The sequence below is a fragment of the Salvelinus alpinus genome, chromosome 2 (genome assembly GCF_045679555.1).
Source record: "Salvelinus alpinus chromosome 2, SLU_Salpinus.1, whole genome shotgun sequence".
Lineage (NCBI taxonomy): Eukaryota > Metazoa > Chordata > Actinopteri > Salmoniformes > Salmonidae > Salvelinus > Salvelinus alpinus.
Genome location: NC_092087.1, coordinates 128,025,794 through 128,169,972, shown reverse-complemented (window position 1 = coordinate 128,169,972; position 144,179 = coordinate 128,025,794). Strand labels below are relative to the sequence as shown.

General features: G+C 43.2%; 5 protein-coding genes, 1 long non-coding RNA gene and 2 pseudogenes across 8 annotated transcripts in view; 1 reads left to right on the top strand and 7 right to left on the bottom strand.

Annotated features, from left to right (window-relative positions):
* Nucleotides 1-28,309, top strand: part of LOC139568721 (probable helicase with zinc finger domain) — a 59,748-nt gene extending 31,439 nt beyond the window's left edge. For both annotated transcript variants that reach the window (XM_071390753.1, XM_071390754.1), the window contains exons 20-31: nt 1-34; nt 997-1,225; nt 4,504-4,774; nt 9,294-9,345; nt 10,410-10,597; nt 12,081-12,303; nt 12,438-12,520; nt 13,238-13,739; nt 18,709-18,928; nt 19,102-19,708; nt 22,637-22,940; nt 23,900-28,309. The exon at nt 1-34 is cut by the window's left edge and continues 150 nt beyond it. In XM_071390753.1, coding sequence (XP_071246854.1) covers nt 1-34; nt 997-1,225; nt 4,504-4,774; nt 9,294-9,345; nt 10,410-10,597; nt 12,081-12,303; nt 12,438-12,520; nt 13,238-13,739; nt 18,709-18,928; nt 19,102-19,708; nt 22,637-22,940; nt 23,900-24,270 — 3,084 coding nt within the window. In that variant the 3' untranslated portion in view covers nt 24,271-28,309. The remainder of the gene's footprint in view (nt 35-996; nt 1,226-4,503; nt 4,775-9,293; nt 9,346-10,409; nt 10,598-12,080; nt 12,304-12,437; nt 12,521-13,237; nt 13,740-18,708; nt 18,929-19,101; nt 19,709-22,636; nt 22,941-23,899) is intronic.
* On the bottom strand, nt 13,888-14,964 carry LOC139552541 (toll-like receptor 13; annotated as a pseudogene).
* LOC139568722 (uncharacterized) lies at nt 16,026-16,636 on the bottom strand (annotated as a pseudogene).
* Nucleotides 28,310-29,441: 1,132 nt separating the features above from the next.
* On the bottom strand, nt 29,442-53,659 carry LOC139568719 (voltage-dependent calcium channel gamma-1 subunit-like). Its single transcript, XM_071390752.1, has 4 exons — nt 53,107-53,659; nt 43,015-43,089; nt 31,717-31,854; nt 29,442-31,513 (listed from the first exon to the last, which is right to left on the bottom strand). Exons 1-4 carry the CDS (start codon nt 53,339-53,341, stop codon nt 31,284-31,286), a joined length of 678 nt encoding a protein of 225 aa, XP_071246853.1. The 5' UTR covers nt 53,342-53,659; the 3' UTR covers nt 29,442-31,283.
* LOC139568720 (uncharacterized) lies at nt 46,088-47,329 on the bottom strand. The gene is made up of 2 exons (XR_011673651.1): nt 47,242-47,329; nt 46,088-47,100 (listed from the first exon to the last, which is right to left on the bottom strand). It is a non-coding gene; the product is annotated as an uncharacterized lncRNA (long non-coding RNA).
* Nucleotides 53,660-64,435: 10,776 nt separating the features above from the next.
* LOC139568718 (voltage-dependent calcium channel gamma-4 subunit-like) lies at nt 64,436-87,142 on the bottom strand. Its single transcript, XM_071390751.1, has 4 exons — nt 86,603-87,142; nt 68,153-68,236; nt 66,591-66,731; nt 64,436-66,402 (listed from the first exon to the last, which is right to left on the bottom strand). The coding sequence occupies exons 1-4, from the start codon at nt 86,817-86,819 to the stop codon at nt 65,846-65,848; spliced, it is 999 nt and encodes a 332-aa protein (XP_071246852.1). The 5' UTR covers nt 86,820-87,142; the 3' UTR covers nt 64,436-65,845.
* An 18,474-nt stretch (nt 87,143-105,616) lies between these two features.
* LOC139568717 (voltage-dependent calcium channel gamma-5 subunit-like) lies at nt 105,617-134,484 on the bottom strand. The gene is made up of 6 exons (XM_071390750.1): nt 133,819-134,484; nt 123,857-124,096; nt 110,012-110,098; nt 107,349-107,489; nt 106,503-106,648; nt 105,617-105,998 (listed from the first exon to the last, which is right to left on the bottom strand). The coding sequence occupies exons 2-6, from the start codon at nt 124,050-124,052 to the stop codon at nt 105,726-105,728; spliced, it is 843 nt and encodes a 280-aa protein (XP_071246851.1). The 5' UTR covers nt 124,053-124,096; nt 133,819-134,484; the 3' UTR covers nt 105,617-105,725.
* Nucleotides 134,485-139,035: 4,551 nt separating this feature from the next.
* LOC139568716 (protein kinase C alpha type-like) overlaps nt 139,036-144,179 on the bottom strand; it is a 220,610-nt gene continuing 215,466 nt past the window's right edge. For both annotated transcript variants that reach the window (XM_071390747.1, XM_071390748.1), the window contains one exon: nt 139,036-142,962. In XM_071390747.1, coding sequence (XP_071246848.1) covers nt 142,792-142,962 — 171 coding nt within the window. In that variant the 3' untranslated portion in view covers nt 139,036-142,791. The remainder of the gene's footprint in view (nt 142,963-144,179) is intronic.

The window sequence follows — 144,179 nt, the reverse complement described above, 5'->3', positions numbered from 1 at the left end:
GAGGTCAGCGTGGAGAGGGTGCTCAACGTCCAAGGTGAGAAGAATACTTTATTTAATCCATTTCCTTATTTTTTTAAAATTCCACTACATTCCACTGTAACCCATTGCACAGACAGCCATTTGGCACATATTTGCTATCAAATAGAATGGGAATGTCAATACAGCAATCACAATGGAATTGTAACAATCAAATCCCATTCTATTCATACACTAAAGCATTTACAGGACTTTCACTGTGGAACTTTCCCGTTCTCCCATTTTAAAGTTCTGTTTTGGCATTCTAAGACGGCAGAGATTTTAAAGTGTGACCCTTCCCATTTCTAGCCGACAACTCCGAGATTCTCAGTGACCGTGTGTGAGATGTGTGGCCGGGGCAGTTGGCAGCAGCACTTCACATCCTCTCTCCTAACATAGTCTGTCTCTCATCTCCCAGCTAGCAGCTCCTTTCGTCTCCGGGATGAGGCTAATGCTCCCACTGGCAACACACACACACACACACACACAGCCATACGCTGCTGCTTCCAGCTCATTAACTCTCTCATTAAGGAGAAGATGCAGCGATCAGGACGGATCTCACAACACACAGCTGTCTCTGTTTCTCAATGTGGTGTTGGTGTACAGTACACATACACTAGCTGGAGTTTGGGTGTGAATTTTTTAATATATTTTTTTTATTGCCAAACTCCTACGCTTTATCATGAATCATTTCTGCAGTAATTGGATCGTATTTTGGGTCATGAATGATGTCAGCGCCTGGTCGAGGTACTTGGATCATATAATTATTATTATGTAATGAATTAGTAATTGTTTCTATGAGGTTAATATCCACGAAAGCACACTGAATATGACCAGTGGCACTTAGTGACCTAATGAAAAAGCATTGTATGAATGCAATTCATGACTAAAACCTTTGCCATACGACACACTAGCTCCTCAGTGCTGGCTGAAAACTAAGGTCTAAACAGGCCTTGTATGTTCCCCCCTCCCGCTCTCCAGGTAAGCAGTTCCGGGTGCTCTTCCTGAGCACAGTGCGCACGCGGCACACCTGCAAGCACAAACAGACGGCCATCAAGCGCAAGGAGCAGCTGGTGGAGGACTCGACAGAGGACCTGGACTACGGCTTCCTGTCCAACTACAAGCTGCTCAACACGGCCATCACTCGCGCCCAGTCCCTGGTGGCCGTGGTGGGAGACCCCATAGCGCTCTGCTCGGTGGGCCGCTGCAGGTACAAAAAACCAACCAGTGTTGTCATTGGTTAGGGCCCGGTTTTGAATATTTAAATGAATCCTTCCTTGAAGAAATCCCTGATCTGACATGGCTGGATTGGTGAAAGCTATACGGTTGAACTGTTGCTTACACCTATCAATCTGGGTTAGATTGGTGATTACTCCAAGGGGTGGAGGAAAGAGGGGTGTGTTTTTATAGTGCTCAAGCAGGGCCTGGAGTTTTCCCTGGTCACGTCCTAGTCATCGAAGTATTGCACTTGTAATTTAGCTGTTTTCATGTTCCATTACATGTTCTGAAGGCTCACAGTAAATGTTACGCTTTGCAGTGTGTGGGTGGGTGGAAGGGGCACAGTCGGTGTGCCAGCTGTGCAGGAAGAAGTAGCACAGTGGGGGGTATATCTCCCTGCCAGGCAGGCTTGCTCTACCTCTGCCCCACACTCATTCACACACCCTCCCCAATCCCTCTCCAATGCACGCCGGCGGAGTGTCAGCTTAGGATGACATCATAACGCCAGGCCCTGACCGAGCCATTGACATCAGCGATGTGCTCTGTTTCTGGGTTGTTTTGTTAATGCTGTCATATTGTAGGAGGGGTGGGGCAAGGGGGCACTAGTTGTTCTCCAATGGAACTGAAATATGGGGGGGGGTGTATTGAATTTGGTGCAGCTATTTGTGACCTATAGAGTTCTCATCTTTTCCCTGAATGGAATTAAGCCAAAATCGACACTTTGCCTAGTTCTGTGTTGTTTACGTCTGAATTTTCCCCCATATTCAAAGCGTCTTCAGGGTTGGGGCATAGATTCTGCTACCCCATTCCCCATTGCAAACACACACACACAAACAACACCCCCACGGCGCTCACCGACCCCCAGCTGCAGTCCCTCTCTCCCGTTGCCGTGGCAACTGTTGAGCGTCAGCCAATCGCGGCATCCGGCTGCGGCAGTTGTTTGGAAAATGTCTCCCCCAGTTAAATCAATGGCGCTAACGAGGAAGAAGCTCTGTTTAGATGGACAGTCTAAATGCCTGGAGAGGGGGGGGGCACCCCCAACATCAAACTGTCACCTTTAAAAAGATCATGGCCCCATAGAGTAGGCTGCACAGACGCACGTGACGTGCATACATACTCGCTCATACACACTCACACACATGCACATGGCGGGTGGGAAAGAGGAGGAGCATGAAAGTGAGAGATGATTGGGGCGTTGACTCATTTTCGATATGTCACAGACCCCCCCCCCCCCCCTTCCATGTTGGTAAGAACAGGGCACTGGACACACACCCACCACTCTGCTGTGCCTGTCAGATAAGCCAGCGGGTAGCCACAAAGGTTAAGCAGCCCGACTACAGAGAGATGCCATGGCAGTTCTATATACACATATAACCCTCCACAAATCATGATCTCTCTCTATCTTTTTAGACGCTTCTACTATTGTTCACATGGTCTTTCGTGAATGACGTGTGGAATACAGTCGTGCTCTTGGTGAATGCACATCGAATAAACAAACAAATTGGCGGTGAACTTACTAATTCAGATTTGTTTTACGGATTGTGTAAAATTGATAGAATTCTCCATCTATTTGGACTTGAAACTCAGAATGAACAGATTGTGTTGTCTCTGTCCATGCCGCCCATGTCGGCTGGATGTGGGTCATGGAAGTGATGCCTTAAACGTGGGTAATCTGAGGGGACAGGATGGGGTGGGGGTTGTCTCGCCTATGGGGGGGACAGACTCAGACCATCTTATTGACGCCTGATTTGACAAAAAATAGCCTTCGCAAGTCACTGCAGATCAATGATATAACCCAGACACACATCTACCTCCCATCCAGCCACAATAAGGAGAGAAGATGCACGTTGCCACTGGAGTCCTTGTTCTGTGCGACGTGCACTGTACCACACCAGCCATAATTGTGAGGTGCCCTCAATTTGATACCAGCACAAAAGCCTTGCATTTGCTTTCAGAGTGAAGCTAGAGATTCATAGAAATGTAAATTCAATACCATTTAATATTCTATAAGGATTTTTCAATTTACTTCTTAAATGGAGTTGAAATGGAACTGACCCTTAAGTTAGGCAGTAGTGAATCTCGCAAGCTTGCATCATAGTGATGCTTTTTCATAGAGACGTCTACTCTAGATGCAGTCATTTTCAACTCACTAACGTTGACCCCTTTGAATATTTATCGTTGGGTTTGTGATGAGTATGCTGTGTCATTTGACAGCACCTGTAGCTGTCGCATATTGATGATGTAAGGGACAGTTGTGAATAGGTGCCTGTTTCTGTTCCTTAAAAGGGCTGACCGCCTATTTTCCCTCGGCCACAGGTTCTGCAGTTAATATGCAAATCTGTGAATAATTTCCGGAAATTTTTGTTCACCCGGACATTATGCAAGCTGTGTTGTTTCCGTACACGTGCACATATATATACACAAACATGTAAATCATAGACTCACAAAACACACGGTCTACTCGTCAGAACTGATCTGTTATGAACATGCCATCACCACTAAAGACATGTTCTTTTGAATTGACAAAGAACTTCATTTGCTTTGGTGTTGTTGCCTACAATAGCCCTTTTTAAATGGACCGTGATTTATTCATTTATGCTACAGTACATGATTTGGAGTCCTATCTACAGTAGTGGGTGGTTTAATAATCGAATTCTGAAAGTAGGAGCCTTTTGCATGAAGATTCTGTGCAGGATTTGACTATTTTAACCTTTTTGACAGGGAGTATTTTCCAGGTGAGCCCTGTATAGCACCCCAGTACACATCAAAACATTAAACTACACGTTAAAATACACGTTATTGTACACAACAATACACAAAAAGTAAAACACAATCATAAAAAACAGACATTTTCCAGTGAAAAGAATGTCTGAAATACCCTAGAGGCACCAATTCCTCCAATTTTAAAGCATATTGTAGATTGTTCCACATGTAAGGTGGAAGGAAATTAAAGGCTGAATTACCTAAAATAGTCTCCAGAGTCCAGAGTCTCCTGTGAACGGGGCTGATAACTTGTCATTTTAAATCTTAACAGTGATGTTAGGTAAGTCGGAAGTTTGTGGAGCAGGGCTTTGTAAACAAAAAGAGCATAAGGATGTGATCTAGTGTGTGTGCGCGCGTTGTGCACTAGGCATTTCTTGAAATGACTTAAGTCGGCGTGTGAGCGAGTGTGCAACCAAGTGTTCGAGAGTCAAGATAAAGTGTATTATGAGAACACGTCCGTATATGTCCATGCCACTCACATCACCCCCCTCTCCCCCCCTCTCACAGAAAGTTCTGGGAGAAGTTCATCTCCATCTGCCACGAGAACGCCAGCCTGCACGGCATCACCTATGAGCAGATCAAGGCCCAGCTGGAGGCCCTTGAGCTCAAGAAGACCTACGTGCTCAACCCGCTGGCGCCCGAGTTCATCCCCCGCGCCCTGCGGCCCCAGCCGGCCCAGCACGCCCATCATCACCAACACCATCACCAACACCCACACCCCCAGGGACACACGGCCAGCAAGCAGCCCGGGCCCCAGCAACAGCAGTCTCCTCTAAAGGTAAGTGGGTTAAGCCTGGGGGAGGGTGGCAGAGCAGCTGGGGGCTATGGGTCTTGGGGCTATGGGTCTTGGGTGTGGTGGTGTAATAGGATACTGAAGGTTGGAGGTACTGTGCATTGTGGTCTTGATTGTACTGGTTTTTGTGTCAAGAGCTGCAACGCTGCTGAGTTTTTCACGCTCAACAGTTTCCCGTGTGGTCCACCACCCAAAGGACATCCAGCCAACTTGACACAACTGTAGGAAGCATTGGAGTCAACATGGGCCAGCATCATGTGGAATGCTTTCGACACCTTGTAGAGTCCATGCCCCAGCTAATTGAGGCTCTTCTGAGGGCAAAAGGGGGTACTCATAATGTTTTGTACACTCAGTGTATATTAAGCGAACATTGATGAGAGATGGCGGCTGGCACAATTACTTTTTAACCATGTAACCGATGGTTATGGATGAAGACCGTCATGAAAATAAAATAACCATAACTGTAACAATTGTATAAATGTTGTTGTGTGGAACAAAAAGCTGATTGAAGACAGGACGTCCAGGCATTCGTGCATTTGAGTCCGTTTCTGCTGTAACATGGACTCTACAACTTGATATAACTTTGTTGCTCGTTGGTGAAACAATCAAGGTGTTGTAGCAAACAAGTCTTTGTTTGCCTGGGCAACGCCCCCTTCCTGCAGCAGCACATACAGTCAAGAGCGGAGGAGCAAATGTCAGTCTCAACAAAATTAGGATAGGACTGGCCACTTCAGAGCCTAGTTCCTCTCTCGGTTTCTTCCCTGGTTCCTGCCTTCCTAGGGAGTTTTTCCTAGCCACCATGCCTCTACATCTGCGTTGCTTGCTCTCTGGGGTTTTAGGCGCTGTTTCTGTGTCAGCATTTTGTGACAACTGCTCTATAACTACATTTGATAGAGAGATATACATACATACTCAGTATGTCGTTTTATTTATTTTTTGGGGGTGGGGAGGGGGGGTGAATGTGGCCATTTTGCTGACCAATAATCTTCATCCAAAATTCCATGATCGCCACAGTCCTAATGAGAGGGATGCATGGCTCTGGCTATCAGTGTCTTTGTCTTGGTGGCAGTACAAGAGTACACTCAGAACTCACATAGTCAGTGGTTTTAGAGCTCAAGGAATTCATCTTCTTTTCAATTCAATCAGCTTCAGTTCAATACAACGTAATTGGTTCCCTCGTGGGCCTTTTTGGAAAACATTTCGGAACATTTTGTACTTTTTGTGGTTACTTCAAGAGTAGTTTCCTCAAGTAAGTCCTCGAGGTAGTTGTAATTATTATCGCAAAACCATGTTTTTCTTTTCGAAAGTGGGTTTTGAAAAGACGAGGAGAGAATAACCGCTTGAGTTTGCACGAGTGCGTCTGTTTTAAATTTTTATTGTCTCCCCCTGTGAAAATGTTAACTGTTTTTCTGCTGTCCTCGCTACTGGCGTAAAGGTTAACTAAATCACCACAGCTGTCAAGCCCCTGTATCGCCCACTGGGTCTAATGAGGTGGATATCCACATCACACACACGTGCACACAGTCACGTGCACTGCCCTGTGCGTACATACACGGTAACACCGAAAAGAGCGCATACTGGCTCACACACACACAAAGTACTACTCCATACAGAAAGGTCAGTAGTAAGTCTCTGTCTCCTGCCATATAGGGCTGGGTGGTAAAATGTAAAAAAACAATATACCAGTATTCATTCATGGACCGGTTTGGATTTTTACTTTACCTTCTATAAAGCTATTTTAATGTTTGATTTATAACGTACAATTATTCAGTAATGACTTGAAAAAATTAGGACTTTGAATATCTTATATATAAAAAATATCCTACAAATAGGACCACTTCACTATCAGTTTTGTCCTATTATTTTTTTGGGGTTGGTTTGGTTGAACAGTATAAAGCAATCGGAAAGGAGAACGTTTATTAATTTGTTGCTAAGCACTAGAACTTGTGTTATTCACAAACGTCAAATACCGTCATAATGTCAAAAATGAGAACAATACAGTGATACAGTATTTTGGCCATATCGCCCAGCCCTACTACCAGGTGTGACATGCACCAACACCTATACACACACTCTTGTATACACATACTCAAATAACTTGCTGTAATACATCTTATGTCAATATGTTAAATGGCCACTGATAAAAGCAAATTCTAGAGGCGCTGCTGCAGTACAGCGAAACGTGCCCAGTCAGACCTCTTCGAGCAAGTTCGTTTGCCATCTTGGATGAGCAGACTGATAGCCGTGTGAGCCCATCTTGATCAAGTATTCATCCTCCAGGTGCATCTGACATTGCTGTCCCTTTGCGTAGACTCGTTCCGAGCTCCCAATATCACTTGCCCAATATGGCTGCCAAGCAGGAAATGGCGCTGCCATCACCCGGTGTCCCCTGGTCTGAAGGTGTCCTCCTCCAGCTCTGTCTCGATCTCCCTCACTAGCTATGTGGCACTGGTCATCTGGCCTGGCATAGACCTAGAAGAATCTATGCCAAGGCAGATGCAATGGAGCGATCATTAGCAACTGTATTGCACCTGTGACGGAGGTTGGCTTGGCAGGAGTGACATTGAGAGGCTTTGATACGGTCACCTCATGCTCCTGCAGTCATCTAAAAAGATGGGGTTTACTATTGACTTCCATTTTTTTGCTAGTCACATTACATCGCTCATATTTCTTTATTTATATATGGTACGTCTAGATCTAGTACAGATCGACTACAATATCTCACCCCTGAAAATAACACATTGTTTTATTTAAACATCTATGAATATGCTGTATGTGGCAAGACGAGACGCATTATGCCAAGACAACCTATGCTATTAGGTGCGATATTGACTTGGTAGCGACTGCTGTTTTAACTTCATACTCATTTGCCCCTCCATATGTTACGATGTTTTTTTCCCACGGTAGTTTTTATTGCTAGTGTGCACTCTGTTTTGTCACTGAACTCCTAACAAATAACTTAGCCCTTATTCCTTGTAATAACAGTCGTAATGTCAACTCTCTAGCCTCGTAGGCTGGTAGTTACTACATTCGCTAGCGAGGGGTCTCAATCGTCGGTCCAGGCTGTGCATCATTAGTCTCTCCTAATTTCAGATCATCTGCTGACTAGACTGGCTCGAAGTCGAATGAACCCCAGTCCCTGACTACAGCTTGTGCCCCTTCGTTTTAACCACAGTTCCCTGTTTTCACCTCACACTTTTTTAATAGTTTAACACAACCACAAGAAGCATGTCCTGATTGTCTAAACAGAAAAAGGGGAAACCAAACCAGCCATCTAACCTACCATGAGGCGCATCCCCCAAGGGAAACCACGTCGAGTGTTATCAGTTTAACACCACCGCCTAGGGGGACCGTGTGCCTCAGCTCGGCTACGCTAAGACACGCTAAAGTAGATTACTGCGTACGTTCCTCCGTGCATCAATAATACAACAGGTTGCAATCCACCTAAAGTCAATTGGATGGAGAACTTCCGTGTTGTTGGTCACATAACAATCAATCAATGTCAGACGTTGTTGTTTGAAAAATAGATACGGCCCAATGTTGTGAGGGCGTTAAAATGGAACCTGGGGGCACGGAATTGCCTCTCTTCTCTGTATGGAGAGCGAGAGAGAAGAGTAGAGATGGAGAGAGAATTAAGATGTATTGGTGCGTGCTTGTGTGAGTGTGTAAGTTGCTTTGGATAAAAGTGTCTGCTAAATTGGCTGTTGTGTGTGTGTTGCTTGCTCACTCCAGTTAGTGTCAGTCGTCATTAGCCTATAAACTGATGAAAAAGGTGTGTAATGTATGCTGTCCTTTTTAGTACAGTAATGATGTAAGGAAGCGCTTCTGTATGCAACCATCATAACAGCTATAGAACCACCCAGTTCCAGCTGAATTGATTATTAAATGAGGCACGAGTATAGGATGGCCATTTTTTCTATGAGCACAGAATTGGTCAAATGATTTAAAGAAGCGAGGAGTCTTAAAATACGAAACCTACGACGTTTTGATGTCTTCGAGGCCGGTAGTATTTCTGCCCACATGACTTGTCCACATGAAAGCCTACTTTCGCTAAGAACTCAAAATGCAGGGTGTTTGAAATGTTTTGACCCATTGCTTATTCTTTCTATCAGCGGTTTTCCCTGTTCAGGTCACGTCAGGTAAAACTCCTGGCCCTAGAATACTATAGCTGCCGCCCCCATGAATCCACAAAGGGGCTTTCTAGTCTTCAAGAGCTGCAGCAGAATGCTTTATCCTCCAAGAATGTTGTTGACATTTAGATTCAACACCGTTGGCTATTTAAAGCGTTCTGCAAGCGTTAACTGTGTAGCCATTGTGACCAATGTGCCATTGTGACCAATGTGGGCCACCGCGGACCTTACGGTTACCGCTGCCTGCCCGCCTTGGAGCGAGAGCCTCGCTCGCTCTCCACTTACTCCCTCCCTCCATCCCTCCCCCTCTTTTTCTATGGACTTCTCTCGCTCCGGCGCTTTCTAAGGATGCCTCCCTCTCTCTTCTCTTCCAGGGGAAAGGTCAACATGCGAACCACACGGAGCACTTCCCACCTGAAGGATTTGGTGAGTGTCCATCTTTTCTCTTCCTTCCGTCATCTAAGTGTTGACTTGTCTATTTGTATCTCTTTCTGGAGTCCATACAAACCGCTCACAGACAAACAATTACCACTGTTAGTGTCAGGGTAAACACTGCCAATGCAAACTGAAAGTCAAGAACGCTATACTCTAGCTGTATGTAGTTTGAGGGTGAAGCACTGTCCAAGTCTTTAAACTGCCATCTCTCCACAAACATACTCAGAATGTTTAACCTCTTCTCCAAAAAAAAGACCTATTACGTTAGTCATAATACAGGAAGGACACCGTATTTATTCATTTTCCATTGATTGGATTCACTTCTCAATGGTTCATGTTTCACTGGGATGTGAAGATTCAAGGTTAGCGAGGTGTAGCATAGTGCACCCTACCGTGTAGGAGCGCTGTCACCGTGAATCTAGTCGCCCCGTATGGAGAAAGCACGAGGGGGGTAGGGGAGAGATGGATAGAAAGGAGGTATATTGTGCCATCACTTTAGACGGAGAGCTAGAGCGAAGAGGAGAACAGTGAGGCGTACCACGAGTACCATCATGTACCATCAGTAGGCCCAAGGCTACTGTGGCAGTTCCTATAAGAACACTGCGTGAAGTGATAATAGGGTGTGGTGTAGTCTGGGAAGACATGAAGTCAGGTTAACTGTTCTTTATCCATGACTGGGGGACAAGGAATTATACACAAACAAACATATCTTTCTAGCTAGATCATCGCAGGAGTTGTCTACATTTGAAGACCAACATGGTGCAATTGTTGCTGTGAAAACGTTGTTGTGTTAAAATTATTTTAAGACCTCTTATATCCAAAGAAGTACCAATTGTTTCAAAATACAATAACATTATCTCATGGTGAAATTAGCTTGGTCCGCATAGGCACAAATAACAGAGACCAAAACAATGATTAGGTCTAGATAATAAAATCCTTCAGGAGTAGCAACAAGACTAGCCACTGCTGTAATGAGTATCACTTTAGGAGTAGCAGATCATTAGCAGATATGAACTTTTACTTTCCTCTTCTCTTCCTCCCTCAACCCTCTCCAGTTCAACCCAACCCTGCGGTGTTGATGGGCAACCCCATCCGGGCGTTCACGCCGCCCCTGGGGGGCACCCCTGGCGGCATGGGCAAGTCCCCCAGTCCCGTGCAGAGGATAGACCCCCACACGGGCGCCAGCATACTCTACGTGCCTGCCGTCTACGGGGGCAACATGGTCATGTCCATGCCACTGCCCGTAAGTATACTGCTACTGGGAATTGTAGTTTTATTGTTGAGGAAAGACTCAATGTTTTGGTTTGAATGAATGAATTTTTGTAAGTGTATTGCTTTGAGTCAGAGTTGGAAGGTGTTGAGGAACGGGTTAACTGTGTGTGCAGAGCATACAGCATACTGTACACCCTTATGCATATGCATACTCGCACACGCAAACTGACTTACACAGATCTTTCAGTTGGTGTCCGTTCTTGGTCTAAATGTTTATTTGAGTCAAGGAAAACAATACTTTTTTGGTTGTAACGTGATGAGTCAGTCAAAAAGAAACACGGACCCCTTATGCAATACTGCATTTAGTTCAGACTTGTCCGTTGGGCTTCGGTGTTATACCGAGTTAACGAAAACTCAGCAGCGCGTAACGATCGCTAATTGAGTGCCAAAATCCCCATAAGTTTGATTTCGACATGTTCCTTTTGTGTTTGGGCCCTCTGTCTACATTCCTCCTCTGAAAACAAGACAGAGAAAAACACGTTAATTGAGAATAATGACTTCTGTTAGTCTGAACAATTTCAGCCTGGCCCGCAGGGTGAGATTTCACACTCGTTATTCCTCGTTCAGTAATGGGAAGAAAGTCAACTCTCCATCTAACCCAATCTAGGCTGTTTATTTCCCCATTCAACCATAATGGCACATGGCTGATAGAATGAGCGTTTTTAATCGGGAGGATGATTTGGCACGGCAAATGGCTTTGTCGACACGCGGAGGGGAAGGCTGTTTTAAAAATGATGTTCTCGTTAGATAGATGCCATCCTTTTTTATGTTGTTCACCGCACTATTGCGTTTTTTGGGGGAACAAAGGGGTTATTTTACTATTTTCAGGGCCATTTTTCTTTATTTGAGGAGGATTTTTTTTGGCATATTTTTTTTGTAAGCATTTTTTTTGAAGATGCTTTTATATAGGAATTTGTTTATTCTATGGACCATGCAAACAATCAGTCTTCATTCCTTTACATACCAATGCCTTTTTTTTATTTTTTATGTACGTCTTGTGGAAATTATGGATGGATGTGCTTTGTTTAAAATGGCCTTTTTCAAAATGTTCATTGTATTTCTGCTCACTGTTGTCAGTCAGTTTACATCCACTGCAATAAAGGGATATGTTTCACTCACCAGCTGGCCTGACAGGTGGCAGAGTCCAATCCAACAACAAACTGCTCTCCATCTGAGAACCAGATGAATATTTTAACACACTGTCTGTTTCCTCCGACCTGCATCAGCCACTGTGCTTTTCACATAGACCGTCAGCACATCGGGGGGGTGCACTAGTCTAGGCCATATTATATTTGAAATTATAAACTGGGTGGTTCGAGCCCTGAATGCTGATTGGCTGACCTGCTTCCTGTCAACCCTATCTGCTCCGACTGACTAGGCGTATTGTGTGTGTTTGATGTCTATTGATGTGTGTGCATTGATTTTATATTGACTCGTATTGATGTGGTGTCCAGTCTGTCCCCATCCAGTTGCCGTGGCCCGGCTACCAGAACCGCTTTGCCATGGACCCACGTATCATGAGCCACCAGGCGGCCATGGCCTACAACCTGAACCTGCTGCAGGCCCAGAACCGGGGCTCGCCCATCCCCTACAGCGGAGTTGCACACCCTTCCCCCTTGGGCATGGGCCAGCAGACCAGTCCCGACAAGGAGCTTCAGGCTGATTCCGTCAGAAACGGTGTGTAGAAAATAAGTTGTAGTACTTTAATGTGGAAATTGGTAGAAACTGTGTGAAGTCGGTGTCTTAGCACAGTGACTCACACACAGCACAGAAGCTGAAAAAGTGTCTGCATTTTTTTTTAACCCCCTCAGGTAAAATGGACGGGTGTGCAAAGTCCGAGCAGAGCCGGCTACAGACACCAGAGAGGAAGACCTCGGAGATGAAGGACAAACCGGTACGTTGTTGTTGACTCGCTCTGTAGTCACGCTGTGGGCTTAGTTGGTGCTTTATCACAATGAGAAAAAGGACTTTCAATACTCTCCATTAAAGCCTCTATTTAGCAACAATATGATTTCAAAAAGGAGTTTTGCTCAGACATATTTAACTATTGATATAGAGCGGTTGGTTGTTTAGCAATAAAAACGACCTGTCTGTATACAACTATGGGGCAAAAGACCGGGTTGGCTTGATTGTTGACGGCATGTAAACTATATTTAGTCTCCAATGTTTATTGAAAACATAAATACATTTGCACAATCAGCACTTGTTTTCTCTCAAATACATCGTTACAATTGTTGGTTAGCGAGCTAGCGAATTTTAGCCATGTTAGCATTAACGTGACATCAGTCAAAACACAAAACAACACATGGTATCAAGAACAGGATAAAACTAGCTGAAATGAGCCACCTGCAATTCCCCACATGGCAGTTTCTTGTCATCGTTTCTATCCATCTGGCCGTCCAGAATCACAACAATACACAGACTTCTGCCCGAATGAAGCATCGTTTTCGTGACGTTGTCAGTTAACCCATTCATAGTTAATGAACTATTTAGAATTGATAAATGAATACGTATCTAAGTTAATATAGTTTAATTCATTCTGTAGAATTGCTGTATGGCTAAATGATCAATGTGATTGTAGCCCAGCTCACACTGTGTTCAACTGCTCCAGGGAGAGTGTGATCCGGGCGGTGGCCGGAGTCTGGACTCTCAGACAGACGGACTGGGCTTCCCCAATGCCATGCTCCACCGCAAGGACAACTCGAGCCAAAGACCCCTCAACTACCACCTGGCACCCCCCAACCCGGCCTTTGCCCCCCATCCTGTGGGCCGGGCATTCCCCCCACAGTACCCCGGCGTGTCCAGGCTCCCCTTTAGGGTGCCGTCCCAGCACCCAGGTGGGGGCCCGGCCATGGGCCAGCCTAACCAGCATCACTCGGCCCAGCTATCACCAGCCTACGACAGCGGCAGGCACAACCCCTCCTTCTTTGGTGGGGTCATGGCCTCCCACAGGGTTGTGCCGGAGACTGAAGAGGAGGGGCCGGAGGAGATGGGGAATTCCATGAGGTCCCAGATGGGCCACCAAGGGGGGCACCACCCGGCCCTGTCACAGCCCAGCCGAGTTAACAGCTTCGGGGAGGAGAACCAGGAAGGAGGCCTGGGAGATGGGATGGGTGAGTTCTACCTTAGAGTGTACTTTTTTTTGTCCCCTCTAACCCGGGAGGTTTATTCAAAGCAAGGGAACAATAATAACAACAAAATAGCAAACAAGAATCTGTAAATGTTGAATAATAAAAATAAGCTATAGAAAATCGTGCTTTTTCACGTCTGTAAATATTGAATACTCTTGTGATACAGGTAGGTATACAGGTATAAATGTATATCTGTGTGTTGCGTTAGTCTGGACTGTGGTTCAGGAGGGGCCAGTTTGGTCCACAGACGGTCCCAGAAGGCAGGCTGCAGGGCCGTGTCCCGGGGCCAGTCCAGGTAGATTCTGGTCTGGACCATTCTAGCCAGACGGTGGTGGGCAGACAGCTGCCTATGTGGGATGTTCTCCAGGATGAGGAAGTCCCTGTGCTCCACCAGCAGACGGAGAGTGGCCAGTAGAGGCTCGCTGTGATGTTGTTTACGATGTCCTTCCCTAGCTGGAAGTCCCTGCTGTGCAGACAGAGACGTAGGAATGGAGGCCCCCTCTGTTCCAGGTTGGGCAGTAGCTGTTCCACCACCCAGCGCTTGTCTTTTCTGCTGTACGACACAAAGGCATCATAGCAGTACCTGGGGTTGGGCTTCCGCAATGCTTCCTCCAGCCAGCCTCGTGCAATGTGGAAGAGGGCCAGCTGATGGAGCAGGATCACCAGCATGAAGAGGAGCGGGCCCCGGGAGGTGCAGAGGAACAGGAAAAATCCCAGGTTCAGGGTGCAGTTGGCATCCCAAGTATCTGCCGAAGTTCTGGATACCGTTAGCATTTTTGCATGTCAGCTCCGCTTCTCTGGCCTAAAACAAGATGACCTTGACTTGTTTTTGTCTCTGGGCCCAGGTGATTAGCCAAGCATTCACAGCTGCAGTGCAGATGAGGGTCTGCGAATAGCATGTACCTCAGGCTGGTCAGGGGTTCTGGGAAGCTCTCCATCACGGTGAACTCATCGATTCGCACTGCCAGCTGCCTGAGGGAGTGCAGGTCTCCGCTCAGATACTTCTCTAGATTTAGGATTCCGCAATTGATAAGGTTCAGGCTGTCCGGCCTGGTCAGCTTGTGGAACATGATGGCCAGCCCTGGCTGCAGGTAAATGTCCAGTTCTTCCAGCTTCAGATACCTCAACTGCACAAGCCTGTTCAGGTCAGTGATGTCCATAAACTTGGCATAGAGCTTCGACTGGAAGTTAACTCCTGCAGGGAGGGGAAGTACTTTGCTGCGAAGTGAGACCCACACAGGAGGTGCTCTGTCTTGCCCGTGAGGGTGACAGCAGTCTTGGAAGGACACAGTTGGGGCACGGAGTCGAAGGGCCAAGCCTGGTTTTGGGGTGCTGTCGCTGCCAATGATAATTGTCAGGTTGTACCCCACTGAGAAAATTGTGGGAAGATTACAAAAATGTACATCAGATTCTTCTTTCAAGCTGTATCATCTACTTGATTTTTTTCTTCATTTGTTCTCTGCTCTGCTCTCTGACTCACTGGAGAAAGTTTCCTAAATCTATATTCTTTAGGGAAGTAAGGTGGATTAATGCATGAGCTTCGATGTGTACAACTGTGTTATCTTCCAGTGTTAGGGTCTCCAAGCTTCGCAGGCCATAGAAAATGTGCTTGGTAATCTGTGAGATCTTGTTACCACTAGGAACCTCAATTGACCACGTCCATTAAATGTAAAGTCAACAATAGTGGTGATTTGATTGATTGCCAAATCCAGCCGCTCCAAATGTGTGAAACAGAACTGCTGAGATGTTTGGCATGTTGAAGACTTTCAGAGACTGTGTCTTCAGCCAGGTGATGGGTCCCTTTTTGAGTGTCACGAAGAACACCAAGCTCAGCTTTGTCAAAAAGGGAAACCCATCTTGGTGACATTCTTCAAATAATGTATCAAACTCAAGTTTATGCTGGCATGAAATCCAAAGCCAACAGGAATGATCGTCTTTATACCCAAGCAGTTTCTGACTGCAGATGTGGTGTAGTTCCTGAATTTACAGTGATCAAATTCAAGTTGTGTGATTGAGAGTTTGAAAACCGTCTCACAACTGACTCGAAGGAAATGCTTTTCCCGTCAAAGGGAAAATAACCTAATCTGTTAATACCAGGCTGCAGAAGCTGTTTCTGTACCTCATCGATAGCGGGCAAAGACCGAGATGAGATGTTTTCAAAGCATTTGAATGCTCCTTTTTCTAAATGTCGTGCATTAGGGAATGTAAAACAAAAACGCCTCTTGAAGACGATAGAAATAAGGAAGCTCAAGAACAGCTCCTTTTTGTTTCAAAGCAGTTCTGGTGTCTCAATTACTATCCCGTCTGATGTAAAGTCCAGGCTCGTCAATGACTGTGACATATTGCCAATCCTACAAAACAAATCAGAGAGCTCCTGTGTACAGGTGTTGACTTTGAGTTTCTTCAGATCCCTCCCAATGCGTCTGGTGCCATCACCGAAAGCCTATAGTTATTAATAGACAGTTCCTCCAGGTTAGTCAGGTTAGTAAAGGTGTTGGATAGAAGTAATGAATTGTAACACTTACTGCAGTACAGAGTTTCTTCACCCTGGACAGCCCCTTGGAAGGTCTCAGGAAGAATCGTGGGCAGACAGCCCTGTATGTAAAGGCTCTTGAGGTTGTCAAATCGAGGCAGAGCGCCAGACTGCAGGACAGAACCTCCTCTTATCTCAAGACAGAGGGCATGGTAGTTTGACGGAATGGTGGAGAGGTTGAGGTCGCATACATCCCAGCTCTTGGGACTGAGGTTGCCATATGGGCAGTTAGGGTCAATGAACTCCCAATAGTCTTCTCATAGAGGATACAGTTGTTACTCAACCAACCCCAGGAACCAACAATCCAAGCTGCAAATAGTCCAAACTGAACACCGAGCAGGCTCATCTTTCTTGTAAAGTAGACACTGGTTCAATAGAAAGAGATGATGGTCACTTGATAGTTTGTCCAAGGAAATAAATGTCTTGTCCAGAACATTTCTTGTCATTCAGTGACAAATAAAGGCCTGCGTGCAAAGAAGGAAGCTCCTTTTTCCAATGGGACGAGACGTTGGTGAGATGACTTGTCCAGTGGAATGACCTGGAGTTATTTCACCGCTGTGTTGTAGCTGTGTGCATCTCCTCTTGATCTATTTACTGTATACATGTATAGCTTTTGCTGCAGCTCTGCAATCTTTTCCTAGTCTGTTTTTTGAGTGGTTTTGCCCGAGAGGCTCTGGGGCACAGATAAGGTTATTATTGGTCACCTCGTTTTAACTTCCTTTTCTTCAGAATCTCTGAGGTGGTGGTAGTAGTAGTGGGTGTGTGGTCTATCTTTGACATGCAACAGTCTGAGGTCACATTTGCATAACCAATGGTTCTGGACACTTCAGTGAGTGCCTCCTGTTGTGGGAGATCCAGTCATCAGTGTGGCCCCTCACTTTTTGTTTATAGTTGAGGCTAGTATCAATTTCACACAGTTGTACAAAGGTCACGTAATTAGCTATAGGGAAACAACCTTTTTGGACTTTGAAGGGTTCAAGTCACGGTTAATCCAGAGAAAATAGTGTTTGACAGAAATTATTTATTTGAAATGGCTTTCTGAAAACAACTTACAAATTATCCACAAATTGAGGCCTCCCGAGTGGTGCAGTGCCTTAGACCACTGCATCACAATGCTAGCTGTGCCAATAGAGATCCTGGTTCGAGTCCAGGCTCTGTCGCAGCCGGACTCGACCGGGAGATCCATAGGGCGGCGCACAATTGGTCCAGCGTCGTCCGGGTTAGGGGAGGGTTTGGCTGGCTGGGATGTCCTTCTCCCTGTCGGGCTCTAGCGAGTCCTGTTGCGGACCGGGCGCATGCACGTTGCCATGGTCGCCAGGTGTACGATGTTTCCTCCGACACATTGGTGTGTCTGACTTCCGGCTTAAGCGAGCAGTGTGTCAAGAAGCAGTGCGGCTTGGCTGGGTCGTGCATCGGAGGAAGCACGGCTCTCGACCTTTGCCTCTCCCGAGTCCGTACGGGATGGGACAAGACTGTAACTACCAATTGGATGCCACAATTTAAAAAAAAATATATTTTTTTAATAATAATGTTTTTTAATGTATTTACTAATTGAACACAACAATAAACTTATTGAAATAGTGCTACACTGTCGACCTGAAACTATCAAAAAATATGTATTCAACCATTCTCTGAAAGGGGAAGTTCAGTAAAGGGTGTTCCTGTTGATAAAATGCAATGCATTTTGGCATGAAGGCTTATTTTTACTTTCCATTCGAGTGACTGAATTACAGTACAGTTTGCAAAACATTTCAGAAAAACTAAACGGCTACCAACCTTATAGGGGCCAGGGGGAAACTTCCAAGTTCTTTTTCTCCCAGAAAGAATAACCTTACACTGTCAACCTTACACTTTCACATCAGCCATTCTCTGAGGAAAGGGAAAGTTTAAAAGGTGTTTGTTTGTTAATAAAACCCAACACATCGTGACACTACAGCATTCATCTGGGTTTAATTGCGCAGACATATATTGAAATTATTCTCAGTCTGAACATCTTTTGTAGTTCCTGTTTTCTCTTTGTTTCACACACCTTGGTTGGGCTGTGAGGTAGCGACTGTAGGCCTTGTTTTTAATCTGAGACTTTGACCGGGTCCAGAAACAACCTCTTGTCACCACAACTTTCATATCTAAAGACATTCGGACAGGCCTAGGTTTAAGCAATCTGGTGATGACCTCCAAGTCTTCCAATGCTTCTACCTAGGCAAATACCACTCCAACTATCGTTTGGGATTTGTTTCATTAGTCCACTGTTGATACAGTCTCAAAATATTTTGCATGTCAGCAATTACTCTTTCAAGATATAGAACTTACAAAATACAGCAAGTGTCACAGTATGATGCTTTTTGCAGCAACAAAATGTACCAACCCATTATAATCTAACAATCTTGCTCTCTTCTCCTCCCTCTTTCCCTACAACAGACCCCCTAGCTCTGGAGGCCCTGAGCCAGCAGGCGCGGCTGGGCCAGTGGGGTGAGCCCGGGCCATTCCTCCAGGGCGGTGTGGCCTTCCCTCTGCCCCAGCAGCTGGCCCATCTGGCCCAGCCCGGCCTAGCCCGCTTCCCCCCTCAGCTGCTGGCACGGGCCAACTGGAGGATGAGCGCCGGTATGGAGGACGAGGCTGGCGGACCGCCTTTCACCAGGTAACCTTCAGGGCCGCGAACGGCTTTCCCTTTGTCTTCTTTCTCTCTCCCTCACGCTCTCTTTCGCACTATATCTCTGGCGGTTTCTCCTCTCTCTTGACCTCTTACCCCCTCTCTTTCTACTGATTTGACTCCCTTTGGATATTAAGGGTATGTATCGGTCTTCTCTGTAGGTTCCCAGGCCTCCTGCGAGAGATGCCCCCCCAGGATCAGCCCGATCCCAGGGACCTGGCAGAGATGCAGCCCCCTCCCCAATCCCGCCTGCTCCAATACCGCCAGGTCCAGTCCCGCTCCCCAGGAGACCCCTCCTCCCCCTCATCTGCAACCTCCAACCACACCGGCCCCTTCCCCCCTGGCCCCTATCCTGGCCGAGACCCCACCAGTCACGAGCTGGACCTCCTCAATAACCCGGGTCTCCAGCAGCACCCGGGGAACCAGCTCTACAACCCCAACGCCTACCCCCACCAGCTGGGCCACTCTACTACCCCGCCCCCGCAAGTCAAGTACCTCCTCCAGGAGGCCCAGTGGCCTCACGGCGGAGCTGGCGTTGCTCAGAACCACATGCTGGCCCAGGGCCAGGGCTTCCCCTACGGGCTGCCCGTCATGGCCCACCCCAGTAGACAGGAGCAGGTCCACCTCATGCAGCTCCACCACCAGCACCACCACCAGCAGCAGCACCACCAACAGCAGCAGCAGCAGGGTCAAGGCCCAGGCCAGGAGCCCTACCACCCCCTCTCCCCCAGAACAACAGGTGCCACCGCCCTTCACAATGTAGAAGAGGTAAGAACCATGCTCCATCCGTGTGTGTGTGTGTGTAAAGAATAGAGTTGCTGTGACTAGTATGCCCGGTCTGTTGTCTGTTACAGTTTTGTGCTACAGTATATACTGTCTTTTCACCTCATTTCCAATGCTATGTTTTAACACGGACGGGTACATGCAAATGTATTTCAAGATTTTAATACAGAATTTTTTTTTTCAGTTTTTTTTCTCACCATGCCAACATCACAGGAAATGGAAGCTATGCCTTTCTGACTTTCTGTAATTGTCTGTTTGACCTAAAAATGACTGAGAGAAATGTACCAGCTAAAGCGCAGCATATTGCTCAAAGCTCTCCGTGGGAAAATAGTTTCCTTACCGTTGCCTCAACGTTGCTAACTTTGTCGGAGTAGAAAGTTATAGCCAGGTGACTGAGGACAGGAGATGCTAGGGAATAGCATAAAGGATTCCCGTGGGTGAAGGTGTGGTCCAGGGTTTGGGTCCTGGAGAGCTACAGTGGGTTGTTTATCAGGCACCAAACGGAAGAAAACGGACATTTTCATTTCCCAGTGCTTAATGTTTTAAAACCTTTTCCCGTTGCATGCCCTAATGAACACGACCCCAGACCTTTGGTCCTACCCAGCTGGGTCAGACCACAGAGTGAATAAGCAGCACTCTCCATCTCACTTATGTGTTATTGTCTAGCCTGTTCGATAACGTGGCAGCCCAGTTGACCTCGTGGCATTTTCCTTTATTAGATTTTAACAGGAAATTAACGTTATTGGAAGACTTTGCTCTTTTTGGATGCCAATATTGGGCTGAAAGGGATATTCGCCCACCGTGTATCCAGTGTTTGTGCTGCATTCATTTAGCTGTGGTGCTGCGCCATGCCTGAAAATATACAGGTGTGTGTGTGTGCGTATATATACCAAATTTACATAGTATTTTATATATACACTGCTCAAAAAAATAAAGGGAACACTTAAACAACACAATGTAACTCCAAGTCAATCACACTTCTGTGAAATCAAACTGTCCACTTAGGAAGCAACACTGATTGACAATACATTTCACATGCTGTTGTGCAAATGGAATAGACAACAGGTGGAAATTATAGCCATTGATAATTTTTGTGTGATTTTGTTGTCAGCACATTCAACTATGTAAAGAAAAAAGTATTTAATAAGAATATTTCATTCATTCAGATCTAGGATGTGTTATTTTAGTGTTCCCTTTATTTTTTTGAGCCGTGTATGTGTGTATATATATATACACCCCCTTTTCTCCCCAATTTCCAATTAGTAGTTAGTCTTGTCTCATCGCTACAACTCCCGTACGGACTCGGGAGAGGCGAAGGTTGAGAGCCGTGCATCCTCCGAAACACAACCCAGCCAAGCCGCTTCTTGACACACTGCCTGCTTAACCCGGAAGCCAGCCGCACCAATGTGTCAGAGGAAACACCGTACACCTGACCACCGTGTCAGTGTGCATGTGCCCGGCCTGCCACAGGAATCGCTAGTGCGCGATGAGACAAAGACATCCCTGCCGGCCAAACCCTCCCCTAACCCGGGACGACGCTGGACTCAAACCAGGATCTCTAGTGGCACACGCCTTAGACCACTGCACCACTCGGGAGGTCGACATACTTTTGATAATTTGTCCAGGTGCAACGCCGTTCTTAAGGTTATTTAGGTATTTTGTGCCGCTGTGGTCACCTTCCTGATCACGAGAAACAGCGCGCTGTTCTCAAGACGGTGGCTAGTCAGACCTGGAGAGACAGCACACCACCTCACCCCTCACCTAGTCAAGTCTCAACACTGCACTAGTCAAGTCTCACCCCCCCCCCCCAAAAAAACATGTTTTGGTGAGATAATTAAATTTCTTCCCAATTCCGTGATATCCAATTACAATATTGTCTCATCGCTGCAACTCCCCAACATGTTCGGGAGAGGTGAAGGTCGAGTCATGAGTCCTCCGAAACATGACCCGGAAGCCAGCCGCACCAATGTGTCGGAGGAATCACCGTTCAACTGGCCCGCCACAAGGAGTCGCTAGAGTGCGATGAGCCAAGGAGAAACCTCCACCGGTAAAACCCTCCCCTAACCTGGACGACACTGGGCCAATTGTGTGCTGCCCTATGGGACCCCCGGTCACGGCCGAACCCCAGGCTGTAGTGACGCCGCAACACTGAGATGCAGTGCTTTAGACCGCTACTCCACTCGGGAGGCCCAATTTACTGTCATCTTGAACATTTAGCATTTTCACTTGGCTTAAAAGTACATTTGGAAGAAAGTCCTTTTGGAAAATCGCCTGAGCTGACCGTTTGTTCCAACAACAAAAAAATGTTGTCCCCCCCCAATGCGACTAACATTTCCAGAGAAGAAAGGGTCTCTCACAAGGTGTTGGGTCTAACACTGTCACTCCACAAAAGGCTCATCTCACCACAGTCATCAACACCTCTGGATGGTGTTCTGGTCTAAGGGCTGTTCTGTTTTCATAACACCCGTTTCCGAAATTGGACAGTGGTTTCTCAACTGCTCTTCAGAAGGCTCAGCCTGTCCCCTCACGTGGCTCTCATCCCGTCTTATTGGTGTTCTCATGAGTATTCCAGGGTTTTTATCATGATTCCCTGCATGTTCCCAGCTTACGGGAACTGTAATGGGCACTCTGGCAGAAGAGTGAATGTGTTGTGTAAGTGAAATGAGAACGTTGTGGAATGGATTCACTCACACCTGCTGTTACTAGTTGACAAATAAGAGGAGCGCTGAGGAGGGATGTTGTGATACCTACAGCAATGACATGGCACTGTGAGGAAAGGAATAGGGATGATCTCTCAATGTACCATGGGTGATTTAGATTGACCTATATTGTCTTTTTGTTTTTTTCTCTCTATCCTACCTTGTCTCCTTTCTGTATCACACCTGTCTGTTATTTTCTGTCTCCCTCTTTTAGTATGAACCCAGGGGTCCCGGGCGGCCCCTCTACCAGCGGCGGATCTCCTCCAGCTACCCAGACGAGGGATCCCCCGCCAACGCCGCCGCCATGGCCCAGCAGCAGCCACAGCCCTGCCCGGCAGACCCCCAGGAGCACCCCCACCAACACCCCCACCAACACACTCACCAACACCCCCACGCCCCCTACGGCTACCCACCGCCCGAGCTGTGGCCCGGCAATGGGGGTGGCCCCGGCCCGTTCCAGAACATTCCATGCAACGGAGCCAGCACACTCGTTCAACACCAACACCGGGATATCCTAGGTACGCATCAGAAGCACCACAAAGGACTTTTTGAAACCGTTATCAAACTGTTATGCTAATTATTCAGCATTCTATTGACTATGTAGCTGAGCGAGGAACAGTGCAGATCACTACATTTTTCAAATACAAATATATAATGGTTCAAGTGTAGCATACTGCACTCCTTGTACTTGGCAGTGCTTATGTTAACTCTCTAGCAGTGGCAGAATAGTGACAGCGGACACCATGGCCAAACCGGACGCGCAAATCAAATTATTTTTCTTCTTTGGACTTTATATGGCGATTGGCAACTAACTTTCATAATAAGGTGTATTACCACAACCGACCTCAGTTCATCTTTCAATCACCCACGTGGGTATAACCAATGAGGAGATGGCACATGGGCATATGCTTCTAAAAGCCAACGAGGAGATGGGAGAGGCAGGACTTGCATCGCGTTATGCGTCACAAATAGAAGCAACTTCTATTTTAATGCCTGGCCACGCAGACGCTCGTTGGAGCGCGCGAGCAATGATTGAATAACATGAATGTGTACATTTATTTTGCAACGCATGCGTCCGGTTTGGTCAGTGTCTGACACTCAGGTGAGAGCCAGTCGGGTGTTCAATTTCTGACGGTTGTCATCAGGTTTGGACCTGGTGAATACAATTTGAAGGCTGTTGGCCAATGTAAGGTTGACGAATCCGCATGCTGAAGTGGCTGTCATTGTCAATGATTCCAACAGTGCAAGCGTGACAAAAACAAAAGTGACAGTTTCCTTTCTAAGTGCCCATTTGTTCTCCTGACATTGACAAGCAACCCCCAATGTATTGTATATTTTGGAAGTTGAAACTAATCTCTCCAACCCTAATTTCTCCTCTTTCCCTTTCTTCTTCTTCTTCTTCTTCCTCCTTCCTACTCTTTTCCCTCCCCCTCATCCTTCTTCCTCCCTCTCCCTTCCTCCTCCTCCCTCTCTCCAGTAACTTCCAAGGCCCTGCGGCAGGCAGCAGAGGAGCAGATGAAGGCTGAAGCGGCAGCAGCAGTAGCTGCGGCCCAGCCTCCCGCCCACTCCCTCCAGCACCTCGGACAGTTCCCCCCTCTCATGCCCAACAGCAAGCAGCCGCAGCAGCAGCAGCAGCAAGCCCCCCCAGAGCCCGGCCAGGGCCCCGGGGTTCTCCAAAACCCTGGAAAACCCCCCACCATGTCCTACGCCAGTGCCCTCCGCGCCCCACCCAAACCCAGAGCTCGCCCGGAACAGGTCAAAAAGCACAGCGACCCACTTTCCCTACTCCAAGAGCTCAGCATAGGAAGTTCAAATGGTAGCAACGGATACTATTCCTATTTTAAATGAGTTTCACCCCTGAGAAATACCCCCTAGAAAAATATGAAATAAAAAAAAAAAGGTAAAATATGAAGAAAAATCTAAAAAAAATCTAATAATGGCAATACTTTTGTGAAAAAGACAAAAAACAGCTTTTACAAATAGTTTCTATTCGTTTTTGTTTCCCGCTTTTTGTTTTGTTTTAAACTTTAATTTGTAACAGTCAAATCTTTCTTCTGTTTCACATATCTGACATAAACATTTTTTTTAAATATGTAAAACTTAAGTATATATAATGGATGCATTACTGGTATATACATACATGATGTATATATGAATATATACTTATATTATGTACACTTATATATGTATGTAATGCAAAAAAAAGGTTTTAAAAATTAACTAAAATGTTTTTAAAAACACAACATTTGGTTGACCACTTGGCTGCCTGTCTGTTTTCCCTTATTGAAGTTTTTTTATGTTGAAGTTTATTTTTATTTTTTTCATTTTAAAATTGTGTGTGGACTTTCTGTCTTGATTTTCATCATAGTTGTGTTAACAGGGAAAAAGCTAAGTGGTCAACTAATTTCATATAAAGTATATGGAGCATTGTATAGAAGTAGATACATTTTCCTCTAATCTGTACATATAAAGAAAATAAATGACTGAGTTGTATGCAACAGACATGTACCTAAATTCCTGTATCATGTTAGCATTGACATTAGACTTCGTTTGGTTTGCTTTTCATCCTCAACCGTAGACATTCTCACCTGAAAATCATTTTCAGTGACAGATTAGTGCAGTAAATGGGATTCTTACATGCATACAAACATGCACATGCAAACACACACCATTCAGAAAAAAACAATTACTTTATTATACGTTTATACAAATGGGTTGGTTGCACGTAAATTCCTTTTTTCACTGGCCCTCTCCTCTCTTTTTTTAAAAGAGAAAAATCTAGGATAGATAATGATAAGCATGCAAAGCCACATCAAAGTGAGGTCTACTGTTGTCTGATTCCAACTTGGACAAACTCGTTTCAGAAACAACCATGGTATGCTTCCTCTGCCGTTTTCATCTGAGGCCCAAAGATGGTTGTTCTCCTGTTGGGCGACTGGCTTTCCCTTTAGTCTAGTCGGTTAACCACGGTCTTCGATGTAGGCGTATTGCGTGATAACAATGATGTGGAGAAACTTGAGACAAACTGCATATATTGGTGGATGGGTAAAACGTGAGTCATAACTAAGGCACGGCTGCTGAGGGAATCTGAAGGTATAGAGGGAGATCACGGCCAAGTTGGAAAGATTTGTTTCATGTTGAGTGAGATGTTGGGTCTACGTCAATTGTGTCCTTGTTTTTTTTTGACCCACTTTCAGAGCTTTTTAAGGTCATTTTAGAAAGTCTTGAGAAAGATCGTGTCACAAAATTTCCCAACATTTCCTGGTATTTCTGAAAGCCCGGTTGGAGGTTTTCTGGCAAGGGAGTAAGCAACTAGGGAATCGTCCCGACTTGGAATTCTTCAACCAGGATTTCTGATAAACCTGGGAATTTTGGGAACCTTGCAACCGTAGACTATTTTTGTGCTTATGTAGGACTTCGGCCCGAAAGAAAACCGGCTGGCTTAGACCAGTGCCATCAGTTACTTTTTGGTTCCTTCTTGTCATCTGAGTTGTACTGCAATACCACAGTTTTTTTCGCCGATATTCTGTGTCATCAGCAGACATCACTTTTAGCCACCAACCTCTTGCTCTGATTAGATAGTTGCTTAGATGACTGAGGTAACTCATTCTGTCTGTTTGCCCTGGCAATTTGGCTAGAAATTTAGACAGGAAAAAATATTCAGTTTTTTTTATTTTGACGACTCATGTTTCAATTGTTAACAAATACATGCAATCAGTGGGTTATTTTAACCACAAAAGAGAGATTGTTCACTGTTTGTAGGTCTTTTCTGACACGCAGTCCAATCAGTGAGGTATTTTGTTTCTAGGGTGACGCGTATCTTGAGAGTGAAATCTATTTGCATTTTTGTAAAATTATTTGCAAACAACCATCAAGCTGTCCAATCTTTATACATTTGTATTAGTGTGCACGCTCAAAAAATTAATTGCCAGAAGGATAAAATTACCATGACAATTATTGACGATTATTATCAAATGCAAATTTGTGACTGATTTTTCTTTTGTGTAATAGCCATAGTTGTCACATTTTCCTGGAAACCATTTTCTCTCTTCATGATTCATTTGTGTTGCAGCCTTTTCTCCCCCATCAAATATATATTTTTAATTGGTTAATGGTTTGTTTCAGTATATTGTAATAAAAGACCCTTGGATTCTAACTGGTACATTTATGTAACTATTTTGTCATTATTTTTCATGTATGAACCCGTCAATCAGAAGATATTTAAAAAAAATAATAATAATAATAATAATTGTCAAACATGCTGTCAGCTATTCAGGAAGCAAATCTAGTCGGAATTAAAAACGTCTCTTAAACAGTTGAAATGATCATTCAAAACATTTACGGGGACTTCAGTTTATTTAAATGTTTGGTCATTAACTTTCCAAGGTCCAGATTCAAGAGGTTGTGAATTTTAGGTTCATCACAACAAAAAACATACTTGTAAATATGCGTTTTCTAGGTATTTACAGACAAGGTTTAGGGAGCGCCTCAATTTTGTAGAAGCTGTTTAAAAGAGGAGGTATGCCCTTTTTAATTATGCAAATTCACAAAAATGGACATGGACCGTGTTGGCAGTCACAGCATCTTATAGTAATAACTTTTTTAATTCATTTTTATAAGATGGTATCTGGCTGCTTTTACAACGTTTTTTTGTTGCAGGCATATAAAACATGTTATTTTACTGTAAAATCAATGTTGCAGGAATTATTTGTCCTTTCAGTTTCTTCGCTAAATCAGTTTAAAATAGATTTTTTAATTTCAGCGGTGCTTTGTGGTTCGACAATTATTTTTCACGTAAGACTACATTCATTCTGTGCATGCCAAGATGACATGGCTTGTTTATATCCCCGGTTTTATCAAATAGTTTATTGATTTGTGCAACAACAATAAAAAATATCATATTTTTTGTTCTCTCCCTACAAAGTAACATTTTGGTATATTGTTTGATGTGTACAATGACTTGTGACATTATGAACAAAAAAGTATGATATTTTACTAACATGTCAATGAATTATGTAATGCTCATGTAAGAGTTGTTTTTCCTCCAAATTATTTTGCTGGGCGAAAGTTGCTCCCAGACATACGGGGCACATATACACTTTGTAAATCTTTGCAAAGAAGTGGGTATTAAATTTTAATCAGTTTCCCACAAATTAGTTGTTGGTTAACCTCTAAATTGTGCAATATTTATTCCTCTCAATTTCTGCAATGTCTGATCTATATTTGTGTAAAATCCAAACTATAAGCGATTGAGCCATTCTGTGTTTTGTTCTTAGTAATCTTGTCCAAGAGTAAGTAATAGGTCTGTGCTTGTGTCCATACCGCGCCTTTTCAGGCCTTCATTATTGCTTACTCGCTAACAAAATCTAAATTTTGTGCCGTGTCATGACTCGTGACCTGACTGACTTTGCATCGAGACAGAAGCTTTTAATTAGTTTGTCGTCAACAGAGTTTGAATGTCAGTTAGCCTCCACCCAGTCACATATCATCGTGTGTGAGTGGCTTCCGAAAGTTCTTCGCTATGCCTTCATAAAACAACTAAAACAACCCTAACTTGAAAAGACGGTTTTGTCTTGGGAGCAGCCTTTAGCCCAGCCAGTAGAGAGCACTGTGTTCAGCCTTTGTAAAACCACATCTCCTGTTGTCATCCATCTTGTCTCCAGTCTCCTCTGTTTCTTCCCCTCCCACAGTAAATCAATGGCACACCTGTTAACTGTTACCCCCCACTGGACCCACACGAGTGGGCTACATAATGATGAATATTTCCCTTTCACTCCTCAATTCAATTGGTGGTGGTCGTGATAAAGGATTTAGACTTTGTTTCAAAGGTTTTATTTTCTTTTTTGTTTTTCAAAATTTGTTTCTCTATTAAAGTGTTTTTATTGAATCAGTTACTCCTTGTTTTTATTGCGGAGACGTACTTCAGTTGTTGGATTGGATGAGGTAGAGTTTTATTGCTCGGAGTGATTTCCCTGTGTGGAAAGGAAGTGCACACCATGTGGCTCAATGTCCCAAAAGGGACCGAAGGGTTACGCAATTGACTTTACTCTCATTAAATCGCTGGGTGTCTTGTCATTATCTCACTCGGAAGCGATGTGGCCCCTGAGGAGCCCTTAACCCCAACACACTGTATCTGTTTTAGGATCGGTTTATCCTTAGCAGTCTCAACCGTTGCCTCCACAGGTGCATAGGCCCCCTACCCATAACTGCTGCTAGTGGTGTACGGTACCCCAACAGTTTGCACTCAAGGCTAATAGACTTGCGTCATTGACATTTGATGTCACTTTTGTTTAGAATCAACCAAGGCAGCTCTGAAGTATTTTTCTCTCTGTTTTTGATCCATTCTCCATCATGCGGTTACTCCCTCTTTCCCCTCTTCTCTGCCACCAAACTAACCCTGGCTGTGAGTTTGGAATCTAAATGAACCCATCAAGGGAGCGGAGACCGAAAAGATCCGGATCAAAAGCCTGGACTCTTTCTGATGTGGCGAAGGACAGGGAGGGTGCTCTTGCTCCTCTTTCATCACCCCCTACACACACACACAGTGAGGGTACGCTTCCAAAGATCCCTCCCTCCTTTCATCACCCCCCCCCCCCCCCACCCGTCATTCCTGCTCATGACCAGCACAGGTTACCGGCAGGGTTCCCAGCAACAGTAACCATTTCATAAATCCCCCCCCCCCACCAAGAAAGATTTCAAAAATGATAGAATGCCCTCTTTCAGTGATCCACCTGGGAAATGACCAGTTAACATGGCTTCACTCTGTCGACACTCACTGTCCGAGCCCTGAGTTTTCTACATATTCCCCTCTATGGCCGTGATTCAAGGCTTTATTCTCAAAACAGGTTTGTCTTCATTGGGACACGCAAAGGAAAACATTTTGCGACTGAAAACAAAATGAGCATTTCTTATTGGGCAAGTCCAGGTAGTCCATCCCATTTCTTACGTTTTGTACCTAAATGAACACGACCCAGGTGTCTTGTACACAGAGAAGGACGAAAGAGATACAGGAAACTGGCTTTCATCAAAGCTAGATATCAGTGAATTTATTTGATTTAGAAATGCATGGTTTCATGGTCATAACATGTACGCACAACTGAAGACAACCACTGTACAGTAATTCATTCCATACCAAAAGCTAGTTCTAACAGACAAAATGGCTAAGCAAGTTATCTGCTACATTCATGAAGTCTTATGTAGTGTTTAAGTACCATAGTGCCAGTACCTTTTATCAACTGCCCTCATCTATTCAATCACATATCAAATGGGGAAAGCAATGGTATTAGAACTTGCAAGCTTGTTTTGAGACACTAGTAATGTACATTTCTGTATCAAAAAGAATCCTTGTTTCACACTTCCACTGAGTAAATAGAAAAGCAGTATCATCCATAACAATATAATGTACCCACTGGGTTTTTACAGTACACCTATTTCCTGCCTGTCCATAGAAGCCAAAGATGAATGGTAACATAGGAGAGAAGTCCAGTTTAGTTTGGCTGAGAAGACTGGACATTTGGAAAATATATATTAAAGCCATATACTGGATCTAGATGGTACATATTAAGGCTCTGAGTTTTTCCCTGACCATTTGAACTGAATGCCCCTGAAAGTGTTGGCTACTGAGTACCTTCCAAGTTAAGTTAAATGCATCAGAAGCTAACTAAAATCAGAACTAGAAGAAATTGATAACTTCATTAAAAAAAGAGTACTTGGTTCACCTAAATTGAATGGGATCAAATAGTCAAAGAAATTGGGCTGCAATGTGTTCAGCTCTAAAAAGCAGGGTTTTTTAGTGTTTGGTGTGCACCTGCTAGAACTGAATACTTTCCAACCCAAGCATTCAGTGGACTGTTGGTGTTTAGCATTCTGCCTGGTATGCACACTAAACCCACCAGACAGCATTATTTGTTTCTCCAATTTGCTGTGACAGCCATGTATTATTCTTCTAAAAGTAAGTCCTTTTGAATACTGAAAATATATTTTTTTCACTATAAATCTAATATGACCTAAATTCTAGAATTAAAAAGGATCATTTTAATATCACTCCTTTACATCACAATTAGTGTTATGTATGCTGTGAATATTTTTGTAATTTTGTTGTAATATTAAATAATTATGAAGTAATCATTTGGCATCTGATTCTAACAATTTTCTGGTTTATCTTGAAATCTGCCTGAATACATTTGACATAAATTCATTGCAAGTTGCTTGATGCACTGAAAATAACAGAACCGTCCCAGTTATAAATTGATTGACTTATGTACAGAATTATCATAAAAAACACACATTGGGGAAAAGGTGGATTCATAGGTCAAATGTCACTCGGCTGATGGAAACAGGAAATGCCGGTGCAATTTTATAAAACAGACAATTTGCTCATTCGATATGGTGGGATGTTTTATGTGTCTGTAAAATTAATTATTGCAGTGGAAAGTCTCAACCATTGCCTCCACAGGTGCATAGCCCCCCTACCCATAACTGCTGCTAGTGGTGTACAGTACCCCAACAGTTTGCACACAAGGCCAATAGACTTGCATCATTGACATTTGTGTGTCTGTTGACATTTATGTGTCTGTAAAATTAATTATGCGAGAAATTGCAGTGGAAAAGCCTTTTATCAGCAAATATTTATAGAATAACCATCATATCGGCGTAAACTTGGAGTCACACGATGACACTATGTTGTGTGGTCCTCCCACTATGACTCGGGAAAGCAGGACTCGACTGCTCCCAAGCACTGTGTGAAATAACCCTCTGGTTCCACTATATAACAACACAAAGTTTATCTTGATCGTGATCTTATTGCTTTTAAAACAAAGTGTCACTCTCTTCCTCTCTTCCTCGTCTCATCCCTCTGTCTATTACTCCACTTCGTGTTCAGCGTCCATGCAGGACTCCCAGGGGTTTTGGGGCATGCGGGGCATGGAGAGCAGGAGGAGGCCGAGGCCACTGAGGAAGAGGAGGCAGAAGCCAGCGCAGGCACAGGCGAAGGACCAGGCGTAGGAGTAGTCGATCCAGATGGTGTCCTCGCTCTCGATCATCCGCTTTACCGACTGACGCATCACCTCCACCGAGATGATGGCGCACAGGCCTGCGATTGGGCATAGAGGGAGAGAGGAGGATGGGTTAACGGGCATAACCTCCAATCACAGGTAAGCAGTTGAATCAGATATTTGTTTTTAATTTGCTATACTACATTATGATTTTAGTACTGTATCTGTTCCCTTAACCCATTGATAACAGTACAACCAAAAGATCACAGAGGTAATGTGTTATCTGCTTGTCTGGTCTTACCTGCGAAAGCGAAGAACATTCCGGCAGGTTTGAGGACGTAGTCATTTCCCTTCTTGAAGGAGCACAGGAGACACAAGGTGCCCAAGATCATAAAGGCCAGGCTGAAGATGGCGATGGCCGCTGCCGAGATATTGTACTCTGAAAAGAGAGCAAATAGAGGTCACTTCAAGATGACCCCTGACCTATGAAAATATAGTATGCCATTTAGCAGAGGCTTTTATCCATAAGCGACTTGGTCATGCATGCATATGGGTGGTCCTGGGAATAAAGCCCACTACCTTCGGCGTTACATGTGCCGTGCTCTACCAACCGAGTTAGAAAGTATGTAAATACACAACACAGGAAGAGGTTAAAGTTGCCCCTTACCACTGATACAGGGTCAGACATTTTTCCATCCAACTAGGATTGAGGGAAAGGTAATCTGATCCTAGATCTGTGGTTAAGCGCAACTTCTATCTTAAGCAATTGTACATACTGTAAACTTGGAGAGTGCTACTTTCCTCCTATAAACACTAAAATACCTCTTGAAACTGGATCTGCATAAATTAACTTTAGCTTTTCAATACTCAAATAGCTTTTTTTTTTACGTTACAGCACACGAAAAGGTGAAAAGGTAAGCAAGAGTCATTATGGTGGGTTGTGGGGGTTAATTTCTTTGTATGTCTATATAAATCAGCCATAAGCCGATAGGAGGCTTTCCAAGAAAGACTGTTTTATTCCAGAGCAGCATGAGTCCATATGTCTCCAGCTGAATTATATAAATGATATTTCATTATAGTGCAGCGCTGGGCGTAACTGGATGTGCAAACACTTATGTGGTTTTTTAATTCGTCTTTCATTTCTGCCTGAGAAAATAGTTGAAGGGACCTAACTGAATTGTTACGTGTGCAGACCAATTTAGTTTGTCACCTCATTGTACAGTACATGAGGTTGTGTACAGTCACAGAATGGACAATTAAATATATATTTTTTAAATGAACAGGAGTGTGAAGCATGATAAGGAAGATGGAATTTCATTTGGTTGGTGGAATCTGCCATCAGTCAAACTAACAAGCTACCTAAATCAATCTAACTAACTAACGGAATGAAATAACTAGGTTACATTTGAAATGACATTGCGCTTGAAGTAAAAATTGTTGTGTGAAATGAGAGACATGTTACCCAGTGAAAAAGTTCCTCTTGCAGTAAGGCAGCCATCTTTATTCAACCAAAGGAAAAAAACTAAAGCTTGGCATTACTGTACGTTGTTCAAAGCTGCTTAACCAGCCATTCCAGTTATGTTGGTGTTGTAATGTGGATGGAGGAGCTAGGCTTTGATCTTCCGCCTGCGCTCCTAGAATCGGTGCCCAGGGGAGAGCCTCTCCTCGGGGGCTCCCCTTCATCTCATTCTGGGGGAGGATGGGCCAATGCTGGCTCTCACCCCTTGAGTAGTTCTGGAATCATGCTATGTCCTGCATGGATTGCTAGCTCTCTTCCCCTTGCAACCCCAAACAGAGAGGTGAGTGGTTTCAGTGTAGGCTGAATCAGTGGTTTAATGTGTCAGGTATGGGCTGAAAGATCTCGTTGGTGCTTTAGTGATTTATTATCCCAGTGGCATTTTCAGTTTAGCTCTGTTTACGCTGCTCGGCTGGATCTGCCTGTGGCTAGTCGTACTGGCAGCGCTGGATCATAGCTCTATGTATAAATGGTAACCATTGGTTTATTGAGGAGTGAAGAATACCAATGGGCATTTGGAATGGGTCAGTGCTACATTTCAAGTAAGGGATATTTCTATTTCTGGGGCTAGCCATTAGCAATTTTGTGTGTGTGTGTGTGTGTGTGTGTGTATATATATAGTTTACACAAACTCATAATGACATGATAAGCTTTAGACCACACTATTTACCAAGAGAGTTTTCATCTATATTCTTCGTAGCTGTCTATTTACCACCACAAACCGATGCAGGCACTAGGACCGCACTCAATGAGCTGTATACGGCCATAAGCAAACAGGAACACGCTCATCCAGAGGCGGCGCTCCTAGTGGCCGGTGACTTTAATGCAGGGAAACTTAAATCCGTTTTTACATAATTTTTACCAGCATGTTAAATGTGCAACGAGGGAACAAAACTCTAGACCACCTTTACTCCACACACAGAGACGCGTATAAAGCTCTCCCTCACCCTCCATTTGGCAAATCTGACCATAATTCTATCCTCCTGATTCCTGCTTACAAGCAAAAACTAAAGCAGGGAGCACCAGTGACTCGGTCAATAAAAAAAGTGGTCAGATGAAGCAGATGCTAAGCTACAGGACTGTTGTGCAGCACAGACTGGAATATGTTCCGGGATTCTTCCGATGGCATTGAGGAGTACACCACATCAGTCACTGGCTTCATCAATAAGTGCATCGATGACGTCTTCCCCACAGTGACTGTATGTACATACCCCAACCAGAGGATATGGATTACAGGCAACATCTGCACTGAGGTAAAGGTTAGGGCAGCCGCTTTAAAGGTGCGGGACTCTAACACGGAAGCTTATAAGAAATCCCGCTATGCCCTCCGACGAACCATAAAACAGGCAAAGCTTCAATACAGGACTAAGATTGAATCATACTACACTGGCTCTGACGCTCGTCGGATGTGGCAGGGTTTGTAAACTATTGCAGACTACAAAGAGAAGCACAGCCGCGAGCTGCCCAGTGACACAAGCCTACCAGACGAGCTAAATTACTTCTTTGCTCGCTTCGAGGCAAGTAACACTGAAACATGCATGAAAGCATGTGTGATCACGCTCTCTGCAGCCGATGTGAGTAAGACCTTTAAACAGGTCATCATTCACAAGGTCGCAGGGCCAGACGGATTACCAGGACGTGTACTCCGACCATGAGTCTGTAATACCAACATGTTTCAAGCAGACCACCATAGTCCCTGTGCCCAAGAACACTAAGGTAACCTGCCTAAATGACTACTGACCCGTAGCACTCTCATCTGTAGCCATGAAGTGCTTTGAAAGGCTGGTCATGGCTCACATCAACACCATTATCCCAGAAACCCTAGACCTACTCCAATTTGCATACCGCCCCAACAGATCCACAGATGATGCTATCTCTATTACACTCCACACTGCCCCTTGGGTGCGTGCTCAGTCCCCTCCTGTACTCCCTGCTCACTCATGACTGCATGGCCAGGCACGACTCCAACACTATCATTAAGTTTGCCAATGACACAACAGTGGTAGGCCTGATCACCGACAACGATGAGACAGCCTATAGGGAGGAGGTCAGAGACCTGGCCGTGTGGTGCCAGGACAACAACCTCTCCCTCAACATGATCAAGACAAAGGAGATGATTGTGGACTACATGAAAAGGAGGACCGAGCACGCCCCCATTCTCATCGACGGGGCTGTAGTGGAGCAGGAGGAGAGCTTCAAGTTCCTTGGTGTCCACATCACCAATAAAATATCACGGTCCAAGTACACCAAGACAGTTGTGATGAGGGCATGACAAGGCTTATTTCTCAAGAGACTGAAAATATTTGGCATGGGTCCTCAGATCCTCAAAAAGTTCTAGAGCTGCACCATCGAGAGCATCCTGACTGGTTGCATCACTGCCTGATACGGCAACTGCTCGGCCTCCGACCACAAGGCACTACGGAGGGTAGTGCGTATTGCCCAGTACATCACTGGGGCCAAGCTTCCTGCCATCCAGGACCTCTATACCAGACAGTGTCAGAGGAAGGCCCTAAAAATTGACTCCAGCCACCCTAGTCATAGACTGTTCTCTCTGCTACCGCACAGCAAGCGGTACCGGAGCGCCAAATCTAGGTCCAAAAGGCTTCTTAACAGCTTCTACCCCCAAGCCATAAGATTCCTGAACAGCTAATCAAATGGCTACCCGGACTATTTGCATGTGACGAATACAATTGTATTTTATTTGAAATATTAGTGGCATAGCTTTTATTGCAGGACTTTGACAAATGACCTCAACAGTCAACCTTTTGTGTGTTTTAAATTAATACAAAACTTCCATAGAGTTTACACACATCTTATCATCTTAGCTATTATTGTGTGTAAACTCTATGGAATTGTAATCTATGGGTGACACTGAGCAAGCTGATACCTATAGAGTGTGCACCCATGATATGGGGTAAGACTGTACATTGCAATATGAATTTCCAATACACACAATAGACTGACTGGGAAGGTGATTTCTCACAGTCAAAGTCCTGCAATAAGAGAGAGCCCACTGCTCATCCCGCAATACACTGCAATCCTTCTCCCTCTGAAATGCTGCACCTCTCTCCCGACCTGCTGCAGCCACACTCTACTTGTTGCTTTAAACAGATGTGTGTGTGTGTGTGTTTAAAAAGCAACAAATCCCTTTGAAAACGGCCTATGTGGTATCGGTATGAGTCAGAAACATTTATTTTAAAGTCAAAATGTACTGCTATGTGTAAATATGATCATTTTTGTCATGAAGTCAGTCTGGTCTAAAACGGCGTTTGGAACATCCGTGCATCACAACAGGTAAAGGAAAGTTGGGTTTTGATTTGATTTGACTATGTCCATTTGCCCACTAACATGGGGTGAGCAGCTTCGGTGATTGCTCTCTATCCAATAGCATAGACAGTGAGACAGACCTGCCCAGCAGCTCTGACTTTGTTTACAAAAGACAACACGTCATGCATTTTTTTACTCAAGAAATGCTGCCCCAAACACCTTACAGGCTGACTACACCGCTCGCGTCAATTATTGCACCCACATTGCTCGCGTGCGCCAACGGTTAAAATAGAAGTCAGTTCCATTTCTAACGCAGATCGCGCTGCAAGTCCTGCCTCTCCCATCTCCTCGTTGGTTTATAGAAGCTGGTACCCACGTGCCATCTCCTCATTGGTTCTACCCACGTGGGTGATTGAAAGACGAAATAGGTCGGTGGCGGTAATGGACGTAATTGATGAAAGTTGCCAATTGCAATATAAAGTCCAAAGAAGAAAAAGAAGCCTGGGAGGAGGAGAGATGACTAGAAACAATTCGGTTGACCGTTTTATGTGTGGATTAATTGTCGGAGTAGAGGACCTTGTGCATTTCAGTTAAAATAACAACTCAATGTTTATATCCCAGGACAAATTAGCTAGCAACAGCAAGCTAGCTAAATAGGACAAATTAGCTAGCAAGTGGAAGCTAGCTAGCTAAATTGCCATAAATATTTAATGCTTTTCGACCTGTCCCCAAATTAATATAATATGTTCTGAGTTTGTTTTGATATTTTAACCTGCGTTTCGTGATCGCGTTTGGTGTGGGGGGACAAAATACATTTATGCATGATGGCGCGCGCAGCCGGGTTGGGTTCCGTGTTAGTCAGATGTAAAATTGCACAACTAAAACATCCTTGGCAAAAACGTCAAAATTAATTATAGATTTCTTGAGTTATCTTAGATTCCTTCTGGGGATTTGGAGGAAGTGAAATAGGCTTCCGCATCTACAGTGTCTCATGGGGGACAAACATCATTAACCAAACGTGTAATTGGTCAGAAAACAAAACACCAAGACTGAAATCACATTTTTCTAATGAGCGACAGAAAAAAAACGGGCCGATCGGCGTGTTCAGTGGCTCTTTAACTGTGTGAAATCACCTCACTATTCAGACTATTGAACGTATTGAACATTCATATCGCTTTACCTATAGTGTGTGCACCCATGAAATGGTGCATCAGCCTACTCAGTGACAGAGTTTACACAAATATTAGCATCATAGCTCTTATTGCAGGACTTTGACTGTGAGAAATCACCTCCCCAGTGACCCCTGCAAACAAAAAATGAGTCGTTAGGATGAAAATATCCAGTACATCTCTCCTTATATGTACTCATATACACAATGTCCTTATAACGTATGTCCTTATAAACTATATGTCTTTACAAGCCTGTGCATTTACAGGTATATTATTTCAATTTGATCCGATGTACAAATCTGTAGTCAGATGTATCTTCTACATATAAAATGAAAAAATGTGATGTGTTCAATTCATTGATAGGACCATGGGAACGGTGGGTCCCCATAAACCATGTTACAAACTGACTGACATCATCAACTATAAAAACAAGTGTGTGTGTGTGTGCGTAAATATATTCCAATTTACACCCTACTGATTGGGTCTGACAAGGCCCTGCATGTGCTTAGCAGTCCTGTCATATGTGAGAGTACATGCGTTGAATGGGCCAAATGTGCACAGTACTGGCAGGGTCACAGAGGGGGCTAGTGGAAAGATGGGGGAAGGAAAATATCCAAGTGAGAAGGGAATGGGCGTTGAGCGGGATTAGCTCTGTCACATGGAGTTCCATTGATGCTACCTGGCAGATCGTATACTCAGCTAACACATAACATTCTGAGAACCATATGTTTTTTGATGGGAATTTCAATACTTCAGCATAACGTTTTCTGCAAGTCAAGAAAACATTAGTAGTGTTCAAAGTAATGTTCTCAAATACCAGTATCGCGATACGAGGAAGTATGGAAGAAAAGGAAACAAATTATGAAGCGGATTACATTTCTTGAGGGAAACATTCCTAATGTTGGATACAATAAGTCTTATGCTGTCACCCAGAGTCACATTTGCTTATTTTCCAAGCTATAGCACACCATATTTAACAAAAGTAGGTTTTAAAGGACCATAGAGTTGAGTCATGTTTCGTGCTTTCTTTTTTGCCATGGAAAATCTGGTATCGTAGAATCACAATACTGGTATCGTGACAACACTAGTTCAAAGAATGTATTTCTTTTCAACATATACATTCTGTTCTCAGCGTCAACAAAACTCTATCCTCTATCTTGCTAAGTGTGTTCAAGTGTGTTGTCCGTGCCAACTAATTGGCCACACCTGATGTTAACGAGTGCTTGTTTCCTTTGAAATGGGGTCTGTTTGAATAGACTAAAATGAACAGCGTTGTAAACAGCTGAGTAATAAACAAACATGGCATGCTAGCTCTGTCCTGGTGACGCAGTGGACTAATTCCATGGATAGAGAACAGAAGGTCATAGGTTTGAATCTCACTGACGCCGTGCCATAATAAAAAAAATACATGTATTTGCATGATTAATGCCTAAGCAAGATTTCCATGTTCTTGAAAAATTCAGGGAAAGTTTTAAGGGAGTTATTCAAAAAACACCAAATAACTTATAATTTCTGATCTCAGAACGTAAAATAAAAACCTCCCAGGAAAACTTCCAGGGAACCATATTAAAACGTTCTCAGAACCTCCCTGCCACCTAAAAACGAACATTCCCAGAACAGGCTAAATTATCATTTTGTTTTCAGAATGTTTAAAAAATGTTCAGTTCTACCGGTCAGGAAACATATGGCTTCGTTCGCAGAACCAATGGGAAACCAAAAATGTACGTTTCCACATTTTCCTAGGAATGTGCTAGCTGGCTATCCATTCAGTTAACTTGGTATGCTGGGAAAAGTCCATATACTTCAATGTTTCTGCTTGTGTTGAAACCAAGGCTGATGGACAAATGCTAATAAAGACCAAGGGCCCCATTCAATCCGTAGCGCTGAAGAGCTGCGCTACTGCGCGTTAGGAAAGTAAAGGCAATCTTCCGACTGCATAAGTCGGCTCAATCGGAAATTACCTTCAAATTTCAATCGCGCTGTAGCGCTGAACTTTGGTGATGCGGATTGACTCCAGCCCCAAGGCACCATTGGTTATGTGTGTAAAGCTTAGAATGAAGGGGTATGTCTGGCTCTTTGTGCTTTGGTCTTTGTTAGCGTTTGTCCATAAAACTTAGAAGGAGACAATGGGCAGCCCTGCCATGCGCCTAGCATAGAGTTGAGATGTATCCAATTTGGCTTGTACTATTCACCACCCATGTTTCATATCCCAGGTTGCTTATTTGTTTTTATGACTCTCCCTTTGAATCTTCTCTTATGAAACATTCTGTCAAAAGGACATCAAAGAATACACAAATGTTGTTCTTGAAGAGAATAAACCAATATACAGGTAACTGACAAAATAAAGGAAACACTTGTGTAAATGAAGGCTATAAAGCAGGTGCTTCCACACAGGTGTGGTTCCTGAGTTAATGAAGCAATTAAAACATCCCACCATGCTTAGGGGTCATGTATATAAATGCCCAGTTGCCCATTATTTGAGGTACCATGGCTAGATGAAGAGATCTCAGTGACTTTGAAAGAGGGGTCTCAAAGGACCATAGTGGGCTTAAAGGGTGTGTGTGTGTGTGTGTGTATAAATGTTTTACTATACTTGAGTACCAAAAGTCCTCACAAGAATAGTAAACCATCTAAAATTCAGAGAAGTGAGGACATTTTGCCGGTCCTCACTTGTAAAAAGGCTGTTTTAGGCTTAGGTTTTAGGGTTAGAAATAGGGTTAGGTTTAGGGATTAGGGTTGAGGTTAGGGTTAGGTTTAAGGTTAATTTAGGGGTTAGGGAAAATAGGATTTTGAATGGGAATCAATTGTTGGTCCCCAAAAAGTCCTCACAAGTATAGTAAGACATAGCTGTGTGTGTGTGTAAATCTATTATGATTTACACCCTACTGATTGGGTCTGACAAGGCCCTGCATGTGCTTGGCGCCCTTACGTGCATCACATGGAAGTCCTGTCATATGTGAGAGTACATGTGTCTAATGGGCAAAAGCATGTGCACAGTACTGGCAGGGTCACCAAGGGGGCTAGTGGGGAGATGGCAGAAGGAAAATATCCAGGAGAGAAGGGAATGGGCGGTGACAGGGATTCACTCTGTCACATGGAGTTCCATCACGCTACCTGCCGGAGCTTATATCCACTCAGTTGACTTGGCCGCAACCCTTGCGCCTACCAAAACTCTATATACTTAAATGTTTCCTACCAAAACTCTATATACTTAAATGTTTCCTACCAAAACTCTATATACTTAAATGTTTCCTACCAAAACTCTATATACTTAAATGTTTCCTACCAAAACTCTATATACTTAAATGTTTCCTACCAAAACTCTATATACTTAAATGTTTCCTACCAAAACTCTATATACTTAAATGTTTCCTACCAAAACTCTATATACTTAAATGTTTCCTACCAAAACTCTATATACTTAAATGTTTCCTACCAAAACTCTATATACTTAAATGTTTCCTACCAAAACTCTATATACTTAAATGTTTCCTACCAAAACTCTATATACTTAAATGTTTCCTACCAAAACTCTATATACTTAAATGTTTCCTACCAAAACTCTATATACCTAAATGTTTCTGCTTGTGTTGAAATTAATTCAAGGCTGATGCACAAATCCAAAGAATGACCAAATCACCATTGGTTGTGTGCGCAAAGCTTAGAATAAAGCAGTATTGTCTGGGTCTTTGTACGTTTTGTTTTTGTTAACATTTGTCCATGAAACTTAGGAGACAACGGGCAGCCCTGCCTTGCGCCTAGCATGGACTGTTTGAGTTGAGATGTATCCAATTTGGCTTGTATTATTCACCACCCATGTTTCATTGTTGCCTATTTGTTTTATGACTGTTTCCTTTGAATCTTCCCTTATGAAACATTCTGCCAGAAGGACATCAAAGAATACACTTCTTCTGTTCTTGAAGATACACTACATGACCAACAGTAGGTGGACACCTGCTCATCTCATTCCAAAATCATGGGCATTAATATGGAGTTGGTCCCCCCTTTCCTGCTATAACAACATCCACTGTTCTGGGAAGACGTTCCGCTAGATGTTGGAACATTGCTGTGGGGAGTTGCTTCCATTCAGCCACAAGAGCATTAGTGAGGTCGGGCATTGATGTTGGGCGATTAGGCCTGGCTCACTGCCTGGCTCGTTCCAATTCATCCCAAAAGGTGTTCGATGGGGGTTCTGTATGGACCCTTGCTTTGTGCACAGGGGACATTGTCATGCTGAAACAGGAAAGGGCCTTTCCTAAACTGTTGCCACAAAGTTGGAAGCACAGAATTGTCTAGAATGTCATTGAATGCTGTAGCGTTACAATTTCCCTTCACTGGAACTAAGGGGCCTAGCCGAACCATGAAAAACATCCCCAGACCATTATTCCTCCTCCACCAAACTTTACAGTTGGCACTATGCATTGGGGCAGGTAGCGTTCTCCTGGCAAACCCAGATTCGTCCATCGGACTGCCAGATGGTGAAGCGTGATTCATCACTCCAGAGACAGGTTTCCACTGCTTCAGAGTCCAATGGCGACAAGCTTTACACCACTCCAGCCGACGCTTGGCATTGCGCATGGTGATCTTAGGCTTGTGTGTGGCTGCTCGGCCATGGAAACCCATTTCATGAAGCTCCCGACGAACAGTTCTTGTGGTAATGTTTCTTCCAGAGGCAGTTTGCAACTCAGTAGTGAGTGTTGCAACCGAGGAGAGATGATTTTTATGCGCCACTCGCTTCAGCACTCGGCGGCCCCATTCTGTGAGCTTGTGTGGCCTACCACTTTGAGGCTGAGCCATTGTTGCTCCTAGACGTTTCAACTTCACAATAACAGCACTTACAGTTGACCGGGGCAGCTCTAGCAGCGCAGAAATTTTACGAACTGACTTGTTGTAAAGGTGGCATCCTATGATGGTGCCACGTTGAAGGCCATTCTACTGCCAAAGTTTGTCTATGGCGATTGCATGGCTGTGTGCTTGATTTTATACACCTGTCTAAAATGGGTGTGGTTGAAATAGTCAAATCCACTAATTTGAAGCCGTGTCCACATACTTTTGTATATATAGTGTATAAACCAAGTGTACAAAATATTAGGAACATCTGCTCTTTCCATGACATAGGCTGAACAGGGTAATCCAGGTGAAAGCTATGATCCCTTATCACTTCAATCAGTGTAGATGAACGGGAGGAGACAGGTTAAAGAAGGATTTTTAAGCCATGAGACAAGAGAGACATAAATTGTGTGTGTGTGCCATTTGAACGGGGTATGGTAGTAGGTGCCAGGCACACTGATTTGAGTGTGTCAAGGACTGCAATGCTGCTGGGTTTTTCACACTCAACAGTTTCCCATGTGTATCAAGAATGGTCCATCACCCAAAGGACATCAGCCAACTTAACACAACTGTGGTAAGTAAGCATTAGAGTCACCATGAGCCAGTATCACCGTGGAACGCTTTCGATACCTTGTAGAGTCCATGCCCCGACGAATTGAGGCTGTTCTGAGGGCGAAAGGGGGTGCAACACAATAGTAGGAAGGTGTTCCTAATGTTTTGTACACTCAGTGTACATGAAAGTTACAAAACAGAATCATGGTGTGTTTGTTAGGCCATTATTAACATGTGTATGGACGAGGCACAAAAGAAACCTTACCTTTCTGGGTTTTGACTTCAAAAATCTCAGACTCGTCCCCTGGAGTGAAGTGTTTGAAGTAGGTGCAGTTCTCCGCTGTAGGAGACATGAAAACACGGTCAGCTGGAGGTTCAGGTCGTAGCACTTCAGGCAATGTGCAGTTTCTCATCAATACACTGAACATCACAGACGTTACTAAACAATCGTGAAAATAGCTATATTAACTTCATAATAGATGCACAAGACTTCGGAAATACAGTAGCATAATAGACCAATGTGTTTACCAAGAACTGTTTCACGAGTCTTCCACAAATGTAAAGACGGTAACTTCATAAAAAACAGATAAAAGGATTTTGATGCTTTTTACCTGGACTACCTTTAAACTACTTGTATATGGTACCGATGATTAAGCATTCTGTAGTTGCGATGTAACAGTTAATCCACACGGATCAACATTTAGGCGCACCACTTTCATCTGATGGTTTGCGCTGAGTTGACATAAAACCCTTATCTATCTTCACCATGTTGATTGACAGTGTCTGATTTTGTGTTAGCATAGGTTGTTTGGCATCCATAAATGACGCATCCAATAGGAAGAACATTTAATTCAACTTGCCAAAATGATATAATTACTCCTGTGTATACAAAAATAAATACATTCCTTCAAAGCACTACACCAGAGAGCATGATTTAGCCACAAAGGAAGATTCGCTTCTTTTAAAAAATAGCTGTGGACTGTTTTAAATCACAATGCCAGGGCATAACCTACAGTTGAGAAGCGCGCAATTTGGGCAGGCGGCGCACCATATCAAATAGCTGTTGATTTGCGGCTGTCGGTTTAGTTAGGTTATCAAAATTCTCAACTCACAATAGGCTATTTTATTGGCACTCTATGACGGAGACCATCGGCCATATCCCCGGTGAGAGAGTAGCCTGCGGTTTTTGTCGCGTTAAAGATTCTGCTCGTTTCCAGTTATGGAGACGAAAGTGTCGTAGAATTGCATGAAATATGTTTATAAACGGCATTTTTTTTTCGGATCCTCATTTTTTAAAATCCATCTAGCTGGGGCCGAGCTCTGGACGTGTGCAAATAAAGGAAGAGAAAAGCCTGAACGGTATTTTTTTGCGAACAGTGAGTTAGTTATATTATTAGCCTAGTTTATGACTATCCAATCCACTCACCATGTTAGGAATAGAAGGCTATCTTACATTAGTCTGCAAATAGATAGATGTATGCAATTCTTTATTTTTTAGCCTCCACTAACTTGAAACTCACGCGCAGCCTATAGGGGCATCCCGTTCACTTTGCTAGGCCCAATGTGTTAACCCCTGGGGATCCGTGCTAAGCACGAGTAAAAGCTGACCCACAGAATACGATCACAGCGATTGCAGAGGGCTAGGAGTATCGCCGTACGCTTTGATGCTAAACCAGAACTTCAAAACATCCATTCGCCGGGGAAACTATATTTGTAAACAGCGGCGGCAGACGGCTCTGTCACTCAGACGTTAGGAGGAACTTCAGTCGCTCAACTCTGTTCTGTCACCGGAGAGGCCTGCTCTGCATCAGATACTTGGCATCTAATGTTGTGGGCCAACTGCAGGGACCACGCAGGAGTAAGTGACAGGCTGTCATGTAGAATTATGTGAGCTAAGCATATTATCACATCGGCTCCAGCGTTCCTCAAATCCACACATACACATGGGCTAGAGATAATTCCCCTTCTCCCAGGACAACTAGGAAGATGGAGTTACTGGTGGGTGGGGTTGCCAGTTTGCATGTATTATTGAGAGAAGGCTAATAAAGAAAGATACACAAAGTATGTGCAGGTTCAATTAGCTGGATTTGGCGCCAGCAAAGCACTCTTTAATGAGTGGAATCCAGCTGACCAAATTTGGCACATGATTAATGACTTAATTTTCTCGGTGTAAACTGGTTTTCTAGTTGAGAAGACATCATCATATAATCAGAGTACAACCAACTGGTCTGTGTTACAACCAGGTAAAGATGTATTTTTCAGTACAGGATGAAAACCTAAAGTTAAATATGTCAGATTTTGGTTGTTATCTAGTTCTGTTACCTTAAAATATGCTCACAAAACATCCTTATTTGACTATTATACAACCTGGCAATGATTGGTTTTGGTAAGGTAAAGGACCATGAAAAAGGATCTAAATGTTTTAATGTTTTGACTCTCACAAATAGAGGATGTTTTTGTGAATGAGGACCGAGACTGGCCATCAAGGGAAAACCCAGAGGTGGTTACTTAGCAACTGGCTCGTCTGCTCTTTTTATCATGTAAGGCGGGCAGGGGAACGAGGTGGCTAGCCACAGAATTCAATGTTTTGGTTTAGAGAGAGAGCTAGTTTATAGAAGAGTCAGAGTACATTCGGGCCTTGAAAGGTCAATTGCTGAGTCACCTCAGCTCGACCCAGCCATTTTAAGTCGTTCACCCCTCTAACAAAAGCCTCTGGCTCTAGCTTCGGTAGTATCTCTCCGCACCACAAACTCCTGTGTTAATAACTGTAATGGACCAGAAGTGATTCTTGTCATCATGCTGAAGACCAAGTGCCTTTTCATTGCGCTGACAGGAGAGAGAGCTGCATTATGAGACACTTGAACAGGCATTGGGGCTGTGTCGCTGTCCTTCTGTGTTTGTTAATTGAAACAATAAATCCAGGGATTATGCCAATTATGCGGCGGCGGCGGAGCTTGCCTCATTAGCTTTTGATGTCCTCATTACACACTCCCATCCTCACCTTTTAGAGACACACACACACAATATAAAGGCAGTCAGTCAGGTTGGCACAAATACGCACACACACACACACACACACACTGAACGCAGGTAGGCAAGCACACGTGCACGCTCCCTCGCACACACATGGTCTGTGCCGCTGTTCTCTCTAATGGCATTGGAAGACACTCAAAAGGTCTCTCTAATGATGGGTAGAAGAGACTCGGGCCTTCCAGGAACTGGCTTACAGTATATGTGCTTGGAATTCAAACCCAGGTCTCTATAAGGACTTGTAAAGGCTCGCCCATGTCTATCCACATCTGTAGTGTGATCTAAAATAAGGACGCACGACAACGAGGTTCTAGCTCCAGCATGTTTACTAACCTAACCCTCGCATGTCATACATAGGTACGGATACCACTAAGGGACATCCTACTACATCTTCCCGTCTCCCATGAACAAGGACTCAACATGCATAACCACTGAAGCATAACTGAAATGCAATTTGGAAACCAGTATTATTCTCTAACATGCTACTTCCCATCCTGAAACAGTATGAAAGCATTCAATCACACAGTATGAACATTAACTTAGGTACAGTCTCTTTTTGCTGGGTATGGTCCCCAACAGTATGTTTTCTCTTCACGTAACATAGTCTTTCAGCGCTTCACATCCCTTTATGGGCGCGCTTGTGGCTCTGTGAGCGTTCTCTCTCCTTCACCCTCTTTTTGTGCATTTTCTGTGGCCTCAGTCTGTGTGGCTGGTAGATCTAGATCTCTTCTGAGCCTGTGTCCACCACATAGGAGCGTGGGGCATCCGCTTTCCTCAGCACTATTGCTGGTGTCTTTGAGTTTGTAATCCACACACGTTGACCTTCTGCCAGCTCTGACCTCTCCGTAGCACGGTGTCTCCGATTAAAGTCTCCAGTTTGTTTGTTTCAGCCGTTTGTCCCTCTCAGCGAAGGCCTTCCTGTTAGGCCATCGGGGTTTAAGCTGAGCCGGCGAGACAGACAATGGGGAACGCAGCCTCCTGCACATCAGGAGCTCGGCAGGCGACGGCCCATGATGCAGTGGTGTAACTCTGTAAGCTAACAGAGCCCTGTATGGATCCTTGTTCTTTTTCAGCAGTCCCTTGACTGTTTTCACAGCTCTCTCTGCCTCACCACTACTCTGTGCATGGTAGGGGCTACTGGTCATATTCTGCGGGGAAAGCAGAAAAGCAGCTCGCAGAGAACTGGGGAGCGTTATCTGTAACCAGGACCTCAGCGTTATCTGTAACCAGGACCTCAGCGTTATCTGTAACCAGGACCTCAGCGTTATCTGTAACCAGGACCTCAGCGTTATCTGTAACCAGGACCTCAGCGATTCCTTTCCTGGAAAAAAAATGACTTTAATCCATTGATAAAACCAGCTGATGTGGTTATGGGTGTCTTTGCTATTTCAATGTATCTGTAATAGTAATCTACCACTAGCAGATAAGTGTCATTTTTCCAATAGAACATATCCGCCCCTACCTTTTGCCATGGCCGTTTTGGCAGCTCCATTGCCATCATTGGCTCCTGATGACAAGGTTGACATTTTGTACAGACCTCACACTGGGCCACTAGCTTGGCAATCTGAGTACTCAGACCAAGCCACCACACCGACTGTTGAGCCCCCAGTCTGCATTTGGTTATCCCCATGTGTCCCTCATGTGTCCCTCTGAGAAGGTCTCCATTACAGTGGACGTCACTTTGGTGCACCCAATAGGGCTTCAGCAGCTGAGGCAGTTCCTCCTGCCTGGGCCATCCCTTTTTGCACTGCTGCACTACCTGTCAGCAGATGGGGTCTCGTTGTTGCTCCTCTGCAATCTACTGCAGTTTGGTCTGAGATGCAGGTAGGCTGTCCCTTATTGCATTAATGGACACCTGTACCTCACCCTCTAGACATTGCTCCTCCTCTCATAATGGATGTTTAATTGTGGCCCTAGAGAGTGCATCTGTTGTGATGAGTGCCTTCCCTGGCACATACACCATCTTGTAGGTGAACCTCAGCAATCTGAGGCGGAAGCGCAGAGCTCTGGGAGGCAAGTCGTCCAGTGCTTTTGTCCCTAACAGAGCCAACAGTGGTTTGTGGTTAGTCGCTGGTGTAAACTGCAGGCCAATAAGGTATTGGCTGAGCCTTTCACATGCCCATGTGATAGCCAACGCCTCCTTCTCCACTTGTGCATAACTTTGCTCTGTGTCAGATAAGCTTCGGGAGATGTATGCTATTGGACGCCACTCCATGTTGTCCTGCATCTGTGTGAGGACCGCCCCTAGCCCAAAGGATGATGCATCTGCTGATACCTTTGTCTTAGCGTGGGGACGGTACTGGGCCAGCACTCTCTGTGAGGCCAGATCTCCTTTGATTTTGTCAAGCGCTACCTGTTGCATGTGACCCCATGACCAGTCATTCTCTTTGGCTAGTAAGTCTCTCAGAGGTTTGGTTGTATCTGAGAACTGTGGGAGGAACTTACCCACATATGTGGCCATGCCTAAGAAGGTCCTGACTTCAGCCACATTCTGGGGTCTGGGCATATCTGTGATGGCGCTGATCTTCTCCGGGTCTGGCTCTATTCCAGCTGCACTGATTTTGTGTCCCAAGAACAAGACCTCTGCCTGTGGAAAAGTGCATTTTTCATTGAGTGTCAGGCCAGTCTCCTGGAGTCGGGTCAGAACTGCTGTGAGCCTTACATCATGTTCTGCTCTGTCCGTTCCGCACACGAGCACATCGTCCGCGTGGACTATGACGCCACTCTGCCCATCCAACAGCTGGAACATGCGTCTTTGGAAATGCTCAGGACCGCAAGCGATTCCAAATGGCAAAACGGTAACGGCCAAACGGTGTTATAAACGTTGTGAGCGTCCTACTCTCTGATGACAGCGGTGTCTGCCAGAAACCTGACTTGTGAGCCATCCAACTGAGCCAGTGACTGCTCCACTGATGGTAAGATGTGTCTCTCTGCAGAGTGCCTCATTCAAGTTAGTCATGTCCACACAGATCCTTATGTCCCCATTGGCTTTTGGGACCACTACCATCCCTGCACACCAGTCAGTTGTTTTCCTTTACTTCTCCCAGAAAGATGCTGTCCTGCTGTACCTCCTCTGAGACCTCATGCATTTGCTTTAATCGACAGACAGCTGAAAAGTGTCCTCTCCTGTGACATTTCCTGCATTCCGCATCCTTTGCTGGGCAATCTTTCCATCTGTGGAAAGGGGATTTCCCACATTTGCGACAAAACACTTGAACTAGCTACTGGTGCTGTCTGTGATTGTTTTCTCCACGTCTGTCTCTGTTCTGTGTTCCCCTCTGTTTTTTTTAGCTCGGTATGAAAATGCATTTATTTCTTCACTCTCTTCGCTCTGCAAGGAGCTGCTGTCGCGCAGTATCGTCTGCTGTCTTTTTACTGTCTCACTCTGCCTAACCTTGTCCAAAGCTGTAAACCAGGTAAGCTGGGAATCCAACTGTAACTTTTCAGAAAGTGATATTTCTTATTCCCACTACAATCCGATCTCGGATCAGCTCTTCCCTGAGCGCGCCAAACTGACAATGTTCTGCTAGTTTGTGAACAGCTGTGATAAAACTGTGGCGGTTTCACCCTGCTCCTGTTTGCGCATATTAAACCGAGCTCTCTCAAATATAATGTTGTCTTCCCCTACAAAATGCGTTTCAAAACAGTCTTTAACGGCACTGTAGTTAAGTTTCTCTTCCTCGGTCAACGTTGAAGCATTTAATATATCCTCGGCTTCATCGCCCATAGAGTAGATCAGTGTATTAACTTGAAATGCCTCATTTTTCACGTTTAAGCCTGATGCTACTCTGTACCTTTCAAAGCGCCTGAATGTCCATACAAACAAAATTCTCGGGGGGACTAATGCAAAATCCGTCAGCACTAGCCACTGGCCTGTCCGTGTTTGCGCCAGAGCCCGTTGAACTTGGAGTCGCAAACCCTGAAATCTCGCCAGTTACTTCCTCTTGCAACATGTTGCTTAGCAGTAACTTAGTCCTTGCTCGTTAGCTAGCACAATAATGATATGCGCTGTTTTATCTCCAACACTGTGCCCTCCCTGCTTTGAAACAGCCTGAATGTACGATTTACTTGGTACGTCCTTCACGTTTATGTGATTATTAAAACCACTTCTAAAACCATGTAGTGTGATCTAAAATAAGGACGCACGACAACGAGGTTCTACCTCCAGCATGTTTACTAACCTAACCCTCGCATGTAATACCTAGGTATAGATACCACCAAAGGACATCCTACTACAACATCCATGAATATAGTCCCACACTACTAGATGCCATGGCTCTCTTTGTGTTGTATTAATTCTACCCCGGAACGTTATGACTCAGCACATGTCCAGACAATGCTCTGTCTATGTGAGTGGATTAGCAGTGAGTGGATTAGTAATGCCAGGGTGGTCTCACTGTGTAACATCCCAGTGACACCCCAGGCCTCTCCACACCAACAGGGTATATACATTTCAGTGCGAATAGAGTCCAAACCGCACCCTAACTAGGAGCCACTTCGCCGACGTCAACATCTCAAGGAGACGATAAGTAATGGCACCCGATGGAACTCTACTGGCAAGTCAATAGCGTATCAATTAGCTGACCTGCTCAAAGCAGAAATTCTACGCACTACTAAACAGTACCTCATCTATCTTTAAAAAGGTGAAGAGATCAAAATAAGACTCCACTATCGCGCTGTAATGAGGTGCTTCACAGTGAGTTTGTCTGCCGTTTCATCAACATAAGGGGCTATGTTAGGCATTTCTTTCAGCCCCATGTTTTCACTCTCTTTGCCTGTTGCATAGGCTATAGCTACAACGTGTCGTAGCCGAAAATGACCCACCCTGAACCCCCCCAAAGACGACTCCAGTTTATATCGGATGGTGCCAGATAGGATGAATACGAAACACAAGTTAAATACAAACATTTAAGCTCATGTCTAAAATAGAAATAGGGAAATAGTCTACCATTGAGATCGTTATAGACAGAAAAGCAAACCAGAAAGACCAACATGCAACAAATCATCATTGGCACTTCCACAGCCGGGTTGCCCCTCCCACCACTGGTATGTGGTTGAAGTTCCGGTTGTCTACATGCCTGGGCTTTGACTAGCCTACCCCAGGACCCTTGTAGCCCACCCCCATGGGACGGGAAATGATTTTGGACAGTGGGTAGCAGGGCAGCGCCAGGGAGGGGGTTAGGGGTTAGGGGTTGAAGGGCTATGCCTGGCTTGTGCAGGTGGCCTTGTCACTCAGATGGGCTCTGAAGGTGGGCACACACTTGACTCCCTCACGGCTCTTACCCCAGGACAGCTGGGTATTTACACAGCCTATATTTATCCTCCATTGGCCCGCTGCATAGTGCTGCGCACAACAGAAAATCCCACCGATATCGTTGTTTCTGTAACAGTTGCTATATTGGCTTTGGCTGAACGTCTCGCCACATCACTAACCTAGATTGTATGTTTGCTGTTCTGGACAGTATTCATATGTAATAAATGATGTCAATATCCTGTTTTACAGTCATTCTTATTTTCTAACCATCTGTTATGATTATTTAGGAAGGCAAACAAGGTGAGCAACCTCTATGTACATATATACGGAGATCTCCATTTCTCCTTGATCTATGTAGACTACTAGCTAAAATATATATATATACATTTTTTATTCCAACAGATGGCAAAACTCATGGAGGGTCACTTAGAGAGCACCATCATCCTAGAGATGACAGAGGGGCATGAACTGTCCTAGTGGTTGGTATTTCTCTCATTTAGATGTGAGGCTATTCATTCCCAAATAGAGCTAGCGATACCAAATGAAACCCTGGTGTCTGGTATTGTACCCACTAGAAAGGTTATATTAATCTTGGCGCCTATCCACTGCATTACTTTTTTGTTCACCTGACCTAGAATGCCTTACAATCAAATGCCGACCGCATTATCTTCCAACAGAATTCTCTTCGATTACAGTCACAGCCGTGTATATCCCCCCCAAGCAGATACCTCGACGGCCCAGAAAGAACTTCACTGGACTCTATGTAAACTGGAAACCATGAGGCTGCATTTATTGTAGCTGGGGATTTTAACAAAGCTAACCTAAGATCAATACTCCCTAAATTATATCAGCATATCGAATGCGCAACACGAGCTGGCAGAACTCTGGATCATTGCTACTCGAACTTCCTGCGATGAATACAAAGCCCTGCCTTCGGCAAATCTGACCATGAATCCATTTTGTTGCTCCCAGCCTATAGACAGAAACTAAAAGAGGAAACGCCCGTGCGCAGGTCAATACAACGCTAGTCTGACCAATCGGACTCCACGCTTCAAGATTGCTTCGATCACGTGGACTGGGATATGTTCCGGATAGCCTCAGACAACAACATTGATGTATACGCTGACTCGGTGAGCGAGTTTATTAGCAAGTGTATCGGAGATGTCGTACCCGCTGTGACTATTAAAACCTTCCCTAACCAGAAACGGAGATCGCATTCAAAGTAAATGCTGCAGATGTTTGCAAAAAATGACCTTTTTAAATGTCAACCGTGCTACAAAACGGATCTTCCGTGGTCCAGATTGAATTCTGCCCATGGTCCTGTTTTGATTGGAGTAAATGATAACTGCAGTCATTATAGAGTGTATTTTAAGGCCTTGGAGCTAGCCTTGTTAGAGCTGGGACTCAGGGGATACTGCAGCTTCAAGAGGTCTTAGTTGCTAAGAGCTGGCAAACACCTCAGCTTGGGGGAGAGAGACACCTCATCGTTTAATTACTGTGGGGATGTAGCTGGATTGGGACTTTAAAGGTCAAGATTAGTCTGAAAGTGCTTGACTTAGTTTATCTTATTGTTGCGCTATTTATTGTAGCATATGCTAATCCTCACACTGTTGGGTAGTTACCTCTTGTTTCCCGGCTTCTGAAGCCTCAATATCTCAATGAAATAATTGTCTGACAAGCGGTTCTACACACCAGGAAGGCTTGTGGGTTAAGAGGAACATTAGCTGGCCACATTGCAAAGATGACTGGTGCTTGGTGACATGGCTAACCGCTAAGTGTTGAACCATGACCTTGACAAGAGTTCACTGACCCCCTTCCACCAAACCCAATCTCTACAACAATCCAAATACTGTTTTTTATACTGTGTGATAGCACATATTTCTTGATCAGCAGTTAGTGTATCCGATTTAACAATAGTTATAGACACAGACAATGTTTTAAAGTGCCACATTGGTCGGTGTTACATTAGGTAGCCTCAGACATTGGACAGAGAGGTCCAGGGTTCGGATAGACACAGACAGTGCAGATTTTCAGGTCCAACCTATAAGCCGTCTCCGTGTTATCTTGTCTTACCTCCAGGTAAGCTGATGGGGCCACAACCCTTTCCATTGTAGTCCGCCTCACTGATGTAGATGGCCTTCTTACACAGCCTCCAGAGGCCAAAGTGGGCCGCCTCACACGTCGCGTTCACCTGCTCCACCCGCGGGCTCAGCACGGCCCAATGGTCCGTCACCACCGCCGTAAACATGGACGCCATACCCACCAGGATCACAAAGAACGTCATCTTCACCTTCGTGCGCTTCTGCATGGTGCAGTTTTGTACGTGGAAACACTGACACGAAGATGTACAAGGAAGAAGAAATGCGTAGCACCGAGGTCCTCGCTTGGATCAGACTCGAAGGGACATCGGACTTCTGGGGACGTCGGACTTCTGGGGACGTCGGACTTCTGGGGACGTCGATGGTGGATTTCCGCGGGCTTCGCTCCTTAACAGCCACACAGCCTTCCACAAATGTCTCTCTCTTCCCCGGCCTACACCCTCTCACTCTGTCCTCTCTCTTTGTTGGATCTGTGCCTCTGGTTTGAGGGAAAGGGGTCAGTTTTGTTGTGCCCTAGTTTTCACGGCCCTCTCCCTTCTCTGACTGTGTCGACTGAGGGGGGCCTGTGTTCCTCAGGCTACAGCTGTTAAGGTGGATCAGGAAATTTGATGACCAAACCGACTGCCGTGGTATGGGGGGGGGGGGGGGGGAGTCTGCTGCTATAAATGTGTGCAGTGATTCAAGATGTCAGGGTGTCTTTATTGGGTTACATCAAAGTGGGTGGGAATGTGTAAAGTGTCATGATAAGGGACTTAGTAACGTAAATCATTTTTATCTCCCGGTACTTACTCGAATATTTTCAACACACTTTATTTGGCAAACATCTCAGTGAACTATATATGTGCAGTGACACAGAGTAAGTATAGGACCTGCCATTTTTACCAGTTCATTTACAACTGCATTGGGGTACTGCCATCTCATGTCCATGCTATGGCAATTTGTGGATGCTGTTTTAAAAGGATTTGTGTTGTTGCTATTCTCAAACTGCTTGATCTGAGTTTCTATGTATCTCTAAACTATTTGCAAGGACTACATGTGTTTGTAAACAGCAGCTGTCTCGCTGCAGGCCTGAGAGTGGCTTTGGCATCCCCTCATTGAACCAGACTCAGGTATTGCCATTACTCACATTACTGACTCTATGCCAAACTCCGGCACATATCAGATTGATAATACATGGTAGTGAGCTTCACCAATGTTCCAAAAAGTAATAATACTTAAAAGTCTTACTTAAGAAGTTTTTTGGGGGGTATCTGTTTGACAACTTGTAATTTTACTCCACTACATTCCTACAGAAAATATGTACTTTTGACTCCCATACATTTTCCCTGAAACAAAAAGTACCTGTTTTCATTTCAAATGCTCAAGTAGAAAAGCAATATGGTCCAATTCAAGTACCTATCAATATAACACGTTGTCATTGCTACTGCCTCTGATTTGTCGGACTCAATAAACACAAATACTGCGTTTGCAAATGACGTTGGAGTGTGTCCCCTGTTTCTCCGTCAGAGGCGTGGGCAGAAATTGCTGTGTCTGAGGCCGAGTAAAAGTGTCTGGAGCTGGGCCAACATTTTCCAGCAAAAACATCGACATTGTAAGTGAAACTTTGTGCAATTGCATCATTTAACACGTGATACATGTGACCAAGAAACACCACACATTTCCCTTGTCAAACAAGCCCGTTATTAGGCCTATTGCCAAGTAGGCAGCACAGGTTAAAACCGTTTACAACAACACCGCTGAAACAGTAAACACACATAATTAAATACACGTCATAGGAGGCGTGTGAGTTTCTCATGTTTGGCGTAGCAGCTCAGCCCGAACTAGAATACATTTATTTAATCTAATCTAGGCCTGCGAAAAGGGGATACATATTGACTATATGACATACATCTAGACAGGAGTGAAGAATGGTGCTAGACTTTCCAGTGGCACTGACTCGCCCAATGAAGACAGTGAATATGCGCACTCAACAGGCATATGTCCGACGCTCTCCGCTGATGCCAATAGATTAGTCCTGGTGTAGCCTACTAATGGGAATAAACTACAGTACGTTTTACAGTTAAATCATTTGAAATGATCACTCAGGAAAAAATGTGCCTTGTGTTTATCCTGCGATTGAATTTTGAAATATTGCGATAGGCTAGGGCTTTTCACGGACTATTTCACCAGTCGGAAATATAGTGAAAATTTGCCGGGCGTGCGCTGACCAAGTGGCAGGCCTCCCTGTAGCCTAGGTGCTTATGATTTACCATATGACTGCGATTTAACCAATTAGGTCCCAGTAACTTCTTACTGCATTTGCAACGTTTTTGATTAGTTAGGGGACAATACAACCAGCGAATCAAGTTCCTTTATTTCATTTTCATTTTTCAAATATTTATATTTTAAACCAGCGGTGGGCCAGTATTCAACCTAGCACGGCCTGGCTTGCCTCTGCTGTCCGTAAAAATGTATAATATATATATATATATATATATATGCTTAATATAAGGAATATTAATTACTTTTTACTTTTACTCAAGTATGACAATTTAGTACTTTTCCCATCACGGTACATAAGTGCATTTAAAACCAGATAGTTTTAGTCTTTTACTTAAGTAGTATTTTACTAGGTGACTTTTATCTGTACCAAGTCATTTTCTATTACGGCATCTTTATTCAAGTATTTGAGTACTTTTCCCACCGTTACCTAGGATCCTTTTCTGCAGTTAAAGTTTTGATTTTATAATATGCTTTCCCTCATATTTAGCTTAATCACATTTTTTTATGTTTTCCAATCTAATAATGTTGTACTTTGAATGACACATTACAAATGTTTTTCATTGTTAATTTATCACTGTAATGTGAACAACTAAAGTGTGAAATGCTACTGGTGGACAGTTATCAACAATTTTACTTCTAAAGTGCTGCTCCCACCACAAGTGCTTTGTAAGTAGCCTGATGTAACATTGGCTGAGATGATGCCTTGGTCAATCAAGTTAACCTTTTACATGGCTAATTACAATAGCCAATGTGGTTAATGAGTAGAAGTCTATTTGTAAAAGTATACATGAAAAACATTATAAATACACTTTATTTGTAAAGAAAATACAGGAATTCTAATTAAAAAACCATTTAATTGATCATGCTAGTATACTAATAATACAACGACGTTTGGTCAACTACATCAAACGTACAACATTTACACTGAATTAGAATTTGTGTATACTTCTAATTTGAGAAATATACATAAAATGTAGTTAAGATGTATTCAAAGTATATTTGTTGTTCTCTATATCTAATATACTAAGAATATAAGTACAAAAGTGTCCCAATTTAGATAATTTTCTATGTATTTAATATACATAAATGCTAATAAATTTCATATTAAATGCATTACATGTATATTAAAAAAAAAATATTTAGAGCATTTTAAATACACTAAAGTATATTTATCATAGATACTTAAATATATTAATGAAGTATGATTTACGTATATTTAAATCTGTATTTTTCTGCTTGGGTTGTGATTATGGAGACTATTGCTAACCCCTAGAAAGGACACCGCTACCCTTTAACAGCAAGTTCAGATTTGTTACGATGTTTCTGTGGCTGAAATAGACTAATCCGCTCATTTGAAGGCATGTCCACATACTTTTGGCCATGTAGTCTATATAAATTCCCAGAATGCATTTACAGCACATTGTTTGTTGAAAACTTCATGTTAGTGTGTTAGTATTTTTCCTGAAGCACAAAATGCATTGTTATGATTGAAAACAATTGTTGTATTCAACACACTGAAACCAGACACATTATCGTGAAGATTGCCTCCAAAAATATATTTTGTTTTTGCTTGTTCTCCTAGTCTCTGAAACTGAGCCTTTTATTATACTATCTACAAATCTCCACTTCAAGTTGTTTTTCATTGTTATCTTAAAGTAAAAGCATAATACTTTTTGGAATTGAGGGAGAAGGAAAAGGAGAGACTTCATCTTAGCACAGCAAACTTCTTTGTATGTTAATTTCTAAACCAAAACACAAAAGAGAGGGCAAGGAAGCATTCAACCACACTTTCAGATTTGGTATCAATTACGGTAGAACAGTATCTGACATTTCCCCTTCTGAAACGATACAGTCCTCAAACATAATCAGATGAATAAAAAATGTACCCTCACACATGGGTGTATTCTACAGAGTGATTAGGAACAGAACGCTAGGGGATTGAACTCCCACTATGAAAAATGTCAGCCATTTTGAAAATGAGGATTCAAGTTTTTAAGAAGGAAAAATGTATTGGGATGGCAGTGCTTTTTTCCAGTTCTGTGTTTGAGCACTCAGACAATATCTTGGAAATATAAATGTGGATGAGCACAACTCTTTGGTGCTCTCAACTCAATCAAATCACACTTCAGACAGTGACATTACCTTTTTTATTCAATTAAAACAAATGTTCAAAGACACTTGGAATCATATACAGTACATATATTTCAGAGGGATGCCTGACAGAGATTTCAGTGGATTGATGTTGTTGTGTATCCCTACATTAAGTAAGAGCCTCGAAGACAAAAAGCCCTGGCAGATGATAGAGCTACTCTCATTCATTCTGTATCTCATTCTCACACACACACACACAGTACCCTCATCATTGGCGTAAATGTTTTACCAAGCCAGCATCACCACATACCCAATACACCACACCCAATAGAGTTTTCAGAGATTAGCCAGAATAAGGCCTGTAGCCTAATATTATCTTCCCGGAATAACATTACCTTAAGGGAGCACTGGCTGTTACCAAGACGATGGCAGACATCAATATCTAAATTGAGATAGGAAAAACATCAAGCAGATGGATACACTTTTCTCCCTGTTCACCCACGACTACTGCCTGTTCTCCCACGACTGCGTGGCCAAATACGACTTCAACACCATCATCAAGTTTGCTGATGACACGACGGTGGTAGGACTAATCACCGACGGCGATGAGAGTCTTGGCACCGCCCTTTACCGCAAAGCGCTACAGAGGCTGGAGGGGCGGCCCAGTAAATCACTAGGGCCGAGCTCCCTGCCATCCAGGACCTCTATATCAGGCTGTGTCAGAGGAAGGCCCGAAAGATTGCCAATGACTTCAGCCACCCAAGTCATAGACTGTTCACTCTGCTACCGTGTGGCAAACGGTACCGGAGCATTGGTTCTCGGACCAACGTCTACCCCCAAACCAGAAGACTGCTAAATAGTTAATTAAATGGTTACCATCTGCATTGACCCGATCTTGCACTGACGCTATGCACACTCACAAGACTATACAGTATATACACTATATATACACTCACATACACTACACTGACACTCTCACACAAAACCACACACATTCACACCCATACGTTTGTCTATGGAGATTGCATGGCTGTGTACTCGATTTTATACACCTGTCTGCAACGGGCGTGGATGAAATAGCCAAATCCACTAATTTGAAGATGTGTCCACATACTTTTGTCTGTGTATATACAGTGCATTCAGACCTTGACTTTTCCCACATTTTGTTACGTTACAGCCTTATTCTAAAATTGAGTAAATCGTTTTTTCACTCATCAATCTACAAAAAGTATTCAGATCCTTTACTCAGTACTTTGTTGAATCACCTTTTGGCAGCGATTACAGCATCAAGTCTTCTTGGGTATGACGCTACAAGCTTGGCACACCTGTATTTGGGGTGTTTCTCCCATTCTTCTCTGCAGATCCTCTCAAGCTCTGTCAAGTTCTATGGGGAGCGTGGCTGCACAGGTCTCTCCAGAGATGTTCGATCGGGTTCAAGTACGGGCTCTGGCTGGGCCACTTAAGGATATTGAGACTTGTCCCGAAGCCACTCCTGTGTTATCTTGGCTGTGTGCTTAGGGTCGTTGTCCTGTTAGGTGAACCTCTGGAGCAGATTTTCATCAAGGATCTCTCTGTTCTTTGCTCCGTTCATCTTTCCCTTGATCCTGACTAGTCTCCCAGTCCCTTCCGCTGGAAAACATTCCCACAGCATTATGCTGGCACCACCATGCTTCACCGTAGGGATGGTGCCAGGTTTCCCCCAGACGTGAAGCTTGGCATTCAGGCCAAAGAATTCAATCTTGGTTTCATCATTTACATTTTACATTTAAGTCATTTAGCAGACGCTCTTATCCAGAGCGACTTACAAATTGGTGCATTCACCTTATGATGTCCAGTGGAACAACCACTTTACAATAGTGCATCTAACTCTTTTAAGGGGGGGGGGGGGGGGGTTAGAAGGATTACTTTATCCTATCCTAGGTATTCCTTAAAGAGGTGGGGTTTCAGGTGTCTCCGGAAGGTGGTGATTGACTCCGCTGACCTGGCGTCGTGAGGGAGTTTGTTCCACCATTGGGGTGCCATTGGGGTGCCCATCAGACCAGAGAATCTTGTTTCTCATGCTCTGAGAGTCCATTAGGTGCCTTTTGGCAAACTCCAAACGGGCTTTCATGTGCCTTTTACTGAGGAGTGGCTTCCGTCTGGCCACTCTACCATAAAGGCCTGATTTTGTGGAGGGCTGCAGAGATGGTTGTCCTTCTGGAAGGTTCTCCCATCTCCACAGAGGAACTCTGTAGCTCTGTCAGAGTGACCATTGGGCTCTTGGTCACCTCCCTGAACCAAGGCCCTTCTTCACCAATTGCTCAGTTTGGCTGGGTCGGCCAGCTCCAGGAAGAGTCTTGGTGGTTCCAGACTTCTTCCATTTAAGAATGATAGAGGCCACTGTGTTCTTGGGGACCTTCAATGCTGCAGAATTTTTTTTGGTACCCTTCCCCAGATCTGTGCCTCGACACAATCCTGTCTCGGAGCTCTACGGACAATTCCTTTGACCTCATGGCTTGGTTTTTGCTCTGACATGCACTGTCAACTGTGGGACCTTTATAAAGACCGGTGTGTGCCTTTCCAAATCATGTCCAATCAATTGAATTTACCACAGGTAAATCCAATCAAGTTTTAGAAACATCTCAAGAATAATCAATAGAAACAGGATGCACCTGAGCTCAATTTCGAGTCTCATAGCAAAGGGTCTGAATATGTATGTAAATAAGGTATTTCTGTTTTTTATTTTTAATACATTTGCAAACATTTCTAAAAACCTGTATTCGTTTTATCTATATTGGGTATTGTGTGTAGATTGATGAGAAAAAATATTGAATACATTTTAGACTAAGGCTGTAACGTAACAAAATGTGAAAAAGTCGAGGTGTCGGATTACTTTCCGAATGCACTGTATAGTGTATCTACCTCATACCTCGTACCCCTGCACGGTGATATGGTAGTGGTACTCCTGTATATAGCTTAATTTCTTGTGTATCTTATTCCTTTTGTGTTACTATTTGTATTATTTTATATAATTATTATTTGTTTGTGTTTTTTTTACTCTAAATCGTTGGGAAGGGCTCTCTTCTCTATTCTTAAAGCACACCAAAATCATTAGCGGGAAGCTATTAAGAAATAAAAAATATATATACAGTGCCAAGCATGTTGTGGTGATAGCCATGGACCATGGTTAAAGTAAATAATGATTGAAAGTTCATGATAAAAAATAAATCTAAGGAAGCTGTGTGTCAATGTTTAGTTCAAATGAAAAACATACATGGAAAAGGTTGACGATTAAATGTGTTCCTAAGAAGACTGCCAGTCACTGTTTTGTCTGTAATCTTATCCTCAATTGCTATGACTGACAGACCCAGACAAATCGTTCAACATAGATAGTGCAGCGGTGCCGTCACACAGTAGCTAGCTAACTAACAGCTAAGTCATTGGCCACGTGGAACACAAAATCCTGTCATTTCTGTCTCAATTAGAGGGGGAGGAAAAATCACTGGCTCACACTGGAGAACAAGCTTAGCTTTATCATGGATGAAACTATCTGTGATGAGGGGAGAGAATTGTTCAAATTCATGGCTGATGAACAGACCAGGATGTATGTTCCGTGGACCATTATTGCGTAACAAAGGCGTCATAATCTGTCTCCACATGTTGTGAGTGACAACTACTGTAGCAAAGGAAGCAGCGGAACCATGCAACCAAACCTGATGATTTAAACACGCATAGTCCCCGGAAACAACAGAGTTACAAATAGTCACCTAATTAAATCAATCAAAATGGCCACTAACACCAGGATCCAATGAAAGGAATGAGTCATGTGAACTCTAAATGAACACCGGCGTATTACCCAATTCCCTTCCAAAATCTCCAGCTGGGGAAGAGAGGAGAGATACAGTGGCAAGAAAAAGTATGTGAACCCTTTGGAAATACCTAGATTTCTGCATAAATTGGTCATACAATTTGATCTGATCTTCATCGAAGTCACAACAATATACAAACACAGTCAGCTTAAACTAATAACACAAACAATTATACGTTTTCATGTCTTTATTGAGCACACCATGTAAACATTTACAGTGTAGGGTGGGAAAAGTATGTGAACTCTTGGATTTAATAAGTGGTTGGCCCGCCTTTGGCAGCAATAACCTCAACCAAACATTTTCTGTAGTTGCGGATCAAACCTGCACCAGGATCAGGAGGAATTTTGGACCATTCATCTTTACAAAAGTATTTCAGTTCAGCAATATTCTTATGATGTCTGGTGTGAACCGCTCTCGAGGTCATTCCACAGCATTTTAAAATCGGGTCGAGATCAGGACTCTGACTGGGCCACTCCAGAAGGCGTATTTTCTTCTGTTGAAGCCATTCTGTTGTTGATTTACTTCTGTGTTTTGGGTCGTTGTCCTGTTGCATCACCCAACTTCTGCCGAGCTTCAATTGGCAGAAAGCCTTACACTTTCCTGCAAAATGTCTTGATAAACTTGGGAATTAATTTTTACGTCAATGATAGCAAGCTGTCCAGGCCCTGAGGCAGCAAAGCAGCCCCAAACCATGATGCTCCTTCCACCATACTTTACAGTTGGGATGGGGTTTTGATGTTGGTGTGCTGTGCCTTTTTTTCCACACATAGTGTCGTGTGTTCCTTCCAAACAACTCAACTTTAGTTTAATCTGTCCACAGAATATTTTGCCAGAAGCGCTGTGGAACATCCAGTTGCTCTTTGCGAACTTCAGACGTGCAGCAATGTTGTTGTTTTTTGACAGAAGTTGCTTTCTTCCATGGTGTCCTCCCATGAACACCATTCTTGTTTAATGTTTTACATATCGTAGACAGAGATGTTAGCATGTTCCAGAGATTTCTTTAAGTCTTTAGCTGACACACTAGGATTCTTCTTCTTCATTCTGCACTGTGCTCTTGTAGTCATCTTTGCAGGATGTCCACTCCTTGGGAGACTAGCAACAGTGCTGAACTTTCTCCATTTATAGACAATTTTTATTACCATGGACTGATGAACATCAAGGCTTTCAGAGATACTTTTGTAACCCTTTCCAGCTTTATGCAAGTCAACAATTCTTAATCTTAGGTCTTCTGAGATCTCCTTTGTTCGAGGCATGGTTCATATCAGGCAATGCTTCTTGTGAATAGCAAACTCTTTTGTGAGTGTTTTTTATAGGTCAGGGCAGCTCTAACCAACATCTCCAATCTCGTCTCATTGATTGGACTCCAGGTTAGCTGACTCCAATTAGCTTTTGGAAAAGTCATTAGCCTAGGGGTTCACATACGTTTTCTAACCTACACTGTGAATGTTTAAATAATGTATTCAATATAGATTAGAAAAATACAATACTTTGTGTGTTATTAGTTTAAGCACACTGTGTTTGTCTATTGTTGTGACTAAGATGAAGCTCAGATCAACTTTTATGACTAATTTATGCAGAAATCCAGGTAATTCCAAAGGGTTCACATACTTTTTCTTGCCACTGTATTGGAGTCTGTTAGTAGACTCGTGCTTGAAGTGACTTGGTGTTGATTCCCTTCATTCACACTGTGGATGCTCGTAATGTCTTAATGCCTTTCGTGCTGCCACAGAATGGCGCATTACAGGCCTATCAAGCCTGCCTCATTAGCTCAATGTCAGGGGGAACTGAACACCATGAACAGTGTGGCGTTTGAGGGAAGAAGGTGCTACACAGAAGATCCAATTTAAAGGAAGTTGGCTCTGAATAGGGGCATTTTAAGCCTTGTTCACACTGCAGGCTTTAATGCTCAAATCAGTTTTGTTTTCAAATCCTTTTTGGAATATTGACTGTCCAAACATCAAGTTACCAAACCGAATGTGTGTTCAGACAGAAGTCATTTGCTGACATGGCTACGCTAGTTGTCATAGTAATGACGGGTGTGTGTGCAGTGGTGTAGGCTGATTGGTGGTGGTGCTACTACTTCCTGTCGCTCAGAAGTTATGTAGCAAGTTAAAGTGACAACAATGCCTGCCATGGATGTTTCCCAGTTGTTTTGAATGTTCAGAATTATAGTGTAAGATCACTTTTAAAGCCTCAAAGGATAAAATGATCCAACTTTCAAAACAAGTCCTTTTTGGCTAGCCACAGCAGTCAACTAGCGAGGTAGCGGTCTAGCACATTCACTCATTTGTTTGCAAACAATTAACTAGCTAACGTTAGTTGGCTACCACATGTTCTTGTCGAACTGTCAAAAGTGTAGCTAAAAAGGTACAAGATATTCCAAATAACAGCCTAAAACCCACTTAAGGGCAAATAAAGTCGCATGGCCAGGAATCAGATTTGACCGTTCCGACAAGTCGCATGGCCAGGAATCAGATTTGACCGTTCCGACAAGTCGCATGGCCAGGAATCAGATTTGTATCTGACTTTAAACCCCCTATAGAGGTGGTTAGAAACGTGGCTTCAACTATACAATTCCATGTGCTTTTTGGTTGTTGAGACTGCAGGAAAAATAACATATTCAAGTAGGATATACAATTTTTGGGAGATTTGAGTCACTTCAAATTGCTAATGTGAACAAGGCTTTAGTTTTCCAACACATAAGGGAATGACATTTTCTCAAGATGCTGATCCAAAGTAAGTTTAGCGTTTTATCCCCTCATGGTTAAGGTTAGGATTTTAGTAAGCTGATGCTAGATCTGTTCCTACAGGCAACTTCTACATGGAACTTGCCATACACACAGTCCTCCACAGAAGTACATGATTTAAAAAGTAGATTCATAAACAACAAGACATAGCCTACAGTGTGATCTCACCTCTATTTGTGGACACTGATGACAGTCTTTATGGCGTTAGACAAGATATAACAGCATAAATGCTTTTACGTAATATACCTAATAGGTAATGCTTCATAAAGGTGTAAATGAGTTGATACCAATACAGCTTCCCAGAGCAAAATCGAAAATAATACATAACACTCAATAAAGACAACGTCCATTTGATTGAATTAAATCTATTTATATTGATATTCATGAAAATGAGTTCAGTATTTCCATACATCCCCTTACTTATTTTCAATCTACAACGGGTTTGTATTTGGATATTTACTAATAGTAAGAGTGGCAGTGGGTCAGATCATAGTACAAACATACGTAGCGTACAGGTACACCAGTTCCCTCCAATACAAAGACCACAGAGGATAGATAGATGAGGATCACATGACAGTTAGAGAGAAGAATTAGGGTTACAAAATTCCAGTAAGTTTACCAAAATCTCCCAGGTTTTAGAAGATTTGCTATCTAGGACTGAAAAGGGTTCTTCAGCTGTCCCCATATGTGAACCCTTTGAATAACCCTTTTTAGTTCCAGGTAGAACCTTTTGGGGTTTTATGTATACTGAACAAAAATATAAAATGCAACATGCAACGATTTTACTGATTTTACTGAGTTACAGTTCATATACGGAAATCAGTGATTTTAAATTAATTCATTACGCCCTAATCTATGGATTTCACATGACTGTGGCACAGGCATGGGTTGGCCGGGAGGGTATAGGTACAATTATAATTTGTGTTGTTTGACAAAACTGCACATTTTAGAGTGGCCTTTTCTTGCCCCCAGCACAAGGTGTGCCTGTGTAATAATCATGCTGTTTAATCAGCTTCTTCATATGCCACACCTGTAAGGTGGATGGATTATCTTGGCAAAGGAGAAATGCTCACTAACAGGGATGTGAACATATTTGTGCACAACATTTTAGAGAAATACGGTTTTTGTGCATATGTAACATTTCTGGGATCTTTTATTTCAGCTCATGAAACATGAGTTTATATTTTTGTTCAGTATAGAACCCCTTCTACATGGGGTTCTACATGGAACCCAAAAGCAAAAAGGGTTCTACAGCCCAAAACTATTTTGGAACCCTTTCTTCTAAGAGTGTAATCAGAATATTCAAAGTGTGTTGAAAGTGTATAGCACCAGTTACAATGGCAAAATCAACCCCCTCCAGTGAGTTTTATCACTTGACAACATCAAAACAACAAGATATGACTACCATTTGTTGAGGGATATGCAAAACACATACTTTTTTTATCGTGTATCACAGAAGCATTGCTACTAAAGGTCTGGGTTTCTGTAGTCTTTGTAAATGGACTTATAGTAGCTTTACCAAAGGTTTTCGAAATAATCCTTCAGCGTCCATTTCTCCTCCACATTCAAACGAAGACAGACGGCAATTTGTTATACCAAAAAAAGAGCACACTCCATCATATGAACTATGACCTTTCAACATGGAAGATAGTCTGTGTATTGTAGTTGCAACAATGATCCTGGGTCCTGTGCTGTCCAAGTGTTACCTTTTACAGTTTAGTGAAGTTTCCTGTATCCTACCAAGTTCAGAGATGCATTCCAACTCTCATACGGGAGTCGTTCTCCTGTTGACACCCTCCTTCAGATCTTTCTGGAAGCAGTTGTGGACCTGCAGGAAGCTTGAGTCACGCTCTGGACTACAGTACCCAGCTATCCCACTTTTCATCGTGTCCCTACTGAGGGCGTACATGGAGATCCCACCCATGGGCATCCCAAAGCTTGCTCCACTTCCTATGCCTGCTCCCCCTCCTCCTCCCATCTTAACCCCGACGGGTGAGGTCTCTCGGGACGGGTCGGTGGAGCGGGAACTGGAACGGGAGCGTCGCCGCCGGTAACGGTAACTAGGGATACGGGAGTAGGGCGAGGTGGACGAGGTGGTCTTGATGAACTCACGCCTCGCCCGGCACCGCGTCTCCTTGTTCTTCTCGATGTAGATGGTGACAGCGAGAACGCCGACGGACTCGGCCACGATGAAGGACAGAGCCCCGAAGTAGAAAGACCAGCCGTATCCATAGCTGCCCTTATTGTCCTCGTCCTTCTTGTCGCTGGGGTCACCGGCATTACTGGAGATGTAGACGATGATGCCAATGATGTTGCTTAGACCTGAGGAGATACATAGAGAAAGAGGTAGAAATGTAGGGCCTTGCCCATACAGTAGCTTAGCGTTTTCAAAAGTATATACAGTATATGTAAACATCAATATGTGGGTAATGTCTACTCCAAGGCAATGCTAAATATGCAAGGAATCGCCGCCATTGCAATATTTTTAACAGCTGTGGGACGTCACCTACCTGCAGCCACAAACAGGATGCCGGCGCTGAGCAGGATGTTGTTCTTACTGCTGTAGATCCTCCCAGCCCCGACACACAGTCCTCCCAGCAACAACAAGATGTTGCTCAGGATGGGGAAGAGGCTGGAGGCCCGCACTATACCTGTATAGCACACAGCAGTTAGGATGGTTAGCATGTTTACAACGTTAGCATGAATCAAAACATTAGTATGTTTTGGATGATTAGCATTAGCACGTTTAGCATCGCCACTAACTCACTATCTCTGTACATTTTCTGCTGTTATTGCATTATGGATGTACATAGAAGTGTGCTAGTACTTTTAGCATTATTGTTAATGCACCATTTTGGCTGCTATTGCATTACATGCATGTAGCCAACACATGTAAAGTACTAGACATTTTTGGCATGATCACTAAGACACAGTTTTCAAGTTAAAAATAAAACTATGACACAAGCCCTTTTTTTCTTTGTTCTTAGCATTGTTTTATAAATGTATTTTTGTAAGGGTGTTGCCAATACACAGCAGGCCGAGTGCTAACAGCGGTTAGCACGCCCTCTAACAGTCATACTGGAGACACCCTCTGCTTACTCACGCCACTCTTAAACACAGCGCTCAGTGGTGTAAAGTACTTAAGTAGTACTTAAAAGTATTTTCACTTAAGTATTTTTGGGGGGTATCTGTGCTTTACTTTACTAATTATATTTTGGACAACAGTTACTTTTACTCCATACAATTTCCCTGACACCCAAAAGTACTTGTTACATTTTGAATGCTTTAGCAGGACAGGGAACTGGTCCAATTCACACACTTATCAAGAGAACATTGGTCATCCCTACTGCATCTGATTTGGCGGACTCACTCAATTATGTCAACGTTGGAGTGTGCCCCCGGCTATATGTACAAAAACAATTGTGCCATCTGGTTTGCTTAATATAAGGAATTTGAAATAATTTATACTTTTGATACTTAAGTATATGTTAGCAACTTCTATTTACTTTTGATACTTACGTACAGTATATTTAAAACCAAATACTTTTAGACTTTCTCAAGTATTATTTTACTGGGTGACTTTTACTTGAGTCATTTTCTATTTACGTAACTTTACTTTTACTCAAGTATGAAAATGCTGTACTTTTAACACCACTGACGGCTCTATATAAACCCAGCACTTACGCCATCTGTCTCTCTCTCCACAGCTCCAATTACTGTCATGACATCATGCTGTTATGGGCCAGGGCAAAGGGAGTTATGACAGATAAAGCACCCCATGACCACTGGCTACCATTGAGTATCTATGGGCAACCATTGAGTATCTATGGGCTACCATTGAGTATCTATGGGCTACCATTGAGTATCTATGGGCTACCATTGTGTATCTATGGGCTACCATTGTGTATCTATGGGCAACCATTGAGTATCTATGGGCTACCATTGAGTATCTATGGGCTACCATTGAGTATCTATGGGCAACCATTGAGTATCTATGGGCATTGTGTGCTTTACACACGATGATAAAGGATGAAAAGACATCTGGATGTGGTGGCGGGAGACAAGCACTTACGTAAGATGTATTCCGAGCTGTCTGTGTCATAGTTGTTATCTTCTGGGAAGTGATTGATCCGAAGGCAGCTTCCTTTGTTGATCCCTGTGGAGTCAAAAGAACCGCAGAAAGTCTGTCATAAGAGTGCACACTTCACACAGAAGGGTCGAGAAGTTGATTCTAGCTCATGCAGCTTAGTGGACATATGAAACACGGCTAATGATTTTTATACAGGACCAAGACCAAATCCATATTGTGGCAAGAACAGCTCAAATAAGCAAAGAGAAACGACAGTCCATCATTACTTTTAAGACATGAAGGTGAGTCAATATGGATTCTTTTTTGAAGTTTCTTCAAGTGCAGTTGCAAAAACCATCAAACGCTATGATGAAACATGAGGACCGCCACAGGAAATTAAGACCCAGAGTTACCTCTGCAGCAGAGGATAAGCTCATTAGAGTTTACCAGCCCTAAAAATTGCAGCCCAAATAAATGCTTCACAGAGTTCAAGTAATAGAGACATCTCAACATCAACTGTTCAGAGGAGACTGCGTGAATCAGGCCTTCATGGTCAAATTGCTGCAAAGAAACCACTACTAAAGGACAACAATAATAAGAAGAGACTTGCTTGGGCCAAGAAACCTGAGCAATGGACATTAGACCAGTGGAAATCTGTCCTTTGGTCTGATGAGTCCAAATTTGAGATTTTTGGTTCCAACTGTCGTGTCTTTGTGAGATGCAGAGTAAGTGAACAGATGATCTCTGTATGTGTGGTTCCCACCGTGAAGCATGGAGGAGGTGGTGTGATGGTGCTTTGCTGGTGACACTGTCAGTGATTTATTTCGAAATCAAGGCACACTTAACCAGCATGGCTACCACAGCATTCTGCAGCGATACGCCATCCCATCTGGTTTGCGCTTAGTGGGACTATCATTTGTTTTTCAACAGGACAATGACCCAAAACACACCCCCAGGCTGTGTAAGGGCTATTTGACCAAGAAGGAGAGTGATGGAGTGCTGCATCAGATGACCTGGCCTCCACAATCCCCCGACCTCAACCCAATTGAGATGGTTTGGGATGAGTTGTACCGCGGAGTGAAGGAAAAGCAGCCAACAAGTGCTCAGCATATGTGGGAACTCCTTCAAGACTGTTGGAAAAGCATTCCAGGTGGAGCTGGTTGAGAGAATGTCAAGAGTGTACAAAGCTGTCATCAAGGCAAAGGGTGGCTACTTTGAAGAATATAAAATATATTTTGATTTGTTTAAAACTTTTTGGGTTACTACATGATTCCATATGTGTTATTTCATAGTTTTGTCTTCACTACTATTCTACAATGTGGAAAATAGTAAAAATAAAGAAAAACCCTTGAATGAGTAGTTGTTTCCAAACTTTTGACTGGTACTGTATATATGTGTTAACACCAACACCAATTGAGCATGGTTCAGATGGTTTAATAGTCAGAGTTGCAGGTGCTATTGCAGGGTACAGCGAAAGTCTTAGGCTTCGAGCTCCAACATGCAGGGGAGCAGCAGGAGAAAGAATGTTCATAGGGGGAGTAGCAGGTAAGGTAAGTGAGAGTTGAGACAACGCTATACTAATTCAATAATGGTTGTACATCAACAATGTCTGTTCATTAGAAAAATATATTATGCCTCATGACATGTCACAGTGGAAGTGAAGCTAAAACGGTTCCCAATACGCAATGCACTTCTGTGTTGACCTGTAAAGGCACTCACTAAGTAGAGAGATTAGAGATTGCATATTTGCCGTACATTGGGGTTGCTTAATTGTCATAATTAAAAATGACAATACAAATTGATTGCCAAAGAAGAGATGCTGATTATTTTGTTTCCCCACTGATTTTCATACAAAACAAATCATTTAACCTGTGAATTATTATTTATTTAAAAGGATTGTCAATCTGCAAGAGACATTTTCTACCACTGCTAGGAAATTATGTATTCTAGTGGTTAGTGTACCACAGTTAGACAGTCCATTTTCAATATACACATCCCCCCACTAGGGGCAGCAGGCTAGGTCATTTTGATCACAGGCAGGGATTGGAACCAAAATTATTTTCCAATCATTTAGTTCTGAACAGAACCATATCTTTTTTTTGTTCTGTTCCACTGTTCTAACCTGCAAAATAAAGTTTTGAACCAGGTCGAACCCCAAAAAGGTATGGTTTATATATATATATATATTTTTTTTTTTTTATATTTTAATTTTATTTAACTAGGCAAGTCAGTTAAGAACAAATTGTTATTTACAATGACAGCCTAGAAACAGTGCCTTGTTCAGGGGCAGAACTATAGCTTTTTACCTTATTAGCTCGGGGATTCGATCTAGCAACCTTTCGGTTACTGGCCCAACGCTCTAACCACTAGGCTACCTGCCGCTATATTGTTCCATTCTGTTCTTTTTTAAACCTCTGAAATGTTTACATTTAGTTCAACATTAAAATAATTCACCAATCAGTGCGGATAGAGCAATCTATAGTTGCTTACATGTGCGATGGACAGACAACTGTAGGACTCGAGATGCGACAGAAATTTTGTGTATGGGGAAAGAGCGAGAGATGTTGGAGGAGGCTTGGCTTGAAGAGCTGGGCATTATTGACATGCATTATCTGAATTAGGCCCACAGAATTATACCTACAGAGAAGCAGCATCTATTGAATGAATGAACTTCAGAGAGTTGGCTAAACGTTGAACCAGAGCGAGCTAGCTAGCTAACAAGCTGTGTGTGCAGAGCGGCACCAGAATTAAAAACACGTCTTACATTTTTGTAGTTAATAAATCCAATGTGAAACGTGATAACTATAGTATCCTTAACTAGCATTGAAAAAGTTAATTAGAATTAAATAAATAACTTCACCCTAATTTCTGAATCCCGCTTGTAACTTCAGTATACTACAGTAGTTTCGGAGGGGCAGGTAGACTACACACATTGGCAAAGATTTCCAGCTGTCAGGTAGACACTGGAATACGTTTCTGAGTGACAGAGTAAGGGCTTTGCATAGGCGCATTGTTGTGTTTTTTTTGTGGGACTGCATAAAGTGCCCGGAACTTAAAACAACGTGAAATGCTTAATTACAAGCCCTTAACTCTATTTTCTTAAAACGACATTGTTGGTTAAGAAAATATTTACTACATGAACTAAATAAAACATTTATAACACAATAAAATAACAATAATGAGGGGTACCGAGTCAATGTGCAGGGGTACAGGTTAGTCAAAGTAATTTTTACATGTAGGTAGGAGTAAAGGGATTATGCGTAGATAATAAACAGCGTGTAGCAGCAGTGTAAAAACAAAAGACGGGGGTGTCAATGCAAATATTTTAGGTGGCCATTAATTGTTCAGCAGTCTTATGGCTTGGGATTAGAAGCTGTAAAATAACGTTATTAACTGGTTCCCATGATTTTAAAAGAACGGTTCTGTTCCGGAACAGTATAGATCACTTTCGTTCCAGGTTCTGATTCTGTTACTACAAATGTGTTGTTATTTTCTGTTCTGTTCCCTGAACTGGTTCCAACCCTTGCTTACAGGTAGGTACAAGTGATTGACAGGCAATGGTAGAGTGAGAGGTAAATTGAGTAGCCTCTCATCCCGGAATGGTTTACCTGTGTTTGTTTGGACACTTTTCATTTGATATGCCCGTTTGTAAAAAAAAAATAAAAAAAAAAAAAAAAATTGATTGTCGTTTAGGTCACTATCTATGAACATTGATAACCTGCTTGGACTGGCTGACCAAGCTTAGCCTGAACCCTGGAGAGAACAATGTCTACCATAAGGTCACATGCATTGCTTAACTGACTTCTCACGTGAAATGCACACATTTATATCAGATTATGGATGACTTAGGTAGACCTAGGTCCCCTAGATGTAGCAAGCTAAGTTTCACCCCCATATTTGAAACCAACTGAGGACAGGAAAGTCCGTCTGCACACCCACAAAAGAGTTCTGATGTTCTTCAGCCCCAAGGCAAAAACTTCCATTCAAAGAGTGACTCTTGGTTAAGAAAATCTTCTCTGCACTTTTAAGAGAATAAAACATGGCGGTGACATGAATATTGAAACGTTTCTCACTTTCCACTGAAATTGCTGCCTCAACCAGAGGTTGGGAACTCAAGTCAAGTGTGCGAAAGAACAAGGACTTACTTCACGCTTGGACTAAATTCACTCTAAAACAGATATCAATCATTTATGAGACAAGATAGTAATGTAAACATGTCTTTTAAGTGGTTTAATGGTCTGTGTGGTGATACTATATTTCTATGATTGGTGTCTCCAAGACACTGCAGATTTATATTCTTCCCCTCTAATCAGGAAGTGATTCAGGACACCAGGTGAGTGGAATCTATGAACAATCAGTGACTTTAATGGCTACCCGGACTATGGCATTGACCCTTTTTTTACACTGACTCTATGCACACTCACTGGACTCTACCCACACATTCACACATACTTACACTGACACACACACACACAAAACACACTCTCCACACACGCTGCTACTACATTGTTTATTATCTATCCTGATTGCGTAGTCACTTTTACCCCCACCTACATCTACATATTACCTCAACTACCACTACCTAATTTGCTCCCAAGTGGCACAGCGGTCTAAGTCACTGCATCTCAGTGCTAGAGGCGTCACTACAAACCTTGGTTCGATTCCAGGCTGTATCACAACCGGCCGTGATTGGGAGTCCCATAGGGCGCCGCACAATTGGCCCAGCGTCGTCCGGGTTAGGGTTTGGACGGCCGTCATTGTAAATAAGAATTTGTTCTTAACTGACTTGACTAGTTAAATAAATGTTAAAATAATAAATACCCCTGCACATTGACTCGGTACCGGGACTCCTTGTATATAGCAAAATTATTGTTATTTATAGTTTTACTATTTATATTTTAATTTGCAAATGTTCTTACTTTATAACTCTGCATTGTTGGGAAAGGGCTCGTAAGCATTTTGCAGTTTGGAGCAACTACCACCAAACAGACTCCACTGTCACAATGGAAATCAATGAAAAGGCTACAACCAGGACACCCAACTTGAAAGGGATTGAGAGACCCCTAAAACGCCTCCAAACTAGGGCCCCTGGTCTGGGCACAACCCCCACATATCCCATGGGCCCAAAAGCGGCCCACACTCCAATTTAAAACCAACAGAACACAGCTGGAGTGCACCTCTCTATAACACATTACATAGCCCATGGGAGAACGGTGACACAGTCACCCAACTTCAACAGCATTGGAAAAATTGAAAAACACCTCACAGGAACAAAACTCTGGGCTGGTTACAACCCCAACATAGGTTACTTCTACCTCCTATAGCCCCAGGACCCTAACTCACACTCTCGAAGAACCAAGGCCAACAGAACACAAGAGCCCACCGATCTCTACCGTTACAATGAAGTCTATGGGAAATCGATAACATAGACACCTGACTTTACAGACATCCTAAGACCTTCCAAACACTTCCAAAACGGACCCCCTGCTCTGGGCACCTACCTAACATGGCAAACCACTGCCCCAAACACCCCCTGGGCATAGGAAAGGCCGACACCCAAAATCGAAATCAACATCGTATAATCAGAGCCCACCGCTCCCAACAAGTCAATGGGAGAGAGAGAGAAAGACAGCTAGTCACCCGACTTCAACATGATGGTGGGACCACAAAACACCTCAGAAGAACTTCTACACGGGACGGCTCCAACCCCCTTGGGGTATACCATTACCTCTGCCACCTCCCGGACCTGCTACCCTTGAAACAGGCAATTGGCACTTAAAAGAATAGAAGATGAGCCCACCGCTCCCTAACACTAACACACAGGTCAATGGCACACGAGGTCTAGACTACCATCTTTGAGGACACAGTGAGGGTCTTCTACAGCCCTCAGGAACTCCACCAAGGGCTCACTTTATCACACGGAGTGGCACACTTACCTCCTGGACCGATCATTGGTCCACAACGGAAACAGCACCAAAAAAGGTAAGGGCACCCGCTCCAATGCAATTTCCCGTATGGAAAAACATTACAAGCCTTCACCATTTGTAATCAATGGAACAGGCCCTCCATCTCAATAACGCAGGATCCCCACACCACCGGATCTCCATATGACATTGACATCCCAAACTAGCCACTATCAATACTGCATTCTGATTGGACGAATCGGCCATACACCTCACATGCTCAGTGCATGAACACATCATGCACCAATAGGAATCCTCGACACCTATTAGACCACGCCCTTCTCTCTATAAAAGAAGAGCATATGTTCAGTCTCAGCACCCCTTGGTCGAAGTACTTCGAGGAGACTGACTTTAAAAAAAGATACCAACGAAAGAACAATAATACAACGACTACCGATCAGGACTTCAACGACCTCCATGCCCAGCATGAGGAACACAGGCACTTCTACGTCTACCTCTGAATCCCGAAGACGCTAAGAAGGACAACCAGATGCTTTACCTGGTCAACGACGATCCTTCAGACCCTCTACCTCCTATAAAAGGAGACGCACCGATGGACCACCGGAAACATTTTCCGGCCAGCAACCACGTCTCATCTCCGGAACATCACATAATCAACGAATAAATGGACCTCCGGATGCGCCTCCCGGTTGTCAATTTCATCCAACGATGGGAGATCTCCCTCCCCTGCATGACCTCTACCCCCACAGACCCCTTGGGTCCGGCAACCCGATATCAACACCAACACATGAGATAAAGTCGGACGAGCGGAGGAACCGCTGGAAGCTTTTCCCAGCTGGCAACTTGACACCACTTCTACCTGATTCAGCACCCATCAGGGCAGAAGAACCGACAGAACACCGGAAGCTCCTCCCGGTCAACACACCACTCAACTGAGGACACCTACTCCACAGTCTGTGTACTACCACCGCTCCCCACCCAGCGAGGGAGGCCCAGACACCTTCTGACTAGGCTACTATGACACCAACACGGGTCAACGGACCCCCTTTGGTACGGGCAGATACCACCACGAGACAACAGACACTCCCACTACACAGGAAGACCAAGGACAACCAACACAGCGGAACCCGACTGGGCAGCCCGCTGGCACCAGTACGGCACCACTGACCCCAACGTCCATCGCAACAAGAACAGGACGGAGCACCAACACATACTGGGACCCCATCCCCGCCCTACTACGACCACTAGACTCCCAACTGGTTGGAAAGATCCACCTTACTCTATAGAGCAGCCCACTCAGCGACGGGCGGACCGAACCCCGGTCTGGTACCGCTATAGTGATGCCTCCAGAGGTGGTACTGAACCCCATACCACGAGCAGTCTCGGACTACACCACACAAGAGACCACCATGACCACCACTCCTTCTACTACAGGGACCTCGGACGCTTCACAAACCATCTCCTCCCCCTCCCCACTCCCCCTAAAGGGATCAGGGAGCCACGACACCAGGAGCACCACCAAGGAGGTTCTCCCTACGGCAGACCCGAATCACAGTAAGGTCAGACCGGGAAGCAACCCCTCATCCTCCTTCCACCCCAGCATCAACACTACAGCGAGGATCACCTCTAAGCTCATCAGAGCCCGACACCATCTGGAGACGATCAGCCAATATCTCTCAGGCGGCTCCCTACCACCGCGGTGCCAACGAAAGGCGAGATAATTGATCTCCCTCTTCACCCCATCATGCGCAACGGATGTCTCTATAGAGGAACTATCCCTCGCCTCAACTCTATTGATGAGATGCAACCATGAGGTGTTGGAAAGACACTACAGCACGGAGGAGGAAAGGATGTACTCCTCCCTCGGCAGCTACACCAACTGCACAGATTGGAAGGAGGCATGGTGCTTAGGCACCAGATTGGCACAGAAACAACTCAGTAGCCCACTACTAGAACCCCTACTCGAGGACATCCGGGGCTCACTCCCCAGCAATTGGCCTACTCAGGACCACAGCCGCTTCAACCCTCCCCTCACCTGTAATATAACGGGCAGCGAGGCTGAGGACAGCAACACTCGTCCAAGACACTAATACACAGAGCGCCTCAGAGGAAGGAAGCCCATCACCGCACTCCAGGACTAACAGACAGTCTGTTAGTCCTAGATTGGCTCACCACACAACACAGGACAGGGGAAAAAAACTCAGACAGCTCGACGAGGAAGAAAAAGACAGGCCCTCTCCATCATCCCCGGAACCCCAAAGACCCGGCCATACCCAGACCAGGGTGGCACAGGGAGGGCTTCTGATGAGGAACACGACCCGATCCCAGTTCAGATCATGCCCTGACCAGGGTGACTGTACGGGAGGAGACTGAGGAAGTGAAGGTGGCCTCTGAGTCTTCACAACCCGACCATGCCCAGACCAGGGTGGAATGGGTGGTAACTCAGCAGGAACAAGGGGAACAGCCGAAACTCAATCCTTTCCTCTCAACCACTGGGGAAGAAGGAGATGAGGCTAAGACAGACCACGGCCTCAAAATACCGAAGGTATGTCTGGTACCCTACAGACCAAGACCCACTCGTAACTCTGGAACCAGACAAGGGATAGATCGGACGATCAACCTGCTCGCAGCTAAGGGAGACATCCTCCCCACCTTCAAGGATCCCACAGTCAGCCCTCCTGCAATCTCAGGACAGCACTGGAACACCACTGAAAACTAACCACACAATGACGACACCTTAAATCCAGCAAAATTGGTTAACCCAACCGGACACCCACACTACACCCCAGGGACCCACCAAAAAAATCTCTCTACAACTCCGGAACCACCTAATACCAACTCAGTTATGACTCTCCTCTTCCACCGCCCCATCGCCATCTACGTCTCTGTCATCCCAACCAACCCATTCCACTCAACACACTAGGACGCCATCCAACAACACCATCACGGATTACACCACACCTGAAAGGGTGGCGTCATTGTAAATAAGAATTTGTTCTTAACTGACTTGTAAAGGTTAAATAAAAAAATTAAACGAAGATCACAGGAAACGCCAACAATTCAACCATATCAACAGCTCAGGCCATGAGACACAGGGCTGCAGTGACCACGGGTCCTGTCGAGTCTTCGGCGGCGGCTAATGGAATAGGTTTGCCGTGACCACGGATCCTTCCAAAAATCTGATAAAGACCCTCCGCCCCTGCCAAACACTGAGGGTTGCCATGACCATGAGCCTTACATAACTTCTGGTCCGAGCCATCGACTCATCACAACCAACATGAACCATCACAACAACTGACTTAACTACGTCACAGGCTCGGACTGAGACATCAGAGGTTGCCAGTACCATGGGCCTCTACACGTCTCTGACGATGGGCGATAGCGAAGAGTTGCCACAGACCCTTCCACCTTAAGGCTATCCACCGACGCCGGACAACGAGGGTTGCCATGACCATGGGCCCTACACCTACCTCGGCCCGAGCCTCTGACAAACACACAGGACCAACAACACCACAACTACATCATATCAACTCAACTAGATCTACACTCTACCCAACAAGCTATATGACCAGGTGTGTACGCAACTAGGGTTGCACATTTTGGGGAATATTCAGAGGTGGAAACTTTCCGTGGGAATTAACGGAAATATATGCAAATGAATATTAATACCATTTAAATGTAGATGTTTTTTGCATTGGATATATTCACCATATCATATGGAGACAAACATAAACCGTTTACCTTATCAGAAGTAAACAATTGCAAATGATTAACTCCTTCCAATAGAAATACAAAATTAAATTAGATTTTTATTAAATTAGTTGACTCTTCACATGGGATGATTTCACTGAACAACAAAAGAAATTGAATATTGAATGATCCCCAATGATCCATCACATCTCCCAAAAACGTTTTCAACATACATCTGTAAAATGATAGTTTCTAGACTAACGTCTTCCTCTCAGGCTTCCATGTCTTCTCCCTGGACCTCCTCAATGTCCACCTCTTGAACATCAGACTGAGGCCTCATCTTCGCTGTCACTTTTCAACCTTGTTGAGTATGGTTCGTTGTCAGGCTCAAAAAGCCTCAAAGTCCCTTCCACCAGGTGGCTGATGAGATATGTTGGCACGACTGCCATATTGCATCTCCATCCCAAAGCCCTTGCTTGGAAGTGTACTTCGCCAGACTGCCAAGAACCTTGTCCTCATCCAGGCCAAGGTGGCGAGACACGGTAGTGATGACACCATAGACCTTGTTGATCTCTGCACCAGACAGGATGCTCTTGCCAGTATACTTGGGGTCCAACATGTACGCTGTGGCGTGTATGGGCTTCAGGCAGAAGTCTTCACGCTTTTTGATGCATTTCAGAACTGCAGTTTCCTCTGCTTGGAGCAACAGCGAAGTGGGCAGGGCAGTACAGATTTATTCTCTTACATCTGCAAGCAGAATCTGATCATCAGACAGGATGGCAGTGTCTCCCTCAATCCGTGCAATGGCTACTGCTATAGGTTTCAGGCTGCTTACCACTCTTTCCCAAAATACATCATCCAGGAGGATCCACTTGATGGGGCTGTCCATATCGGCAGACTGTGATATGGCCATTTCTTGGAGAGACTCCTTCCCCTCCAGGAGACATGATGACAACACCACCCCATTGGGTGTTGCTGGGCAGATTCAATGTGGTGCTCTTATTCTTCTCACTTTGCTTGGTGAGGTAGATTGCTGCTATAACTTGATGACCCTTCACACACCTAACCATTTCCTTGTCTCTCTTGTAGAGTGTATTAATTGTTTTCAGTGCCATGATGTCCTTGAGGAGCAGATTCAATGCATGTGATGTGAGGGTAGGACTCCTCCACTTTAGACCAAGCAGCCTTCATGTTCGCAGCATTGTCTGTCACCAGTGGAAAAACCTTCTGTGGTCCAAGGTCATTGATGACTGCCTACAGCTCATCTGCAATGTAGAGACCGGTGTGTTTGTCCCTTGTGTCTGAGCTCTTGTAGAATACTGGTAGAGGGGTGGAGATGATGTAGTTAATTATTCCTTGCCCACGAACATTCGACCACCCATCAGATATGGTTGCAATACAGTCTGCTTTCTCTATGATTTGCTTGACCTTCACTTGAACTCTGCATCCAGCAAATTAGTAGATAACGCATGTCTGGTTGGAGGGGTGTATGCTGGGCGAAGAACATTCAGAAATCTCTTCCAATACACATTGCCTGTGAGCATCAGAGGTGAACCAGTTGCATACACAGCTCGAGCAAGACATTCATCAGCATTTCTCTGACTACATTCGATTGAGTCAAAAGAACTTCTGATTCCAGGAGGACCATGAGCTGTTGCTATCGATAAGGTGTCTGATTCATAATTTTCACCTCGAATAGAAGTAGAGGGACTTTTGTCAGAGGTTGCTTGTTGTGAGCGCTAAGGAAACTTTATGCACTTGGTCAGAAGATTCTGCATCTTTGTTGCATTCTTCACATATGATTTGGCAGAGTATATAAATGTACACAGCTTTTCCTTCTACATTAGCTGCAGTGAAATGTCTCCACACATCAGATAGTGCCCGTGGCATTTTCCTGTAAAGATTAGATTTTTTTTTTGTAAAACAACAACAAATACAATTCCATGTACAGATAAAAAGTTAAACAGTTGGATTAAACAACTCCTTTATAAGATAAATGTTTTAAAATTAAACATGTATGGGATCAGGTGAATTAACACTCCTCAGTTAGCAGGCTCAAGCAAGCTAAAACCCACATGGTAGCAAAAACTAACTAGCAGAAATTGTTAACAAGTTAGAAATGATTTAAACACACTTTGCTGTAGGCTACTATTTACTAGTTAACAAAAAATCATGTATGTCATATAAAATATATTCACCCCACCCAGTATTGTAATCAAAACTTACGAGAAAACATGTAGTCTTTGGCTCAGACAGTGTAATAGTGTGGGCTCAATAGGATCTCATTAGTGTGCAAGATCTTGAGAATCAGCCGTGCTGGAAGAATGCACTGTGCATGCAGAGGGTTGCAATTCCATTGAATTGGGGATAGTTTAACCAAAATATGCCACAATACCTAGAATTGCCTTGCGTAACCCACAAAAAAGGTTCACTGTTATAAGCCAACTTTTTTTGATGGATTTAAGCAAAATTCCCCATATTCCCGAGCTTAACTTCACATTGAAAATTTTCCCAAAAATTCCGGAAATTTACCGGAAAGTTTCCGACCCATTGCAACCCTAGACGCAACAGCAGGGCCCCTTTGTCATTAGCCACCAAGGGAACAACAAAAAACACACTGAGGTAACAACCCTCCTGTGTTTAAACACAAATAGACACTCTACACTCTACTCAACAAGCTATACGACCAGGGACGGACGCAACAGCAGTTCTCCTCTGTCATTAGCCACCGAGGGAGCAACAAAAACACAGAGGTGATAACCCTGCTACATTTCAACACAACATCTACTCACACCCTTCCACCCACACACCCAGATGCTTACTAACAGTGATGTAAACAAATGTGTGCACAAATTGAGAGAAATAAGCTTTTTGTGCGCATGGAACATTTCTGGGATCTTTTATTTCAGCTCATGAAACATGGGACCAACACTTTACATGTTGTGTTTATATTTTTGTTCAGTATAGAATAGGCTATCCCTACTGCAGAAAATAGCTGATTTCCTCATATCCAAAGGCCTACCTGTCATTTAGCAGGAGGAATGTAGTAAGGTCCGGAATATAAATGCATATTGATCTGCATATCATTGTGGCAGTAAGGGGGAAACACACTATGAAACCATCTTTAACTTACTCTTCAGATAACTTTACGCTGTATATTTCACACATACTTACTCTACCTCCCTCACACACCTTCTCTCTTTCACTTACTTCCTCTCTCACACACATCCTCTCTCTCTCTCTTACACACACTGACATCACTCTCTCTTGACATGAATTGTAGCCCAATGCTCTAACAAAACCCTAAGGAGGTATCGCTCGGCCTATAGAAGTGTCTATGTGCGTATCAGCTAAGCATACAGAGTCATGATTTACCCAGGAGATTTAGAGGGAGATATAATTAGCATTGGTTCTGATGTACGCTGTAGTGTTGGATACAGGGCAGTACTCTCAATCTATTATGGACTCACAAGGTCTCACTCGCTCACACACACACTGCTCCCAACTTAGAAAATAATTGAAGGAACACCGGAAAAATATAGATTTTTTATTTAAGATATAGTTTTGAATTATTTATATTAGGCATATGCATCTTACCTTTGAAGCACATTCCTTTGAGTAGGCAATCCTTTCCTTTTCCATTCTTCCTGTGCAATCCACATTTGTGCATAGACTATTGGTCAAGTTACCAGGAAGTTTAGCTAGCTAGCTAGGTAACATGACTGAACAAAGAAGTTTATCAAAACAACAATCAGAGGCCCATTAGTAGTTTAAAATGGCCTGCGACATGGTTTATGAAATTATATTAAATGTGAGACGGGGTTTTCAGCGACATAAAGGGGCAAGCATGACTGTCGATATGCTCTGCTTTCCCTCTATGGCACTGAGGCTGCGTAACTAGCCTAGTCTCATAGACTACACGTAACAAAGTAACCTAAATCCGGGACACTCAAATTAGTATGATATGTGACGTTTAGTATGGTTGCATAAGATAGTTACTTAAGGCAAAAACGGAAGTAGGGTGGTTGGGTGGGCGTATAACACGAACGTCTAGCAACAGAAAGGTTGCGAGTTCAAATGTCATCACAGATAACTTTCACATTTTAGCTAATTAACAACTTTTCAACTACTTACTACTTTTTAGTTACTTTGCAACTTCTTAGCTAACCCTAACCTTAAATTTAGCTAACCCTACCCTTAACCCTAACTCCTAAACTTAACCTTAACCCCTAGCCTAGCTTACGTTAGCAAGCTAGCTAATGTTAGCCACCTAGCTAGAATTCGTAACATATATACGTAAATTCGTAACATATTGTAACTTTTTGCAAATTCGTAACATATGTTACAAGTTAAAATGTGTATATCATACAAAATGGGAGATGGATATCCACAAATTAATACATACCATACGAAATGTAACATATCATACTAAATGGAGTGTTTCGGATTTACATAAGGAATAATATACGAAATGGTCTGAGACCAGGTTGGCTTCATAGCCAGACTGGCCTTTGCTCTTGGTTCTAACAATGAAAAGATACAATGTATCCACTTCGCTCGCACTACGAGCCACTCCAATAATTAAACAAATGTAACAACAAAAGATTCCTCAGCTCGCATCACGGCTAGATTTGATTTGTTTTATTTTTTTGTACTTTTACCCCTTTTTCTCCCCAATTGGTAGTTAGTATTGTCCCATCGCTGCAACTCCTGTACGGACTCGGGAGAGGCGACGGTCGAGAGCCAGGCATCCTCCGAAACATGACCCTGCCAAGTCGCACTGCTTCTTGACACACTGCTCGCTTAACCCAGAAGCCAGCCGCACCAATGTGTCGGAGGAAACACTATACAACTGGTGACTGAAGTCAGCTTGCAGGCGCCCGGCCTGCCACAAGGAGTAACTAGAGCGCGATGGAACAATGAAATCCCAGCTGGCCAAACCCTCCCCTAACCTGGATGAAGCAGGGCTGCCTCATGGGTCTCCCGGTCACAGCCAGCTGTGATACAGCCTGGGATCGAACTCGCAGCTGTAGTAACACCTCAAGCACCGTGATGCAGTGCCTTAAACCGCTGCGCAACTCGGGAGGCTTCTTTTTTTTTTTACCTCTCAGCGCACGGTTTAGTTTCCTGAATTTCCGCCTCTGACGTGCCCAAAGTAAACGGCCTGTTATTCAGGCCCAGAAGCTAGGATATGCATATCATTGGTATAATTGGATAGAAAACACTCTGTTAAAATAATGTCTGTGAATATAACAGAACTGATATGGCAGGCAAAAACCAGAGGAAAATCCATTCAGAATATTTTTTTGTTGAGCTCCCAATGACTTCCAATGCAATGCTATTGAAAGATCTAATTTCCGCCTCCCAGATTGCAGTTCCTATGGCTTCCACTAGATATCAACAGTCTTTATACAAGGTTTTAAGCTTGGTGAGCGCCAAGGAAAAAGTCGTCTTTTTTGCGCGCGTGAACGAGGGCGCGCTCTTCGTTCTTTTCCTTTGCTATTGAACATAGTATTCTCCGTATGAAATATTATCGTTTATTTAGATATTAGACAACCTGAGGATTAATAAAAAACATTGTTTTACTTGTTGGGATGAACTTTGCTGGTAACTTTTTGGAATCCTTTGTATGCATGTTGAAGGAGTGGATTATTAAATTCAATGGCACCAACTAAACAACGCTTTTGGGATATAAAGAAGGACTTTATCGAACAAAACGACCTTTCATTGTGTAGCTGGGACCCTTGGGATTGCAAACAGAGGAAGATCTTCAAAAGTAAGTGATTTATTTTATCGCTATTTTTTGATTTTGTTACGCCTGTGCTGGTTTGGAAAATATGTTAATGTGAGGCGCTGTCCTCAGACAATCGAATGCTATGCTTTCGCCGTAAAGCCTTTTTGAAATCTGATAACGCAGTTCGATTACCAAGATTCTAAGCTTTTGAACCATGTAAGACACTTGTATTTTCATGAATGTTTCATATTACGATTTATTATTTTGAATTTGGCGCTCTGCAATTTCACCGGATGTTGTCAAATTTGATCCCGCTAGCGGGATCCGTGCGCTAAGAGGTTTTTTAACTGATGGAGATGTGCAGAAAGAGCTAACAGAGAGAAGCAGGTGAGTAGGGGAGAACGGGAGAGAAAGGGGGTTTCTCTCCCGTCTGTCAGTCATCACTAGTTACCACAGCCACCAAGTCATATAACCAGCTTAATTCTACAATTTCTCTTCTTAAAATGTGATTCTAAATCTAACCATAACCACACTACTAACCTTATGCCTAACCTAAGCTTAAATTAAGACCAAAAATAAATAAATAAAAATTCATGAATTTTTACGATATAGACAATTTTGACTTTGCCTGTGGTAACTAGTGGAAACTCAGTCTGTCTGCCTGCGAGACAACAGTTCATCCTTTATTACTCAGCATAGCATTGCCATGGCAACCTCCTCCTGGTGCCCAAGAAGCACATTGCATGCCTACATCTCAGAGGAGCTCTTTGACATCTTACTCATGTTTTCATACGGGGACTGGCGGGTGTGCGCGTAGACCTGCGTACACACACAACAACGCCATGATTTTAAACCGCCAAAATGTGTTTTGCTAGCTATAAACAGTCTCTCACGACGCCCCTTTGCTTATTACAAACATCATTCAACAATTACCTCACAGAGCAAAACACCCAACAAGACCCATGAATCATCCTCATTATCATCAAGAAGTCGTTCTTATTCAGTCTGGAAAGCAACAATAGCTACTCAAAATCAAAAGCCATTCAAAAACACAAAGAAAGAACCCATCAGAGAGAGACTGACAGTCATTCAACAGGTGTCTCATCTACTTAGAAGGACGTAAATGAGACCCCTCCCACTTTCGCTCTCACTCTCTCTCTCTTTGAAGTGCGTCATCTCGTCATCTCGTCGACACGGAGAGAGACACAGGAGGGAAGCGCTGGTTAAGTGGGAGTTCTTGTTTGATTTACGGCGAGCTGGGAACAAGACTCAAGTTGTTCCGTGCGCGTCTTAAAAGCCTCCCCTGTGCTCTCCCGCAGCGAAGAACATTTTGTTTTACAAGGCACTAAATAAAGAGCTTTCCATTTGGAACACTTCGTTTAAGAGATGAGCAGTGTGAGGCCAATTTAGTAATTTATAGTTCGCTACATACATGTTAGGGGTTGGAGAAAAGTAGAGAGGGTGGAGAAAGGGAAAGAGGATTGTGGGTAATGTTGCAACTTGACGTTGTGTTGCCTAGCTGTGGACATGCATGGAATAGCAATACTTGAGAATTGTATTTTTTTGTCAACCTTCACTTTTCTCGCCCTCTTTCTCGCTCTCTCCATCTCTCTGTGAGTGTCTGTGTGTTAGTGTTCTTCTTTGCCACTGAATAATTTAACTTATCAGTCTGTAGCTTGTAATTCATGCTGTTACTCAAAACATATTGACTGTGGAAGTTGGAAATGGTCTTCTCCAGTTGCGTTCGTATCCTCTCAAGGGAGTCATCGCTTTCCGCTGCGCGATGTGAAGACACGTTTCAGCGCCACGCACAATGGACAGCACCAAATCAGCCGGCTCGATTTTCATGCGCACTTGATTCCACTTTGTAGAAACGAGTTTTATTCAATACTTCACTTGCTAACCTACAGAAGAAATAACAAGTAATATTTACCTAACAAATCACGTTTGTATCATATAGCAAGGTTTGATAATCAAAATGACAAGTGGAAGTGTCCATCTCTCCCCAGGCCAATTTACGCAAGTGCACTACAGTTCGCTTGCAGTTCGCTAGAGAATAATTTCCCAATCGCAACACTACAGCGGTTAGCTGCTGCATATTTATTAACGTGGTTGATTTCGCCTAACAATGACGCAAGTAATCTCAAAGAGCTGGCTAGTGGCTACATCAATGGAGAAGAGTAGATAACTGGATTTTGGTGGGGAAAAGTAGAGACCCAACATCCATTAATTATCCATTATGTCATTTAGATGCTATATTCGTCTGGATGTGACCAAATCGAAGGACACCACTTAACAGATTTACTGTATTGATAGATACAATTCTCAGCACCTGGTTCAAATGGGTAGACATTATAAATTAAGTTGACTGAATCTTTCATTGCTGTGCAACGCTTAGCAAAGCCCAACCCAGGTCTTATGTTGAAACGAGAAAGTCACTTACATATTCGTTCCATCTCGTGTTGGTGAAAAACATACATGCTTTGAATTTGGTTAAAGTTAACCCTATTTGCAGATAGCTATTTCTAAATCTCACTCATGTTTCCATAGCAATGTCTTAGGTGTAGTTGCCAAGCAACAGCATCACATACACTGAACTGGATGGACAAAGAACCGCCGTTTGGAGAAGCGCATCTAAACAGTCTGAAGTTAAACTCGTAGTTTTGCGCTCCTAAAAGTAACAGCCATTGATTATAAACGGGTTGAGTAGGCTATGAATTAGTTCTATTGCACATTTCCATACAGCCGTGCATTATGCATGTACAGTATATGGTAACGAGGCCACGTCATATCCGAAGCGAAAATATAAAGTAGGCCTAATACATTGCATTACGCACAGGGATAAATCACGGTATAACGCGCCCACAATTACTGAGCGTGCACGTACGAGTAGCCTACACCAGCTTCTATCAAACGCCTTAACAACTTTTCACTCTGTGCGTGGACAGTTTATTTCAGTGTAGAAAAGGTTTTTGTCACCTATGTTTTTCCCCAAACGCCCCCAACACACAAAGTAGTCAATGATTCATACATCAGAAACTTTCCTATATTAACCAAATGGAGAAAAAAAACTCAAAATAATAGACCAGAAACGTGACAAAGTACCTTCTATACAACAAATCCGCCACAGTCCAGAGTGCGTCAGGTCGCCTCTAGTTTTCTTGGGTTGTATGTCGTCCGTGGTGACATTGGTGGCGTTACATATGTACGCCCGAGAATAGAGCCAGTAGTCGGTCCCAATAGCTATTGTCATCAGACTGAAGGCTGTAAAAGCGCCCACGATGGTCAGCAGTATCTGACACCCACGGTCACACCACGCCATGACGCCTCATAATAATCCACAACGGGCTATAAACACAGTTAGAGGCACGCGCTCTAACCATATGGCGAATTGGTGCGGCAGAATATGGCTATCGTTGCCGTTTTTTTTCTAGAACATCACTTTCATGTAAACTTCAACTGGAGTGCTTCTTATTAATGTTTAAGTTCGGTAGCTTTTTCCTTTCCACGCTTCTCATGGATTTAATTCCCGAAAGTTCACATCGCAGAAGTCGTTGATTCCTCCACAGGTCGAATTTCATAAACTTGGACGTTTTCCACCCCCAAGAATGGAATGGTGTTTTTCGATGTGGGAATTGCTTTCGCTACTCAAATGAATTAATTTGCCAAAAGAGCGCAACATCTTCTACCAAGACCACACCTTCTATTCAGCTAACCAATGAGAGACGACAATGATGGGTCTCGAGTCGGCATCAGAAAGATACAACATAACAACTGATATCTAACAAGGCAAACCCAATGGCATATGTGGGTATATGAAAATATACTGAACAAAAATATAAACGCAACATGCAACAATTTCTAAGATATTACTGAATTACAGTTCATATAAGGAAATCAGTCAATTGAAATACATTAAATAGGCCCCAATCTATGAATTTCACATGACTGGGAATGCAGATATGCATCTGTTAGTCACAGATACCTTTTTGTTTTTAAAGGTAGGGGCGTGGATCAGAAAACCAGTCAGTATCTGGTGTGACCACCATTTGCCTCATGCAGCGCGACACATCTCCTTCACATAGAGTTGATCAGGCTGTTGATTGTGGCCTGTGGAGTGTTGTCCCACTCCTCTTCAATGGCTGTGCGAAGTTGCTAGATATTGGCGGGAACTGGAACATGCTGTCCTACACGTAACTCCAGGGCATTCCAAACATGCTCAATGGGTGACATGTCTGGGACATGAACTGGGACATTTTCAGCTTCTTGGAATTGTGTACAGATCTTTGACATAGGGCCGTGCATTATCATGCTGAAACATGAGGTGATGGCAGCGGATGAATGGCACTACAATGGGCCTCAGGATCTCGTCACGGTATCTCTGTGCATTCAAATTGCCATTGAAAAAATATGCAATTGTGTTTGTTGTCAGTAGCTTATGCTTGCCCATACCATAACCCCACCGCCACCATGGGGCACTCTGTTCACAATGTTGACATCAGCAAACCGCTCGCCCACACGACGCCATGCACGTGGTCTGCGGTTGTGAGGCCAGTTGAACGTACTGCCAAATTCTCTAAAACGATGTTGGAGGCAGCTTATGGTAGAGAAAGGAACATTCAATTATCTGGCAACAGCTCTGGTGGACATTCCTGCAGTCAGCATGCCAATTGAACACTCCTTAAAAACTTGAGACATCTATGGCATTGTGTTGTGTGACAAAACTTCGCATTTTAGAGTGGCCTTTTACTGTCCCCAGCACAAGGTGCACCTGTGTAATGATCATGCTGTTTAATCAGCTTCTGCCACACCTGTCAGGTGGATGGATTATCTTGGCAAATGAGAAATGCTCACTAACAGGGATGTAAACAAGTTTGTGCACAAAATTTGAGTTAAATAAGGTTTCCTTATATGAACTGTAATTCAGTAATATCTTAGAAATTGTTGCATGTTGCGTTTATATTTTTGTTCAGTATATTTTCATATACCCACATATGCCATTGGGTTTGCCTTGTTAGATATCAGTTGTTATGTTGTATCTTTCTGATGCCGACTCGAGACCCATCATTGTCGTCTCTCATTGGTTAGCTGAATAGAAGGTGTGGTCTTGGTAGAAGATGTTGCGCTCTTTGGCAAATTAATTCATTTGAGTAGCGAAAGCAATTCCCACATCGAAAAACACCATTCCATTCTTGGGGGTGGAAAACGTCAAGAAACGTGCAAGTTTATGAAATTCGACTTGTGGAGGAATCAACGACTTCTGCGATGTGAACTTTGAGGAATTAAATCCATGAGAAGCGTGGAACATTTCCGGCATCTTTTATTTCAGCTCATGAAACATGGCACCAAAACTTTACATGTTGCGTTCATATTTTTCTTCGGTGTAGAAATGGTCAGAAAATGACCATAATTTCACAAAAAAATGTCAGATTAATTCACAAAAAAGTACTGATAATTCACGCCTGAATTTAAGCTTGTCATCAAACCTCCAACTCCCATTTACTGGAATTGTAGCCTGCAGACTTTAGACCACTTTTGAAAGTTACATCCATTTTAACTGTAATTTCAAATGGTTGAACAGCCCCTTTAAGGTCCGGGCTTTAGCTGGTTCAGCTGTGGTCCACGCAGAGCGTTTCCCTTTCACAGACACACAGAGAGAGAACCTGCTGGGCTTGGCTAGCTCGCTGCCGTTTCTGTCCCACCCCTTTGAAAGAAAGCCCCCAGCCGCACTCTGATTCACTTCCTCTGTGTGTGTGTGTGTGTGTGTGTGTGTGTGTGTGTGTGTGAGAGAGAGAGAAATGGGCCACTTGAAGGGGTTGAATCATATACTGAACTGGTCCAGTGAATGAGAGTGGAGACATCCTCTGTGGGGAGACATTACAGTGTTGTTTAGATAGGAAATGAAGGTACTCAGGGTTGTTTAGATAGGAAATGAAGGTACTCAGGGTTGTTTAGATAGGAAATGAAGGTACTCAGGGTTGTTTAGATAGGAAATGAAGGTACTCAGGGTTGTTTAGATAGGAAATGAAGGTACTCAGGGTTGTTTAGATAGGAAATGAAGGTACTCAGGGTTGTTTAGATAGGACATGAAGGTACTCCGGGTTGGGTTGTTTTCTCATTGTAAGTATGTTAGTGGGTTTATCTAAGTATGACTATAGTTTTGGATCATAGAGCAGCAGAGAAAGCCTTCTGGTTTGTGTTAGTTCGTCACTTTCCTCTTAATAGCTAACTTTTTATTGCACAGAGGGAAAGACAAAGAGCAGAAAATACACACATGTAATGTGTGAGACAAAGAAGAGGGAAATTGAGAAACTGATGTTTTTGCCTAGTGTCAATGAAGACACATTTCCTTCATATATGTGTTGCACGTTGCAGCAAAATGTTATTTTCATTACTTCTAGTCTGTGGCATCTTGAACTCCCACAGACAGCAATATTAAAGACGACACCCTCCAAGGGGATTATGCTGGTCGGCAATGAGCTTGAACTGAAATGGCACGGATGCCATCTGTCTCAATGGTAGGCCTCCTTGGTATTAGTATGACTTGTTGCATACAAATGTATAGCGCATTGGAAAAGTATTCAGACCACTTCACTTTTTCCACATTTTGTTGCGATACAGCTTTATTCTAAAATTGATTAAATTCCCCTCATTCATCTACACACAATACCCCATAATGACAAAAGAAAATGTTATTTTATTTTATTTACATAAGTATTCAGACTCTTTGCTATGAGACTCAAAATTGAGCTCAGGTGCATCCTGTTTCCATTGATCATCCTTGAGATGTTCCTACAATGTGCTTGGAGTCCACCTGTGGTCAATTCAATTGGACATGATTTGGAAAGGCACACACCTGCATTTATAAGGTCCCACAGTTGACAGTGCATGTCAGAGCAAAAACCAAGCCATGAGGTCGAAGAATTGTCTGTAGAGCTCAGAGACAGGATTGTGTCGAGGCACAGATCTGGGGAAGGGTATGAAGAAATGTCTGCAGCTTTGAAGGTCCACCAAGAACAAAGTGGCCTCCATCATTCTTAAATGGAAGAAGTTTGGAACCACCAAGACTCTACCTAGAGCTGGCCGCCTGGCCAAACTGAGCAATCAGAGGAGAAGGGCCTTGGTCAGGGAGGTAACCAAGAACCCAATGGTCACTCTGACAGAGCTCTAGAGTTCCTCTGTAAAGATGGGAGAACCTTCCAGAAGGACAACCATCTCTGCAGCACTCCTACCAATCAGGATTTTATGGTAGAGTGGCCAGACAGAAGCCACTTCTCAGTAAAAGACACATGACAGGAGTTTGCAAAAAGGCACCTAAAGGACTCTCAGACCATGTGAAACAAGATTCTCTGGTCTGATGAAACCAAGATTGAACTCTTTGACCTGAATGCTGGAGGAAACCAGGTACCGCTCATCATCTGGCCAATACCATCCCTATGGTGAAGCATGGTGGTGGCAGCTTCCTGTTGTGTGGATGTTTTTCAGGGGCAGGGAAACTAGTCAGGATCAAGGGAAAGATGAACGGAGCAAAGTACAGAGAGAGATCCTTGATGAAAACCTGCTCCAGAGTGCTCAGGATCTCAGACTGGGGGCGAAAGTTCACCTTCCAACAGGACAACGACCCTAAGCACACAGCCAAGACAATGCAGGAGTGGTTTCGGGATGGGGAGCGTATACCAGCTAAACTGCTTACTGACTGTACACTGTAACGTTACTGCATGATTGTAGTGGGTTTACTGACTCGTTAGTTCTCTGAATGTTCTGGAGTGGCCCCGCCAGAGCCTGGACTTGAACCCGATCAAACATCTCTGGAGAGACCTGAAGATAGTTGTGCAGCGACGCTCCCCATCCAACCTGACAGAGCTTGAGAGGATCTGCAGTGAAGAATGGGAGAATCTCCCCAAATACAGTTGTGCTAAGCTTGTAGCATCATACCCAAGAAGACTCAAGGCTGTAATCGCTGCCAAAGGTGCTTCAACAAAGTACAGAGTAAAGGGTCAGAATACTATTTTGATTCCAGGTAGAACGCTTTTGGGTTCCATGTATAGTAGAACCCTACAGAGGGTTCTAGATGGAACCCAAAATGATTATTCCTGGAGCCAAAAAGGGTTTTACATGGAACCAAAAATAGCTATCCAATGGGGACAGCTGAATAACCTTTTTTAAGAGTGTAGGGAATAGGGTGCCATTCAGGTCTAGTATGGTCCTGGGTATAGAGATGGCTTCCCCCTATGATGTCAGAGGAGATAGTGAGTTTAGGATCTTTTGAAGGGAAACTTCACCACTTTTTAACCTCCTATTTGTTAAATGTGGTGAAGTGCCTCTCGACTATTGACATAAAACCACGCAGGAAAGATTACCCTCGGTGGGGGACTGCCTTCAAAAAAATCCTGCTACAGAGAGAATCAGTGATGTGCTATTTCAGCATTTTCCATACTCAGTCCTGAGATACACATTTCGTTTTTTTTGCCATAGCACTACACCGTGGATTCAAATAACAAACTTTTCCATCAAGCTTTGATTATTTGAATCAGCTGTGTTGTTCGAGGGCAAAAACCATAACGTGCAACCCTTGAGGTCCCCGGAACCAAGTTTGGGAAACGCTGTCCTATTTAGTCGTAGTTTTTTGGAGGTTTGAAGACTGGAAGTGGTTGAAGTGGGAGCCTGATTTTCAAAGGGCTGAGTCTCCACTCCCCCGAGTTTAATCAGCTTGAGTCCTGTAGAGGTACACCAATGATTAAAAGCAAGATGCTCTTTTTAAATACTTCAAGCAGGCACCCAAGCTGTTATACCTTGATACAAATGAGCTTTTTGATAATTGCCAGGGCAACAGACAGGGAAGACGCACGGATGAACGCACGCACACACACAAAAACAAACATAAAAATGAATTTACCAGGAAGGCCATATGCAAAGGGTAATCCTTTAGGGCTTAAATAAGTATTCAAGCACTTGTGACTTTGTTCACAACATTCTATATACATCAAGTTTTTCTCTTAATTCCCTCAGTTGTATTACACACTATAAGACTGATATAGAATTTCATTATCAATGTTTATAATTTTCAATTATTCTAATGTGTCTGCAACCCAGAATTTGTAAAGTTCTGGTTTAAATGAAACAGACAAAATTCCCAGCTCACAATTTACATTTAAGTCATTTAGCAGACGCTCTTATCCAGAACCCAGTTTTATTCACGAGAGCTCTACCGTTCATGTACAAAGATATTCCTTTTATAACATACTTCTAACCTACGCACACACATGCACACTAACATTAGGAGAGCTATCTTCTTCTCCAGAATTCTCACCACAGTTTCTCACTACCCAGCTGACAGTTCCAGTCCCCCCCCCAGATAAAGGAAACCTGGAGGGGTGTTCCCTGTCCTATCTTATCTTCCCAGAGTTATAGCCGGGTCGGTTCAACCATAGTTGAATTGTTTCTAGGTGTTTTCTTAGGCACACACATACATTCCTCTCTTCCCCAGTCCAACCTAGTTGGACCTATGTTTAATATTTTTAATTACTCCTTATCCATGCTACATAACCTCTAATCCCTAACGGTTAAGTTTCCGGGTACTATTATTTTATAATTTATCTTAAACCTTATAAATTATTTTATCAAAGACACAGGACATGAATTGTATTCCAATGTTCTAACAAAGCAGGAGGCATCGCTCGACCAGTAGAAGTCTCTCTGTGCATTTCAGCTAAGGATACACAGGCTCATGATTCACCCAGGCGATTTGGAGAGCGATATCATTTGCCCTTGTTCTGATGTGCGTCATGTTGGCGACAGGGCAGTACTCTGAAACTATTATGATCTCTCTATGTCTGTCTCTCCCCCTGTCTCTCTCTCTCTCGCTCTCTAATAAGAGAACGAAATGAAACAGAGGAATAGAAAAACAAACGAAACAGATCAAACCGTTTTCATCCAAGCTCCCAAGGGATGAGAGGGAACGGCTAACCTGATACAACATTATTATTTTGTAGCTGTGGTTTGTGCCATTTCATTCTGTGGCACAAAGTGTGTGTCTGTGCGGATTAGGAGTACTATCGTTTATATCATAAGTGAGTGCTATTTGGTTGATGTTGTCATTTCCTTTGGACTGTTTTGGAATAATGAAATGAGGCAGTCTATCATTTCACAATTCCCAAATTAGTCAATTGTTATGTACGCACCATTTTAATTTGTTTTCAGTGAGTCACTTCGTAATACACTTAACCTACCGACTGGTGTATTTAAATTTAAAAAATCATATCCCAAAGGTAGTTTATTCAATTCTTCAAATTTTTCACAACTTTGTCAAGCAACCTGTTCTTAACAAATCTTTATAATTGTTTAGGATTTCTGTATCAATATGGACTTGAAAAAAACACCTTCTGGTCCTCCGTGGGAATCAAACCCACAACCCTGGAGTTGCAAGTGCCGTGTTCTAGCAACTGAGCCACGCGAGAGACATGGGGTCATTTTAACAAGTGACAATAAGCGATCAGGGCTTTCACCTGGATTAACCTGGTCAGTCTATATTAGCGTTTCCCATAATGAACAAAATTGCCGAGGATATATGCTTAGTTGGAGTCAAACAGCTCATAAAGGTCTCAGTGGTATGAATACTTGGTAGAACTGTAAAACAAATACCTGCCACCCTCTGAATGTACTGTACACATAGTGCCGTATTTGTGTGTATTATCTGAAAAATAGTTATTCTACTGAAAATGTTATACACTGCTCAAAAAAATTAAGGGAACACTTAAACAACACAATGTAACTCCAAGTCAATCACACTTCTGTGAAATCAAACTGTCCACTTAGGACGCAACACTGACAATAAATTTCACATGCTGTTGTGCAAATGGAATAGACAAAAGGTGGAAATTATAGGCAATTAGCAAGACACCCCCAATAAAGGAGTGGTTCTGCAGGTGGTGACCACAGACCACTTCTCAGTTCCTATGCTTCCTGGCTGATGTTTTGGTCACTTTTGAATGCTGGCGGTGCTTTCACTCTAGTGGTAGCATGAGACGGAGTCTACAACCCACACAAGTGGCTCAGGTAGTGCAGCTCATCCAGGATGGCACATCAATGCGAGCTGTGGCAAGAAGGTTTGCTGTGTCTGTCAGCGTAGTGTCCAGAGCATGGAGGCGCTACCAGGAGACAGGCCAGTACATCAGGAGACGTGGAGGAGGCCGTAGGAGGGCAACAACCCAGCAGCAGGACCGCTACCTCCGCCTTTGTGCAAGGAGGAGCACTGCCAGAGCCCTGCAAAATGACCTCCAGCAGGCCACAAATGTGACCACCGCTGTTGTATAAATACCAAAATTCCTCCAATATCCTCCAATATTCTATATGTGCAACTTGTTACGATATTGTTTCACTAGAAGCGATGCTAATGCTGGCTGTGGGGTAAGTAAATAAAGAAAACAAAGGCATGTTTTTGGTCAATGTCTCTCAGGATCACCTTTTTAAGTCAATTGAATCACTTTTTTGCCAGTAAAATGAACTACTTCAAATGTTGGTGTACTGCCCCCTTAGTGGCAGTCTTCTTTACCATTAAATATGACAGGTTCATATTTACTTCAAATTGATCACTGACAGGGATGTAAACAAATATGTGCCCAAAATGGGGGAAATAGGGTGCCATTCAGGTCTATTTTGTGTGTATGGAACATTTCTGGGATCTTTTATTTTAGCTCATGAAACATGGGACCAACACTTTACATGTTGCATTTATCTTTTTATTCAGTATAGTACTAATGTAGAGTGTTCTTTACAAAAAGGTTCACATTACAAAAAGGAAAAATGTGTATTTTCATTTGACATATGCTAGTTTGTTTTATTTTGCTAAAATAAGTCTGTTTGGGTCATGCTTTGCTATGATTGTTGATTTCTCCAATAGTTTCTTCTTGGGGTCAAAATTATCCTAATTGGTAATAGATGCATGTCAAATATGTTGAGAGCTTGATGGTTAATCAACCTTACCCTCTTTCACCATGGGCCCATTACTGGAAGTTCTTACATTCAAGTATGTAGCTTAAGTTAGCCTGTAACATATAGTCTCAGGGTCTTCACGTACAGTGTGGTTATGTAAGGCTGAGGAAGAAGGCATCCGGGGCCATAGTAATCATAATAGTCCTGAGGTCTATCTCAACCTTATTTATCTTGTCTCATCGCTGCAACTCCTCAACGGGACCAGGAGAGGCGAAGGTGGAGTCATGCGTCCTCAGAAACATGACCGGCCTAACCTCGCTCCTGAACACCCGCCAGCTTAACCCGGAAGCCAGCCGCACCAATTTGTCAGAGGAAACACTGTTCAACTGGCGACCGGAGTCAGCCTGCAGGCACCCAGCTCGCCACAAGGAGTCGCTAGAGTGCCATGAGCCAAGTAAATCCCCCCCCCGGCCAAACCCTCCCCTAAACCGGACGACACTGGGCCAATTGTGCGCCGTCCTATGGGACTCCCAACCAAGTCCGGTTGTGGCACAGCCCGGGAATGAACCCGGGTCTCTAGTAACGTCTCTAGCGCCTTAGAGGCCTCCCGTGCGGCGCAGAGTTCTATCTCAGGATTCCTGATCAACAGCTGGCTTGAGTCCCATGGCTCCAACTCCATAGGGCGTTGTAGAGTTGAATAATGCATCCGCCCTCTCCTTTAGCCATCCCTCTCTCTCCCTATCTTCCCTGATCCCCCCCCCTCCTTCTCATTCCCTCGGCAGACCTGTTAGCTCACCTCGGTAGACTGTTTTGAGACCTGTCAGCTCACCTGTGCCTCCTGGTGATGTTGAGAAAGTAAACAGAAAACTGATCACCATCTATACCAGATGGGCAGCCACGGTGGCGCTGACAGAGGGCCACGATGTCCCTACGGTGAAGCTGACAGGTGTGTGTATAGGGTCGTCACATTGATGATTACTGTGGGGGATTTTTTCTGTGTGTGTGTGTGTTTGTGTATGCATATCAGGTTTATGCTAAACATGTTTCAACATTAGAGTTTAGTGTGAGTATCCTCTGACCTTCTGTTCTGTTCCCCTGTCACCCAGAGGCGAGGACTGAGGCGTCCCAGATGAAGACTGGGACTCAGCTGAGTGACATAAAACTTTAATACTCATACTCACAACTCATTGTAATAATCACTCAGTTGAAAGGTTATTTCACCCAAGATTAATGTTTTTTCATCCGTGGTCCACAGTTGATATGTTTCGGACAAATACTCGATTGTCTTTGTTGAGACTGTTTTTTTGTTGTTTAACATGGTAAGTATAGAATGCAGCTCTGACTTGTGTCTTTCTATAACCAACACTAGATGGCAGTGTAGTACAGAGGCACAGTGCCACAGCTCCCCATCTTCTGCATGTCTGTACTGAAGTCATGATTTGGATCGCTTTGTTTATTCACACAGGTCATATCCCAAATGACACTTTATTCCCTACATAGTGCACTACTTTTGACTTGCTCCGGTCAAAGGTAGTGCACTATGTAGGGAATAAAGTGCCATTTGGGACACACCCTGAATTGATGACAGAGGGGTGGTAACACTGCAATCATCCTTATAGGGTGCATCTCAATACTCTCAATAAAGCTGACATCTCAATACACCACTTAATGTAACATTTCTGATGTTGATTCAGGAGTTAAATTCACTGTGTACATGTGAAATTAACACTAAGTGGGGTAAAATAAGCCCCAGTGCTGGTGTTAATAACGATAATTATTGTTTTACACTGTAGCGAGTAAAACAATCCTATCAAAACCACATCCATTATTATATTTCCCAGCATGCTCTACTGCAGGTTTATTAATATTTTTAGGATTGTTTTTAACATCTGTGTTTTTGCATGTACATTGATCGATTAACTATACAAAGATAAATAACATACAGTAAAAAAAGTGTTTAGTATCTTACCCCATTTTTCTCCCCAATTTCGATCGTGTCTCATCGCTGCAACTCCCCAACGGGCTCGGGAGGCGAAGGTCGAGTCGTGTGTCCCCCAAAACATGACCCGCCAAACCGCGCTTCTTAACACCCGCCTGCTTAACCCGGAAGCCAGCCGCACCAATGTGTCAGAGGAAACACTGTTCACCTAACGACGAGGTCAGCCTGCAGGCACCCGGCCCGTCACAAGGAGTCGCTAGAGCGCAATGAGCCGAGGAAAGCCCCCGCTGGCCAAACCCGGACGACGCTGGGCCAATTGTGCGCCTCCCTATGGGACTTCCGATCATGGCAAGTTGTGACACCACTGTGTTTGGACAAAACTAGATCATCAACTAGGCCAATAAGTAAGACCTTGATATATATAATGTATTATCATAGAGTATCATTTTAATGATAACATTCACCCAGGAACTCACTTGGGGAAATTCAGAGGCCTTTAAAAGGAAAGAGTTCAACAACCATGTCTCTGTCACTAACAAATACAGTTATGGGTGTTAACTCTACAATTTACTCAAAAAGAAAAGGCACCCTGGGAAATATGCAAATTAGGCTTTACAGTGTTAAAACACCCCAACAAATATTTACCGCAACATTACAAGTGTTAATTTCTTATACTGAGAAAGTGTAACAGGGTCAGCACTAAGCGAAGTGGGTCCAGTTTACTCTAAACCAAGTGTTATGTTTTACACTGTAGGTGTTGCGTATTACTCAACATTAGAGCTATGCAAACACCACAATCAAGTTCCTTTGAACACGTTAAGGGTGAAATGGGGAACACTGCAACAGAGTTAAATATTTAACACTTCCAAAAGTTTTTTTTTTTTAACACCAGTACAGTGAGACTCATTTGTTCACTGAAAATAGTGTACATTTTAAACTTGCAGAGTTGAATGTACACCATTGATTTTGCTTTGTGCATTACCTCATGCCTAAATTCAAGGTCAGAATACGCATGAAGAGAAATGTGCATGAAAAGGGAATTAAGTTCCATTTAAGTACGCGTCTCCTGGGTGCATCTCAAAACTCTCAATGAGGGGTATATCTCAACTCGTAATGAGGGGTATATCTCAACTCGTAATGAGGGGTATATCTCAACTCGTAATGAGGGGTATATCTCAACTTGTAACGAGGGGTATATATCAACTCTCAATGAGGGCTGCATCTTAATACTCTTAAAAGACATGCATCTCAATAGTCTTAATCAGGGGTGCATCTCAATACTCTTAATAAGGGGTGCATCTTAATACTCTTAAAATGGATGCATCTCAATACTCTTAATCAGGGGTGCATCTTAATACTCTTAAAATGGCTGCATCTCAATACTCTTAAAATGGATACATCTCAATACTCTTAAAATGGATACATCTCAATACTCTTAATCAGGGGTGAATCTTATTATTCTTAAAATGGATGCATCTCAATACCCTTAAAAAGGGGTATATCGCAATAGTCGAAAGGGAATTCTTCATCAATTACTAAACTAGTAAAGAACATTGGCCATGCAGTGTACAAAATATACTGTACTTCTAGACCAGTGGTTCCCTACCTTTTTTGGTTACTGAAGTTTGCTTTGCCGGAGTACCCCTGAAGTACCCCCTCATGTGCATTTTACCAGAAGGCCTATGGTCTCATGAGTCTTCTCAAGTACCCCTGTGGATAGGCCAAGTATCCCCCCAGGGTTCCTAGTACCGCTGGCTGGGAACCGCTGAACTACAGGGAGACCATGTGTAGCACATCACACAAAATCAACAGATAATCGTTACTCTTTGTATTTATTCCTCCATTTATCTTTCCTCTCTCTGTATTGTTGGGAAGGACCCGGAAGTAAGCATTTCACTGTTAGTCTACACCTGTTGTTTACGAAGCATGTGACAAATAACATTTGATTTGAGATAATCGGTCTCCTGATGTAGTGTAGTATAAAGTGGATACATTTATCTTAAGAGGAGGCAAGAAGTTCCGCCTTGAGGTACTTCAAATACAGCAGTTTTTCTTTATTTTCAACAGAGATATAATACAGTAGATTGCACATTGAACATCATGAAAATTACTCTTTGTAAAAAAAAAAAAAACGACTTCTTCTCTGACTTAAATCTTCTTTAAAATATTATGCGTATTACAACAAATGCAAAAGCTCACATTCTGAATATGCGATGCAAGAGTCAAAGCAGCTATAACCACAGGCAATACAGACATACTGCGTAGATGAATGGTTCTATGGATTACCATGGCTACAAATGAGTAGAACATCCAGAGGGTTACAACTTACACATGTAATAGTCTATATAAAAGTGATTTCAGTCCATGTACATGATTAAATATATACAGTGTTAACACAAATAGAATGAAACAAGTATTGAGAAGACTGTTCTAATCTGAAGAAACACTCAAATTTGTTTGGCAGTTTTAACGCTTGGATTTCTCCTCAAAATATATGACTTATCCTTTAAACTGAACAAAGTTATCAAGTGGAAACATGCCGTATGTAATTGATGGAGATCCAATGTAGAAATGTTGCCTGTGGAACAACCATAACACTATCAGATGTTTTAAAAGTTAGCCACACGCTTCTCAACTCCAATACCCTTCTCCTTTTCTGCTATTCCCCGCCCCCCCCCCTTTTATATAGCTAATCTTATATTTATCATGTTGAACACTGTGGGTAGAAACTTCTAGGCTGTCAATGAGACTACTGAACAAGAAAAAACACAACATTGTTCATAAATAACAATTGCTAACATCAGTCGCAACATTGAACATCGACAATAGTTGTGTCCTCTAAATTGATAATTGACTTTAAAATGTACAAAGATGGAACTATGAGGTCTTACTATGGCATAAATACTGTAGCTTAAATATATAATGCACAGTTGAAGTCGGAAGTTTACATACACTTAGGTTGGAATCATTAAAACTTGTTTTTCAACCACAAGAAATTTCTTGTTAACATACTATAGTTTTGGCAAGTCGGTTAGGACATCTACTTTGTGCATGACACAAGTAATTTTTCCAACAATTGTTTACAGACAGATTATTTCACTTATAATTAACTGTATCACAATTCCAGTGGGTCAGACGTTAACATACACCAAGTTGTTTAAAGCTTTAAATAGCTTGAGAAGCTTCTGATAGGCTAATTGACATACTTTGAGTCAATTGGAGGTGTACCTGTGGATGTATTTCAAGGCCTACCTTCAAACTCAGTGCCTCTTTGCTTGACATCATGGGAAAATCAAAAGAAATCAGCCAAGACCTCCACAATTCTTCTTCATCCTTGGGAGCAATTTCCAAACGCCTGAAGGTAACGTGTTCATCTGTACAAACAATAGTATGCAAGTATAAACACCATGGGACCACGCTCAGGAAGGAGACGCGTTTTGTTTCCTAGAGATGAACGTACTTTGGTGCGAAAAGTGCAAATCAATCCCAAAACAACAGCAAAGGACCATGTGAAGATGCTGGAAGAAACAGGTACAAAAGTATCTATATCCACAGTAAAACGAGTCCTATATCGACATAACCTGAAAGGCCGCTCAGCAAGGAAGAAGCCACTGCTCCAAAACCGCCATAAAAAAGCCAGACTATGGTTTGCAACTGCACATGGGGACAATGATCATGCTTTTAGGAGAAATGTCCTCTGGTCTGATGAATTTTTTTTGGAACTGTTTGGCCATAATGACCATCGTTATGTTTGGAGGAAAAAGGGAGACGCTTGCAAGCCGAAGAACACCATCCCACCCGTGAAGCACGGGGGTGGCAGCTTCATGTTGTGGGGGTGCTTTGCTGCAAGAGGGACTGGTGCACTTCACAAAATAGATGGCATCATGAGGAAGGGAAATTATGTGGATATATTGAAGCAACATCTCAAGACATCACTCAGGAAGTTAAAGCTTGGTCGCAAATGGATCTTCCAAATGGACAATGACCCCAAGCATACTTCCAAAGTTGTGGCAAAATGGCTTAAGGACAACAAAGTCAAGGTATTGGAGTGGCCATCACAAAGCCCTGACCTCATTCCTATAGAACATTTGTGGGCAGAACTGAAAAAGCGTTTGTGAGCAAGGAGGCCTACAAACCTGACTCAGTTACACCAGCTCTGTCAGGAGGAATGGGCCAAAATTCACCCAACTTATTCTGGGAAGCTTGTGGAAGTCTATCCGAAATGTTTGACCCAAGTTAAACAATTTAAAGGCAATGCTATCAAATACTAATTGAGTGTATGTAAACTTCTGACCCACTGGGAATCTGACCCACTGGGAATGTGATGAAAGAATTCTGCATGCAGAATTCTGCAAAAATATCCTCCGTGTACAACGTAGAACACCAAATAATGCATGCAGAGCAGAATTAGGCCGATACCCACTAATTATCAAAATCCAGAAAAGAGCCGTTAAATTCTACAACCACCTAAAAGGAAGCGATTCCCAAACCTTCCATAACAAAGCCATCACCTACAGAGAGATGAACCTGGAGAAGAGTCCCCTAAGCAAGCTGGTCCTAGGGCTCTGTTCACAAACACAAACACACCCCACAGAGCCCCAGGACAACAGCACAATTAGACCCAACCAAATCATGAGAAAACAAAAAGATAATTACTTGACACATTGGAAAGAATTAACAAAAAAACAGAGCAAACTAGAATGCTATTTGGCCCTAAACAGAGAGTATACAGTGGCAGAATACCTAACCACTGTGACTGACCCAAACCTAAGGAAAGCTTTGACTATGTACAGACTCAGTGAGCATAGCCTTGCTATTGAGAAAGGCCGCCGTAGGCAGACATGGCTCTCAAGAGAAGACAGGCTATGTGCTCACTGCCCACAAAATGAGGTGGAAACTGAGCTGCACTTCCTAACCTCCTGCCCAATGTATGACCATATTAGAGAGACATATTTCCCTCAGATTACACAGATCCACAAAGAATTCGAAAACAAATCCAATTTTGATAAACTCCCATATCTACTGGGTGAAATTCCACAGTGTGCCATCACAGCAGCAAGATTTGTGACCTGTTGCCACAAGAAAAGGGCAACCAGTGAAGAACAAACACCATTGTAAATACAACCCATATTTATGTTTATTTATTTTAACTTGTGTGCTTTAACCATTTGTACATTGTTACAACACTGCATATATATAATATGACATTTGTAATGTCTTTATTGTTTTGAAACTTCTGTATGTGTAATGTTTACTGTTCATTTGACTTTTGTATATTATCTACCTCACTTGCTTTGGCAATGTTAACACATGTTTCCCATGCCAATAAAGCCCCTTGAATTGAAATTGAAATTGAAATTGAAAGAAATAAAAGCTGAAATAAATCATTCTCTCTACTATTATTCTGACATTTCACATTCTTAAAATAAAGTGGTGATCCTAGCTGACCTAAGACAGGGAATTTTTACTAGGATTAAATGTCAGGAATTGTGAAAAACTGAGTTTAAATGTATTTGGCTAAGGTGTATGTAAACTTCCGACTTCACAACTGTATATGAAACAAGATGTATTTTCAAGTTAGTCACATTTAACACCTAAGATTTTTTTCTAACAGGGTATTTTCTTAAATCAATGTCACATTCCTAACGATACCCTATTCCCTACATAGCAAACTACTTATGGCAGGGCCCATAGGGCTCTCGTCAAAAGTAGTGCACTATATAGGGAATAGGGTGCCATTTGGGACACAACCAATAATCCAAAACCAAACAGCTTGCATCTGGCTATGTCTCTCATACTTTGTATGCATATGCAATCTGATACAAAACTTGTTTTAAATATACATTTTACATTTCCAGTGATTGACTCAATTTCCAAAGAGCAGTATTCTTGTACAGGTACACTACCGGTCAAAAGTTTTACAACATCTACTCATTCAAGGTTTTATTTTTATTTTTACTATGTTCTACAATGTAGAATAATAGTGAAGACATCAAAACTATGAAATAACACATAGAATCATGTAGTAACCAAAAAAGTGTTAATCAAATCTAAATATTTTCTAATAGCCACCCTTTGCCTTTGACAGCCTTGCACACTCTTGGCATTCTCTCAATTATGGCAAGAACCGCTCAAATAAGCAAAGAGAAATGACAGTCCTTCATTACATGAAGTTCAGTCAGTACAGAAAATTAAGAACTTTGAAAGTTTCTTCAAGTGCAGTCGCAAAAACCATCAAGCGCTATGATGAAACTAGCTCTGAGGACCGCCACAGCAATGGAAGACCCACAGTTACCTCTGCTGCAGAGGATAAGTTCATTAGAGTTACCAGCCTCATAAATTTCAGCCCAAATAAATGAACTCTGTGAAGCAAGTAACAGACACATCTCAACATCAACTGTTCAGAGGAGACTGTGTGAATCAGGCCTTCATGGTCAAATTGCTGCAAAGAAACAATTACTAAAGGACACCAATAATAAGAAGAGACTTGCTTTGGCCAAGAAACATGAGCAATGGATATTAGACCGGTGGAAATTTGTCCTTTGGTCTGGAGTCCAAATTGGAGATTTTTGGTTCCAATCGCCGTGTCTTTGTGAGACGCGGTGTTGGTGAATGGATGATCTCCGCATGTGTATTTCCCACCGTGATGCATGGAGGAGGAGGAGTGATGGTGTGGGGGTGCTTTGCTGGTGACACTGTGATTTATTTAGAATTCAAGGTACACTTAACCAGCATGGCTACCACATCATTCTGCAGCGAAACGCCATCCCATCTGGTTTGCGCTTAGTGGGACTATCATTTGTTTTTTAACAGGACAATGACCCAACATACCTCCAGGCTGTGTAAGGGCTATTTGACCAAGAAGGAGAGTGATGGAGTGCTGCATCAGATGACCTGGCCTCCACAATCCCTTGACCTCAACCAAATTGAGATGTGTTTTTTAAAAACCTTTATTTAACTAGGCAAGTCAGTTAAGAACAAATTCTTATTTTCAATGACGGCCTAGGAACAGTGGGTTAACTGCCTTGTTCAGGGGCAGAACGGCAGATTTTTACCTTGTCTGCTCGGGGATTCGCTCTAACCACTAGGCTACCTGCCGCTACCTGCCACCACTAGAATACCTACCTGCTGGTTTGGGATGAGTCGGACCACAGAGTGAAGGAAAAGCAGCCAACAAGTGCTCAGCATATGTGGGAACTCCTTCAAGACTGTTGGTGAAGATGGTTGAGAGAATGCCAAGAGTGTGCAAAGCTGTCATCAAGGCAAAGGGTGGCTACTTTGAAGAATCTGAAATATTACATATTTTGATTTGTTTAACACTTTTTTGGTTACTACATGACTCCTGATGTGTTATTTCATAGTTTTAATGTCTTCACTATTATTCTACAATGTAGAAAATTGTAAAAATAAAGAAAAACCCTTGAATGAGTAGGTGATCTAAAACTTTCGACCAGTAGCGTATATGTGCCTGGTGCAAACAGCAAAATCAGGATTAGCATATATCAACTCTGCATTCTTCATCAGCTACATTACGTTCAAACTGGCTCTCCATATCTGATGGTCTCAATGACCATCAAACCATGTTTAGAGGCTATACACACTATTCTCTTTTCTTTCTCCTTTAGCTTCATCATCCTTTTATTAGCCCCCTTTTCACTGCATTATGTACATCCTGTAATTCTGCAGGGGCTCCATTAGCTTCCTGGTTCCTTTCCATTCAAAATACAAACTTTATCTCTGTGTCTTCATTGACAGTACAACAGTGTTGAGTGTGAGGTGGACGATGAAAAAAAAGAATCAAATTGATAAAAATACTTGTAATAAACATTCTGCTCTCTGGCAGTATGATTAAACCACAGTCATAATAAAGAGAGGACAACCTTTCACTTTCAATCTCCCCGCTTATGGCATCATATTATCTGACAAGTTATACAGTTGACAGAAGTCCTATTTGGGTTACCGGGGAGATATCGGCTTATATATTGACCAAGATGGAGAACGTGCTGTATGGCGAAGGTGAACAAGGTCTGATGGAGAATCACTACTTCTACTGTACTTTGAGTAAAACCAGAGAGGGAAGGTCAGCTGTGTGGGTCGTCATCTCACAAATGTGTCAAAACTCGGGAAAACTGCACTACAAGAGGACTTCAAAATAGGCCGTCACACACGTGGAAAAAGATACGCACCCCCCCCTCTCGCAAAACGCAACCTAGGCACCTCCCCATCAGCCCCCCCCCCCCAATCGCCGCCCTCCAGACCGACCAACCTAGTCTACCACCTCAGCAACCCAGCCAGACTCTCCCTTCCTGTGGATGTGTGTGCAACCCGCTGCCCAGGCTCCAGGGCTTCACGCGGGCCTCAGCATGGGGAGGAGGACATGCGGTCGTACTCGGGACACTTGAGGAGCGCTGGGTAGTTGGAGTGGAGGGAGTGGTTCATCTGGAGCGAGGCTTCGCTGGAGATGCTGGAGGGGCTGCGGCCGCGCTGATTCCAGGTGTCCGGGTGGAGGAACTGACCAGAGTAGTCGGAGCAGTTGCTGTGGCGCGGCCCGTATAAGCCCGGGTGGGGTCTGTACATCTCCTCGGCCGTGTAGCGCTTCATGAACAGGTAGACGGACATGACGCCGGCCGTCTGGAGATACATGACAGATGCAAGGGAGCAGGATAACAGAGTATCCTCTTCAACAAACGATATCACATCTGCAGGGTTGTGTCTTTCTATCAATATGCCTAATGAAGGACAGGTAATTGTACAATCGCTGATCTGTATCAACAGACTTAAGAATGTGTGTATCATTGCGTAAAAGATTTGATCTTCATCGATCCCTAGACCCTACTCCCTATGTCAGCGTTTCCCAAACTCTCTCCTGTTTTCCCCCCCAAGGACTATACAGGTGATTCAAATAAACGACTAATCATCGAGCTTTGAGGATTTGAATCAGCTGTTGATTTCCAGCTTGAAAAACCAAAACGTGCACCCCTTGGGGTCCCGGGGACCGGGTTTGGGAAACGCTGCCCTATGTACTCTACATTGACAGCTGTAAGCAAAATGCATAGGCTCTAGGGGTAGGTTAGGCTATGGGGGTGGATTTGGGATTGGGCCTACAATGTAATGAAGAAGCAAGGAGGAAGTTACCTCAGTGAGCAGGAAGGAGATGGCAGCGAAGGCGAAGGACCAGCCGTACTGGTAGCTGAAGTAGGCCTCGTTGGTCTTGGTCCTGTTCAACATCTCATCATTAATACTGGAGATGTACAACACCAGGCCCACCACCAGAGACAGACCTAGCAGGGAGAGAGAAAGATGGGGGAGAGAGAGATGGGGAGGAGAGAGAGAGGTGGGGAGGAGAGAGAGAGATGGGGGGGAGAGAGAGAGATGGGGGGGGGGGGTGAGAGAGTAAACAAGAGAGATGGGGGAGAGAGAGAGATGGGGGAGAGAGAGAGATGGGGGAGGGAGAGAGAGAAAGCGAGAGGGAGAGCGAGAGAGTGTGTTCAAGAGAGAGACAGAGCGACAGGAAGAATACAGATTCTACTGTATTTCTGATGCATAAGCAGGATGTTGTAATTCTATGGTGATACATTTGCATACTTGTACAGATATGCAACATTCCATTAGAAATAAATAGTATAGCTGTCACGGTGTGATCACTGATACAGGACCCAAATTTCCTATTACTATGGAACAAGAGCTGCATTCTATGGTAATGCCAATAATAATTGTGCATACGATTCACTAATAGATTAAACAACAAAGACTGTGTCCTGGGGATTTAAAACCATATTGAGCCAGTTTCCTGGACACAGATTGAACCCAGTCCTGGACTAACACACATTGTCCATGGCGATTCTCCACTGAAATAGTTTATTATTCCAGGACTAGGTTCAATCTGCGTCCAGGAAACGGGCACTTAGACTCAATAAATAATGCGAAGGATCTCTTGTTTCAACAAAAATGCATTCACAGTAGTGATATGAGGTCATGTACCTGAGAGGATGAAGAAGATTCCGGAGATGAAGGCCAGGATGGTGCGGTGGGGCCGGATGTGTCCGATGTTACTCAGGACAAAACCGATGAACAAGAAGAAGAGACTAACCAGGGGGAAGGGAGTGGCTGAACGGATCATCTCTGGAACAGGGGGAGGGGATAAAGAAAGGTTGTAACACTTAGTACGTTTATTTGGTCGTTCATTTATTCAGTCAATCGTGTCAATTCATCCCAAATCAATCTATTGTGACGAGTCTTGTTGTGTTCTATGAAGAGTTTAAATTGAGTCAATTAAATGTGTCCTCTAACCACTGAGATAAAGCACAGCATGATTTGTTTGAAATATCCCTAAAACAGTGAATGGTATATAGCAAACAGTAAATTTGTTTCCTGGTTAAATTGGTTTTGTAACTTTTTTTCAACTTCCCACAGTTGATTGCTTTTCTCTCTTGGGGTCTCTGACAAACAAGGAGCAATATAGCTACCCCTGTTCCTGGTCTCATTCCATTTGCACACATCAAGGGGTGGTTCCACTGCCTGGGATGTCTCCACAGGCATCTCAACTTAAGAAGATGTTGCTGGCACCCCTACTGTGAGAATGGTTTCTCCCTGGATTCTTCTTTAACCATACCAACATAACTATGCTATGAAGCAGGAGCGGACCGTAGGAAAAGAGGTAGGTCTATGCTACAGCCTGAGTGTCGTATATTCTTTCCAGCGATTAAATGGGTTTAATTACTGGATAATGCAGGAGCTCCCGTTGGATCAATCAAATGTTTAAATATTGGGAAAACATTCGATTGTCTAACATTCGATTGTCTAACACATCATAAAATTGAGTGCGGTAGTATATTGGTCTGGTCTGTGGGTTTTTCAAGTTATTTAAATTGTGAGAGCGTTACTGCTTTCTGAGTTTTGTAAATATTCATTTGCCCATCTTCTTCACTTTAGGCCTGATGGGAATCTCTCTCACTCTGTATTTTAGATGTACTCAAACTGCATTTTAGATGTACTCAAACTGCGTTTTAGATGTACTCAAACTGTATTTTAGATGTACTCAAACTGTATTTTAGATGTACTCAAACTGTATTTTAGATGTACTCAAACTGCATTTTAGATGTACTCAAACTGCATTTTAGATGTACTCAAACTGCATTTTAGATGTACTCAAACTGTATTTTAGATGTACTCAAACTGTATTTTAGATGTACTCAAACTGCATTTTAGATGTACTCAAACTGCATTTTAGATGTACTCAAACTGTATTTTAGATGTACTCAAACTGCATTTTAGATAGCTGGCCCAGAGCCTCTCTCCTCTGACAGTGTGTCTCCATGGTCCTAGTGCCTGTCAGAGCATTACCCATCCTGTGTGTATCCATCTGCATTTGGCCTGAGGGGCATCTCTCGCAAAATAAATTGCGCCCTTGCATTTTTCATATCTTGTTAGAGTGGAATGAGCCATGCCTCAGGGGCAAGTCAGGAATAGCACAAACATCTATATGGGGGGAGATGTGTGGATTCTGTGGATGTGTGTCAGTTGGGACTACTGTAGCTCTACTGTACCTTATGTCCATGCAGTCCATCGCAAGCCTGTGCCATATGGATTTATATTTTCTCTTACACAGAGCATACGGCAGGGGTTGGCAACAGGCGGCCAAAATCAGCCCTCGTTTAATTTATTTTGGCCCCCCCAAAGTGTTTAGTAACAGAAACTTTGTAGTTTTTTGGAAAATCATAAAAAAAAAAAAAGAGTTTAAATGACTAAATCTGTCCCAAGTATTTCCACAAAAAAAGCAAACAGACATATGTGATCCTGTCTCAATGTAACGAAGGTATGAAGTTATTGTTATTTTCAAACACAATCTGTTTTTTGGGCTTAGTTGTGGTCAATTTGCACTTTTACAAATGATTATAAATCAACCATCTGCTCAGACAAAAATGGTCCTGTGGCTGAATCTAGTTTACCTACCCCTGGCATACGCCCTGCTTCAAAGCATACATCATGCATAACATGAGTACCTTCGGTCTCTGTGGGGGAATGACATATGTATGAGACACACAGCATGTGTATCGCATCATTGTCCACAGAATTGACTATTATTCATTTTGATAATTGTGAGTAATGTAGGCAAAGGAAGGACATTCCATTGAAACCCTTTTGTTTGACGTGATCAGAATGGACCCTGGGTGACTGACGATGAAGCATGTGCTTCCTCTCCTCAGGCATACCCTTCATCTATTACTCAACTCATGTCAGAGTTATTTTTTAGACTTTATAACAACAGAAATATCTTGAGGCCTAAAGTGACAGCAGTCTGTCCGGTGGCCTCGGCGTTAGACCAAGAGCTTTTCCTGACCATGTGATCTGATCTGGAACAATTCTGGTTATGGGATGGTTAACTCTTGGTTCTACATTTACGCCCTCCCACAACAGAACGGGTGTGTTTGTGCTAGGGACCAGAGCCCGTATTCCTAAAGCATCTCAGAGTAGGAGTGCTGATCTAGGATCAGACCCGTCTGTCCATGTTATCTTATACATTGTGATCTAAAAAAGGTAAAACTGATCCTAAATCAGCACTCCTACTCTAAGACACTTGATATGTCCCCAGAACAGAGGAAAATGAGACTGAGATGAGCGTATGACAAGTCTTCTTCACTTACTCAGCACACTAACTGTAGACTCAGAGGTCAGCTGCACGTTGGTGGGCATCACATACTGAATGGTGAAACAACGGCCCTTCTCATCTCCTACAACACAAGCAAAGGAGAAGACGGCATTTATCAACCCTTTACTACACCTTTAACATGTGAATACAAAGCCCACACACTAGGGGGCTCATCGCTAGAAAAGGGGGTAAGTAGAGTTAATCGATGGAAATGTGCAGGAATGAAATGGCATGACTGTAGATAAATAGGGAATAGACATAGCAGAGAACTGTTGCATAGAGTTGAATAGGGAATAGACATAGCAGAGAACTGTTGCATAGAGTTGGGAATAGGGAATAGACACAGCAGAGAACTGTTGCATAGAGTTGGGAATAGGGAATAGACATCGGAGAGAACTGTTGCATAGAGTTGTGAATAGGGAATAGACATAGCAGAGAACTGTTGCATAGAGTTGAATAGGGAATAGACATCGGAGAGAACTGTTGCATAGAGTTGAGAATAGGGAATAGACATCAGAGAGAACTGCTGCATAGAGTTGGGAATAGGGAATAGACATAGCAGAGAACTGTTGCGTAGAGTTGTGAATAGGAAATAGACATCGGAGAGAACTGTTGCATAGAGTTGGGAATAGGGAATAGACATCAGAGAGAACTGCTGCATAGAGTTGAGAATAGGGAATAGACATCAGAGAGAACTGCTGCATAGAGTTGAATAGGGAATAGACATCAGAGAGAACTGTTGCATAGAGTTGAGAATAGGGAATAGACATCAGAGAGAACTGCTGCATAGAGTTGGGAATAGGGAATAGACATAGCAGAGAACTGTTGCATAGAGTTGGAATAGGGAATAGACATCGGAGAGAACTGTTGCATAGAGTTGGGAATAGGGAACAGACATAGTAGAGAACTGTTGCATAGAGTTGGGAATAGGGAATAGACATCAGAGAGAACTGCTGCATAGAGTTGAGAATAGGGAATAGACATCAGAGAGAACTGCTGCATAGAGTTGAATAGGGAATAGACATAGCAGAGAACTGTTGCATAGAGTTGAATAGGGAATAGACATAGGAGAGAACTGTTGCATAGAGTTGGGAATAGGGAACAGACATAGTAGAGAACTGTTGCATAGAGTTGGTAATAGGGAATAGACATAGCAGAGAACTGTTGCATAGAGTTGGGAATAGGGAATAGACATAGCAGAGAACTGTTGCATAGAGTTGGGAATAGGGAATAGACATCGGAGAGAACTGTTGCATAGAGTTGGGAATAGGGAATAGACATCGGAGAGAACTGCTGCATAGAGTTGAATAGGGAATAGACATAGCAGAGAACTGTTGCATAGAGTTGAATAGGGAATAGACATAGCAGAGAACTGTTGCATAGAGTTGGTAATAGGGAATAGACATAGCAGAGAACTGTTGCATAGAGTTGAATAGGGAATAGACATCGGAGAGAACTGTTGCATAGAGTTGGTAATAGGAAATAGACATCGGAGAGAACTGTTGCATAGAGTTGGGAATAGGGAATAGACATCAGAGAGAACTGCTGCATAGAGTTGAGAATAGGGAATAGACATCAGAGAGAACTGCTGCATAGAGTTGAATAGGGAATAGACATAGCAGAGAACTGTTGCATAGAGTTGAATAGGGAATAGACATCGGAGAGAACTGTTGCATAGAGTTGGGAATAGGGAATAGACATCAGAGAGAACTGCTGCATAGAGTTGAGAATAGGGAATAGACATCAGAGAGAACTGCTGCATAGAGTTGAATAGGGAATAGACATAGCAGAGAACTGTTGCATAGAGTTGGGAATAGGGAATAGACATCAGAGAGAACTGCTGCATAGAGTTGAGAATAGGGAATAGACATCAGAGAGAACTGTTGCATAGAGTTGAATAGGGAATAGACATAGGAGAGAACTGTTGCATAGAGTTGGGAATAGGGAACAGACATAGTAGAGAACTGTTGCATAGAGTTGGTAATAGGGAATAGACATAGCAGAGAACTGTTGCATAGAGTTGGGAATAGGGAATAGACATAGCAGAGAACTGTTGCATAGAGTTGGGAATAGGGAATAGACATCGGAGAGAACTGTTGCATAGAGTTGAATAGGGAATAGACATCGGAGAGAACTGCTGCATAGAGTTGAATAGGGAATAGACATAGCAGAGAACTGTTGCATAGAGTTGAATAGGGAATAGACATAGGAGAGAACTGTTGCATAGAGTTGAATAGGGAATAGACATAGCAGAGAACTGTTGCATAGAGTTGAATAGGGAATAGACATCGGAGAGAACTGTTGCATAGAGTTGGTAATAGGAAATAGACATCGGAGAGAACTGTTGCATAGAGTTGGGAATAGGGAATAGACATCAGAGAGAACTGCTGCATAGAGTTGAGAATAGGGAATAGACATCAGAGAGAACTGCTGCATAGAGTTGAATAGGGAATAGACATAGCAGAGAACTGTTGCATAGAGTTGAATAGGGAATAGACATAGGAGAGAACTGTTGCATAGAGTTGGGAATAGGGAACAGACATAGTAGAGAACTGTTGCATAGAGTTGGTAATAGGGAATAGACATAGCAGAGAACTGTTGCATAGAGTTGGGAATAGGGAATAGACATAGCAGAGAACTGTTGCATAGAGTTGGGAATAGGGAATAGACATCGGAGAGAACTGTTGCATAGAGTTGGGAATAGGGAATAGACATCGGAGAGAACTGCTGCATAGAGTTGAATAGGGAATAGACATAGCAGAGAACTGTTGCATAGAGTTGAATAGGGAATAGACATAGGAGAGAACTGTTGCATAGAGTTGGGAATAGGGAATAGACATAGCAGAGAACTGTTGCATAGAGTTGGTAATAGGGAATAGACATAGCAGAGAACTGTTGCATAGAGTTGAATAGGGAATAGACATAGGAGAGAACTGTTGCATAGAGTTGGGAATAGGGAATAGACATAGCAGAGAACTGTTGCATAGAGTTGGTAATAGGGAATAGACATAGCAGAGAACTGTTGCATAGAGTTGGTAATAGGGAATAGACATAGCAGAGAACTGTTGCATAGAGTTGGGAATAGGGAATAGACATCGGAGAGAACTGTTGCATAGAGTTGGGAATTGACATCAGAGAGAACTGTTGCATAGAGTTGTGAATAGGGAATAGACATCAGAGAGAACTGCTGCATAGAGTTGAATAGGGAACAGACATCGGAGAGAACTGTTGCATAGAGTTGGTAATAGGGAATAGACATAGCAGAGAACTGTTGCATAGAGTTGGGAATAGGGAATAGACATAGCAGAGAACTGTTGCATAGAGTTGGGAATAGGGAATTGACATCGGAGAGAACTGTTGCATAGAGTTGAATAGGGAATAGACATAGCAGAGAACTGTTGCATAGAGTTGGTAATAGGGAATAGACATAGCAGAGAACTGTTGCATAGAGTTGGGAATAGACATCGGAGAGAACTGTTGCATAGAGTTGTGAATAGGGAATAGACATAGCAGAGAACTGCTGCATAGAGTTGAATAGGGAATAGACATCGGAGAGAACTGTTGCATAGAGTTGGGAATAGGGAATAGACATAGCAGAGAACTGTTGCATAGAGTTGGGAATAGGAAATAGACATCGGAGAGAACTGTTGCATAGAGTTGGGAATAGGGAATAGACATAGCAGAGAACTGCTGCATAGAGTTGAATAGGGAATAGACATCGGAGAGAACTGTTGCATAGAGTTGGGAATAGGGAATAGACATAGCAGAGAACTGTTGCATAGAGTTGGGAATAGGAAATAGACATCGGAGAGAACTGTTGCATAGAGTTGGGAATAGGGAATAGACATCGGAGAGAACTGCTGCATAGAGTTGAATAGGGAATAGACATCGGAGAGAACTGTTGCATAGAGTTGAGAATAGGGAATAGACATCAGAGAGAACTGCTGCATAGAGTTGAATAGGGAATAGACATAGCAGAGAACTGTTGCATAGAGTTGGGAATAGGGAATAGACATCGGAGAGAACTGTTGCATAGAGTTGGGAATAGGGAATAGACATCGGAGAGAACTGCTGCATAGAGTTGAATAGGGAATAGACATCGGAGAGAACTGTTGCATAGAGTTGGGAATAGGGAATAGACATCGGAGAGAACTGCTGCATAGAGTTGAATAGGGAATAGACATAGGAGAGAACTGTTGCATAGAGTTGGGAATAGGGAATAGACATCGGAGAGAACTGCTGCATAGAGTTGAATAGGGAATAGACATCAGAGAGAACTGTTGCATAGAGTTGGGAATAGGGAATAGACATCGGAGAGAACTGTTGCGTAGAGTTGGGAATAGGGAATAGACATAGCAGAGAACTGTTGCATAGAGTTGGGAATAGACATCGGAGAGAACTGTTGCATAGAGTTGGGAATAGGGAATAGACATCGGAGAGAACTGTTGCATAGAGTTGGGAATAGGGAATAGACATCGGAGAGAACTGTTGCATAGAGTTGGGAATTGACATCAGAGAGAACTGCTGCATAGAGTTGAATAGGGAATAGACATCGGAGAGAACTGTTGCATAGAGTTGGGAATAGGGAATAGACATCGGAGAGAACTGCTGCATAGAGTTGAATAGGGAATAGACATAGGAGAGAACTGTTGCATAGAGTTGGTAATAGGGAATAGACATAGCAGAGAACTGTTGCATAGAGTTGGGAATAGACATCGGAGAGAACTGTTGCATAGAGTTGGGAATAGGGAATAGACATCGGAGAGAACTGTTGCATAGAGTTGGGAATAGGGAATAGACATCAGAGAGAACTGTTGCATAGAGTTGGGAATAGGGAATAGACATAGCAGAGAGAACTGTTGCATAGAGTTGAATAGGGAATAGACATAGCAGAGAACTGTTGCATAGAGTTGAATAGGGAATAGACATCGGAGAGAACTGTTGCATAGAGTTGAATAGGGAATAGACATAGCAGAGAACTGTTGCATAGAGTTGAATAGGGAATAGACATCGGAGAGAACTGTTGCATAGAGTTGGGAATAGGGAATAGACATAGCAGAGAACTGTTGCATAGAGTTGGGAATAGGGAATAGACATAGCAGAGAACTGTTGCATAGAGTTAGTAATAGGGAATAGACATCGGAGAGAACTGTTGCGTAGAGTTGGGAATAGGGAATAGACATCGGAGAGAACTGTTGCGTAGAGTTGGGAATAGGGAATAGACATCAGAGAGAACTGTTGCATAGAGTTGAGAATAGGGAATAGACATCAGAGAGAACTGTTGCATAGAGTTGGGAATAGGGAATAGACATAGCAGAGAACTGTTGCATAGAGTTGGGAATAGGAAATAGACATCGGAGAGAACTGTTGCATAGAGTTGAATAGGGAACAGACATCGGAGAGAACTGCTGCATAGAGTTGAATAGGGAATAGACATCGGAGAGAACTGTTGCATAGAGTTGGTAATAGGAAATAGACATCGGAGAGAACTGTTGCATAGAGTTGGGAATAGGGAATAGACATCAGAGAGAACTGCTGCATAGAGTTGAGAATAGGGAATAGACATCAGAGAGAACTGCTGCATAGAGTTGAATAGGGAATAGACATAGCAGAGAACTGTTGCATAGAGTTGGGAATAGGGAATAGACATCGGAGAGAACTGCTGCATAGAGTTGAGAATAGGGAATAGACATCAGAGAGAACTGCTGCATAGAGTTGAATAGGGAATAGACATAGCAGAGAACTGTTGCATAGAGTTGAATAGGCAATAGACATAGGAGAGAACTGTTGCATAGAGTTGGGAATAGGGAACAGACATAGTAGAGAACTGTTGCATAGAGTTGGTAATAGGGAATAGACATAGCAGAGAACTGTTGCATAGAGTTGGGAATAGGGAATAGACATAGCAGAGAACTGTTGCATAGAGTTGGGAATAGGGAATAGACATCGGAGAGAACTGTTGCATAGAGTTGGGAATAGGGAATAGACATCGGAGAGAACTGCTGCATAGAGTTGAATAGGGAATAGACATAGCAGAGAACTGTTGCATAGAGTTGAATAGGGAATAGACATAGGAGAGAACTGTTGCATAGAGTTGGGAATAGGGAATAGACATAGCAGAGAACTGTTGCATAGAGTTGGTAATAGGGAATAGACATAGCAGAGAACTGTTGCATAGAGTTGAATAGGGAATAGACATAGGAGAGAACTGTTGCATAGAGTTGGGAATAGGGAATAGACATAGCAGAGAACTGTTGCATAGAGTTGGTAATAGGGAATAGACATAGCAGAGAACTGTTGCATAGAGTTGGTAATAGGGAATAGACATAGCAGAGAACTGTTGCATAGAGTTGGGAATAGGGAATAGACATCGGAGAGAACTGTTGCATAGAGTTGGGAATTGACATCAGAGAGAACTGTTGCATAGAGTTGTGAATAGGGAATAGACATCAGAGAGAACTGCTGCATAGAGTTGAATAGGGAACAGACATCGGAGAGAACTGTTGCATAGAGTTGGTAATAGGGAATAGACATAGCAGAGAACTGTTGCATAGAGTTGGGAATAGGGAATAGACATAGCAGAGAACTGTTGCATAGAGTTGGGAATAGGGAATTGACATCGGAGAGAACTGTTGCATAGAGTTGAATAGGGAATAGACATAGCAGAGAACTGTTGCATAGAGTTGGTAATAGGGAATAGACATAGCAGAGAACTGTTGCATAGAGTTGGGAATAGACATCGGAGAGAACTGTTGCATAGAGTTGTGAATAGGGAATAGACATAGCAGAGAACTGCTGCATAGAGTTGAATAGGGAATAGACATCGGAGAGAACTGTTGCATAGAGTTGGGAATAGGGAATAGACATAGCAGAGAACTGTTGCATAGAGTTGGGAATAGGAAATAGACATCGGAGAGAACTGTTGCATAGAGTTGGGAATAGGGAATAGACATAGCAGAGAACTGCTGCATAGAGTTGAATAGGGAATAGACATCGGAGAGAACTGTTGCATAGAGTTGGGAATAGGGAATAGACATAGCAGAGAACTGTTGCATAGAGTTGGGAATAGGAAATAGACATCGGAGAGAACTGTTGCATAGAGTTTGGAATAGACATCGGAGAGAACTGCTGCATAGAGTTGAATAGGGAATAGACATCGGAGAGAACTGTTGCATAGAGTTGGGAATAGGGAATAGACATCGGAGAGAACTGCTGCATAGAGTTGAATAGGGAATAGACATAGGAGAGAACTGTTGCATAGAGTTGGGAATAGGGAATAGACATAGCAGAGAACTGCTGCATAGAGTTGAATAGGGAATAGACATCAGAGAGAACTGTTGCATAGAGTTGGGAATAGGGAATAGACATCGGAGAGAACTGTTGCGTAGAGTTGGGAATAGGGAATAGACATAGCAGAGAACTGTTGCATAGAGTTGGGAATAGACATCGGAGAGAACTGTTGCATAGAGTTGGGAATAGGGAATAGACATCGGAGAGAACTGTTGCATAGAGTTGGGAATAGGGAATAGACATCGGAGAGAACTGTTGCATAGAGTTGGGAATTGACATCAGAGAGAACTGCTGCATAGAGTTGAATAGGGAATAGACATCGGAGAGAACTGTTGCATAGAGTTGGGAATAGGGAATAGACATCGGAGAGAACTGCTGCATAGAGTTGAATAGGGAATAGACATAGGAGAGAACTGTTGCATAGAGTTGGTAATAGGGAATAGACATTGGAGAGAACTGTTGCATAGAGTTGGGAATAGGGAATAGACATCAGAGAGAACTGTTGCATAGAGTTGGGAATAGGGAAAAGACATAGCAGAGAACTGTTGCATAGAGTTGAATAGGGAATAGACATAGGAGAGAACTGTTGCATAGAGTTGGTAATAGGGAATAGACATTGGAGAGAACTGTTGCATAGAGTTGGGAATAGGGAATAGACATCAGAGAGAACTGTTGCATAGAGTTGGGAATAGGGAAAAGACATAGCAGAGAACTGTTGCATAGAGTTGGGAATAGACATCGGAGAGAACTGTTGCATAGAGTTGGGAATAGGGAATAGACATCGGAGAGAACTGTTGCATAGAGTTGGGAATAGGGAATAGACATCAGAGAGAACTGTTGCATAGAGTTGAATAGGGAATAGACATAGCAGAGAACTGTTGCATAGAGTTGAATAGGGAATAGACATCGGAGAGAACTGTTGCATAGAGTTGGGAATAGGGAATAGACATAGCAGAGAACTGTTGCATAGAGTTGGGAATAGGGAATAGACATAGCAGAGAACTGTTGCATAGAGTTAGTAATAGGGAATAGACATCGGAGAGAACTGTTGCATAGAGTTGGGAATAGGGAATAGACATCAGAGAGAACTGTTGCATAGAGTTGGGAATAGGGAATAGACATAGCAGAGAACTGTTGCATAGAGTTGGGAATAGGGAATAGACATCGGAGAGAACTGTTGCATAGAGTTGAATAGGGAATAGACATCGGAGAGAACTGTTGCATAGAGTTGGGAATAGACATAGCAGAGAACTGTTGCATAGAGTTGGGAATAGGGAATAGACATCGGAGAGAACTGTTGCATAGGGAATAGACATGTGTTGTTTTAAAGGGTTTAAACAGACATCGACACCAGGGTTGTTAGATCAGGAAAGAGGAAGATACAAGCGACCAAAAAAAGGCTGTTACTTTTACCTTGTAACACACTAAATTGTACAAATATACAACAAGCTCTTCAATGTTTGTTTGTTCCAACACCCAGCCATGACATTTTATCACCCTGTCCTGTGGGGAAAGGGTGCTTATTTTAATTTCACCCTACACACTGGTGATGGTGTGTGTGTGTGTGTGCATGTATTTATTTATTTGATTGAACCTTTATTTAATTAGGCAAGTCAGTTAAGAACAAATTCCTATTTACAGTGACGGCCTACCGAATGCGTGTGTGCATGTGTGGGTTTGAATCTCTCTCTCTCTCTCTCGCTCTGCAGAGTCTTAACAGTAATTAACCCTCTTCAATAAGAGAGTCTTTGCTGTCAGTCTGGTATAATTTCATTACTAGAAGGCTAGTGATGAAGAGCCATGGGTTCCCTCGCTGTCTTATTAAGCCGGCATGGCCCCGTCCCAAATGGCACCCTATATATAGACCACAGTAATGCACTATGTAGGGAAGAGGGGGCCATTTGGAACGGAGCCCATATCATTGTGTCAACAATGACAAACACCATTAACAGTAACACTAGACAAGTCAAAATGATGTAGAGATTGCAGCAAATTGATTTAATGGTGTTGCACAACTATTGCTATAGCAATGATGGACTGCTGTGAAAATGATTCCATAATAAATGGAATCAAATTAGACTGCAACTTTCAGACATACTATATGTTCATAAATACTATTCAGCTCTGCCCAGAAAAACATAATCAAAATCAGAGCACCATTTCCCCGCATTGTACCTGGAAATGAGTGTGAGCACTCAGGTGACTGGTTAGGCCAGGAGGAGGACTTGGTGAACAGGTGAACCATGGTTAGATGGTTTGGCGGAATGAAAGGACGTGTTTGTACTTTTGTACAGTAGCCCTACATGTCCAAAGCAGGCCCCCAGTTTCTGGTCTGGAGCGTGAAGTCACAAGCTCTGCTGGTCGTCTACTTCGTAGCAACCTAGCGGTGCCAAAAGCCATGGTTGGCCCTAGAAAGCCTATGTAAATTCCAATCACCAGAAGGGCCCAAAACATTTTGGGGGGATGTTTTGGGCTCTAAAATGAGTTTATTATGGATCAACTTCGATCCCCACTGTGAATTCTTTTAAAGTTCGCTACAAATGAAGATATTTAAGCAAATAGTGATCCATTCTGACTACTACATTTGTTGTCATACAGGACCAGGTACTGACGCAGACCAATCACGGTCCGGCAGGCTACGAGGAGGTGCCATGCAGCAATATGACGCGGTTCAGATTCTCCACAGGTACGCGGATGACGTCACTATCTACTGTTTCTAATGTCTATGGTCCAAAGTCGGTAGGTGGCCGATTTCAGTTTGTTCTAACTCAATAACAAATCCGCTTCATTTTTCTTACTCGCTATGAGGTGGTGTACTGGACTCTTATTAGGCATACTCTTGGACTAAAAAGCATGTTCAATCAGTGACCTGTTTGCAAACTACTATAACATCCTCTTCATAGTCTCATGGGCATGAGAGAAGCGAGCTTTTATACAGTGGATTGGCCAGAGTCAGTACAAGCACACATCAAACAGAGACTGGGACCAACAGCTGCATTTAATACAACCACTCAATGGACGCTCCCCGCAGCAGCAATACTGGGCCTAACACAGCCCATTCACTCTCTATGGTGTAATGATGTATCGTAACAGTACTGAGTCAGATAGTGACAGACACACAGGGCCTAACTAACCCAACACAAGCCTAGATTCTCTGGGTCAAACAGATAGCTAGTTGGGGCAGTTTAGCAACAAGGCCATTAAATCGCAGCTAAAACTCCAATGGAAGTTGGTCTTTTGGACCAAAGCAAAAAATCCGCTATTTAATCACCACAGAAACATGTCATGTTGACAGTGTGTTGCTTGAGGATTTATGGGGGTCAGAATGGACACTGGGGGCAAAAAAAGACATGTTAAATGGAAGTACCTAGGAGTGTGCTTTGTACCATCATGCCACGTTGTGATGCTTCCTGGAAAGTATAATGCTGGTGAAGGGAGAAATTAGCCCGTCCTCCCCATTTATACCTCCACCAGCATTCACTGGTATAATGGCAATATAGAAACAAATCCTGTTTATTGTCCTCACAAATATTACTGAGCAAGTGCATGCATTTTAAATACAGTAAATGTTAGGTCACTAGTTTTACTCTCATGCACTGGCTACAGTTGATTGTGTCAGCCTCAGTATCCAGAGGCTACCTGGGGAGAGAGTACAGTACATCCGAGAGGAAGTGAATACCTTTACTGCTCGGAAACACTTTGAAAGATGGCGTCGCTAAGAGAGAAAAGGGGTGAAAGTTAGTACTTCCTGCTTACACTTCCTGCTTCAAGCTCCCAGCATGCCTCAGTGCGGCGAGGGGGTGGGGTCAGAAGTGGAGGAGCATCCCTGTGATAGGGCACAAGGTAACCGTGCAGGGTGGAGAAAAGCCCGTGTTAGTTCCCCTTTTAAACAAGGCTTTTCACGGTCAGAGTAGAAGAAGAACGTGAACAAGGGGTGTTGGGTTAGCTTGGCTAGTAGGGTCACTACAGCGTCTTCAGAAAGTGGGCCAGTTTATGGACCTGCACAATAAGACAGGTGTTGTATGCTGGAATGATGAGCGGCAAGGCCAGCGCTGACGAACAGTTCAGCAATGGGACACAAGGGGTCGTGACAAAGGGAAAAAGAGAACGTAGAAGAGCATAATTTTTTCCTCTGTCAGCGTCCTAGAGAGAGAGCAACCAGGGTGAGTTGACAGGACAAGTAATGGTAATAACCCAACATGGGTAGACAGGGTAACTCAAGGACAGATTATTGGGATGCAGCCGGGAGGGAGTGGAGAGAGAAGAGGGTGAACATTTGACTCAAGAGTGGGTCCTGTGGCGGTCTAGTGAATCAGGACTGGAGTGCCAGCCTGTTTCTCCTCCTCGCCAACTTCCTGTCATCACTTACCAAAAACAGAAACTGGCACCGAGGCCAGCTAGAAGGTACCAGTCATTAGAAACTGAAGTAAACACTGGTCAGTGTCCCTGAATGGTTAAGGGTTATGATGATCTAATCAAATCATGAAATCAAATCAAATGTTATTTGTCACATACACATGGTTCGCAGATGTTAATGCGAGTGTAGTGAAATGCTTGTGCTTCTAGTTCCGACAGGGCAGTAATATCTAACAATTCCCCTAACAACTATCTAATACACACAAATCTAAAGGGGTGAATGAGAATATGTACATGTCAGTATATGGATGAGCGATGGCCGAGCAGCATAGGCAAGGTGCAATAGATGGTATAAAATACAGTATATACATGTGATATGAGTAATGTAAACATTATTAAAGTGGCATTATTTAGAGTGGCATAGTATAAAGTGACTAGTGATCCATTTATTAAAGTGGCCATTGATTGGGTCTCAATGTAGGCAGCAGCCTCTCTGAGTTAGTGATTGCTGTTTAACAGTCTGATGACCTTGAGGTAGAAGCTGTTTTTCAGTCTCTCTGTCCCAGCTTTGATGCACCTGTACTGACTTCGCCTTCTGGATGGTAGCGGTGTGAACAGGCAGTGGCTCAGGTGGTTGATGTCCTTGATGATCCTTTTGGCCTTCCTGTGACATCGGGTGCTGTAGGTGTCATGGAGGGCAGGTAGTTTGCCCCCGGTGATGCGTTGCGCAGACTGCACCACCCTCTGGAGAGCCTTGCGGTTGAGGGCAGTGCAGTTGCCGTACCAGGCTATGACATAGCCTGACAGGATGCTCTCGATTGTGCATCTGTGGAAGTTTGTCAGGGTTTTGGGTGACATGGCCACACAGTCGTGGGTGAATAGGGAGTACAGGAGGGGGCTGAGCACACACCTTTGTTGTCCCCCAGTGTTGAGGGTCAGCGAAGTGGAGATGTTGTTTCCTACCTTCACCACCTGGGGGCGGCCCGTCAGAAAGTCCAAGACCCAATTGCACAGGGCAGGGTTGAGACCCAGGGCCTCCAGCTTGATGATGAGCGCGCAGTCCTTGTTAGCGGGCCGCGACGGTGGCACTTTATTATCCTCAAAGCGGGCAAAGAAGGTGTTTAGTTTGTCTGGAAGCATGACGTCGGTGTCCGTGACGTGGCTGGTTTTCTTTTTGTAGTCCGTGATTGTCTGTAGATCCTGCCACATACGTCTCGTGTCTGAGCCGTTGAATTGTGACTCCACCTTGTCCCTGTACTGGCATTTCGCTTGTTTGATTGCCTTGCAGAGGGAATAGGTACACTGTTTATATTTAGTCATATTCCCAGACCTCTTTCCATGGTTAAATGCGGTGTATTGCGCTTTCAGTTTTGTGCGAATGCCGCCATCCTTTCACGGTTTCTGGTTAGGGTGGGTTTTGATAGTCACAATGGGTACCACATCTCCAATGCACTTCTTTATAAACACACTCACTGAGTCAGTGTATAGGTCGATGATGTTCTCTGAGGCTGACCAGAACATATTCCAGTCCGCGTGATCAAAACAATCTTGAAGCGTGGCTTCCGATTGGTCGGATCAGCGTTGAATGGTTCTCGTCACTGGTACATCCTGCTTGAGTTTCTGCCTATAAGACGTAGGAGCAAGATGGCGTCGTGGTGGGATTGCCGAAGGGAGGGCGGGGGAGGGCTTTGTATGCATCGCAGAAGTTAGAGTAGCAGTGGTCGAGCGCGTAGCCCCAGCGCGTAGCGCAATCAATATGCTGGTAGAATTTAGGTAGCCTTGTTCTCTAATTTACATTGTTAAAATCCCCAGCTACAAAAAATGCAGCCTCAGGATATATGGTTTCCAGTTTTCATATAGTCCAGTGAAGTTCCTTAATGGCCATCTTGGTGTCTGCTTGAGGGGGAATGTACACAGCTGTGACTCTAACTGACGAGAAATCTCTTGGTAGGTACACCTAAGGGGCAGCGTCTACCTTGATCCTAGATTCGTGCCTAAGGGTAATGGGCAACGTCTAGGGCGGCAGGTCGCTTAGCAGTTAGAGCGTTGGACCAGTAACTTAAAGGTCGCTGGTTCTAATACCCGAGCCGACAAGGTAAAAATCTAACTATGTGTCCTTGAGCAAGGCACTTAACCCTAACCCTGATCCTAGATCTGTACTTAAGGGGCAACGTACCCCTAACCAGAAACTTACCAGCTGTGAAGCAGACCCTCCAGAGGCCCGAGTGCAGGGACATGCGTAACTCGGTACTCTGGTTGAGGGGCAGGATGACGCCCTCCTCCAGATAGAGCCAGTAGTCAGTACTGACAGCAATGCCCAGCAGGCCCAGGGCGCACACAGCGAACACGCTGCTCAGCACTGTCAACACCTTCCTGCCACACAGGGTCATACCACATCCACAACTGCAGGGGGCGCCGCCGGCAGAAAGAGGAGCTGCAGGGAGACAGAGAGGACGGAGTTAGTGGAGAGTTAATAGAAAGTGGTCGGTGTCACAGTAGTCAATGATAAGGCCACGTCTATGTCCTAATGGTCAATTGTAAGGCAATGGCTAAGACCCAATGGTCAAGCCTGCATCCCAGTTGTCAATTGCCAGACAAACGTGTAGGTAGTTTAAGCCAGGAGCGTTACCTGGAAGGCAGCGCTGCCTGCCTGGCATGTCTCAGTGTGTCAAAAATGTCCCAGTAATCCTCCCTGCTCTCCTTTCCATCCTGACATCTAATCGGTGTATCATAGTTCAGTGTACTTTTATATTAGTGTATTACTTTGTCAGTTGTTTTGCTGTATTTTAGAAAATAGCCTAGTGCCCTGATCTCTCAAAATAACAATTATTATTCAAATAACCACACAGTGTATTGTGCTTCATGAACATTGGGCTGATTTTGAAAAAGCTGAACTTTGAACTGCAGTTGTCGGTTTGGCTGTCCTCGCCTTGCCTCAGGGCCAAACCACACGCCACTAATAGTGCTGAGGAGGCCTGTGAATGACTCCAACGCCTTACGTTACTCCTCATATTCCTTAATTCAGCCCATCTGATTAACACAGCACGATCCGGTCAAGACCGATCGGATTAACACAGTACGATCCGGTCAAGACCGATCGGATTAACACAGCACGATCCGGTCAAGACCGATCGGATTAACACAGCACGATCCGGTCAAGACCGATCGGATTAACACAGCACGATCCGGTCAAGACCGATCGGATTAACACAGCACGATCCGGTCAAGACCGATCGGATTAACACAGCATGAGCCGGTCAAGACCGATCGGATTAACACAACATGATCCGGTCAAGCAAAAGTCCAGCAGTCTTACACTATGGAGGTGTGACATATGCAACAGCTTATTGATGTTGATGCTCCATCAGTCATAAGCAGAACTGATCACTTGGTTGCAGTAGCTAATGCCCACGCTAGCCGGAAGCCTGGTTTTCTTGGCATGCATGGGGATATGTGTTGAAAAGGCAGTCATTTTACATAATGAGTTGTCTGTTTACTGTCACTGGCTGTTTTCGAGTGGGAGTGTGTGTGAGAGAAATACCAATCTAATCAGGCTTTGTTTTTTCTCTCTTTGCATCGACTTGGGTGGCTTCGTGTGGCCTCACGACCCCTTGTATCACGATGTTGATAACATTTGCGCCACGACCCCTCGTATCACGATATCGATGACATGGCCTCACGGCCCCTTGTATCACAATATCAATAACATATGGGTACGAATGTATAAGATGAGAATAAGGTATCTAATTTAAAGGGCTTTTGCATGTTCATCGTTTCAAAGGACTGAGTCAGAGTCATTGGTGCGACAGCTGTAATGACTTGGTAACGTAAATATCTCATCTGACCTCTGTGACTGTGGATCCAACATGTCATCTCTCCCACTACGGTTGACTCACTATGGTACAGCTATGCGTGTAATGACACTGGCCTATTCTATCATTACCAATGAACCACTTTATAATTTGGACAATTAGAAAATCAATTACATTTAATTAGAAGTGGATGAAGGCAAAAGGTCCATAGGCCTTCTCTTCAAACCAAAAGTAAATTTGGGCCATGTACCTCACATAGAGGTGGAAAATTTCCATTGGTCAGCTATCAGAGAGGAAAGGAGATGAGGAGGTGATAAAGTGATTGGGACACAGCCATAGACTCACCAGTCAATCAAATTGGACTTTTTAGCACAAAGGTCCAGCATGTGTAAGCAATGAAGGGAAAGCAAATGAGGGCCATTATCAGGTAGCCAATCAGTCCCCATTCAGTAAAGCTTCGACCCACACGTCCACTTAGACATTAATACCAGCCTTTCAACACCAGTGGCTTCGCTAGCATGTGAAGCGCTAGCTTGTGTGTGACGCACAAGGCCATTCATTGACAGGCTACTGTGTTTTATCATAGGGCGGTTAACATTCGATGCTAGCATCCCATTGCGCTCATTACACCCACAAGGCATCATTACCAAATCTCTAAAAATAGAGATCTACCAAGGCAGTTTGAGCTTCAATGTATAGAAGGCCTACTTCCTGGTGTAGACACAATTACAGTTTTCTAAATAATAGAATTTGAAATGATAGATGACAAAAAGCTATGCCTAAATGATGGGACACTGAATGACAGAACACTGAATGATAATACAAAATGACAGAACACTAAATCACAATACTGACAGAGCACCAAATGACAGAATACTAAATTATACAAAACATAATGACCGAACAGACGTACAGACGTCATTAGTGCTTGTGCGATCAGTCAGAAATAGTCTGTCCATATTAAAGTGGCTGGGTAAAAGTGTGTGATTCTCTATTTCAACTGTATTTGGACGGTGGTGTTTGCAGGCTTTTCGGGCTGGCTGTCGCAGATGGGGAGACTGGTTACCAGAGGGGCTCGACAAGTGTTTGTATTGGGAGAAAATGGCCCAAGACATATGGAATGAACCAGAGACAAGTGGAGGCAGGGAGAACTTTGCCATGTCTGGCTTTGCTACATAGTCACTATCTGATGCTGAAAGATGAGGAAGACTTTAAGATTTGAACCAATATGGACCTGCAATTCAGAAGAAATAGAGTAGAAATGTTTGATTTTTATTTATTTTTTTACAGATTTGTCTGTGTACATTAATGCCTGTTAACTTGTTCTATGAAACGTGTCCAAAACAGCTACTTCCACAGGAAGTTATTAGCAAAGATATTCTATGTTGTTATATTCATGAACTCTTATACCAGGAGAAAGCAACCAGTGCAGGGTGTTGTTGACCATTGGGCTTTGGGTCATATACAAGTAAAAGACTAGGAGAAACATCCAGACAGAAACATCCAGACAGACTGATCTTTTCTTCAGTGAAAATACCAGGCAGTTAGAAGTGGGAATGCAGTTTCATAGTCTATCTAGTTGACGTCTAAGTGTCATGGTGAAATTGTTGCCGTTAGGGCAGAACAATATCCTCTACCTCAACATGAAAATGAGAGAAAAGAAAATAATATTAAATATTAATCTTCTCTTTGACAACTTATTTCCAATTCCCTCAGATGTCATTATCCTAGTGGTAGCAACCTTTTGAGGAGCCATTTGCTCTGCTCTCTGCCTAAGGCAGTCTTTCTCCTACCCAAAGGATAGCAAGATGAAATGCTTAACACCAGTAGCTAGTGGTTTTTTGGAATCATCTGTTTTTTAAATATGTTTCCTAGATTTGCATGGATCCACTTATAAGGGCTGTTCTTAGGCACGACGCAACCTAATTAGAGCAGTAAAAAGACCATGTTTTGTCATACCCATGGTATACGGTCTGATATACCACAGCTTTCAGCCAATCAGCATTCAGGGCTCGAACCACCCAGTTAATCATTTCAAATATAGAATAGTTGGAGAGTGTCATTGTGTCCAATCCTCGCCACTTTAAGCACAGTCTTGGCAAAGGCTTAATGCCATGGTACAGTGCGGAGTACAGGGAGCTGTGATGATGTCCAACTTGCCAGTTCAATGTGTGAGTCATTGGTTTCCAAGAAACTTATCGACAAATGCACATAACACACACATGCTTGCATCTGCACACACACGCACACACATACTGTACACACACACACACACACACTTTTCGGATTAGATCAAAGGATACCCACAGCCAATAACCATTGAAATTCTCCATCATGTCCATTCACACACACACAAAGAGATCAACAGGCCCCATTCAATCGACAATGAATACTAATTCAGTCCACACACTGTTCCAGCCCGTATGGGATTATGAACGGAGACTGATCCGAGAAAAACGGTCTATTGACCAATGTGTCTCATTAGATGTTCAAAGCTTCCAGGGCCTAAGCAGGGAGATGCAAAAAGCCCCAGTCCCTCTTTGCATTACAACAAACTACCTTTGAAGAAGATGGACACATCCTTCCTGTGACTGGAATCCAATACGTGGATGAACACCCAACAGCGACAATCTAGTGAACCGTACTTCCTGTTTAGTGTCTAGCATTTTCTATTACTATAGAAACCTAACAGTCTTATTTGATAGCGCCTGAAGCCATTTTGACCGTGCACCTACTCTGGGTTCTGTTCATAAAGGCAAGCAACAGAAAACTAAAAGGATTGTTTCTTATTAAACAAGTCCCAGTTCCGTTTTTCTCCGGTTGGTGCTTTATGAACATAATCCAGGTCTGTTCTGTGGTGTGTTTCCCACCACTCACCACCCGAGGGCGGAGTTCATTTTAACAGCGACTTAAAAGCCAATTTATGCTTGATCCGAAAATGTGGTCGGACGCTTCGTATGGAGGGTGTGACGCTATTAGGAATACAGAGGCCAAATCAAGCTCCGTACTGCATCGCCGTGCACCTCTCAAACGTTTTAACAATGCAGACGGCTCCGTATAGCTCCACATTGACACGATTGGTTGACGGCGAAACGCAAAAAGTATATCTGCTCTGACTCCTGCGGAGGCCGCATCGCAGTAAATGGTGTACGGCAACAGCAGATGTCAGATTGACCATGCAGCGCCTTTTAGGCAGATGTGCACATGTATCTAACTGTCTCCAGTGGAATGGAACCCACCGCATCATCACTAAGGAAACTAGGTCAGTCAGTACTCTCTCTGTCCATTCAATTAGCATGCACCCAGCCTCATCAGCCTCCATTCAACCCAAAAACAAACTACCGTTTTTTAACACAACCGCCGGAAAGTCAATGATGGGGGAAAAAACCCACCCTGCAATGAAACAGAACTCTGTTCCCAGAACTCTCACAGCCTCATGGAAAAAGGGTTCATGGTGGTCACTGGTCAGGATCACATATGGAATGTATATGTTTAGTCTTTTGATATGTTTAGGCTAAGGCGTTATCCATTGCTTGCTTGGAGGAACCGTCTGTCACGATCGTCACAAGGAGTGGACCAAAATGCAGCGTGGTATGTTTCCATCCTTTTTATTAGGAAGAGAAAAACTCAAATAACAAAAACAATAAAGCGAACAAAACTAAACGTGAAGCTCAGAGTAGTGCTCATAGGCAACTATACTTAGACAAGATCCCACAAAGCACAAAGGGGAAATGGCTGCCTAAATATGATCCCCAATCAGAGACAACGATAAACAGCTGCCTCTGATTGGGAATCATACCAGGCCAACATAGATATATAGTTACCTAGATGACCCACCCTAGTCACACCCCGACCTAACCAACATAGAGAATAACAGGCTCTCTATGGTCAGGGCGTGACACCGTCCTTGTTATGATCTAGTGTCATTTGGGATTTGTAGAGAATTCTCTCAATTTAGACGTCATCGACACTATGTTTGTAGATGTTGCTAATAGGCTATACCTGCTCATTTTAATACCAAGCATTCCGAACATAGTAGCTCATGCAAATTCAACAGTATAAACAGCCAGTTGGGCTTCTATTACTCAACCGACTTGGTCCCTACCACCGAACGTGATTGTCACGCTAGGCCCTGGTTATAATCCAACACAATAACAGCTGGAGTTACTCAAACATGTCAGTAGCGGAACAGAAATGCATGTTAACTAAAATGTTTGTTTTTTTAAAAACATTATTTCTCTGTCACTGTCAAGGATTCGTCTGTACACTCCTTTCGGGAAAGCCACTGACCCAGTTTCCATGACGGCCAGATGTCGCTACTCACCGTCTCCAGAGTAACGTGGCCTGTGTGTTCCACTGATGCGAGCGGGCGGTCAGTGGGGTGGACAGCATCAGAGGACTATAGGGCCCTGGGGACAGTGGCTCGACATGGGGGACACGACATGGGGCCATGGTGGAATCTAGCAGCTAGCTAGCCACAATCATCACCCTCCATAGCCCCTGTATATAGCACTAGCATACAGTAGCATAGGCACTACAGGGCTGTGCGAACTCAGCCATACTCATACGTCAAACACAGTCTTCCTGGCCTACAAAGACTCCCAGTACTCTTCCCCAGGTCATGTTATTTCACCTCTGCGCTCCCAAAACAACATTCCAATGGCCCTCCATCTAACTATTTCAATTTCCACCAAATAAATGAGGGCTTAATTTTTGAACACAAACTCAAGCCAACAGTTAAACCTCTGGAGACTCTGCAGAGGGCATCTTAGCAGCCTAGAGTCTTTAGGTTTCAGAGGCAACAACGGACTGCCTCTGACTGAGTGCCTGGGGACAGTTCATGTCAGAACATGTTAGTAGGCTTGAGCAGTGCTTGCCTCGCTCCAAGCCTTTTATGCTGCTCCAAAGGCTTCTCCCTGACAGATCTCAGCCAGTGTTTCTTGGCTGTGCTCGCCTCTTCAGTCACAACTTATTCGTATAGTCCCGATTTTCCATCTGTAAACGCTCTACAGATGGTCATACTATCAACAAACTATCTGTTGATAAGCAACTGCTGGCTAAGATGACAGTAAGGGTTATGTTTAAGTTTAGAATAAGGGTTAGGGTTAAGGTAAGGGTTAAATTTAGGGTAAAGATAAGGCTTAAGGTTAGGGTTAGAGATAGTAGATAGATAGTTGAAATGTTACTGATAATCTGTAGAGCATCTACAGATGGACTATCCAAATAAAGTGTTAACGCCTCTTCAAACAAGGCCAGACCGTCAGCAGCCTGTCAATCAACTGATCCAAAAATAAAATAAGAGGAACTCTGGTGATTATTTTCTCAAATAAAATATTTCAGATGACACTCCACTGTTGATTATGACAGACAGCTATATTGGATCTGATCAAATGTATTTTTCACTTAAATGAAGACGCATACATGAGTCTCTTCGTACCTCAGCTGTATGCTACGAGGAACTCTCCCACAGTTCATCATAACATAGAGGCATACGTCATGGCAGTGCACGCGTTTGAGGGGCAAATGGCACAACACAGCCAGTCACCCGGAGAAATGGCACATTCTCTGGCTTTGTCATGAGACCAAGTACTACTCTCTCTTTAAGTACTTAACTTGGCCATGTCTCTTTTGTGTGCGGCACAATACTAAGGTTCCCACATTAAGGAAGACTGAATAGGCTAATGAGCCAGCCGGAAGAAACAGCACTTACATGTAAGAGTCACGAGTCGGCGTGTTGTTATGACAGTGCCATAGGGGAGTGCCAGACAGACAGACAAACAGACAGACAGACAGACAGACAGGGGCATAGGCAGGCTGGCTGAGACAGTGTAATAGTGTAAAGAGGACAGACAGGAGGACAGACTGTACAAGAAGAGGCAGGCTCTGTGATATGGGACCTCCACCAGAAAAAGAGAGAGAGAGAGAGAGAGGTATTAGCTCCCTGTCAAGCAGATGCTGACGCAGTGTCAGTGTACATCGGCTGTGAACTAGCCTGTGGTAGCAGCCAGAACATTGGTCCGTGTTCATGACTGCCAGTCTCCAAGGCTACAGACTACAGGCACGTATAGGCTTGGCAGATAACAACTCATTTCTCTCTTACTTCATTATGACTTTTCAACAGCAATTTTAAAAGTCGGTTTTATTGTATTCAGTTTTATTCAAAACGATACAGTTAGTTAGTCTTTGATTATGACAACTATCATGGAATGACCTGGGGATGCGAAGGGAACGCCCGGCATACAAGGAACGCCTTTGTCACAAGTGTTACAGGATTGATCAGGATTGTAAATAATAATCAACTAATAATCAAGCACAAGACAAAATCACCCAATTTCTCATTCTGATCCTTGTTTTTGTTGATTGTCTACATGAGCGACACGCAGCCCAATCTAACCTATCAGACTTTCAGCGGACAATACTGATTGGGACAATTCCATGATCGTGTGCCCATGCCACTAAAGCACACATACCATTACCATGTGCTGTCCAACTCACTATATGCTGTCCCTATATGCTCTGGAAAGGGTTGGGTTAATGTGAACCCTGTCTAACCATCCCTAACCTAGTTAACCCTACACGACTGAGGCCACTAGTCGTGTGTTTACAACTCATTTGTTTAGGTGAATCTATTCCATGGGGGCTCTTCAGAAGAGGAAAAATGTGATATCGCCCTTTCGCTGACAAATTCTTAGATTGGGCCTAATCATATCATATTTACAATGTGAGTAACATGCGTATGGATTTCATGTTCGCCCCTTATGACAGATAGACTAATTAGTCATCGTGTATACGCATGCATTAGTAGAACATTTGCACATTTCATTTAGCATGAGCACTCAATTCAGTTGCATGTGCCTACAGGGACTGACATATTATTCTTAATGTAAATTCTATTCTAAAGTGCGAGCCATCCAGCACACTCATTTAAGTGCCTCCACAGTTAAGATGAAACATTTCTTAGTCATTACCAGCCCCCCCAAAAATGTAAATACAGGATTTTATTATTAAATATGTATTAGCTATGAGGCGCTGCACTTCGGAAGACTGTCAGACAAGGGGAGCAGAGAACTCAACAGCTACTTTAGCAGGTTGGCAGGAGGAAGGTAGGCCGGGTTTGATGACTGCATGCGTCACATATACTGTAGGCCTATAGAAATGCTTTGGTTCAAAGTTTCCGCCAACTATTACTTCTGAGCTTTGTTATAGTCTGTTGAGCTGTGTGGGAAATTGGCCATTCAGTCCCTCTCATAACCCAGCTATTACCAATATTGGCCCGGCACACAATGACTGGCTTTCAGCCAAGTTTGTCTACAACTTTTTCTAGTGCAGAGGGATATTGCATTTTACATTTGATCATGATACAAAATAGACTTTACACATTTATAATGGACGACTTAATAATTGAATCTAAAGGCGCAAAGACTGAATCGTAAACGGACACACAAAGGAGTATCTAAACCATTACAATGTCCAAGGGCTACGTTTATCATAAGATGAAGTGGTCTCTGTACTGTATTGGCCCGTGAATACCTCGAATCGCTGTCCTTGGTCCTGAACTGGAAAAACGTGCATGTATCCTATTACAAATCAGTAAGGTAAATTGAGAAAGTTTTCGATCGTTTCAGGTTTGGGAGTTTGATCATAGTGATAGTGAAATATGCTATCAAACGCATCACAGATAACTCAAACCACCAAACAAAATCGATACTGACTCCACTTTCCACCCACGACTGCCTGGTCTCGCTCTTCAGTAATGCACTAAACCTAAGTTAAATGACAAAAGTGGGATGCGTTCAATATCGCTTCGGTTTTAAAAGCAAGGGCTTGCAATTACATCTATAGTAGCCCGCCAACAACGTCAATTCCAGACATATCTTTTAAAAATCTAAACCAATGCTTACACATATCAGTTCATGCTGAAAATATCGTGCCCACACAGTCGTAAAAACTACCTGTTCGTATTCACATCGACATGGTAAAAAGTTGGAAGTGTGAAAATGAAGGTTTTTCCCTTCACATAATACAGGTATCTCCATCCGATTAAACTCAATAGCTGACTAAATCGATTTTAATATTTATACAAAGGATAATACAGTGTTTATTGTAGCATTATTCGACATTTACAGTTAAATGTTTTTTTTTTCTTCTAGAGCCTACATCCCAGGAATAAGCTTAAGCTTCTAAAAGTAAGTTATTTTTTTATTTTTTACAAAGCAGTGAGTGAAGAAAACAATAGTCTATCACGTGGAGACGAACAAACTAAAGAGCACTGTTTGAACACATTTCGGATAGCCTGCGGAGACACTTCAAAGTCAAGGAAATAATTTAAATAAACATTGTTTACCTTCACAAAGAAGTCTCGTCGAGGAAAGCGCTCGTTTTCTTACAATACTGTTCCTCTCGCGTTGCTCTACACTTGTCTACTGTTGACTCGCGGAGAAGCAGTGTGCAGTGGATGTGCGGCGCGCTGATTGCCCGGCAAAAAGAAGTGTGAAAACTGATTTAAAAAATAAGTTAGTTGAAATCAAATAAAATAATTTAAATACAGTAAGACATTGTTAGTTTGGCAAAAAAAACCTAAGCCAACATTTGTGGGTTACATCTTTTGTCCAATGGAAAATAATTGCAAAAAATGACTCGTGCGCGCTCCACCTCAGCCTGGCGCCAGCAGTTGGGCAGCGGCAGCCTTTGGGGATATGGATAGCCTATGAAGCTTCACTGATTAAACAAAAACAAAGTTAGCTTTTGCGAAATGCAGCCCACAAATAACGTCTCTCCTTCGGATAAAACAACGGCCCCGAGATTGGCATCCATGGACTTCTCTTCCTTAACGTCAAGTCATTCTGGATTCGAGTGAGTTGAATGCGACACAGCTGTTCAATCAAGCACCAAACCCACCGCGAAGCTTCCATCATGTGACATTCAAGACACTCAATCCTGTGGGTGACTTCAGCATCATAACCCATTGAATGTAAATATATATATATGGATAATATTATATTTTTTGTTTTTGGTTGGGTAACCAACGACCCCCAACGTTTTATTTATTTATCATTATTGAAAATGTTGGCTGATTATGATAGGGTATTTATGTGTGCATAAAATGTACAAAGCATTACAACTAAATTTAGCACTGACGAAAAGAAGAAGAGACATATGGTAATTTATCCAATTATTTACGAGCATATGGCCTATCAGTGTAGTATGCATAATTAAAAGCTGGCTGGAAAACGTTGATTGTCCACATCTACATCCCTGATTACATCTCAGCTATTATATCGCCCCCTTGCATTTCCCTCTCCACCCAAGGGAGAACTACTTTTCCTGGCACAATTTGTTAGGCCTCTGTATGTTTGTTCTGGCATCAGTGAAGCTGCGACCTGTTATCCCCCTGGTCTATCCATGTTCCTCCGAGCTTCGGCAACATTTCAGCACTACGGACAGCGACAGAATTTGCCCCACAGGCTGCTATAAAATGTCGCTGATAAAAAATGTGTCCTAATGGATTATAAAGACCTCTATTAACGTTTTTGAAGTAACAAATTGCCGTGTTAGCAACAACCATATAAATAGAATTGGATGGAATTCTAATTCTATAACTCAGCACCAGCAATCTTTCAAACCCACTGCTCCCATTAACCCCCCCATTATGGACATTATGGAACCACTATGATTCATCCCCATCGTAGCTGAACATTAAATATGAAGCACCCAGCTTCACCCTATTCCCTATATAGTGCACTAGGGCCCTGGTCAAAAGTAGTGGACTATATAGGGAACAGGGTGCTGTTTGGGATGCACCCTGCGAGTGTGAAGGGGCGAGAAGGTTAAGGCTGTTGTGTTCATAATTGGGTAAATAGAGAATTAGAAATGTTTTGGGGCTGGTTCTCAAACCAGTGGCTCACTAAATGAGATTACACACTCTGGGGAAGAGGAGTGGTTGTCACTACACTCTGGTAACACTGTGTGTGTGAGTGAGACAGAGACAGAGAGAGATTATTGGTAGAAATTATACTATTGGTAATAGTAGGGATAGTTGTGGTATGAGTGTAAATAATAGTGGCAGCATTAATTTCAGTAGTAATAATAGTTGCTTGTTATTTTTCATGTTTAACCTATTATTGATGATACTTTCTTTTACTATTCACTGTTATCATTCTAGTGTCTATTATTTCGTTTTTACTATTCTACTTTATTATTTCATTACAATGTGAAGTATATGGAATACACTGATGGTTTGTTTCTCATGCCAATAAATGCATTTGGATTTGAGAGAGAACAAGTTCCCTGAACATACAGTACCATTGTTTTCACAGAGCTTCCAATACTCCCACTAGAGCAATGACCAGACTTTATTAAGAGCTGCAGGCTATACCAGCTCAGACGTTGAGCAGACATCCCTAATGGTTACTGGTAGAGCAAAGCAGACAGTTCATTAGATTCAGGTTCAGGGAAGCCGTTGACACAATGATATTGGCTGCGTTCCAAATGGTACTCTTTTCCCTACATAGTGGACTACTTTTGACTAGAGCCCTACGAGCCCTGGTCAAAAGTAGTGTACTGAATAGGGTGCCATTTGGGACGGGGCCATGGCGGCTTAATAAGGCAGCGAGGGATCCCATGGCTCTTCATCACTAGCCTTCTAGTAATTAAATTATACCAGACTGACAGCAAAGACTCTCTTATTGAAGAGAGTTAATTGCTGTTAAGATGTAGAGTGAGAAGGAGAGAGAGAGTGTGAGGGGGGAGAGAGATTCAAGTAATCTAATGGCAGCTCCTCTCCTGCCCCCCACCCACAACAGATAAGATGTCATGGCTGGGTGTTGCTTTTTATGTTGAAACTAATAAACATTGAAGAGCTTGATGTATGTTTGTACAATTTTTGTGTAACAGCCTTTGGCCTCTTGAGGGAGAGAGAGAACGAGAGACAGAGAGCTGTATGTTTCCATAGGACTATCAGTGGGCTTTTTGCTCATTCAGGTGAAGTCATTGTAAAGCCTTGTGTTGTATAGTGCAGTGCATTCAGAAAGTATTCAGACCCCTTCCCTTTTTCCACATTTTACGTTACAGCCTTATTCTAAAATTGATTAAATATTTTTTCCCCCCTCAATCTACACACAATACCCCATAATGACAAAGCAAAAACAGGTTTTTAGAAATGTTTGCATAATTATTCAGACCCTTTGCTATGCGATTCGAAATTGAGCTCAGGTGCATCCTGTTTCCATTGATCATCCTTGAGATGTTTCTACAACTTGATTGGAGTCCACCTGTGGTAAATTCAAATGATTGGACATGATTTGGAAAAGCACACACCGGTTTATATAAAGGTCCCACAGTTGACAGGGCATGTCAGAGCAAAAACCAAGCCATGAGGTCAAAGGAATTGCCCATAGAGCTCTGAGACAGGATTGTGTGGAGGCACAGATCTGGGGAAGGGTACCAAAAAAATTCTGCAGTATTGAAGGTGCCCAAGAACACAGTGGCCTCCATCATTCTTAAATGGAAGAAGCTTGGAACCACCGTCCAAACTGAGCAATCGGGGGAGAAGGGCCTTGGTCAGGGAGGTGACCAAGAACCCGATGTTCACTCTGACAGAGCTCCAGAGTTCCTCTGTGGAGATGGGAGAACCTCCCAGAAGGACAAACATCTCTGTCAGAGGGACCACCAATCAGGCCTTTATGGTAGAGTGGCCAGACGAAAGCCACTCCTCAGTAAAAGGCACATGACAGCCCGATTGAAGTTTGCCAAAAGGCACTTAAAGGACTCAAGATTATCTGGTCTGATGATACCAAGATTGAACTATTTGGCCTGAATGCCAAGCGTCACATCTGGGGGAAACCTGGCACTATCCCTTTGGTGAAGCATGGTGGTAGCAGCATCATGCTGTGGAGAGTAAAGGGTCTGAATACTTATGTAAACATGATATCAGTTTTTTGGAAGGATAAATTTGCAAACATTTATAAAAAAACGTTTTTGCTTTGTCATTATGGGGTATTGTGTGTAGCTTGATGAGGAATCCATTTTAGAATAAGTCTGTAATGTAACAACATTTGGAAAAAGTCAAGGGGTCGGAATACTTTCCGAATGCACTCCATCAACACCAGCCTGTCCTTCAGTCTACCCAGCAATGGAGCTGATAATCAACCTACTCACACATCTGCATAAGGTTTGGTGTACAGTACTCACATGTCTGTCTATGTCTGTCCGTGCCACATCAAAGTTGATTTGCCATGATGCACAGGATATAGTGTAGCGTACACAGTACAAGAATATGCTTATCGCAAGCTCTTCCACAAATGCATGCACACAAACACAGATATGAAATCATAAGTATTAAGTACACAAACATTACAGTGAGCAATGTCATTACATACCTACCTACCCACCACAGTTTAGTATAGTTCCTGTATTCTGTTTGTCTGACGTGGTTGCCAAAGGTGCAGTGCCTTCCCTGTGCCAGCCAGCTTGTAAATGAGAAAGCCAGCGGCTGACAAAAATACTTTGGATTGTGCCGCAGCGTCCACAGTGAAAAATTCAGCACCTCATTTTCACACTTCTTCTTTGCTTGTTAAACTTGAATGTCCGTATGCACTCACCCCTGGTCCTCACATGTGATGGTAAGTCAGGCTTACTGAACCTTGGGTAAGGTTCATCACGCTTTTTCAAATGGCAAGAGACACTTGGACGTCTGTTACTGAAGCTTCGGGAGATTGTGGACGTAGTGTAATGCCTCTGCCATACATCTTAAATCGCACGTGTTCATTCCCGTAAGGGATCATAAATCAGAAAGCTTCATTTTTTACCAGACATTTATATGAGAAATGCTATTGTGACTTTTTGTCCATATAACATTTAAAACGGGACCAACCGTCAGTGAAAGCTGTTTCCTGGTTGCAGTCGGTCCTCTTGCTGTTAGTGGAGATGGGTTGACAATCATAGAACCAGGAAAGGTCATCTGACTCCTCCTCCTCACAACTAAAAACCCCCATTTCTGTGCCTTTTCATACTTTATTTGCTCAAATCAAATTTCCCAATGGTTTCATCAACTGCAGACTCCCTGTCCACGTCAGCAGCAGAGAGGAAAGTGTGACAGCGATATTGGGGCTCTGCAGGAGATGCATCTCTTAAAATAAGACTAGAAAAACCAATCCCCATTTTGAGTGCAATCAGAACACTTGATGAATGTGAGTTGACAGCAATGTCACATTATTTTAAGAGTCTGTAATAAACAATTTATAAGGCATTTATAAATTGTGTGTTCACCATTTATGAATCATTAGTAGTCTTTTTGCAATTTAAAGTGAGCGCCATTTGTACTTCAGAAATCCATTCAAAATGCTTGGAGTGACCGGTGTAATTTCAATGTGGGAGTACTGATTAATACATGGCGAGCAAACTTTTTGTAAATGCCTTCTAAATGGTTTATTATGGACCGTAAAGTGTTACCCAGTATCTTTAAATAGAGTAACGTCACAGCCAGGAATGAACCTTTTATAATGGTGGATTTTGATGAGTTGAGTACAAGTTTAAGTAAAAAAGACAACAGCTTCCGAATAGCCATTATTTAGATTTTTTATTTGCATTATCATACAGTAGGTACAAATGACACTGTTGATTACAAGGTAAGTAGCTCAGACTCGCTTTCAAAGGGTTTTGGGGAGAACAGACATAAACCATTTGCAAAATACAATATATTCTTTCTTTTACAAGTCTATGTAGATATCTAAATCATTATGTACATGGACAGAAGAAGCGCTTGTTTTGGACATGAACCAACAGAAAATGGGGGAGAGGTTAGAGTCTGGCTGTTTCTCAAATGGCACCCTATTCCCTATATAGCGCACTACTTTTGACCAGGGCCTATGGTCAAAAGTAGTGCAATATATAGGGAATAGGGTGCCATTTGGGATGCACAACGTAGGAGCTAAGGCAAAGGAAAATATAAAGCAAGATGTAAACGAAGGTGAAAAAGAACACATTTGGCCAATTCTTTCCCCAGTGAGTTTTAGGAGGATGGGAAGGGGCAAAGAGGGCAGGTTGGTGTCAGCCTGTAGAGGTGAGTTTCTCGGACAAAACTGCATTCATGAACTGATTGGATCTTGAAGGAGAAGGGATGAGGGCTTTGTCAATAAGAGAATGGATCGATTGCCCAGGCACTGAGAAAGGGGGGAGGAATGGAAGGATGGACAGAGGAGATGAGCTACCCAGACAGGGGGTTTAACAGGCCAATAGGATGAGGAACAGGGTTGTTCACTGATCAATTATTCACTCATCCACACACTCACTCATTTATTCACTCATCAACCACTCATTTATGGTTTCCTTCCTTCCTTCTCTCTCTCTCTCACACACACATGTAAACACACACACTGACTGATAGGCACAGGGAGGTAAGGTAAGGTGTAAGCAGGCATGGTATTGCAGAAGGGTCATACTGCTGTCCGGCTATAAAGTATAAAGGTAAACTCCCACAGAGGTGTAGGCTACTAACGTGACATAAAAAAACCCTACAAGAAACGACTGCCGGATTGACTGGCATCAGAACCATGTGGACATTATTTGAATTAGCATTCCCGTAGCTACATATTTTTAGCGAGAAGCACATGGGTCGGCAAGACGTTGTGAAATGTGGCGTTGGCACACTCTCTTGGACTAACCACTAAGAGTCTACCAGGAAGAGACATCTGTATAGACAACACATCGGTATTGACCAGACTTCGGTATTGGCCAGACTTCGGTATTGACAAGACTTCGGTAATGACGGGTCATTGGTATGACTACAGCTAGTGCAACGCTGCCATTGTCGGGTTCTGGCTGTTTCAGGTTTGGCACAGTTACGAGGTTGGGAAAAGGTTTACAGGAGCAAAAGTCGAGGGAATTGTATAAATCTAGCAACAGTTAGATGTTAAGATATGAATTGCTATGGTGATTATTCTGCAAAACATTCCTGAATTACTTGAGCAGAATCTATAACCAAACAAAAAGACGACGACAATAAAAATAATGTAAATTGTATTTTTTTTTATACGAACAAACAACACTAACGATAAGAAGAAACAAAACCCCTTCATTGAGACACTAGAGAGCAAGTTGTCCCGCTGGTCTAGTACAGAGATGTGTTTAGGAGTTCCCCTAACAGCATATCTGGAGTCAGATTTGCCCATAGTCTCCTAATTGTGGATGGCTAGGATTAGGGTAGGTTCAGCTGATCTTGGATCTGTGTTTGGGCGGAGACTCCTTGCTGTCCAACCAGGGGCCTGGTTACTGGTACTGAGTATCATGCAGCATTTATATCAATATGTTTTTTTTTAATCCTTACCAACAACATGCAGATACAAGAGCCAGGCACACATTCAGTCAACTCACTCAGCGATCGCGTTCAAGGACATCGGATATGTGCGATGGAGACGAGAGACAATCGGAAAACCTTTAATATCTGCAAAAGTCCTCCAGATGTTTCTCTCGGTTTGCGAATCCCGACCGACTCTATTAAAGACTTTGTCACCTAATTGTTACAAAGTTGATATTTCTGGGGGGTACTTTATTTTTTACATAGAAATATGTTAACCTATCTAACGTAATAAAATCACATTCAGTTGTTGGTATAAAATCTGCGAGATACTATACTTTTTTAAAATAGCTCATTAATATTTACAAAAGAGTTAATACACTGGTATGTGTTACATTAAAATATTAATTAGAACTAATTGGGGGGGGATGCATGACATCACATAAAAGCAGAAAAGGGAACTAAACGTTTTAATAACGTGATACTCTAGTCAGTGTTAGAATGGTGTTATATTCATGTATAAGGGTATAAGCATGCAATATAATATTGCACGGTTTATAGAGTAAGCAAACAATAACTCGACATCAATTTAATTTAGTCGCTACCTCTCAAGCAAAAAAAAATGAGTTTTAGGTAATTTACTTCCTAAATCCTCAAGAAATTTCCCTCAGGAACTTCACTTTGAAGGACTTCTTCAGGTCAAAGAGAATCATAGCCATCGAGGGCCTTTTTGATAAGTGGGCAGAAGGTTGTCACAAAGTAGTGTTACTGTATCACGATTTGGTTTTGGATAGACCACCTTTATACTTCTGTTGCCCTGTGATTCTTGTGTAGGTGTTTAAAGAAGATGGGACTGTTGCACTGCCTACTTCATCTAACCACAACTTCTACTGCGTTCCGTCTCACTGTCCACTCACAGTTGTAAACCTAATGACAAGATAACCGTACAACCTGTAAATGTAATGGTGTGTGTACAGATGTATGATCTTAATTTGAGCCAGTTTGCAACAGCAGGAAAATAATCCTTGCGGCTTCAGGAAATGTGAGTTATTATGCGTATTATAATTAATAGCCTTTTTTCTTTTTAGGGGTTGATACATTTTTCATACGGGAAAATTACAAACTTCAGAAGCCTTTTTAAACCTCAAACACATTGCACATTTTAGTTTGCAATGCAGGAAAGTTTTCCTGCAATAGGGTGATCAAATTAAGATCCTACATCGTATGTGCGTGTTATTGTTAGTGTGATATTCGTACTGGGTGTGTATTATTTGATATACATTGAAACATAGGGGCACCTGTAATGACGCATATTGAAATAAAATCTCACCAAGACAAGGTAAAACTGTAAACATAGTCTCCCTGTACTGACCACATATTTGGCTCTGACCCAATAGCTCAAAACAAGAGATTATGTTTGTAGTTGCCTTGGGTTTCAATGGAGACTAGTATAGCCAGTACAGGGTTTAACAAGAAGTTAACCCTTCGCTCTAGAATCAGAAAAAAAACTGGCATAGTTTCATGGGTTTTGTCCCACACATTCAAAACAACAGGTCAGTCAGCTCAATATCTATCAAGATTCATTTCAATATCTATCATGATTCATTTCAATATCTATCATGATTCATTTCGATATCTATCATGATTCATTTCAATTGGCGTTGATTTCAAATAATTGCCCATTCGAATACAAACACAACAGGTGGGTGGGAAAGTATATCAACTCTACATACACCTCCTTCCTCAAACCTTCACCCTCCCCCTCACCATTAACACACAGCACTTCCACTCACCAACTCCTCTCACTCAGAGCCCCAAGTCCAGTTCCTAGAGGACACATCATTAATACATTGATAGAGGAACTCAAAATGGCGGTCGATATCAGGGTCTGTGTTGTTGTTGTAGAGTTGGACCAGTTTTGGTGATTGGGAGTTTGGCTTGAAGAGGCTGCAGTTGGTGGAGGGTTAGTGCTAGGTAGGTAGCAGAGGTAGGAAGGGGGTCCGTGGTCCCCCCCCGCCCTCCTCCTCATACAGTGTGCAGGGCGACCAGGGAGGGGTGCACGAACTGGGGGTTGATGAAGGAGAAGCCTGAGAAGTCGGCTTGGTCGATGTTGGCGATGACCAGCTGGTCGGGAGGCGTGAGCTGGGGCTGGGTGCGCGTGAAGAACTTGTCGAAGTTCTCCGCCCCTTTGCCGCACTGCGAGAGAGGGATAGAAAGAGAGAGAGAGAGCGAAAGAGAGGTTTTAAAATGGGAGGCGTAGGTGGCTGCAACTGTAGCATACGGAACACACAAAGGTAAGAAATACTGTGCATGTGCAAATGTGAAACTGGGCTTCATTATATATCCCTCCACCTCCATCGCCTGGTCTGCTAAACGAGAGAACGGGGGGGAAAGAGAGAACATTTCGCACCTGATACTGCCATTTCTACTCCTATTCCCCCCCTCCTGTTCCCATGCTAACATCACATGACATGCTCTACATCCCAGCCTGAGTCCCAAATGTACACCCCATTCCCATTCTTTTGCACTATAGAGGGTATAGGGTGCCATTTGGGAGGAAACCCCAGTCACCTGGATTCTAATGTTTTTAATGCAATTGAATCCAATGGTTTAAAAAGTAACATTGGCGCGCAGCTGTGAAACACTAATCAGTACTGTACAAACAAGACTTTGGAAAGAGTCGCAGAGGGAATTGAGGAAGATGTCAGCACCTCCACAGTCAAACACGTCTTAGCCACTTCTGATCGAGTAACCCGTTTTGCTCGAGCGCCTCGTGTTGTTTGGATGTACAGTGGGGTCTGTAATTATTGACACACTTGGTACAGTAGGGTTCGATTCCCACAGGGGACCCGTATGAAAATGTATGCACTCATTACTGTTAGTTGTGCTGGGTAAGAGAGTCTGCTAAATGACTCAAATGTACATGTAAAATAAAGACGAGCAATAACAACTGTGTTAAATAAATATGACCCCTACCGTTGTGAAAAAAATATATTAATTTTGAAAAAATATATTTTTCTCTGAGCAATTGTATCAGTATAAAATAATTTAAAAAAAATTGCGCATACAATAGTTGATTTATTTTATACAGTCCTTATTGCTCATCTTTATCAAGGGTGTCAATCATTTCATACCCCACTGTATATAGAGGCTTTATGTAACATCTCACCTCAAATGTCAAATCTGATTGCGTTGCGACAAACGAAAAGTTCACTTGAATCAAAACAGCGAGGTCGCCAAATCGATGTACAGCGGGGTTGTCAAAGGGTTAATTGGCGTGTTGACAGGAGCAGAGCAAACTTCTGCTATATTGAACGTGAGAAATGTGGAGCGGCTTTCATCACGACTGTAAAGACAGGGCTATCCAAACCTAGCAATAGCAGGGAGACGTATCAGGCGAGGGTGGTTGGATT

Bases quoted from the DNA above. Each gene is read 5' to 3' on its own strand.
- LOC139568717 (XM_071390750.1), bottom strand. From the start codon at position 124,052: ATGACCCTGTGTGGCAGGAAGGTGTTGACAGTGCTGAGCAGCGTGTTC. The intron at 107,490-110,011 runs GTAAGTGAAGAA...CCCCTGTTCCAG, and splicing joins GTCTACAGTTAGTGTGCTGA to AGATGATCCGTTCAGCCACT. The intron at 105,999-106,502 runs GTAACTTCCTCC...ATGTATCTCCAG, and splicing joins TCTCCTTCCTGCTCACTGAG to ACGGCCGGCGTCATGTCCGT.
- LOC139568718 (XM_071390751.1), bottom strand. From the start codon at position 86,819: ATGGCGTGGTGTGACCGTGGGTGTCAGATACTGCTGACCATCGTGGGC. The intron at 66,732-68,152 runs GTAAGTGCTTGT...TGTGCTATACAG, and splicing joins CAGCTCGGAATACATCTTAC to GTATAGTGCGGGCCTCCAGC. The intron at 66,403-66,590 runs GTAGGTGACGTC...GTATCTCCTCAG, and splicing joins CATCCTGTTTGTGGCTGCAG to GTCTAAGCAACATCATTGGC.
- LOC139568719 (XM_071390752.1), bottom strand. From the start codon at position 53,341: ATGCAGAAGCGCACGAAGGTGAAGATGACGTTCTTTGTGATCCTGGTG. The intron at 43,090-53,106 runs GTAAGACAAGAT...TGTCTCCTACAG, and splicing joins CCCCATCAGCTTACCTGGAG to CGGAGAACTGCACCTACTTC. The intron at 31,855-43,014 runs GTAAGGTTTCTT...CTCTCTTTTCAG, and splicing joins TGAAGTCAAAACCCAGAAAG to AGTACAATATCTCGGCAGCG.